The 121,896-nt window shown below is 38.3% G+C and overlaps 2 pseudogenes; one reads left to right on the top strand and one right to left on the bottom strand.

Moving 5' to 3' along the window:
* Window positions 1-8,745: 8,745 nt before the first annotated feature.
* On the top strand, window positions 8,746-115,083 carry LOC117097347 (annotated as a pseudogene).
* LOC117098119 lies at window positions 102,900-103,019 on the bottom strand (annotated as a pseudogene).
* Window positions 115,084-121,896: the final 6,813 nt, after the last annotated feature.

Raw genomic sequence — 121,896 nt, 5'->3', positions numbered from 1 at the left:
TGATGGTAGTTTGTATTTCTGTTGGATGAACAGTGATATTCCCTTTATTATTTTGTCTACTTGATTCTTCTCTTTTCTTTTTTATTTGTCTGGTTAGTGGTCAATGTATTTTGTTACTCTTTTCAAAAAACCAGCTTCTGGATGCATTGATTGTTTTGAAGGGTTTTTCATGTCTCTATCTCCTTCAGCTCTACTCTGATCTTAGTTATTTCTTGTCTTCTGCTAGCTTTTGAATTTGTTTGCTCTTGCTCCCGCAGTTCTTTTAATTGTGATGTTAGAGGGTTGATTTTAGATCTTTCCTGCTTTCTCCTGTGGGTGTTTAGTGCTATAAATTTCCCTCTAAACACTGCTTTAGCTGTGTCCCACAGATTCTGGTATGTTTTGTCTTTGTTCTCATTGGTTTCAAAGAACTTACTTATTTCTGTCTTAATTTCATTGTTTATCCAGTAGTCATTCAGGAACAAGTTGTTCAGTTTCCATGTAGCTGTGCCGTTTTTAGTGAGTTTCTTAGTCCTGAGTTCTAATTTGATTGCACTGTGGTCTGAGAGACTGTTATTATTTCCATTCTTTTGCATTTTCTGTTGAGTGTTTTACTTGCAATTATATAATCAATTTTAGAATAAGTGCAATGTGGTGTTGAGAAGAATGTACATTCTGTTGATTTGGGGTGAGGAATTCTGTAGATGTGTATTAAGTCTGCTGGGGCCAGAGCTGAGTTCAAGTCCTGAATATCTTTGTTAATTTTCTGTCTTGTTGATCTGTCCAACATTGACAGTGGAGTGTTAAAGTCTCTCACTATTATTGTGTCAGAGTCTAAGTCTTTTTGTAGGTATCTAAGAACTTGCTTTATGAATCTGGGTGTTCCTGTATTGGGTTCATATATACTTAGAATATTTAGCTCTTCTTGTTGCATTGAAACCTTTACCATTATGTAATGCCCTTCTTTTCCTTTTTCATCTTTGTTGGATTTAAGTCTGTGTTCTCATAGACTAGGATTGCAGCCCCTGCCTTTTTTTTTTTTTTCTTTCCATTGACTTGGTAAATATTCCTCCCTCCCTTTCTTTTGAGCCTATGTGTGTCTTTGCACATGAGATGTGTCTCCTGAATACAGCACATCGATGGATCTTGACTGTTTATCCAATTTGCCAGTCTGTGTCTTTTAATTGGGGCATTTAGCCCATTTACACTTAAGGTTAGTATTGTTATGTGTGAATTTGATCCTGTTGTTATGATGTTAGCTGGCTATTTTGCCCATTAGTTGATGTAGTTTCTTCATAGTGTCAATGGTCTTTACATTTTGGTAAGGTTTTGCAGTGGCTGGTACTGGTTTTTCCTTTCCATGTTTAGTGCTTCCTTAAGGAGCTCTTATAATGCACACCTGGTGGTGACAAAATCCCTCAGCATTTGCTTGTCTGCAAAGGATTTTATTTCTCCTTTGCTTATGAAGCTTAGTTCTCCTGGTTATGAAATTCTTGGCTGAAAATTCTTTTCTTTAAGAATGTTGAATATTGGCCCCCACTCTCTTCTGGCTTGTGGGGTTTCTGCCGAGAGATTCACTGTTAGTCTCATGGGCTTCCCTTTGTGGGTAACCCGACCTTTCTCTCTGGTTGCCCTTAACATTTTTTCCTTCATTTCAACCTTGGTGAATCTGATGATTATGTGTCTTGGGGTTGCTCTACTCGAGGAGTATCTTTATGGTGTTCTCTGTATTTCCTGAATTTGAATGTTGGCCTGTCATGCTAGGTTGGAGAAGTTCTGTATAATAACCTGAAGAGTATTTTCCCACTTGATTGCATTCTCCCCATCACTTTCAGGTACACCAATCAAACGTAAGTTTGGTCTTTTCACATAGTCCCATATTTCTTGGAGGTTTAGTTTGTTCATTTTCATTCTTTTTTCTTTAATCTTCTCTTCACGCTTTGTTTCATTAAGTTGATCTTCATTCTTTGATATCCTCTCCTCTGCTTGATCAATCGATTTGGCTATTTATACTTATGTATGCGTCACGAAGTTCTTGTGTTGAGATTTTCAGCTCCATCAGGTCATTTATGTTCTTCTCCAAATTGGTTATTCTTGCTAGCAGTTTCTGTAACCTTTTACCAGTGTTCTTAGCTTCCTTGCATTGGGTTAGAACATGCTCATTTAGCTAGAAGGAGTTTGTTATTACCCCGCTTTGAAGCCTACTTCTGTTAGTTCGTGAAACTCATTCTCCATCCAGTTTTGTTCCCTTGCTGGTGAGGAGCTGTGATCCTTTGGAGGAGAAGAGGCATTCTGGTTTTTGGAATTTTCCACCTTTTTGCACTGGTTTTTCCCCATCTTTGTGGATTTATCTACCCTTTGGTCTTTGATGTTGGTGACCTTTGGATGGCGTTTTTGCGTGGACGTCATTTTTATGGATGTTGATGCTTTTGCTTTCTGCTTGTTAGTTTTCCTTCTAGCATTCAGGCCCCTCTGCTGCAGGTCTACTGGAGTTTGCTGGAGGTCTACTCCAGACCCTGGTTGCCCAGGTATCACCAGCAGAGGCCGCAGAACAGGAAAGTTTGCTGCCTGCCCTTTCCTCTGGAAGCTTCATTCCCAGAGAGAAACCCACCAGACACCAGCTGAGCTTTCCTGTATGAGGTGTCTGTCGACTCCTGCTGGGAGGTGTCTCCCAGTCAGGAGGAATGGGGGTCAGGGACCCATTTGAGGGGGCAGTCTGTCCCTTAGCAGATCTCAAGTGCTGTGCTGGGAGATCTGCTGCTCTCTTCAGAGCTGGCAGCCAAGAACATTTAAGTCTGCTGAAGTTGTGCCCACAGTCGCCCCTTCCCCCAGGTGCTCTATCCCAGGGAGTTGGGAGTTTTATCTATAAGCCCCTGACTGGGCTGCTCCTGAGGTGAGGCATTTTTATACCAGCTTGTCTGTAACCAGATTGTAGTTACCTAATAATGTGAATCTCTGCTTTGTAGAAATCAGTGCTGGTGACTTTCTTTGTGTTTCTTTTATTTTCTTTTTATTGTCCTTTGGTTCATAATAAAGAGTCCAAAAGTAGGAAAAAACCGATGTAGTAGTTCAAGCAGTCATGTGGGTTTCCTCTTGCTCAGCCTTTCTGTTCTATTTAGGACTTCAATTGATTGGGTTAGGCCCACACTGAAAGAGGGCAATTGGTTTTGTGCAGTCACTGGTTCAAATGTTAATCTCATCTAGTCACACCCTCACAGACATATCCAGAATAATGTTTTGCCACATGTCTGGACACCTCATGATTCAGTCAAGATGACATATGAAATTAATCACCAAATACACCCACACTTTTTTGACTGAGTATGTTTCAAGTGAATCCAAGATATCATGTTTTTCTTTCACATGTAAATGCTTCAGTATTTATTGCTGTACAATGAGAATTTTAAAAAATGAACTTCATTTTTAGATCAGTTTTAGATTTACAGATAAATTGCAAAGATAGTACATAGAGTCCCTTAACCCTGTACCCAGTTTCCCCTATTATCAACATCTTACACTAGTGTGGTATATTTGCTACAATGTGCCAATATCAATACATGATTATTAATCAAAGTCCATAATTTATTTAGATCTCTTAGGCTTTACTTAATGCCCTTTTTATGTTCTAGGATGTCATCCAGGATACTACATTACATTTAGTAGTTATGCCTCCTTAGGCTCCTCTTGGCTGAGACAGTTTCTCAGATTTCTCTTGATACTGATGATTTTGACAATTTTGAAGAGTATGGATCAGAAAATGTGTAGGATGCCCCTATACTGGATTTTTTTTTTTTTTTTTTTTTTTGAGACAGAGTCTTGCTCTGCCACCCAGGCTGGAGTGCAGTGGTGTGATCTCGGCTCACTGCAACCTCCATCTGCTAGGTTCAAGTGATTCTCCAGCCTCCCAAATAGCTGGGATTTCAGGTGTGTGCCACCATGCCCAGCTATTTTTTATAATTTTAGTAGTGATGGGGTTTTAGTAGTGATGGGGTTTAGTAGTGATGGTGTTTTGTAATTTTAGTAGTGTTAGCCAGGCTGGTCTAGAACTCCTGGCCTCAAGTGATCTCTCTGCCTCGGCTTTTAAAGTGCTAGGATTACAGGTGTGAGCCACTGTGCCAGGCCTGGATTTTTTTCTTTTTCTTTCTTTCTTTTTTTTTTTTTATTTTTTTACTTTTTCTCATAATTGGACTGGAGTTACGTATTTTGGGTGGAAGACTACAGAAGCAAAGTGCCATTCTCATCACAATTGTACATACTGCCTACACAGTTTATCATGGTTGATATTGACCTGGTCACCTGGCTGATGTACCATTTTTCAGTTTTCTCCACTATAAAATTAGTTTTTTTAAAACTGTGCTCCACACTGTACTCTTTGGGAAAAAAGGCACTATGTGGAGCCTATGCTTATGGAGTGGGAGTTATGCTCCACTGCTTGAATGCAGAGTATCTACATAAATTATTTGGATTTATTCTTCATGGAAGATTTGTCTCTTCTCCCCCATTTATTTATTTATCTATTTATTCAATAATTTACTTTTTATCATATGGACTAACGGGTACTTATCTTATACTTTGAGTTATAGTTCAATACAACTTTATTGTGTTGCTCAAATTTGTTTATTTATTTTTGTCATTTGTCATTTGGAGGTTGGCCATTTCTTTTAGTTTTCTTTTGTGTCCCTTTGACATACACCCATCAAGGCAGTTTTTAATTTTTAAATTAACTGATATTTGTTTTGAGCACAGTTTTACTTTCTGGCACTATAAGATGCTCTAGGCTTATCTTGTGTAATTTACACCTCAGTTTCAGCATCAGACATTTCTCAAAGAAATACTGAGTCCTTTTATTGGAAAATGGTTTTAGAAACAAGATCTGGGCACTAGGTGTGCTCATTGCTACTGAGATGTTATTGCTTCTAGGTATTCTCAGCTGACAGAGCAGTGAAATTGGTGTGTAGGCAACTCCATATATGAGCGGACTTCAAAAAGTTCTTGGAATAATGGAATTACAAAAATAAAAACTGCAAACTTTATTTCCCAGTATAAACGTCATCAAGTTCAAGATACTTTTGTACGTGATGATACCAGTTGTTTAGTCTATCCCTAAAGAACTGAGAGTCCTGGGAATTTAACCAGTCAATATAGTCTTTTTTACTTTATTAACTGAAGAAAAGTGGGTGCCTTTTAATTTTTTTTTAATATTAGGAAACAAAAAGAAGTTACAAGAAGCCAAATCAGTACTGTAAAGTGGATGCCTAATTATTTCCCATTGAAACTCTCTCAAACTTGCCTTTTTTTGATGAGAGGAATGAGCAGGAGCATTATCATGGTGGAAAAGGACTCTGGTAGAGGTTTACTGGGAGTTTTTCTGCTAAAACTTTGGCTAACTTTCTGAAAACACTCTCATAATAAGCAGATGTTATTGTTCTTTGCTCCTCTAGAATGTCAACAAGCAAAATGCCTTGCATATCCTCAAACCTGTTGTCATAACCTTTGCTCTTGCTTGTTCTGCTTTTGCTTTGACTGGACTATTTCCACCTCTTAGTAACCATTGCTTTGATTGTGCTTTGTCTTCAGGATCATACTGGTAAAGCCATGTTTTTTCTCCTGTTACAATTTTTGAATTCTAATTTTTGATCCTAAAGAAATGTTTTAGGATCTTGATACTACTTGTTTAAAATATCAATTGAAATCTTTGTGTTTCCCTGTAACTAATTTGGTGCAATGGTTTTGGCACTCATCAAGCGGAAAGTTTGTTCAACTTAACATTTTTGCCAACAGAGTTGTGTAAGATGAACTGAGATGTCTATAGTTTGCCTATTGTCTATGCTGCCAAACATTGATCCTTTTCAATAAGGGTATGAAAAAGATGAGTTTATTACCTCGCAAATTGATGTGGATGGTTTGCTGCTATGGGCTTCATGTCTCATTCCTTCTTCAAGCAAGTTATTTATTTGTAAACTGCTGATTTCTTTGGGGTCATCTTCCCCATAAGCATTTCTTAAAGCATCAATGATTTCATTATTCTTGTCCCAATCTTCAACATAAATTTGATGTTAGTTCTTGCTTCAATTTTAGTAGAATTAATGTTGCTTTAATAGAGGCTCCTTTCAAGCTAATGTCTTATCCTTCTTGGTTCCTCAAACTAGATCCTGTTCAAACATATTAACAAGTTAGGATGAGTTTATTTGATGCAAAAATTTTTTGAAGTCCATGCATAGTTTTTTTGTAATACACATTTTGCATTAACTTTTTAGTCCCCTCATATATACACATATCTATAGATGTTTCTGTATGTAACTATATTAAATTAAATATAATTCCAATTTTAATCCACTACAAAATAATTATTCTAGTCTCCTTTCTTTGGTTATCTGCAAATTACCACTCCAAGTATGAGAAATCTGGCTGTCATCATTCACCATCCATTTACACAATCATTTAATTCTAGTGTATGTAGATAATTGTGTCAGAGTTGTTAACTTTTATGCTTGTTGGAAATCACTTTTTCAACTACAGTATACTATTTACATACTGTTTCTTTTGCCTTTAGCTTTACAGAAACTTTTTTTCTAATGCTACTGAAGGTAGCACCTCTTTCTCCTTGGTCCCCAACTTCAATGAGGTTGTTTCATATATTTGCAATAGAGTTCGATTGTTTTGTTACATTCTGCATTCCATCCTGTGGTTTTCCCAACCTCTTAAATGATTTTTTTTTTTAAATACAGTAAGGTTCATCCTTTGTGATATAATGTTCTATGGATTTTGCCAAATGCATAGTGTTACATATGTATAATTATAGTATCACACAGACTATTTTCACTGCCCTAAAAGAAAGCTATGCTTTGTATAGTCAGCCTCCCTTCTCTACCCACAAACCTCTGGCAACCACTGATCTTTTTACCTTTACCTTTGCCGGAATGTCATATCGTTAGCATCATACTGTATGTAGCCTTTTCAGATAGGCTTATTTCACTTAGCAACATGCATTTAAGGTTCACATATGTCTTTTGTGAGTTGCTACCTCTTTTTATCACTGAATAATACTACATTTTATGAGTCTATGGGTTTACGTATTCACCCGTGGAAAAGCCTTTTAGTTGCTTCTATTTTTGGAGATTATGAATAAAGCTATTATAAATATTGGTGTACAGGATTTTGTGTGAACATGTTTTCAAATCAATTAGGTAAATATTCAGTAGCACTGTCACTGGGTCGGATGGTAAAGTTATGTTTTTCTTTTTTAAAAAACAATCAAATTGTCTTCCAAACTGGTCATTCCCTGCAACACCGAATGAGAGTTCCTGTTGCTTCACATCCTTGCCAGCATTTGGTATTGTCAATTTTTTGTACCTTAGCCCTTCTAATAGATGGGTAGTAGTATCACATTGCTGTCCTAAAATAGGTTTCTAATGGTGAATTAAATCATATAACCACTTGTATCTAGCTAATATATCTGATTAGCATTTGCTTTTAAAATAATGATTGAATTAACAAATATCCTACTTACTTTATTTTTCAGATCTCCACATATACCTCAATATATTTAAAGAAACATAAACACTTATGATAACTACAGTAGTGAAGAATGTGATTCTTCTATAGAAATGCATCTAGATAATTTGCTTCCTGTAAAATATACTATTAATGCGACGATTGATTTTTAATTTTCTTACACGTCAATAGTTCCATTTATTTAATAGAGGCTTAAAATTATGATTTTTTTCTTTTGTATGTTAAAGTTTTCATTTTTATTTTCAAGAACCAAATTAATGTGGTAAGAAGCCAAGATATTTACATATCCCCCCAAAAGGAATATCCTGAACAAATAATATTGCCCAATAACCAGAGAACAGACAAATGTAGAAGGGAAGAGCCTGTGTACTCAATTATTTGATTGCTAAATATTTGCTGAACAATGAATGGACTCCTTCATTTAATTCAACAATTTTTTTTAGTCATTTCTACATAGCAGACAGCTATAGAGGTACTGGGGACATAGCAGTGAACAGAAACAGACAAAGATCCCGACACTTAAGGAGCTCCTGTGTTGATAAATAAAGTTGGGCAATGAATGAGTAAACACTATGACATTCTTTTATAGTCATGTCACAAATTTTTGTGGGGTTAAATTATTTGAATGAAATACTTTAAATTTTATTTCACCATATACTACTTGTGCTTTGACTGCTTTTTTTGGAGGGGCAGTTTTTGTAATGATTTTTTCTTAGAAATCCTTGTGCTTGCTCATGTGTGTGGCTGCTGTTTGCACAGTAACAACCAGACGGCTTATTACATCCATACACTGAGGGAATGGGGAACATGTTTCTGGGAAGAGTGAATGATTTTTCACTTCTGTCAGAGAGATCAAATTATCAGCAGGGCTGCTAATCTGCCTATCTGCAAAAATAGCCAGAAATATGCACAAATGTAAACACAAAAGGGGACTCTCATAATTTGCATAGTTCTCGTGTTTGTCCATCAGTCACCCTAAATGCTTGTAAGCTGTTAGGCTGGTCGTGAATGTGCTACAGCTTGGGGAATTGCCATTTTATCTTCCAAGGCGACTCTTTATTATCACCATTAATTGATTAAATATTTTCAACACTTTCTGAGTAAACCAGTCATGGCATCTATTTCTACCTTGGGCTTCTGTTCATGGTTGGAGTGTGCCAAGCATCCAGATTAATTGAAAATACACCCTCCAGGAACCATGTGTGGCATCTCTCATAACAAGCTGCAGCACCTCTCTGAAGCACGGCTGCTATGTCGTGGGGAATCCAGGGAATCTTTAGCTTAACTGGCTGTGTCTTGGAGCCTCTAGCAGGAATGGAAAGTGAGTGGTGGGAGAGGAATCCTGTGTGTGGATGATTGTCATACTTACATCACTCATTTTGAGGGAAATGGAGCAGTGGTTCAAGGAACAGATTGGGTATCCTTGGGATAACTGGGATTTGTGGGAGCAGTCGTGGTAACGTGGAGTTCTAGCCAGCTCTCTACGACTGCCTCAGCATTGAGCTTCTCCAGTCCTGTGATCAGAGGAGGGTGCTGGCTCCCCAGTAGCTTGTGCCTTACCCATTTGACATTCTCTATCAAGTCTAAGTACAAAGATAAATGATTCCTGATTACCTCTCCATTTCAAAGATAACTCTGAAGCCTGAGAAAGGCAGTGGGCAGGGAGAAGGGAGAGTTTGGCTAAATGGAAAGTGTTGAGATGATTCAAAGGGCTCATGCTGACAGAGCAAAGGTGGCTTGACCTTCTGCGGGGGCCATATAGTCAGCCTCCTACTGGTTGTTATTTTGGGTTCTGGAAAGCCTGACTGCCCTGAAATATCTCTCCCTGCTGTCTTGCCAGGTTCTGTAATTCCTACCATGACAGCCATCCTCCAGTTAAGGCATCGTGTCTCTAGGAGGCCCAGGTTGTAGGGCAGCCACCCACAGCCAACCTCACACATTTAACCCATAATCGCCCACTAGCCTGCAGCCTGGTTGCAGAGAACAGCTACCAGCTGTTGGTAACGCAACACTGCTTTGCTAAGAGAAGCTTTTTGACAGCCTCTTCACATAAGTGGGGGAAATGGGTGCCACAAAGCTCTGGATCAGGAACATAATGGCTTCCATGGGAAAGGCCAAATCTCTGCAGTGATGGTGCCTCCACTGCCTATTCCTAGGGCATGGGAAAACTAGACTTTGGATTCCAGGAGGAATGTGAAAATGCAAATGGAATCAAAGATGTGTACCTAAGTTCGTGGATGATGGATCCAATGTGGAATTAGGGAACGCATGGGTCACATAAGATAAATGTCTACCCAACTTGATCTGGTGTCCCACCAAATATCCTGTCACTGGTCAGGAAAGATGCCTGAAGGCTTCACTGGAATTACTCCTTTGGGCACAGGAGGCACCTGTTAAAAGGTAAACATGTTATGGAGAGGATAACCAGGTATTTTTCAGAATTGAGAACGTTCATGGGAATGAGTCTATTTCAGATGATAGCCTGAGGGAAAGCTTGGAAGCTTGGCATGCTGCAGCTGTGTGTGAGGAAAACATTCTTCGCACGGTGGTGAAACTACTGTTGGTACCCAACAGCCTTTTCTGGTGGTGAGCCAGCTTCCTTCTAAGTAAGTGTGGTTAGAGGGTCATGCTCTCTTCATGAAACTAAATTCTTAGGATTGTATTCAGGGTTGTCTTTCTCTTCTTCCGGCTGTGCTTCTCTTCTTTCTTGGTCTTGGTTTCTTTCTGCATTCCCTGAAGGGTGTGGAAGGCATGCCCATGTTTGCCCCTCTGCTTCTTTCACTTTCCACTAGGGACTCACCACATGACTCAGAGCCTGGCTGGATACAGCAGGTGCAGACAGCCTTCCCTTCCTCAGACCATGCTTCTGTGGTGGCCACATGCCTGTGCTTCACAGGCAGCACACTCGACTTGAAGGCAGAGTCACTGAAGCTGTTCTGCTAGTGGATCTACTGTTAAGAAAACTGTGGGTCACCAACAGAAAAACAGTAGGGTGCAAGCTCCCTCAGTGGGCAAACAGAAGCTTGCAAAAGAGAACAGAGACAGGCAAATAGGGACTTCGATGTCAGGGAATGTCAGAAAATGCCAATGAGTAAGCAAGCAGAACTAGATGTTAAAAGACATCACATCAACTTGGGTTTAAATATTGATAGCTGTGTCACCTTGAAGAAACTACTTAATGCCATTGAGCCTTAATTTTCTTTTACAAATGGTAGTGTTAATGATACTATCTGCTTCACAAGGTGTGTTAAAAACAAAGTATTTTATTTAAAGTGTCCATAATAGGCATGTTAAAATCCAGTTATCATTATGGTGATTAAGAGCATTTTCAGTAGAGTGGGGGATAGAATATAAACAGGAAATTAGGAAGGAAAGTCTGGTAGGGAAGGAAGACAGACTCATGGTGTTCACTTATGATTCAGGTGAGGTTGAAGTAATAATTTTTTTGGATGAAAGCAACTTGAGCATGGGTGTATATTCAAAGATAATAGTCAGAAGAGAAATCAGAGACCTGATATTCAAGCAAAAAAGGAAAATGCTTTTAAGTCAAGTTGCTGAAGGACTCAATAGGAGGTAGATGGGAGCTTAACAGCAAGGATCATCATTGGAAAGGATCAGAGAGATCTCTTACACTCAAAAACAGGGAAGACATACAAGTATGGATAAATGTTTCATGAGTTTGGACGTCATGGAAAAAGGGAGCACAATAGGGCAAAACAGGGGGATTGGAGAGAGAGAGAGATTTAAGAAATTGACTCGTGCAATCATGGAGGCTGGTAAGTCCAAAATCTGCAGGATAAGCAGGCAGGCTGGAGACACAGAAGAGAGTTGGTGTTGCTACTGCAGTCTTAAGGCAGGCTGCTGGCTGAATTCTCTCTTCTTCTGGAGGGAGTTTAGTCTTTTTCTATCAAGGCTTTCGACTGATTGGATGAGGCCCACTCACATTCTGGAGGGCAATGTGCTTTACTCAAAGTCTACTGATTTAAATGTTATTCTCATCTAAATAATATCTCCACAGAAACGTCCACAATAATGTTTGACCAAATATTTGGGTACCTTGGCCTAGCCAAGTTGGTACACAAAATTAATAATCACACCTGACAACAATCATACCTCTCTCTAGACCTTTATCACTGGCGCTTGGTGTCAAAGAAGAAACAAAGTAGCACTCTGTAGTGTGGGGATGACCATCCTTTCTGCCATACCATAGGCATTTCCTTTCTTTTTAAAGGAAAAATAAAAATTTTCTTTTTCCTTTAAAACCTTTACCACCTGCTCTTTGTCCATCTCTATTGACCACATTCAGCTCTTTGGCCCTTTACTTGTTTATGAAAACCCAACATCTGGCTTTACTGTCCTCATAGCTCTTCCCATGTGGAGTCTTATCAGGCCAATTCTGAGAATGACCCCTGGTTCTGGGTTCTGCCAGGTCTTGGCCAACAACATGGCCCTGGCCTGATTAAAGACAGAGGCTTGGAGGTGAAAAGCTTTATATCTTGTTATCAGTCCCTTGAGTCACTTAGTCTCAGCCTGACTTTGTAAATGTGACAGTATTACTAACAGCTTGAGCCAAGTTTGATTTATTGGTGAAACTGAATTCTATACTTCCACAATGATGTCAGTACTTCCTGGGTCTTAAACAAAACAAAACAAAACAAAAAGAGGCAGAGCAGCAACTGCAAGCTTAACTGGTTAATCCATAGGTTGTCGAGGGCCAGTTGCTCTCTATGTCATGAAAGCAGTGCCCATTCTTCTTTGGTGAACATAAAGAGAACCCCCTTCTTAAAATTTCAAGTGCAGTCAAGCCATTAAAATAAAATAAAATACAAAATATTCTAGGTGCTTCAGGAAAGCCTGTGATTTGCATTTCTGAGTGTCTGTTAATGACAAGATTCACACTAAAGCAAATTTTCTTCATCACAAGATTTGTAACAAGGTTTTTAAATAAGGAGATAAAGATTTGAGACACAATTGATTATTGTTAATGTGAAGCTGGCAAATTTGATTAATCTGCTTAATAATATGAAAATAACAATATGTTAGCAATGTGAAGAGCAGTAACTTAATATTAGCATTTCTATCCTCTATAAAGTCATTTCTGTCATTCCCACACTGAGGAGAGTACAGTTTCTTCTCTAGCTTAGGAAAAGCCAGCTGCAAAAAAGTCATTATGCAGTTAAATATAATGAAATTTCTATAGTTCCAACATTTACCTCAAAAATATTGAAAAGGCTTTGGGGGAGGGACTTGGATAGTTTATTTTAGCGAGTGACACAACCTACAACCTACTCGCCTGGTAAGTGGAACGAATGAGGAAAGACAGGATTGTGAAATTTGAGCTGCTCAGAAAATTTAGATTTTTACTCATAAAAGTAAAAAAAGTGTAACAAGTAAGCCTTCATATAAATCTATTAGTTCTTTGTGTACGTGTAGAGTGTGACTCTGACAGTCAGCCTCATGGTTGGTTTGTATTTTTTTAAATTGAAATTGAGCAGCCTGTTTGGATCAAGGGCCTATTGGAGGCTTGGGAGATTAGAGTAAATTGATTTCAACCTAGTATAGGCAACACTGTTAAAGCAATATGATCTCAATTATATAAAAAAAAAAATTTTGTAGAAAGCTTCCAGTGGTAATTTGGAAAAAGACTCTTGGACCACAGGCACAAAATAAGGATGAGCAAATCCAATTAGCATTGTCTATGCATGATCTTACTTGTGATTCAGCAATTGAATATCAACCAGGAGTCTTGGCCTACCAGTTACTCAGATCCTCAGAGAGATTTTAAGACACATAAGTAATTTCAGTCCATCAGTGTTTGGACTATGATGCTGTCATGAATCTCAGCTATTTCAAACATGTTCTTCAATACCAGGAAACTATAATGATGACAAGGTGATTTAAATCATCAATGCCCTATAATAAAAGGAAACCCATTCTTAAGAAATCTGATGGGAACAGAGTCAATGTGAGAGTGCAGAAAAGTGAAGTAGAATTTAAATCTAGACTACATGGAACAAAATATTGGATTGGATTCTGATGTGCATTTGTTTGAGGATATGTGTCCTGTCTGGATAATCTGACCTAGATTTCCTCAGTCTTTGAGTGAACCTTTGCTATGGAAGAATAATCATTCTTTCAGGCCAAAGTCATTTTTGAAAATTTTCTTTTATGGTATACACATGATTGTACTTAGAAATAAAACTATTTGCAAGGGTTGTTGAAATCGGTATTCTTTGTTTATGCTATTTAGAGATTTTTCTAGGCTTGACTTTAATACATCTCTAACATGAGATGGTATTTGAACTAGAATTTAAAGCTAGAAATTTAACATTTCAGGAAAGAAATAAAGGGAATATACCATGTAGTGCAAAACCAGAACAGTGAGGCCACATACTACACATGGTTCTCCATCACTGAGCACTAGTTTATATACTATGTAGTACAGAGTAAGCTATTCTGGAATCTGTGTCCCAGAATATAGATTTTTCTCAAGTTTCATTTGTTGAATTACTTCTACTAAGGCATAAATTAAGGGGAATTAGGATATGTTTTTCTTTATTAGAATTAGAAAGGCAAAATATTTCCCTAAAACCCTTTGTAGACATATGGTCTATGTCATGTGGCAACCATTCTTGGCTGTAGATTAGGCAAGTAAGTATTCAATTGGGTAATTTCCTCAATAGCAGAATCAGGACTCTGTTGGCAGAGAAGGAGGCAGGAAAGAATATGGGGTAGGCAACAGTAGCTGCCATACTAATTCTGAATAAAAATGCAGTTGTTGGCTGATCTTAGTAACCTTCATTAATAGATACCAACCCATATTTGATGGTGATCACTGGTTCTCCCAGGGTTATATAAAAACCAATAGCATATAATTAGACTCCAGAGATCCTAATATTTCTCCATTTATTTAGAAATACAGAATATAACTTTGAGAGAAATACTGTTATAAAAATACATTCTATGTGATGGTAAGAGAGATAAGGAGAAAAAGAGAATATCTCTGGAAAAATTATGTAAGTGTTGTTTTATATACTGAATTTTGTATTTTAAGCTTTTCCGTTGTGTGGCTTCAGGGCTACCTATCCAAGATATCACTTTCCAGTGTGTTCCTTGACACACTAAATTCTAAGAGATTTTGTGGACAGGAGAGTTGGTAAACTGAGTTAAATAGATTAAATAGGGTAAATTAGGTTTCTTTAAGACCTTTCAGAACCTTTGAAATATCATATGCTTTGAAAACCTCCAAAGGTAGAGTTGTTCCATATTTCTTCTGTTTAAATAACCATCCACTGCATTATTTATTTAATAACAACTTCAAGGAGGGGGAGAAAAAGACAGTATCTTAAGTGTTGAGACTGGATAGTGACACGTTTATCCACACAATTACATTAGTCTTTCTTTTCTCTTTCATAGTATCGTATTACTTTGATACATTACTTGAAGATATATTAATTTTACTTTGTGGTAGTGCCTTTTTATTTCTTTTCCAAGTCATGCAGTCGTCCTTCCACTATTAAAAATAGACCAAGATTAAGCCTTATTGGTTTCGGGGAAGAAAGCATAACCTCCAACATCTGGAGGCAACAAAGGGCCAAGTTCTTATCCTTTGAGCAATTAAGTAGACTTTTCTAGATTTATACCAGAGATGATATGCTTGAACTTTCAAGCACAAGAGTGAGTTGGGCCCTTAATAAAGTTACTTTGGAAATATTTCTTAAGTGCCTACTATGCCCAACCAGGTGCTGTCAATATCTAAAATAAAAGAGCCAAAACCTTGTGGAGCTTGAATTCTACTAGAGAAAGGAAGACAGTGCACATGATAAGCAAGTAAGCTGTTAGGAGATGTGGTGGATGCTGCGATGTACCACCCAAAATTCCCTTCACAAATGAAGGACTCCCCTCCTGCAGCTACTGATTGAAGTTGACCTTCAGCTGTCTGCCTTCTTTGGGGATTGCCTTGGCTAAAGAAAACTACTTCATTCAAGGTAATGTTTGCTTCCAGGCACAGCCCACATCCAGGTATATGAAAGTCCAAGTCTCTCATCTCAACTCAGAACGTCCCAGCTCCAGAAATCCTATAGTGTCTGCTGAGGCCTTCTTTAGGGCAGCATTACAGTTCAGCTTCTCCTTCTCTCTCTTCCCCACCCAGCTTTCCTGCCCTCGCTTTCACCAGGGCTGGTCACAGTCACGAGTGCTCCCTGATGAATATCCTGCTTGCTTCTCTCTGTCCCAGCATCTGCTGCTCAAGGAACATACCTGAGAGCAAGGGATAAGCATCATGATAAAAAAAAAAAAAAAAGGTGGGGATGCATTGTGTTTTTGGGGGGGTGGGGAGGGGTTGTGGCATTACCCAGGTGTTCAGAGTGGGCAGTCTGGAGAAGATGATTTGAGCAAAGTGGGAAGGCAGTGGAAGGAGTTATCCTCATAAGTTTTGGGGAGCAGAACATTCAAGGAAATTCAAGGAAGAGAGAACAGTTAGAACAATAACCATGAGGCAGGTACAAGCTTGGTATGTTGAAGGAGCATCAGGACACCCAGGGTGGCTGGAGCTCACTTGAGGTCAAAGTTAATTGGGGCGGGGTAGGGGAGAGTTGGGTCATGTGGGGCTTTGGAGGCCATGGTAAAGTTTTTGGCTTTTACTGAGGGAAATAAAGAGCGATTGCTAGTTTTAAGCAGAACCTGACTTACATTATAGGCAGATCACTCCAGCTTCTATGTGGGACACAGAATATAAGAGAAAAAAGGGAGAAGCAGAGTCCAGACAGGAGACTGCCACAGTAGTCCAGGTGGGAGGTGAGTGGCTTGGGTCAGAGGGGTGGGAGAACAGGTGGAGTGTTGTCAGATTCTGGATGTATTTGTGAAGGTCTCAGAGTCAGTAGGATTTCCTAATTACTTGTCTGTAAGGACTGGATTAGAATTTTAAATAATTTGGCTTGAAAGATCAAGTGCCATATACTGAACAAAGAAGTCACAGAGTTTATCTCTAAATAATACATTGTTAGTAAAATATACCATGATGAAAAGCTAGTTATAACTCAAAAGAGGATTAAACGTTTGACCAACTACTGGCAAGGAGGAAACGTGGAGAGGATGTAACTAATTTGTAGTATGTCTTTGAGAAATGCACAACATCCTGGCCCCTTTCTGAGCTGAACCCCTGGGGGTTGTCTGAGTAATAAATACTCAATATAGGTTTAGGGGCATCCTTTCACAGATGGGACTATTGGCAGCCTTCCCAAGGTGTAGCCTGGAAGATGGTCAATTTCAGGGAGAAGCTTTTCATCCAACACAACCCCTGAGCAGTGGCTATCAGGGAATAAGGCCAGGTTCTATATGGATGGGCCTGAGAGGAGCCTCAGTGTCCTCTGCATCCCTGGGAGGTGTGGGGGAGCATTGGAAAGAGAGGGTTGTGGCCAGGGTTGCTGTGATAGAAATCTGTATGAATGGGAAAGATCCAGAGCAGGGAATACCTATGAGTAGAGGTCACAGTGAGACCCGCAACCTCAGCAGTGGCAACCCGTGCATGACAACAGGGACCAGATGAACGGAGGCATGCTGTCCCTCAGGAGAGGAAAATACAGCCTTACACCTGTTATCCCAGCACTTTGAGAGGCCGAGGCTGGAGGATTACTTGAGGTCAGGGGTTCAAGACCAACCAGAGAAACACATAGCAAGACCTCAGCTCTGCAAGAAACTAAAAAAATAAAATTAGCTGAGGTGACCTGTACCTGTCATCCCAGCTACTTGGGAGGCTGAGACAGGAGGATCCCTTAAGCTCAGGAGTTTGAGGCTGCAGTGAGCCATGATCACGCCACTGCACTGCACTTCAGCCTGGTGACAGAGCTAGACCTTTTCTCAAAAAACAAAAATACAGATGGAGGAATAAAGAAGAGGAGTAACCCCATCTGAGTGCCAGAATGTTACACACTGACGAGTTTTACATTGGAAGAGGCTGCATTACTTTGCATTGGCCAGTTTCAGTTGTTGTTTTTTTTAGTATTGTAAATTGACAATTTATAATGGTATAAATCTATGGTGTACAAAGAGATGTTGTAATTTATGAAGACAATGTGGAATAATTAAATTAAACTAGTTAACATATTCATTGTCTCAAATATGGTGTTTAACATTTGTGGTGACATGTTTGAGATTTACTCTTAGCAATTTTCTATCATCAGTGGAAAAGAGAGCTCAAGAGCTAAGATAATTCCACTTAAGGAAAAATAAAGAAAATGACATTTTGACACACTGAATTTTTGTGACTATACAATTTATAACTGAAACACATTTATTCACTCTCCAAAAATCACAAAGTTTGAACCTAGACCTTTTGTATTTTCAGTGTCTAAAGGGATTTGTGAATCATTTTGATGATAGAAGTCACGTATAGCCTTCTGATGACACGCTATTGTTCATAATACACACTGGTTATCGTCACCTGTTTAGCATTTTTAGGGTTGATGTTATGAATGTGAAAGATGTCAAAGAATGCTGATGTTCCTGTCTACATCTTTGGATTAGTTAAATCTATAGTTACTCTTTCCCCTTAATTAAATTATTTATAGCTAGAACTTAAACTCCTTTATTTAAAAGGCAGCCCAAATTTGATTTTAAAAATTGGGGTATAATTTACATCTAATGAAGTGTACAAATTGTTATTATTATTATTGTTTATAGAAACAAGGTCTCATTACGGTGTCCAGGCTTGTCTTGAACTCCTGGACTCTAACTATCCTCCTACCTCAGCCTCCCAAAGTGCTGGGATTGCAGGCATGAGCCACTGCATCCAGCCAAGAAATATACAAATTAAAGTGAACATTTAAAATCCACAGTTGGATGAGTTTTGGCAGCGTATACACCCATGAAACCATCAGCACAACATTTTCATCACCTCCTAAGATCCCTCATGATTTTTTGCAATCTACCTCTCCCTCAGCCACCAGCCTCAGGCAACCGCTACTCTGATTTCTACCACAGTATATTAGTTTGCATCTTATAGAATTTCATATAAATAGAATCACAAGTATGTACATTTTTGGGTCCAGCTTTTTCCACCCGGCATAATTTCATGTTGTTTGTTGTTTGTGTCAGTAGTTTGTTCTTTGTTAATAAGTAGTGATCCCATTGTATGGATATACTGCATATTGTTATTCACTTGCTTATTGCTGCACATTTTTCTTTCAGTGTAGCCGGTTGAATTGTGTTTCAAAAAAGTCGTTCACGTCTTAACCCCTGGTACCTAGCCTTATTTGGAAGTAGGGTCTTTGCAGATGTAATTTATTAGGTTAACACGAGGTCCTATTGGATTAGAGTGGGCCCTGAATTCAATCACTGGTATCCTGATAAGAAGAGGATAGATACACAGAGACACACAGGCAAGGACATCTGATGATGGAGGCGGAAATTGGAGTGATGTTGCTTCAAGCCAAGGAATGCTAAGGATTGCCCAGCACCCACCAGAAGCTGAGAGAGAGGCATGGAACAGATTCTCCCCTAGAGCTTCAGAAGGAACTGACCTACCAAAACCTTGGTTCCAGGCTTCTGGCCTCCTGAACTGTGAGGGAGAGAGGAGAAAAATCCTGTTGTTTTAAGCCACACAATTGGTGGAAATTTGTTACAGCAGCCTTAGGAAACGAATACGCTAAGTTTTTGACTATTTGAATAAAGCTGTTCTAATATTCATGCAGACATTTGTGTGAGCATATGTTCTCGTTTCTTATTGATAAATATCTAGAAGTGGAATGACTGGGGCATATATTTCAATTTTTAAGAAACTGCCAAACAGTTTCCCAAAGTGTTTGTACCGTATTCCATTCCCACCGGCAAGATATGGAAGTTCCAGTTGCCCCCTCTATTCACTGAAATGTGGTATTGCCAGCTTTTTAAATTTTATCAATTCTAATATGCAGTTAGTAGCATATTTGTGTGTGTGTGGGCGGGGGGGTTTCTTTTATTTTTTTTGAGATGGAGTTTCACTCTGTTGCCCAGGCTGGAGTGCAGGGGCACCATCTCGGCTCACTGCAACCTCCGCCTCCCGGGTTCAAGCAATTCTCCTGCCTTAGCCTCCTGAGTAGCTGGGACTACAGGCACATGCCACCACGCCTGACTAATTATTATTATTTTTTTAGTAGAGACGGAGTTTCACCATATTGTCCAGGCTGGTCTCAAACTCCTGACCTTGTGATCCACCTGCCTCGGCCTCCCAAAGTGCTGGGATTACAGGTGTGAGCCACTGTGCCAGGCCTATTTTTGTGGTTTTAATTTGTATTTCCCTTACTCCTATTACCCTTTTATACATCTACTTTTCTCTCTTCCAATCTTTTGGCAAGTATGTCTTATTATTCCAGATAAAAGTCCTTTGCTGATACCTATGTTGCAAATGTATTCTTTCATCCCATAACTAGCCTTTTTATTTTTTATTCATGTATTTTCAAGAGAAAAATTTCTAAATCTTGATGAAGCCCAACTTATCAGTTTTTATTTTGTGTTTTCCACTTCTTATGGCCATTCTAAGAACAGAGGGAAGTTCACTTGTGCCCTCAGTGACTAATATTTGCTGCACTTTTCATGAATCTATGTTCCACAACCCTACTCCTGTGCTTTGGCATGCACAATCAATTTTAATTTCAATGTTATAACTCATTGTAATATTTCAAAGGTATTTTAAGTGCGATTAAAGATCCAGATTTAAGTTAAATTCAAATAACTCGACCACTGTGACAATGGAATCGATTAATTTGGCAAATCCATCACTAAGATTACATGTGCCCTGCATCCTTCTCCTGGTGGGCCAAAATGCACCTTCTACTGGTGTGCTGGAAATGCTGGCATTCATTCAGTTATCCACACCCATTCACGGCTGGTGTGTATTGACATTGTAGGCCCAGCCTTGACCTAGGGAAGGAGAGACGAAGACAAAGACAAGGAATGTGGATAAGGAGCAATGGTGAATAGTGAAGGACTTTTTGCCAAAGCCATAGCCCTGGTGAGAGCCAGCTGCAATTTTGTCTGCTCTGGTCAGGACAAAGCACTTTCTATTTAAAGAATCTTCCTTCGGCTGCAGCAGTTGCTATTTTAGAGTATTGAAAACTGGGTATAATTTTTTTAATTGAGCTATGAATTGATGTGAGCGTGGAGGGAGAGTTTAATTCCAAACTATGAAAGAGAAAATATAGTGTTAAAACCTAAAGATGTTTTCTAAAATGAATGTCCATTCGAATCAGACTGACGTACAGTTAGATTCTAATTAAAATGTCATAATTCTATAATGTGGCAGACCTACAGAAATAATCAAAATCTAAAGTGACCAGAAAGCTTAATGAAAGGCATATGATATAACTATATTCATCTATAATTGGTTATTTAAATTTACATCACAAGCAAAAAAATCCACTAATTGTTTTACAATTTTGTTTCAGTATTATGCAGCTCATTTCTTCCTCCTTTTCAAACTCTGGCACTCCTTGAAGCTGAGTTGAAGGATGGAGTGACAAATTGGGAAGAGGTGTTAAAAAGTTTGCATTTTGCAGCCATAAAAAGTAGCAAATGTGGTGGAGCTGGCAGTTAGAGAAAGTGCTGCGTTGTGGAATTCCAGAAGGATTTAGTCAATTTGATTTTGTGTTCGACTCCCAGTAATGGGAGACATTCCAAATCCACTGCTTTCTGTGGATCAAATATATTGTTTTTTGGCCACCCAGCTGGGACTTGGCTAGAGTGAGAAATTGTCTCCCAAAGAGTTTTGAGTGCTTGGAGGAGGAATGAATGCTCCTGCTGGAGTTGAGCTCTAAAGGCATTGTAGAGAATTGTCAGAGAAGAGCAAAGACACCTGCTCTGTGTTCTTTGTAAGAATGTCATGCTCCAAGTAAGAGGATGCCTTAGCAGGAAAAGGTCCTGAGCAACTGAAATGGGAATCAAATTGGGAACAAGGAATCAACTTGTGCCTCAGCAGTATTATCAATCACAGTCTAGAAATGCAGCAGCAACAACCAACGACATGTTTGCAGATACCTGATTGCTGATTTTTCATGGTACCCCTGCTCTTCGCAAATTTCTGTTCATTCATTCAACAAATATTCACTAAGAACACACTATGTAATCAGGAACCATTGCAGGCACCAGAGGTACAGCTGTGAATCAAGCAAAATGCCTCCCCTCAAGGAGCCAAGATTCTAGGTGGTGGAGACAGAAATAAACAGACAGACAATTACACATTCTATGCCAAATAGTAATCAATAGTATGAAGAAAAAAATGCAGAGTAAAAGAGATAGAGAGGAAGTTTTGGGGTGGATCTTTTGTAATGTAAACAGCAACTTTTCCTCTTTATTAAATTTACAGGGCTCACAATGCATTAGGGCAAACCAAGATGTCCAAGACAGACACATTCCTTAGAAATGATGTTGACTTAATAATATCAATAAGTATTTTGTTTTCACATATATTTCCTTGTGTGGTCATCATGATGCCTCCCATAGGGTAAGCAGGACAGGTATGCTCCTCCTGTTTTTACTGATAGGAATGTTGAGGCTCAGAAAGGTTAGTCATCAGCTCAGTAACATGTGATTGTTTAGAAGCAGACTTCACACTTAAAGAGTATCATGTTCTGTGCTTATAATACACTCATTTTTTCATTAATTCAGTGAATATTTATTTAGTGATGACTAGGTGCTGGGACTAGATACGGTGCTAGTGTCAGTGGCAAATAAAATAGACATTGTCCTAGACTCATAGAACTTAGTAGTGGGGCAAACAGATATAAAGCAAATGATTACAGGTGAGGCAAATGTTATGGGGAAGTATTTTGTATTAGGGAACACAAACAAAAGGACCAAACCTTGACTAAGAAATACAAGGAAAGAGTCACTGAACAACCCAGATATCCTAGACAAAAAGTACAACATTGTCGCATTAAAAATTCCTAAATATAGCATACTTAAAGTGAATTGACTGATCAAATTTTGTTTATGTATGTACCATTTTAAAAATTGAACTTCTGCTCTCAAATACTTGTATACGTATGCGTTTATTTCTCAAGCCAAGACTGGATAGCTGTAGATCAGAAAACCTTCAAGGTACACTCACAGGTCTTTTCTTGGTGTGTGGTGAATAAAGGATCACTACGTATTCATCCAGGTTTTAGCCATATCCAGGATAATTGTATAAGGTTCCAAAATGCAGAGGAAAGATCTATTCATAATATTTTATCATTGTATTGATTTATGCAAAAATATAAGGACCCAAAATTTGCCTATTGAGAACAAGCTAGATGGGAATATTTGTCATGGGGTAGAACAGAAAGAGGACCCTGAATCCTAAACAACCTGGGAGAGGTCTCTTCTAAATGGAAAGGATAGTTATAATTTTCCATGGAAACAAAGGGTCCTAACTAGGAAGACAACATCATAGTGACACATGAAAGAACAAAATGGTGATGAAAACCAAAGAACAAGTAGAGAAGCCAGGCCCAGGGGTTTCAAGAGTAGGTCAAACAAGCAATTCTTAATTTAATTCACGAACAGATAACAAGCATGTTTCTATGTTGTGGGGCCAAGTGTGGTAAGTTATGGTAGCCTCAAACAGTCACTCTTTTTAAACAAAAAATTACAATTTTAGACAATTTCATAATCTTGTGCATGAATCCTATATGGACCATATGTGAATTTTTACAAAGTAAACATGACACTGAGATAATAGGCAAAACTTACCAGCATCCCGGAAGGCCCCCATTTTTCTCCCCATCTCACTGCCCTGTCTTCTAACAGCGTATATCAGTGCTGCCAGTTCCTGAACTTGATAGACATGGAATCATATGTAATGTAGTTTGGGGTCTGACTTTCCCCATTTAACAATATGCCTGTAAAAGTCTTCCATGTTGTGATCTCTGAGTTGCTCATTCTCATTGCCATGTAGTATTCCATTATATAAATATGATATTTATCCACAGTGGCTTTATCCATCCTAAAGTTGATGGATGTGTAGGTGGTTGAAGATATCCATTTGAAGTCTTACTTCATAATAACAGCACAGTGACAATTTAATGATTTGTTTTTAGGCCACATCAATGTAGTTGAGAAAAATATCCTTGGGGCTAAAATCATAACTAGTCACGTCTTAAGGGCTGTATCAGTGTGTCTGACTCAAAGTGGAGGGTAACTATTGGTATGAGTATTAGTGGCATGTCAAGGTCTTCCACTTTCATGCAGAAGCTGTGACATTAATGGGCATCAGGAATACAGTCAATGGTAGAATAGCTCAGCACTGGAGCCCTATGGGAGGAAAGGGCCAAGAAAAAGCATACCTGCAGGTGTGTGACCAGAGGGGTATGAGGTGGGTATTGGGGAGTGGGGTGGGGCCTAAGAAACCCAGGAGCATCTTCAGGGTGAAGGACTCGGATAATGTGGGTTACAGGTACTTTTTTTCTCTATTATAAAATAACTCATGCTCACTGAAGGGAAAAAGAAGAAGAAAAAAACTGAAATATTTCAAAGGCAACCACCTTAATATAAATGTGTTTGTCTTTTCTTCCTATCTAAGCATTTTTGTTCCTGTTTTGATGTCTACTCTTTTCAAGGATGAGGTCGTTGTTCAGCATTTCTTCCTTGTTATAACTATAAACATAATTATATCCACATTATTTCATTTAGTGGAGACCATGTAGAGTTATTCTCCTAATTTAAAAAATTCTCTTATTCTTGGTTTTATTTTCTCCCAGTTTCTTATTTTTAATTTGTTAAAAAGAATGTGGAAAAGGAGGTCTTGGTGCATAGAACTTTTTACTCCAATTCAGATTATCTCTTTGGGAACAGGCTCTCAGAAGTTAAATTATGAGGTCTGAAAATGTCATGATTTTAAAAACTCTTGATGTAAATTTAACAAAACATTTGGCTAATTTTCTTTCCCCTTCTGCCATGATTGAGAATATACTTTTTTTTTTTTTTTTTTTTTTTTTTTTGAGGCGGAGTCTCGCTCTGTCGCCCGGACTGGAGTGCAGTGGCCAGATCTCAGCTCACTGCAAGCTCCGCCTCCTGGGTTTCCGCCATTCTCCTGCCTCAGCCTCCCGAGTAGCTGGGACTACAGGCGCCCGCCACCTCGCCCGGCTAGTTTTTGTATTTTTAGTAGAGACGGGGTTTCACCGTATTAGCCAGGATGGTCTCGATCTCCTGACCTCGTGATCCGCCCGTCTCGGCCTCCCAAAGTGCTGGGATTACAGGCTTGAGCCACCGCGCCCGGCCGAGAATATACTTTTTATAACACCTTTTTTTCCCCAGAGAATTTAAAGATGAAGAACTAAAAGGGGCTTTTGCATTATTAGGTATATTGTGGCTCTATTTTTTTATAGGTTTAATATAGGTGTAGGTGGTAATGTGATAGATAAATTACAGAAGTAGGCTCCAATTGTTTTGATTGTAATCAAATAATCCATCAATAAAAGATTTTTAAGCAAACATATTGAGTACAAAAATTGAGTACTAATATTTGCATATTTGTTTAAAGTTAAAATATTGAGTACTAATATTTGCATAATTGTTTAAAAGTACATATATGTGCTACTCTATTATGCACATTATTAAACAGACAAAGCATATATTTAAAGGGTCATATACAGATAAAATACATATTTATAAAGAATTTAATTTATTAATAGTAAAAATCCCCTTTTTGGTCTTCTGTTTTGTTTTTGATTTTTTTGAGACAGGGTCTGCTGCCCAGGCTGCAATGCAGTAGTATGATCACAGTTCGCTACAGGCTTGACCTCCCACACTGAATTGATCATCCCACTTCAGCCTCCAGAGTAGCTGGGACTACAGGCATGCACTACCATACCTGGCTAATTTTTAATTTTTTTGTAGAGTTGCAGTCTCACTATGTTGCTGATATGGTTTTGCTCTGTGCCTCCACCAAAATCTCATGTCGAATTGTAATCCCCAGTGTTGGGGGAGGGACCTGGTGGGAGGTGATTGATCATGAGGGTGAATTTCTCCCTTGCTATTCTTGTGATAGTGAGTTCTCATGAGATCTGGTTGTTTAAAAGTGTGAAACACTTCCCCCTTCATGCTGTCTCTCTCCTACTGCCATGTGAAGATGTGCTTGCTTCCCCTTTGCCCTTCTGTCATGATTGTAAGTTTTCTGAGGCTTCCCCAGCCATGTCTTATGTATGGCCTGTGGAACTGTAAGTCAAACCTCTTTTCTTTATAAATCACCCAGTCTCAGGTAGTTCTTTTTTTTTTTTTTTTTTTGAGACGGAGTCTCACTCTGTTGTCCAGGATGGAGTGTAGTGGCGCCATCTCGGCTCACTGCAAGCTCCACCTCCTGGGTTTATGCCATTCTCCTGCCTCAGCCTCCCGAGTAGCTGGGACTACGGGCGCCTGCCACCTCGCCCGGCTAGTTTTTTGTGTTTTTTAGTAGAGATGAGGTTTCACCGTGTTAGCCAGGATGGTCTCGATCTCCTGACCTCGTGATCCGCCCACCTCGGCCTCCCAAAGTGCTGGGATTACAGGCTTGAGCCACCGCGCCCAGCCTGGTAGTTCTTTATAACGATGTGAGAATGGACTAACACAGTTGCCCAAGCTGGTCTTGAACTTCTGGGCCCAAGTCATCCTCCTGGCAGAGCCTCCCAAAGTACTGGGATATAGTTGTGAACCACTGCCTCTGGCCCCAATTTCATCTAACTACAAAATTTTAACAATAGAGCATATTTCAAAAATAATTATGTGATTAATAATATTTATTACAGAAAATCTTGGTGTGAACCTTTGTGATATAATGTTTCAAAGATCTGATACTAAGTTGACTGCCATAGCTGAGAAAAAATACTTCATGAAGATACATAGTTCAATGTAAAGGAAGTATCTTTGGCTGCATTTACTAAACATAATGTTCACTTTTTTTCTTTTCTTTATTTATTTATGTATTTATTTATTTTTCCAACTTTTATTTTAGATTCAGGACGTACACGTGCCAGTTTGTTACACAGGTGTAGTGTGTAATGCTGGGGTTTGGTGTATGAATGATCCCATCACCCCGGTACTGAGTATGTACTCCAAGAGCTGTTTTTCATCCTATGCCTCCTCACTTTTTTTCCTCTGTAGTAGTCCCCAGTGTCAATTGTTGCCATCTTATATCTACAAGTACCCAATGTTTAGCCCCTGTTTTTAATTGAGGACATGTGGTGTTTTGTTTTCTGTTACCACATTAATTTGCTTAGGATAATGGCCTCCGACTGTATCCATGTTGCTGCAAAGGACATGATCTTGTTTTACATGACTCTGTCATATTCCGTGGTTGATATAGTTTGGCTCTGTGTCCTCACCCGAATCTCATCTTGTAGCTCCCATAATTCCCATGTGTTTTGGGAGGAACCCAGTGGGAATGACTGAGTCATGGAGGCGGGTCTTTCCTGTGCTGTTCTCGTGATAGTGAATGGGTCTCATGAGATCTGATGGTTTTAAAAACAGGAGTTTCTCTGCACAAGCTCTCTCTTTGCCTGCAACCATCTATGTAAGATGTGACTTTCTCCTCCTTGCCTTTCACCTTCCACCATGATTGTGAGGCTTCCACAGCCAATTGGAACTGTAAGTCTAATAAACTTGTTTCTTTTGAAAATTGTCCAGTCTCAGGTATGTCTTTATCAGCAGCATGAAAATGGACTAATACAGTAAATTGGTACTAGGAGAGTAGGGCATTGCTGAAAAGATACCCGAAAATGTGGAAGCAACTTTGGAACTGGGTAACAGGCAGAGGTTGCAACAGTTTGGAGGGCTCAGAAGACAGAAAAATGTGGGAAAGTTTGGAACTTCCTAGAGACTTGTTGAATGTCTTTGACAAAAATGTTGATAGTAACATGAACAATAAGGTCCAGGCTGAGGTGGTGTCAGATGGAGATAAGGAACTTGTTGGGAACTGAAGTAAAGGTGACTCTTGTTATGTTTTAGCAAAGAAACTGGTAGCATTTTGTCCCTGCCCTAGATATTTGTGGAACTTTGTACTTGAGAGAGATGATTTAAGGTATCCGGTGGAAGAAATTTCTAAGCAGCAAAGCATTCAAGAGGTGACTTGGGTGCTGTTAAAGGCATTCAGTTTCAAAAGGGAAGCAGAGCATTAAAGTTCAGAAAATCTGTAGCCTGACAATGCAATGAAAATCCCATTTTCTGAGGAGAAATTCAAGCTGGCTGCAGAAATATGCATAAATAATGAGGAGCTGAATATGAATCACCAACACAATGGGGAAAATGTCTCCAGGGTACGTCAGAGACCTTTCAGGCACCCCTCCCATTACAGGCCTAGGAGGAAAAAGTGGTTTCCTGGGCCAGGCCCAGGGTCCCAGTGCTGTGTGTAGCCTAGAGACTTGGTGCCCTGTGTCCAAGCCACTCCAGCTACGGCTGAAAGGGGCCAACATAGAGCTCAGGCTGTGGCTTCTGAGGGTTCAAGCTCCAAGTGTTGGCAGCTTCCATGTGGTGCTGCACCTGTGAATGAACACAAATCAAAATTTGAGGTTTGGGAACCTCTGCCTAGATTTCAGAGGATGTATGGAAATGCCTGGATGCCAAAGCAGATGTTTGCTGCAGAGGTGGAACCCTCATGGAGAACCTCTGCTAGGGCAGTGTGGAGGGAAATGTGGAGTTCAAGCCCCCACACAGAGCCTCTACTGGGGTACTGCCTGGTGGAGCTGTGAGAAGAGGGCCACCATCCTCCAGACCCCAGAACGGTAGATCCACTGACAGCTTACATTGTGCACCTGGAAAAGCCATAGACACTCAACACCAACCCGTGAAAATAGCTTGGAGGGAGCCTGTACCCTGCAAAGCCACAGGGGCAGAGGTGCCCAGGACCATGGGAATCCACCTCTTGCATCACCATGACCTGGATGTGAGACATGGAGTCAAAGGAAATCATTTTGGAGCTTTAAGATTTGACTGCCCTGTTGGATTTCAGACTGGCATGGGGCTTGTAGCCCCTTTGTTTTGGCCAATTTCTCCCATTTGGAATGGCTGTATTTACCCAATGCCTGTACCCCCATTATATCTAGGAAGTAAGTAAGTTGCTTTTGATTTTACAGGCTCATAGGTAGAAGGGACTTGCCTTGTCTCAGATGAGACTTTGGGCTTGCACTTTTGAGTTAATGGAATGAGTTAATATTTTAGGGGACTATTAGAAAGACATGATTATGTTTTCAAATGTGGGGACATGAGATTTAGGAGAGGCTGGGGCAGAATGATATGGTTTGGCTCTGTGTCTCCACCCAAATCTCATCTTGTAGCTCCCATAATTCCCATGTATTTTGGGAGGGACACAGTGGGAGATGACTGAGTCAAGGAGGTGGGTCTTTCCCATGCTGTTCTTATGATAGTGAATGGGTCTCATGAGATCTGATGGTTTTAAAAACAGGAGTTTCTCCACACAAGCTCTCTCTTTGCCTGCTGCCAACCATGTAAGATGTGACTTTCTCCTCTTTGCCTTTCCCCTTCTGCCATGATCGTGAGGCCTCCACAGCCATGTGGAACTGTAAGTCCAATAAACCTGTTTCTTTTGTAAATTGTCCAGTCTCAGGTATGTTTTTATCAGGAGAGTGTAAATGGACTAATACAATGGTGTACATATACCACATTTTCTTTATCCAATCCACCATTGCTGGGCACCTAGGTTGATTCCATGTGTTTGCTATTGTGAACAGTGCTGCAATGAACATGTGAGTGCATTTGTCTTTTTGGCAGAACAATTTGGTTTCTTTTGGATATATGCCCAGTGATGGGATGCTGAGTTGAATGATAGTTCTCTTTTAAGTTCTTTGAGAAATCTCCAAACTGCTTTCCACAGTGGCTGAATGAATTTACATTCCCACCAACAGTGTATAACCATTTCCTTTTCTCTGCAGCCTTGACAGCATCTGTTATTTTTTGACTTTTTAATAATAGCCATTCTGACTGGTATGAGATGGTATCTCACTGTGGTTTTAGTTTTCATTTTTCTGATAATTAATGATGTGAAGCATTTTTTTCCTATGTTTGTTGGAAACTTGGGTGTCTTCTTTTGAGAAGTGTCTGTTCATGTTCGTGTCTTTTAATGAGGCTATTTATTTTTTGCTTGTTCAATTGCTTAAGTTCCTTATGGATTCTGGATATTAGACCTGTGTCAGATGCAAAGTTTGTGAATATTTTCACCCATTCTGTAGGTTGTCTGTTTACTTTGTTGATAGTTTCTTTTGCTGTGCAGAAGCTCTTTAGTTTAGATTCCCCTTGTTAATTTTTGTTTTTGTTACAATTGCTTTTGAAGACAGTCATAAATTCTTTCCCAAAGCCCATGTTCAGAATGGTGTTTCATAGGTTTTCTTGTAGGATTCTTATAGTTGAGGTCTTAAATTTAAATTTTTAATTTATCTTGAGTTAATTGTTGTATCTGGTGAGAGGTAGGAGTCTACTTTCATTCTTCTGCATACGCCTAGCCAAATGCTCACTTTTCAATCCCATTTAATCCTTTTTTGTTGATGAAATTTGGCCAGTAAATCCCTGTCTTCCCAGATGTTAATCAGTGTTTCAAGGAAACTAGGTGGAAAGCACTGCATTTAGGGTTGTTTCTTTTTTTTTTCCAAATTAGTTCAAAATATCAATGATTTCTTTTTTTAGCCACAAGCCCTTTAAAATGATTTTTCTAGGTGATAAGTCACTTTTAGCAACAAAATCACTGAGTTAGAGAAACACTTCCACAAATTCACTTCCAAATATTTTTTTCTGGAGAATGAACTTCTTTCAAAAAGCAATTACTTTCTCACTCATTACAAAAACATCAATTTTACCTTGAAAGAGAATATTTAGTGTGGTATTTTTTGGTTAATGCTGGGCAGAATACTACCGACAGCCTTTGTCATCACAGGAAAGATCAACAAGTTGGGAATGCTTGTCTTTTTGTAAAGATAAATATATGTCACCTTTAAATTTATCAGTACTTTGTAAAGTATCTGCAATAAGATATTCAGTGGTATTCTGAGTGATATAAGGTTTTAAAAAAACATATACTCCTATCTAATTAGAAAATAGTGTGAAGATATTTCAAAGTTCTTGTTTTAACGAGGTCTAACCTCGTTTATGTTATTCTATAGCACATAGTGTGCCACTGGTTTTACCTTCCTTGTTGCAAAAACTTGCCTATGAAGAATACAATGCAGCACCATCTCTGCAATTTACCCTGGAATCTTTTTATGGTTTCAAAGCAGCTGTTCTAACAGCAGTTATTTTACAGTGCTCCTATAAACATTGTTATTAATAAATAAGTTAAATAGCTATTGACATTATATCTTCTTGGTACATCTTTTATTTAATGACTCATAAAAATCACTTGTGTATTTCATTATTGAAATGGAATCCAGCAAATATCATAAACTGAGAGGAATTGCAAACATTTGTTCTTTCATCCAACTGTATTTGATTTGTTTTTCTAAGACCACCAGAGCGGGCACAAAAGAACCAGCGAGTAGGCAAGTGTAGGAGCAAAACTGCAAGTTTATTTTGGTCACCTAAGGTGTGGGGAAGAGGTCTGTCAGCCTCAGGCAAAGAAGGCCGACAGAGTCCCCCGGTGGGGCTCTCGGAGGGAGTTCCTGCAGTCCTGACATCCCGACAGGAGTGGAGGACTGAGGAAGGCCACCCGTGGCGTCCCTCCGGAGCGGCTTTTCTAGGAGTGGGAGGGCAATAGGCGGGGCACGGGCGTGTCGGGGGGCGTTCCGCAGGTGCGACCAGGTAAATCTTGGTCTCTTCGGATTGACGTCACCTGGCGCATGCCCGGTTGGTCTGCACCATCCCTGGGCGCTGGCTGCATTTTCGCGCGCGCGTGGGAAGGGAAAAGTTGGTGAAGAAGAACCCGGACGTGCACCATCTTGCCTCCCTTCGTCCAAACAGTCCAACCTTTTATTGGTAATAGTGATAAGGGGCGCCGTGGTCTGTCTGGCTACTTCCTTCTGTTAAGGGGCGTCGTTAAGGTTGGGGCCCATGGTTGGCATTTGGACATACGGATGAAGAATAAAATAAGGCACAGTATTAGTATAGGAATGAGGAATGGAAGCATTTGTTGGAAAAGGGGCAAAACCCAGAAGGAAGGTCCCAGCAAGGTTGAGGAGTATGAGATAGTTAAGAAAATTTAGTAAGTTTGAGGCGAGTGGGGGAAAGCCAAACTGATTTCCACTGATTGCTTTCGGTAGGGGCCCTTTTTAGCTAGGAATGAGGAACGAGTGCGCAGAGTAGTTGTTGGCCAGGCAGCAATTAAGGAGTGGAGTTTTTGTGGAGTGGATGGCTTTCCACTTACTCCTACTACAGAGCTATTGGATGGAAGGCTAGGTCCAGAGAAGGACGGCAAAACAGAATAGGTAGCCTCGCTGTTGATTAAAAAATGGATTGTCTTACCCGCTACCAGGAGAGTTACCCGCGGCTCGGCGAGGGTGATGGGGGTCCCCGAGTCTCGGCACCTTCAGTTGTCGTCGTCGTCCAGATGTAGGAGCTGGAAGGAGCTTCCAGGATCCTGGGAAAGGGGGTCACGTGGAGACGCGGCACCTGTTCTCAGGGTGGGGCAATGAGACTTCCAGTGTCCTCCCTGCTAGCAAGCAGGGCAGGGGGTTGCTGGTGGACGAGGGTTAGGACATTCACTGGCCCAATGTCCTGATGCCTTGCACTTATAGCAAGGCTGCGTTGGGGCTCGGGGACCTTGCGGACACCTGTTGGCATAGTGTCCTGCCTTGCCGCACTTATAGCAGGCTCCTTTCGTAGCCTTGGAGTCTGCGGAGTGTGTACTCTCTGGCCTGGGGTTACGACTGGGCTGTAAAGCCGCTGCTAGGAGCTGTAACTTCTGTTTGAGGCGAGCCTGCCGTCTCCTCTCTGGAGTTATAGCCCTTAAAGGCTAATTTAACCAGGTCTTGTATTGGTGTCTGAGGACCATCCTCTACCTTTTGAAGTTTTTTACGAATGTCAGGAGCTGATTGAGAAATGAAATAAGATGCCAAAATGGTGGCCCCTGTGGGGGAGGCCGGATCTAACCGGGTATACTGGGTTAGAACCTCAGTCAGTTTAGGGTAGAGGTTAGGATAACCTGGAGGTTATGCCAAGTTAAGTCATAGGCCTGACAAAGGTATCTAAATTCCTTTATGTATATGGTAGGATTAGCTGAGAAATCACCTAAACGCTTCTCAATTTTGGAAAGATCGGCCAATGAAAAAGGGACATGTACTACCCCCTCCGCCCCAGCCGCCTCTCGCAAAGGTGCTAACACTGTAGGAGGGTGTGGGCAGAGATAGGGGACTCAAGACAGACAGTTGGGGGCCCTGAAGGAGGCACGGGACCGAGTGGATTACTAGTAGATGAGGAGGAAGGAGGAGTCTGGATGGGGGGAGGAGGAGGAGTCTGGGCAGGAAGGGAGGGGGTGGAGAGAGCGGGGAGAGAAGGAGGAGTATAGGGCAGGTCGGGACGAGAGCATAAGGCCCAAAAGCCTTGTATGTAATTAATTTCAGACCACTTGCCTAGCCACTGGCAGAAATTGCTGAGGTCGATCACGCCACAGTGGAAAGGAAAATTAACCGCTTCCTCCTAAGGTCTTGTTCGACCTGTAAGGTTTATAAATTAGCTAGGAGGCATCCTAAGGGGGTGCTCTTTGGAAATTTGGACTGGGGGGTTTCCCATTTGTTTCCTCTTTACTTACACAATGGACACAATGGAAATGGAAGTGGATCTCTGCCCGGCTTCAAAGTGTCCTTTGGAACCAGCAGAGACAGACTGGAGGCTCATGGAGCCAAAGTGGAGATTACCTTCAGGCGGACGTCTCCGTCCTGAACGGGTCTCCCGAGCCACTTGTTGGCTCAAAAGTGGGCCTCGGACCTGCGCAGGATTTTTGGCCGAGGGAGGTAAAGAGGAGACAAGGGCACTTACCCCAGAGAGGCCGGTGCTCTTTGGAAATTTGGACTGGGGGTTTCCCGTTTGTTTCCTCTTTACTTACACAATGGACACAATGGAAATGGAAGTGGATCTCTGATTTGTTTTTCTGGTAATCTCCACTTTGGCTCCATGAGCTGTTTGGCTGTGACCCTACCTAAATCTCATCTTGAATCATAGTTCTCAAGCCTCAGGCCTTGGCAGCTTCAGCCTGCAGGTACACAAAAGTTAAGAATTGAGGTTTGGGAACCTCTACCTAAAATTCTGAAGAAATACAGAAATGCCTGGAGGTTCAGGCAGAAGATTGCTGCAGGGGCAGAGCCATAATCCTCACATGTTATGGGAGGTACCCAGTGGGAGGTAATTGAATCATGGGGGCAGTTTCCCCCATGCTATTCTCATGGTAGTGAGTAACTTCTCAGGAGATCTGATGGTTTTATAAGGGGCTTCCCATTTCATTCGGTTTTCATTTTTTTCCCGCTGCCATGTGAAGAAGGATGTGTTTGTTTCTCCTTCTGCCATGATGGTAAGTTTCCTGAGACCTCTCCAGCCCTGCGGAACTGTGAGTCAATTCCATCTCTTTCCTTTGTAAATTACCCAGTCTCAGACAGTTCTTTACAGCAGCATGAGAATAGACGAATATATACTCCCTTTTGTACCGTTTCATATGGGACAAGTAAGTGAAGATGGCAGCATCAGTATATATAATCATATTTGTGAACCTTTTTTTTTTTATCATTTATGTGTAAACCTAAATAGAAATAGAAGTGCTGATATTTTGCCCCTGCAACCAAGTGGATTATTTGGGAGCTCCCTGGAGCAAACCCAGGCCACTTTGGAGACTGCTGGATTACAGCACTGGTTGTGACAACTGATGGTCTTTGTATCTTTTGTTTTCTTTTAGAGACAGGGTCTCATTCTGTTACCCAGGTTGAAGTACAGCGGCACAATCAAGATCATTGCCACCTTGAACTTCTGGGCTTAAGCAACCCTCTAGCCTCAGCCTCTGAGTAGCTGGGACTTCAGGTACACACCAGCACACCCAGCTAATTTTTTTAAAAATATTTTTTGTAGATATAGAGGGTTCTCACTATGTTGTCCAGGCTGGTCTTGAACTTCTGGGCTCAAGTGATCCTCCGAGTTGGCCTCACAAAGTGCTAGGATCACAGGTATGAGCCACTGTGTCCAGCCCTGGTCTTTATTTCTCTCCCCAGGTGCTACTGCAGTTGTCTTGTGATTCTGAACAAGATATCCTAATCGTTCTGAGAAAAGCCTAAGAATCATCAACACATAGAGTTAATACATGTTATTATTCTGGATTTTACTCTTCGAAGGTCCTGGGCTACTGGTATTTGCAATGGCTCAAGGATGAGGCTATTCAGAAAAAAATAATAAAGATGTCTTTAAAAGAGAGATGCTGCCTCTCTGAGATTCCCCCTTCATCTACATAGAGGAACATAACTGTTCTTCTCTTCCACTTCCTTCTTTTCCACTGCCGCACACATGGACTACCCTTTTGTGATTCATCACTTTCATAGTTGTCTTAATATAAATTTAAAATCTGTCTTCATCTAGGTAAATACATTTTATCCAGGATGAAATGTCTATCTATTATCTATCTATGTATCTATCTATCATCCATGTACCTATCTAGTGTGTGTGGAGGTTAGGGGATGGAAGATTGTTTATCCAGGACTTGCAGTGGGAGAATAAAAACAGAGTGAGCAGACTGATACCAGGCTTTCTTAGAAGGAGGAGCAATGGTTCCCTGACATTTCCCTCCTCACTTCTTGTAAATGTGTTATTTTTTGTACCTGCATGCTTGAGGGCAGTCATTCTTAAACTTTAGCAGCATGAGAATTACTGGAGATTTTGTAAAAACACAGATTGCTATGCTCCACCCCAAGAGTTTTTGATTCAGCAAGACTAGGGTAAAACATAAGACTTTGTTTTTCTAACTAATTCCCAGGTGATGATAATGATGCTGGTGCACCTTGAGAACCACCACTTGAGGGCTAATGGGAAAGAGATGAACAGGTTTACAAGATCCAGGCTGGAAGCCAGAATTTGTTTTAGCTGATGGGTAAGGAGTCACCTTGCCCTTCCTGGGTGAGAAATATGGAGGACTGCCTGTGCCAAACGAAAACTGCCACTGTTGGCAGGCTCTTTCAGATGCTTAAAGTAGCTCTGAGAGGAGTGTCACAGTCAAACTTCCCTTTCAGAGACCAACAGACATAACATATCAATACATCTTGGGAAACTGTTCAGAAAAATTTGTATTCCCTGTTGCCTAGGTGCAGATAATACAGTTTATGCTGAATTGTTATATTGTTCTTACTTCATATCTGATATGTATTTTATGCCCTTTTAATTGCTTCCTTTTTATATTGTAAATCTCATTAGAAGTGACTATGCTTGGATTTTAAAAACTATACTGCATAACCACCCGTATTACCTATAATCCTTATTGTTTAATACTTCTAAGTACTCAGTTTTATCATGATGGCAATTGGTTAAATATTACAGGGTCTCATATTTACTTATGGTACTCCACACTGAGAATATAAATTACAGATCTTTAGATAGAAAGGGCAGACATGTAAAAAAATCGTATTGATATTATAAAAGAGAGTTATATGATGCTGACAAGATTATCTCAATGCTACATCTATTACTGGGCTCATTCAGAACTAGAGCCAACTTTATCCTAACTTTGGCAGCTAAAATGAATTACTATCAGAGGATACTTTCTCTCAAATGTTGCCTAAAGTTAACTCACTGAAAATGAGCCATGAGCAATTTGAACTCAATCTTGAAAACCAAGTTTTTTTCTGAATGATGTTATTATTATGGAAAAGACTATGTGGGACACCATAATCTCTGCTGTAAATATTCTGTCTGCCATGACGAGAGGTGTTACGCTGGTTATGAAATCCTACAAATTGCTTGCAGCTGTTCCTCCTGGTCCCACCTTGCATTACAAAGTGGCCTCTGGAAATAAAAGGCTATTTTGACGCCCAGGAAGGGTTAAATGCTGCTGCTTTGACATCTGCAGGGATCTTATTATGCTAGATTACATTACTGGCCCCAATTCTTTATCACTCCTGGTACTCACTTTGCCATGTAACTTTTCAGTGTTCTCTAACTATGGGAGGAGTGTCCTTGTATCTTAATTTGGGGCTTTATGTGTGATTCGTTTAGGCTAAGAGAATGAGTCTGAAGTGAGAGTGTGTCAGTTCTGAGCCTACGCCTCAATAGGTCTTATATGTTTCTGTTTGTCCTTTTGTACCTCCAATTGCCATGAGAAGAACATATCCGGGTTAGCCTGCTAGATGAAAATAAGAAAACAAGAAGCACATAGACTAGAGCTTTCCTTGCCCAACCCAGCTTGAAGCAGAACCCCCATTCCATCCTCAGATAGCAAAAGGGAAGGAAGCCAAGCCTAGATAAGCTGATCCCAGCTAACCTGTAGATGTATGAGCAAGCATCCCCGCAATCAGCAGAGATACCCAGATGACCCAAGCCTAGATCAGCCAATCTCTGGCTAACCCACAGGTGAGTAAGCTATCACAATAGCTATGGGGGTGGTTTGTTATGCAGCTATAACTAATTGTTACACTTACTGATGCCAAATAGGTAGGAAAAATCTGACATAGAAGGAAATATAAATTGATGGTGTGGAGAGCTAAAAGCTCTCTGTGTAAAATATGCTTTTCTGTGTAAAAGGTACTTCAGTTGAAAACAAAATGAGATTTTTAGAAAGGATGAAAAGAAAATATTTAGAGAGGTCACATTCAGATACACAAGGATAAACTGAAGGAAGATAACAGTCATGTCATGTCATGTCATTTGTACAAATACATGCAGAACAATTGTACAGTGGATGGTGGAAGAAATGCTGTCTAAAGGATTCTGAAAAACTCTTAATCTTCCCATTTCATGATTAGTCTAACTTTTGGAAATGAGGCTATTCTAGGAGCTAGAAGCCAAATATATTGAAAAATGTACTTGTTTTGCAGTGTAGCTTAAAATAATAACTCATTGATTCAACCCAATGTCTTCTAATTTCTAGGCATTAAATATTCATAAAATGGTTATGATTGAAGGCATTTCGTTCAGATAAAATAAAACTTAATCTTAAATCCACCGCTTTGAAGATGACTTGCATGGGACTTGGATAAACACTTTAAATAGAACAAAAATTCTTGGAAATGTGGAAGCTTTTGTTTATTTATTTATTTATTCAATGTGGATAACAAAGAGAAACATGAGGCAACAGAATCAATATGCCAAAAAATGGCTAACATTTATTTGGTTTCTTATTAATTTTTATTGTATTTTGACATATATTATTTATAACAGTATTACAGAAGAAATGATTATCCTTATTTTACAGATAAAATACCTGAGGGTCAGGGAATTTAAGTAACTTGAAATACAGTTACTTCTGGTTCTAAGTCCAAGTAGTGATATGCAAATTAGCATTTCCATTTCAGTATAAATATCGGGGACAGAAACAAAGTTTGAGGAAGTTCTTCAATCTAATTTTAGAAGCTCAAATTGAAGTACTACTATTCTGACATAATGTAAAAGAATTCTATACGCCTTGAAATAACATACATTAGACATGATCAGGTCTTTGGAGAAAATTCTTAATATAGTTCTGAGAAAGCTAAAAGTTTATCATATCTTTAGAGTGCTATACAGAATGAAGCCTGAGAGTTTAAATCTGTGTTGTTTCATTTTGGAACTTAGTCACACACTGCTTTTTTCAATACATGTCATGTCACGATGTGTCATCTACCCATTTGATTATTCCAATTTTATATTCCCTCAATGCCTTGGATGGAGCCAGATGTAAAAGAGATGATAAAAATCTTCTTGGGTTTTTAAAATAGTGTGTTTTCATTTATTTCAAGAGAACTTATTTTAAAAGATGCCTGGCTCATGGCAGGTGGGAAATAAATATTTGTTAAATAAATATACCTATCCATGTTAAAAGGCAACTAGCTACTAGCAATAAGTCAATCCATGTGATAAGAATAGACTATTATTTTCCTAGGTGCCTCACATATATCATCTTGATTCATCCTTATTATAATACCACACAGTAAGCATTTTTTTCCTATTTGCAGATAAGGAAAATGAGGCTCAGAGAGATTAAGTAATTTGACCAAGTTCACATAGCACATAAGTGGCCAAGGCATGATTCGTACTCAGGTTTATAAGACTAGAAACCTAACATCATTTGTATTTGTCTTTAGTTCCTTTTGTCAACACATCAAGACATCTGAGCTTTTTCCTTATCATCATCTCCATAATAATGAAGAATATATAATGAATGGTAAAATTCAGGTGTTAATGTGTTCTTTTATTAACCTGAAGCAGACCTTGCAGATAGGCCAGAGATTTTTGAGTCTGAGCATAAGTTTATGACTGTTTCCACGATCTCCTACTCTTCAAGCCCTCAGGCTTGAAGTTTCTTGATGTTTGTTCATGAACATGCATTCTAATGAAATGCAGAGCATTCTAAAATACTTGCTTGCTAGTGGATCTTTAGAGATTTTCCAACAGCTGAGTGTTCAGGACAAACCTTCCCCCTTCACACCTCCTTAGGAGCTCACACTTTCAGATCAGCCCACCATATGGGATGGTGAAGGTAGGAAAGATAGGAGGGCAACAATGGAAGAATCCGACTTCAGAAGCTCTTACAATGGAGATCAAGCTGGTGTGCACAGTTGCTGAACTGAGATTCGATATGAAATATATTATGATCTCCAGCTATTTTAGTGACTTCCTCCTTGAGCTTTCAATCTCTTTGTCTTCCCTTTGGATTCTTGCAAAGAAGGAAAAGGACAGCTCAGAGATATCCTTTCATTTTCATTAAGACTCTATATTCCAGTTCTTAGGAAAAAAAAGCAAATAATAGGAAGTAAGTTTGATCTGAAATCACCAAATAAAAATTGACACGAGAATACTGGCTCTGTGTTTTTATACCTGTATTGCAATCACCCAACCAGTCAATAATGCTTTCTCAAATCTGCCCTGGCCAGGTGTAACACTTTTGCTTTACAATACACTTCCCTCTTGATGTCATGCTGCCTCCTCTTTGGCATTTTACTAGATCTTGTGGGGCTCTGCCACGGGCACCAGACAGGCTTTCTGTCAGGAGTTTTTCCAGGCTAAGAGCCAAATAAGTGGCCTGGAGTTTTCCAGAACCTCCTTAACTGTTCTTTTCAGCCCTGATCATTTATGGTAGAGGCAGGAGGGTACAGGACATGACGGATTATGTCATTGGGTGGTTTGCTGACTCTTCGTTAGTAGGCAACATAGAGAAATCTGTAGGAAGAATGTGAGCTATCAATACCAGGATGCAAGTTACAAGGAAGGAAGATTTTAAGAATGTGGTAATGAGAAATATCTGCCAATCCAACCTGTCCTTACCAAAGGAAGGAAAAAAAATCCTCTAGTTTGGTAATGCGAAAGTTCCAATTGCAACCAGCAATCACCTGATATTTGAGTCTCTGTGTTCATTGTGGCTTTCCCATAGTGTGAAGTTGGCTAGACTTGCATTGTAACACAGACATCCCACTGGAGCTCTCAGGCCCAAGATGGAAAGCTGAGCTGTCTATCAGCAAGCAATACTTTTTAAATCTTGGAACCTTTTCATCATGATGTCATTTGGTTTCACAGCTCAGATTGCTTCCTAGCTGATATTCTTTCCATCCAGAGTAGCAATGTGTGCCTTGTGGCGCTTTGAAAATGCCTCAAGACTTTCACTCTACTTTTACTTATAAATAGACTTCCACTCCATCTCAATCAATTTCAGATTAAATTACACTTTATTAGTCTCTGAAATATTACCATAAATTGGAATTTAAAATAAGCTGCAACGAGACCAAACTCAGTTGACACAAAAATATTAGGCAGTTAACGTATTGATTGATGATTTGTATTTTAAAATGTTAGCTGGTTAAATAATTTATTAAAATCCCTTTAATCTGACTCTTGAGTCAATTTGTTTTGGTTTCCATGTTGTATTTTTTATTTAGGGAGGTTGGGAGATCGTCATCCTTTGCATTCTGTGGGACTATTGATTTGAACTTTAATTTGTCCTGTTTATCCATAGGATACCTGAAATTGGCAGTTTAGATGGCAAAGCATAGTTCAGAAGTATACAAGAAGCCTCAGGTACACACAATGCCTAATTTGTTCATAGAGTACTTAAATTCTGTTACCTTTAACTGCGTAAAGACAGAGAGTGCCTTCAGCAAGATGAGCCATCGCTTTATTTTTAAAGCTCGCTTATGTCAACGCTTCCTATCCATGACTAGGTTGGCCACCATTATTCAGGGGTGAGATCAGAGTTCTTTTCTTTCCTAGAGCTGCTTGCCATTTTCCCAACACCTGCCTTGCAAGTGACAGCTCTGTGGGTGTCCTCATAAATTACAAATCATGTGCCTTGGTTCTGATGCCTTGGGGCAAGCACAAAGTTAGAAACTGTCCTGTAACTTTAGAACTATAGCTGCAGGATGGGACAGCTGAGTAGAGAACAGAGATGCACAGCAGCAGGGGTCCTGTTAAGACTCTATCAGGCCGCCTGCCTGATGCTGGCGGACAATTTGTACCACTGGAAACTGAGTGTAGGTTGTAAGTTGGCAGGGGGAAGAACGGATGTATGTAAGATGGAAGGTTTTTTTTTTCTTTTTAGGGTTATCTTTAGGACTATCATCATATGGTAAAAATAAGCTCCCATTCAGCATTCTCACATTGTTTAAAAACTTTTATTGAAGTTTTTAAGACTGAAGAAGACTTTCTGATATCTGAATGGAATAAGGATTTTAATTTCCTTGTTTTAACTTTCTTGTTTCATGGATTCCATAACAAAGGCTTGAAGTAAATGTAAAAACAGCAAAAGAATGTAAATGTATATAATGAGTTATTTTCTGTCCATATCATCTACCCTAGATATGTTACAGTGCGATTATAGCTAAAGCCTAATAAGGAAACCTATAAGTTAGCTATGACTGCGTAACAAATCACTCCAAAAACTTTGTGACTTAAGAATCATTTATTATTTTCCATTGGGTAAGCAGGCCTGATGGGCAGTTCTGCTAGTCTGGTCTGCAATCGGCTGAACTCACTCAAGAGTCTACGGTTGGCAGCAGCTCTACAAGGCAGCATTGCAAATCTTGGCTGAATTCTCTCACATATCTGGGGCTTCAGCTAGGATAACTGGGCAGCCTTGCTCTCTGTTCCATGTTTCATCCTCTAGAAAACTGTCCTGAGCATACTATAATATTATATTATTATATTATATATATAGGAATGGGAGGAGAATAAAAAAATGTACTTTTTTTTAAAAAGTCTGTGCTCATATCAAGTTTCTTACTGTCCCACTGGATGATGCATGTCATGTGGCAAATCCCAGAGTTAGTGTGGGAGGAGACAGACTAACAATAATTGTGGACACATGGAGACATGAAAAATTGCGGCCATATATGCAATGAACACATAGCAAGAAGGAGAAGTGTTCCATCTGAATTATTGATGCAACAGGCATGATTCGGGTTTATTCTGAAGTATTTTATTATAGTCTGTTTCTTTGAAAATCAGTCATCCAAAATTGATTAAAAATTAATTTTCAGATGAAAAGAATGCTGATAATTTAATATAGATAATGAGATTAAAATACTTTGCTCCTTATAACACTGAGAAACTTTCAAGTGAGTAAACTTTTGGACTCACCAAGAGATATGGAGGCATCTGAAAGATTTCTTTCCATCCCCTCTGCCCACCAACCTGCTAGGTGATATTCCTTCACCTTAAATAAGTTTATTTATAGTATTAGGACTAAGACACAAAGGTCATATCTTCAAAATTCTTTGGCTGTATTACAAGAGACCCTGATATTTCCAGTTTTAAATGAGTAGATAGTTAGAAGGAGAATTAGGAGACTTTCATTTCTTCCCTGCTCCTGAAATACGTGGTTTCCATGGATTGAGGCTGCAGTTGACCTGCACTGATCTATAATAGTACATTCCTAGGATAAATTAGGTGCTTTGCTAATACTATGCATAGCAAGAAAAAAAGCTAATCAAGTTTCCTGACATATGGGTTTTGCCAGGTGTCTGCTTTGGTCATGATGATATAGGATTTTCTCTTTTGCCTCCTGCTGGAGTGGAACTAAGACTCAGGGCCACACAGGCAGGTATGCACAATGTTCTGATTTAAAATCATCATCATCTTATTTTTCAAGCCAGAGCAAAATCATTCATGGCCTTGATGAGCTCTTCCTTCTCTGTTTCTGACCTTCTGTAGTACATGCAATTCTAGGAAAAGGAAATCCAGTTAGAACTAGCGTGTGTGTGTGTGCACGTGTGCATGCGCGTGCGCATGTTAGTGTGTGTTTCTTTCTTTTCTTTTCTCTCTCACTCTCTTTTTTTTAATCCAGTAATAACTTTGTCCTGGGAACCTGGAAGTTGGGTAACAGTTTGTTTAGTTGTTCTCAACATGTGAGCCAGCAGCGTCAGAATCAAGAGGGAACTTGCTATAAATGCAAATCCCGGGATCCCCACTCCATACCCACTCAATCAGAAACTCTGGAGGTGGGTTTCAGTGACTTGTTTCGATAAACCCTACAGGTGATTCTGATGCATGCTAAACTTTGAGAACCACCCACTGAAGCTTCTAGAGCTATGCTATCCAAAAATGATAGCCACTAGCTAAGTGTAGCTATTTAAATTTAAATGACTTAAATAAAATTTAAAATTCAGTTCCTTATCACACTATCCATATTTCAAGTGCTCGTTAACTACGTGTCTAGGGGTTACTTTATTGTCTGGCAGAACTATAGAGAATTTCATTCATCATTGCAGTAAGTTATATGGAATACTTTCATAGTGTTTCATTCCTCTAGCTAACTTTCTGGGACTCAACATCCTCGAAATAACTCTCTCTAGAGTGTCTCACATTATGATGGGGCAGGGCCTTGGCTTTCCTAAACTCAGGGTCTTTCATTATCTTCAGACATCTGAAGACATCTTGGACACATTGAGGGCTTCCTTTCTTCCTTGGGTATCTCCTTTTTGCCATTTGTCCCTTGAGGCTGGAGGTGGAAATCAGGCAGCCCCGTGGCTACCTCCCACTCACAGATGTTTCAATCGGCACATTAAAAATTGGGATATTTTCCATTAAAATTTAAAAATTTCCATTTCTCTTGAAATAATTGGAACATCTGGCAACCTACATTCCTCCTGGCTGTAATCTGCTATGTGTGGAAGTAGCTTTCTCCTTTAGTCAGGCAGGAACACTCAAGTTTGCCGCAGGCCTCACTTGCTTAATTTCACTCATTCATGTTCTCTGCCTGACTTCCCATGTGAATTTGAGTAGGATGCTATAGCCTTCCTATCCTCTCTTCCCTAGTTTCTCATTCTAACAGCCATTGGAATTTGCAGTATCTCTAAAGAACAGTTCTTGACAAGACTCTGATGACAGGTAGAATGATCTGTAGCTCCTTGATGCAATAGGCTTTTAATTTTTTAGTTTTTTAATTTAATTTAATTTATTTCTTGAGACTAGGTCTTGCTGTGTCTCCCAGGCTGGAGTGCAGTGGTATAGTCCCAGCTCACTGCAGCCAGCACCTTCCCGCTCAAGCAATTCTCCCACCTCAGCCTCCTGAGTAGCTGGGACTACAGGCTTGTGCTACTTTTTCTTTTTTGTAGTTATATAGAGATAGGATCTTGCTGTCTTGCCCAGGCTGGTCACAAACTCCTGGGCTCAAGAGATCCACCTCTCTCAGCCTCCCAAAGTACTAGGATTACAGTCATGAGCCGCTGTGCCTGGTGCAATAGGTTTTTAAAAGAAAACTTTTACCAGGCCCTCTAAAGTAACAGAAAGAAGTGAACCAGAAAAACAAGTGATAAATTCACAGATGACTTCTTACTTCTGAGGCAGGATCCAGGACCATAACTCCTCCTTGACTCAAAGCAAGCCTTGCTCAGTTGATGACAGAGCTTGTAAGTCTCTTCTGGAATGGCTTGCCTCAAGAATCAAGAGCACTTTACAAAAACAGCAGAATATTCTTCCTAGGCCCCCATAGAGAGCAGAGAAAACTGACAAAGAGATATATGTAATGCCAATTGAAATCTTGTATTACAAGAAAAAGAAGCTGGAGCTATTTTTCTTATGAATGACTACATTGTACTGAAATAACTGTTTTATGAATTGCAGAACTTTCTTTTTACTGAGGATCTCTCTGAAATCAGTTTTTATTCCAGATTGATTACATCAACATTCATTCATTCATGGGAATTATTAAACTTTGCTTGGATTTCATTCTCTTCTCTAAGATTAGAGACGGCATCCGTGGCAGACACAGCATCACATGAGGAAAACTTACCTGAGTGTAAACTGGTCAGTGAGGTGTGAAAAGCAGAGATTCTATCAGCATTATAGAGGCTTACTTACCCAGATTCACAAGCCAAGGTTGACTATCTTAATTGTGTCTGTCTTTGGTTAACTAGGTCTTGTAATGCTTTTTTTTATATACTCTGAATGAAAAGCTGAATGTTAAATGGAACACCAAATTGAGTAAAAGAGAAAAAAGAATTGTAAAATATAGTAACTCACAAATATTTTCCTAGAGAGATAAATTAAGAACCTTGTCTTTGTTGACCAAGTCTGGGAGAAAAGAAATGGCAAAATCGTCCCTCCAGTATAGCTTTCTCTAAAATCCAGATCTGATCATGTCACCTACCCACTCCAAACCGTGTAATGACTCCTGCAGTCACTGGGATAAAATTTACTTTATACTCTTCAGTCTCTTCCAGTTTTGTCCCAACTTGCCTTTCCAGTTTCATTCATTACTGTGTTTTTGGGCGCATCATACCCCAAGTCACACTGGCATGCATATTTCTCTCCAAACCCTCTTGTCATTATGTGTTTTAGTGTGTACTATTCTTTCTGTCTGTAACAAATATTTTTATTTTTCTCTTAAAATTCTGTTTATCCTTGTGATGTTTAATATTGAGTGTCAACTTGATTGGATTGAAGGATGCAAAGTATTGATCCTGAGTGTGTCTGTGAGGGTGTTGCCAAAGGACATTAACATTTGAGTCAGTGGGCTGGGAAAGCCAGACCCACCCTTAATCTGTGTGGGCACAATCTAATCAGCTGTCAGCATGGCTGGAATCAAAAGCAGGCAGAAAAATGTGAAAAGAGAGACTGGCCTAGCCTCCCAACCCACATCTTTCTCCCGTGCTGGATGCTTTCTGCCCTCAAACATTGAGAGAGCTAGATATAATGTGGTTGGTATCCTAACATGTGTTATATTTTACTCAGCCAGCATCCATTCCACATCATCCCACTCCCAATTTCCATTAAAAAATTACCCATCCCATTTTATAACATCATTGTAGGATAGTGAATCTAGGTGTTTGCCACCCCAGTACAAAATCCAAAGGAGTTCTAGATCCCATCTCTACCAGGTTCTACCTCTTGTCAATACAAATCAGCAAAAAGAGTAGGAATGAGACCCAAGCTTGACCAGCCAATAGGTAATTACAGTCATTAGGGTTTTGGTGTTCTTCAGTTTTGGAACTCAGACTGGATCTCCTTGCTCCTCAACCTGCAGATGGCCTATTGTGATCATGTGAGTTAATACTTAATAAACTCCCCTTTTTATATATATTTTATATATATATTCCATTATATATATTATATTATATGTAATTATATATGTATTATATGTAATATATATTATATGGAATATTTTATATAACATATATAATATTTATATATATTATATAATTTATATAATATATAATATTCCATATAATATATATTATATCCATATATGTAATATTCCATATAATATATATTACATATTTTATATATATATATATTCCTTCCATAGTTCTGTCCCTGGAGAACTCTAACTAATAAATCCCTCAGTGTCTATGGCAGACTATCTCCTTGGTGAAGCTCCTCATCTCCATATGCAAAACTGATCCTATTTACATTTGGGCTCCAGTATTGCCTTGAGTATATGTCTTTTAGCATTTATACTCTTTTGCAACTGTGGGCATGTATGTCTCCACTATTTGACTATGAACTTGTTGAGGGAAGGGTCTTTGCTTTATTCATCCTCAATGCCTATCTTTTGTACTGGAACATAGGAAGAACACATTAAACATTTGGAAAGATGACGATTATAAATATTAGTCTCCAAATACATTAAGTATGTATGTATGTGCACATACATATATACATATAAGTATACATTTATATTGTTTCTTCTACTTTCAAATATTTTATTGGGAAATAATGTTCCGTGCTTTTTTTCTTCAACTTTTAAGTTCAGGGGTACATGTACAGGATATGCAGATTTCTTACAAAGGCAAACGTGTGCGATGGTGGTTTGCTGCACGGATCATGCCATCACCTAGGTATTAAGCCCAGCATCCGTTATCTGTTCTTCCTGATGCTCTCCCTCCACTTGCCACGACAGGCTCCAATGCATGTTGTTCCCTGCAATGTGCCCATGTATTCTCATTGTTCAGCTCGAACTTTTAAGGGACAACATGCAGTCTTTGGTTTTTCTGTTCCTGAATTAGTTTGATGAGAATAATGGCTTCCAGCTCCATCCATGTCACTGCAAAGGACTTGTTTCCTTTTTATTGCTGCATAGTATTCCATGGTGTGTATGTACCACATTTTCTTTACCCAGTCTATCATTTGGGTTGATTCCATGTCTTTGCTATTGTGAATAGTGCTGCAATAAACATATGTGTGCATGTATCTTTACAATAGGATGATTTATATTCCTTTGGTTATATACTCAGTAATGGGATTGCTGGGTCAAATGGTATTTCTGCCTCTAGGTATTTGAGAAATCACCACACTGTCTTCCACAATGGTTGAATTCATTTACATTCCCAATAGCAGTGTAAAAGCATTCCTTTTTCTTTGCAACCTTGCTGTCATCTATTGGTTTGACGTTTAATAATGGCCATTCTGACAGGTAAGAGATGGTATCTTATTGTGGTTTTGATTTGTATTTCTCTAATGACCAGTAATGTGGAGCTTATTTTTCATATTTTTATTGTCTACATGTATGTCTTTTTTTGAGAAGGGTCTGTTCATATCCTTTGCCTACTTTTTAATGGTTTTTTTTTCCTTGTAAATTTAAGTTCCTTGTAGACTCTGGATATCAGATCTTCATCAGATGGATAGATTGCAAACATTTTCTCCCATTCTGTAGGTGTTCCATGCTGTTTAGTGATGTGACCTGAAAGTAAATACCATGTCTGTATAATTTTCTTTGTGCACTAATTGAAAAGTATGTCATATAGTGTGGATACTTATATTAGTTGGCTATTGTTCCTTAACAGAACACTCCAGAACTTAGGGGCTTAAAGCAATGATTATTTAATATTTCTTCTAAATCTACAGTTTGTCTGAAGAGTTCTGCTGATCGTGGCTGGCCTTGCTTATGATTCTGCTGATTGGCTGGGTGGAGCCGACTGCCCTGTGGATTTATCTAGGATGACTTTGCACTACTTCAGGCAGTTTCATGTGAGTCTAACTTTGTTTTTGTCATGCAGGTGGCCAAAGAGGAAATGTGCAAGTGATTTCCAAACCTCGGCTTGCATAGTGTTTGTACTTTCTCATGACTAAAGCAAATACTGGCCAAGCTACTACTAAGTAGTTATTAATGGCACTACTAAGGGATGTGGATACAAAGGTGTATAAGAGTAATGCAATCCATCACAATGCTTAATAAATATATAAAGATAATTATATTTTAATGTTGAAATATGGTAAATAGAAGATACTTTTCCCCTAAGGCCTATTATAATCTCAATCCAGTTTAGCAATTCCTTCTAACTTCTGTTTCCTCTCATCTGTAAGGAATAATAATGCCCACTACACAGAATTTCTGTGAGAATTGCCTGAAATAATTAATATGCAGTCCTTGGCATGAACTGTCCTCAACATTCATTTGTGCCCTTTTTTCTACCCTCCTCTTCTCTCTAGTCTCCTGTGTAAACACCCTCAGTTTTTCACTGTCTGACCATGTTACATGAGCCTACTAAGAAATATTTCAGTGGTAGATCTGAGATGAATTAACTGACTTAGACATACAGAAGTAGAGTCACCTTGAAATGTCTTGAAAAGAAATTCTCATATTGTATAATATCAGTGAAAAGCACAGTTCATCATTATTATATATTGCAGTCTTTGCCAGGAGTTGTGGGCACAATCTGATCCCACGTATTTTGTTTTATGTGAAGATGTTGCTTAGTAACCTTGTGTTAAGGGAAAATGGACAAGAAAGCTATCTCAGGCATTTCCAACTCAGGTCAGCACCATTATATGCCTGGTATAAAATTGGGAAATTTTACTCAAGGTCAATGGATTCAACATTTTTCCTTCATCCTAGCCTTTTTTTCCGCAACACAGCAAGTCTAAATCATCATTAAATTTAGGTTGGATAGTTACTGTTCTTTAGTATCTTATACTTAACACATAATAAATACTCAAAATGAGTGAATATTGTTTGCTTAAAGTTTAATACCTATTATAGAAAGTCTAAGTTAATAAAAGATTTACACTAAAAGTCAAAGATGTAATGACATCTATACATTTGTTTATGAAAGGATATTAATAATCCATTCAGCATTTGATTTTATTAATAAATGATACTATTATTGAGAGTTTCATGAATTTATTTCAATTACATATTTATTGAGTGCCTTTTAAATGTCAAATATTGTGCTGGGCACTGGGTATGCCAAAGCACAAAGTGCCTTATTGTACACGTCGGTGAAAAGCACTGATAATGGGTCCTGTGGCAGCAGTGAACCAGAAAACCCTAAATTCATGATGACTATCTTGGGTGTCATGATTGTCTTATGTACTCTGTTCGTGGATTCAGTCTCTGCCACAGGCCTGGAGTCAGCCAGCAATTATTTTGAAATAGGAGAATGGTTAATAGCTAATGGGTGCATGGTTTTACTCCAAAACCCTAATGACTGTAATTACCTATTGGCTGGTCAAGCTTGGGTCTCATTCCTACTCTTTTTTTTTTTTTTTTTTTTTTTTTTTTTGAGACGGAGTCTCGCTCTGCCGCCCAGGCTGGAGTGCTGTGGCCGGATCTCAGCTCACTGCAAGCTCCGCCTCCCGGGGTCACGCCATTCTCCTGCCTCAGCCTCCCGAGTAGCTGGGACTACAGGTGCCCGCCACGTCGCCCGGCTAGTTTTTTTGTATTTTTTAGTAGAGACGGGGTTTCACCGTGTTAGCCAGGATGGTCTCGATCTCCTGACCTCGTGATCCGCCCGTCTCGGCCTCCCAAAGTGCTGGGATTACAGGCTTGAGCCACCGCGCCCGGCCACATTCCTACTCTTATGCTGATTTGTGTTGATAAGAGATGGAACCCGGTAGAGATGGGATCTAGGACTCTTTTGGATTTTGTTCTGGGATGGCAAATACCTAGATTCACTATCCCACAATGATGATATAAAATGGGATGGGTAATTTTTTAAATGGAAATTGAGCATGGGAATGGATGCTGGCTGAGTAAAATATAACACATGTTAGGATACCAACCACATTATACTTAGCTCGCTCAATGATTTCACATTTGTGCCTGTTAGAATATTATTGTTTCAATGTTACAGATAAAAAAATCTACTCTCCCTTTGAGACCTTCTCAAATGTCACTTTTTTTCCTTGTTAATCCTACAGCTTTTCTGAAATAAAATAAGGAATCAATCTCAAAAGAAATTTTGGAAAGAGTTAAGATGATTTAGGTGGATTTTGCTTCTTTCTCTGAAAAGCAAAAGAACTTACTCAGTAAAAGTTGCTTTTGTCTCACTACTGTTCAGTCTCTTTGAGACTAACTTCAGGCAATTATCAAAAATGTAAGCAACTTTCTGTTAGGTCAGCCATTTCATCACCTATGAGGATTAGTGCTGTAATACATGTTTGTGCTTAAATTCCCCTTAAAAGGTTTTGAAAAAGAATGAGCTTTAAGATATTTATAGTTTAATTAATAAATTAATAAATGTTAAGTATTTACAGTGAAATTATTAACTCATGTATTGAAAATATAAACACTTATTAATGAGACTGTTATCATCATGATTGAAAGTATTTTATTTATAATACTCTCACACCTTTTTGGGGAAAAACATATACAATTTTTTAAAAAACTGAGTATTTCCTTGAAGAGAGAAATGTTAATACTCCTCTCTGTGTTTTTTATGATATTTTGTTCTAATTTTATGTTTTCAATAGCTTTGTTAATTTCCCTGGGGATACTGAAGTTTTACTTAATCCTATTCTTTTTCAGTAAGGGAGAGAATTCCTGTTTCAAGTCTCTACAAAATAAAATCTCTTCTCTTGTAAGAGTAGAAAAGGACAGATACTTGGATGTTTAGTTGGCAAGGCAGGGACTGAGTCCAAATGCTACTGATACAAATATTCAACCAAATTCTTCCATTTTCAACTCTGCCACTCACTGTGGTTATTTTCTCAGTCATTGAAGCCCAGAAACTTTCATGGCCTTACAGTCCACCTGCCTCCCACTCTCAGTGCCTCAGTTAGCTTTCTCAACTATGATACGACGGTGGGGACTTTTACACCTATTTTCGATCTAAGTATTGTTGTCATCTCTTAACTATTCATATGTATGAATTAAGGTTTTAAATACCTTTTATTGTTATTCTAGTGGAGTCTAGGGACAGAGCAGAGGTTATATATGCACTATAATACATATACATATACACACACACACACACACAGAGAGAGAGAGAGAGAGGAGAGAGAAAGGGCCTTGCCCTGGTCAGGGACTCCTTATATTGTCTGAATTATACATTAGAGAGATACTGGACCTCTTTGATCCCTATGACCTAGTGAACACAAATACTGCGGTGACTTATATGATATTGGAGAACAGTTTTCATTTTTCTCTTATCATTCTCAAAAATTAAATATTTGAATTGATTACCTTTTCCTTGATTTAAATTATTTCTGCATGTTTTCCACAGAAATGTTAATCTGTTTTGTGGATAATTTTTCTATGTGGCTTAGGGCTAAGTGGTCTCCTATATTTTTTACCAGGTGGGAAAGTCAACATAATTTACTAAAATTAAAAGGAGACTATTGCTTCTTCTTTCACTCTGCTTGAAAGATCAGCAAATAATAAACCATGGTTTTAGCTATAATTGAGTAAGGACAGGAATACACACACACACACACACACATAATTTTTCTACCCAAATTTGGGAACGCTTGCACTTTACACAGAAAAGTTTGCTCTGTATAAATAAAAACCATATAATTTCTAGAAGGAGGAGCTATTTCTGGTTCCTTCTATGTAGCAGTGAGGTATAGGAATAGGAGTGTAATGGAAAATTCACCCAGAAAGAAAGCAGAGGCCTAGAACCAGTCACCATAGCCTTTCAATGAGCCAGCTGCTTAGGAAACATCAGCTTGGGATATGTCCAAATACATCAATTTGGTCTCTACTTCTGGGCTTAAATTTACCAAGCATTACTGAATGTCACTGAAGTTCCCAGCGACTAAAGAGCCATCAACCTCTCTGTGCAGTCTGCGAGCCTTTCTGTAAGGAAACCATTATTCTGCTACTCAATTAACTGCTAAGGAGACAGAAAATATGTGCCCAAGAGAGAAAGCCTTCCTTTGTGACCTAATCAAAATCCAATGGCTTCTGAAAAGGGCTTGAAAGGATCATTAATTAGGAAGGATGCCTAAATTTGGCATTCCAGGAAATGGTGTACAAATCTAACAATAAAGGCACAAAGAATAAAGCCCCCCAGACCACAAGGTTGCCCAGACTCTTCCTGACTTACCCAGCAAGACTTCTGAGTTCTGTTTGGAACTCTTAATTATTGGTTAACCATTTATATTTGATGGTAGATATCTGAGGATCTATTTATATGTTTATCTCCCTGGTGTTTATTCAATCCCCCAAAAGAACAATGCATGAAACCAAGAATGGGAAATAGAGGTATAATTTATGTATTAAATTGTTATAAGCAAGAAAATTAGAGAGACAGAGGAAGCATGGGATGCATGCCATCTCAGCATCCATTTGGAGATGACTTTTTGACTTTAACCCCTGGGCTATAGTAGATGGATGTCAATATTATTTGCACAAATGATCAATACGTAACTTGTTTCCTGTGCCACCATCATTCTAGTTAGCCATAGATGATATGGATTTCTTCATCTTAAGTAAAAAGATGAAAAGAACACACAAATTTAGTGTTAAGACATTGAAGCTGATAGAATCAAATTGTAAATGCCTAAGCGGATTCTCCTTGGATGTCTGTTTTGCCTTCATATTCATAAAGTAGCTGGAAAGGACAGATGTTAATCTGATCTGTAATGTGGTGGGGCACAGAGTAAAGTTTAATGACAATTTTTATTTTTATGCTTTTTTTCTTCTGTAGACCATTTACTGAAGACAAACAATCCCTAACTATCCTTACATGACATATGAAAACAATGAATGAGATAGAACTTCTTTTCTGGATTTAATGATCTCTGGTTTTGATCAACTTAAATGATAATTTACATATTTTACTGGTAGCCATCCAGAGTTACTCTCATTTTATTTTTCTGCCATCCCTTAGGACATTGTCCTTGTTTGCATGGTGGAAAACTAAGTTACTGTCACTTTGGGTTGTAGATAGTGAGAGAAGGGATCCCCATTGTTCCAAGAAGCCAAACTTAAGTGGCATACCACTTTCACTCACTGGCAAGGCATTAGTTCCATTGCCAGACTTAACTACAAAGGGGACCGGGAACTTGAGACCTAGACCAGTGGTCAACAAACTTTTTCTGTTAAGGGCCCAATGGTAAGTATTTTAGACTTTGTAGTGAGACTCTACTATTGTAGTATAAAACAAGTCACACACCACAGTCGACGAATAGTTATGACTGCTTTAATTAAACTTCGTGTACAAAACAGATGGACATCCTGCCAACCTCAGACCTAGACTGTCACATATGCAGCCAAACCTATTACTATAGAAGGGGGAAGAAACTTTTGCTCAAAGCCAGCAGCCTTTGAGAGAGCACCAAAAGATTTTAAAAATAAACTTCACATCCCTTGTAAGTTGTATTCCTCGTTATTTTATTCTCTTTGTAGCAATTGTGAATAGGATTTCACTCATGATTTGACTCTCTGTCTGTCATTGGTGTATAGAAATGCTTGTGATTTTTGTGCATTGATTTCATATCCTGAGACTTTGCTGAAGTTACTTATCAGCTTAAGGAGATTTGGGGCTGAGAAGATGGGGTTTTCTAAATATACGATCATGTCATCTGCAAACAGAGACAATATGACTTCTTCTTTTCCTATTTGAATATTTATTTCTCTTGGCTGATTGTTCTGGCCAGAACTTCCAATACTATATTGAATAGGAGTGGTGAGAGAGGAAGGACATCCTTGTCTTGTGCCAGTTTTCAAAGTAATGCTTTCAACTTTTGCCCATTCAGTATGATATTGGCTGTGGGTTTGTCATAAATAGCTCTTGTTATTTTCAGATATGTTCCATCGATACCTACTTTATTGAGAGTTTTTAGCATGAAGGGATGTGGAATTTTGTTGAAGGCCTTTTCTGCCTCTATTAAGATAATCATGTGGTTTTCGTCATTGGTTCTGTTTATGTGATGGATTACATTTATTGATTTGCCTATGTTAAACCAGCCTTGCCTCCCAGGTATGAAGCTGACTTGACTGTGGTAAATGAGCTTTTTGATGTGCTGCTGGATTCGGTCTGCCAGTATTTTATTGAGGATTTTCGCATCGATGTTCATTAGGGATATTGGCCTGAAATTTTCTTTTATTGTGTCCCTGCCAGGTTTTGGTATCAGGATGATGCTGGCCTCATAAAATGAGTTAGGGAGGATTCCCTCTTTTCCTATTGTTTGGAATAGTTTCAGAAGGAATGGTACCAGCTCCTCTTTGTATGTCTGGTAGAATTCAGCAGTACAAACCACTGCTCAAGGAAATAAAAGAGGACACAAACAAATGGAAAAACATCCCATGTTCATGGATAGGAAGAATCAATATTGTGAAAATGGCCATATTGCCCAAAGTAATTTATAGATTCACTGCTATGCCCATCAAGCTACCACTGACTTTCTTCACAGAATTGGAAAAAACAAAAACAAAAAAAAAAAACTACTTTAAACTTCGTATGAAAAAAAAAGAGCCCACATAGCCAAGATAATCCTACACAAAAAGAACAAAGCCGGAGGCATCACGCTACCTGACTTCAAACTATATTACAAGGCTACAGTGACCAAAACAGCATGATACTTGTACCAAAACAGATATATAGACCAATGGAACAGAACAGTGTCCTCAGAAATAACACCACACATCTACAAGCACCTGATCTTTGACAAACCTGACAAAAACAAGCAATGGGGAAAGGATTCCCTATCTAATAAATGGTGTTGGGAAAACTGGCTAGCCACATGCAGAAAACTGACACTGGACCCCTTCCTTGCACCTTATACAAAAATTAATTCAAGATAGATGAAAGACTCAAACATAGGACCTAAAACCAAAAAATCCTAGAAGAAAACCTAGGCAATACCATTCAGGACATAGGCATGGGCAAAGACTTCATGTGTAAAACACAAAAAGCAATGGCAACAAAAGCCAAAATTGATAAATGGGATTTAATTAAACTAAAGAGCTTCTGCACAGCAAAAGAAACTCTCATCAGAGTGAACAGGCAACCTACAGAATGGGAGCAAATTTTTGCAATCTATCCATCTGGCAAAGGGCTAATTTCCAGAATCTACAAAGAACTTAAACAAATTTAAAGAAAAAAACAACAACCCCATCAAAAAGTGTGCAAAGGATATGAACAGACACTTCTCAAAAGAAGACATTTATGTAGCCAACAAATGTATGAAAAAATACTCATCATCACTGGTCATTAGAGAAATGCAAATCAAAACCACAATGAGATACCATCTCATGGCAGTTAGAATGGCAATCATTAAAAAGTCAGGAAGCAACAGATGCTGGAGAGTATGTGGAGAAATAGGAACACTTTTATACTGTTGATGGGAGTGTAAGTTAGCTCAACAATTGTGGAAGACAGTGTTGTGATTCTTCAAGGATCTAGAACTAGAAATACCATTTGACCCAGCAATCCTATTACTGGGTATATGCCCAAAGGATTATAAATCATTCTACTATAAAGACACATGCACACATATGTTTATTGTGGCACTATTCACAATAGCAAAGACTTGGAACCAACCCAAATGTCCATCAATGATAGATTGGGTAAAGAAAATGTGACACATGGATGAAGCTGGAAACCATCATTCTGAGCAAACTATTGCAAGGATAGAAAACCAAACACCGCATGTTCTCACTCATAGGTGGGACTTGAACAATGAGAACACAGGGAGGGGAACTTCACACACCAGGCCTATAGGGAGGTAGGGGGATAGGGATGGGATAGCATTAGGAGAAATACCTAATATAGGTGATGGGTGGATGGGTGCAGCAAACCACCATGGCACGTGTATACCTATGTAACAAAACTGTAGGTTCTGCACATGTACCCCTGAACTTAAAGTATAATAAAAAAATTTTTTAATAAATAAACAAAACTTCATGCTTAGGTAACTAGAATTTTTGCCAATTTTACGTAGAAACCACACAAGGCTAATATTTGGTTTATAAATCATCTTCTACCTTAGAGAAAGAAAATAGAAACAAACAACTAGCACAAGAATCATGATATTTAATAAGACACACAGAGCTTTATTTACTGTTTCTTCAGGCTGCACTAAACTGGACATTGGAGAATACTTTTATTCTCATGAGGTTTTTGTTTTGATTTTAATATTTTTTGTCTAGTTTAATTGACAATTCTAATACCTTTTATTAGGCTAACCCTCCAATAAAGCTTTTACAATATTGTCTATCAATGGATAAATTTAAAGTTTGTATTATATAATCAGCCTTTTAGAATAGATATTTTATGCAGAAAATGTGGTTGTGATAAAGTTAGCTCAAAATCTTTTGACACTCCTTCCATCCAGGAGTAGGGTACCTTTTCTCCCAACTAAACAACAGAATATAGCAGAAGCAGTGCTGTGCTAGTCTCCAGGATCAGTTCACTTCTTAACTCTTGAGAAACTTTCTCTGGAAGCCCTGACCCACTGTGTAGAAAGCCTGATGACACTGAAATCACCATGTGCAGGAGGCTAGTGTAGATGCCTCCATGGACAATCCCAGCTGAGCCCAGCTTTCCAGCCATCCCAAGACACAGACTTGAGTGAAGCTGCCTTGGACTCTCCAAGTCAGCCAATCAGCCAGCTGAGCACTACCCAGTGATTTTAGTCCAAGCCATATAGAACAGAAAAATGGGCCTGCTAAGCCCTACTCAAATTTCTGACTCACAAAAATTATGTGATATAATAAAATGGTTGTTGCTTCATATTGCTAACTTTTGTAGTACAGACATGTGTCACTTAATGATGGGGATACATCCTGAGAAATGTGTTGTTAGGATGTGCAAACATCATAGGATGTATTTACACAAACCTGGATGGTATAGCCTGCTATACACCTAACCTATATGATGTAGCCTATTGCTGCTAGGCTACAAACCTGTATCGCATGCTATTGTACTGGATACCGTAGGCAATAGTAACACAATGGTAATATTTGTGTAGCTAAACATATATAAACATAGAAAAGGTACAGTAAAAATATGATAGTATAGTCTAAAGGAACCACCATTGTATATGCAGTCTGTTGTTGACCAAAAGGTCAATATGCAGCTCATGACTATAATTTGTTATGTAGCAATAGACTCCCAGAAAAGGAGAATAAAAGAGAAAAAACTCTCAATATGTTGTTGTTGCTATGTATTTTTTCTTAATTTGATGCTAATGCTAGTTTTTGTTAATAACTTAATTTTTTTATGTTAGGTTACAATGACCCTTGAAATGTATTTTCATAATAACAATGTGATCTAAAATTTACTCTAAGGAAAAAACCCCTGCTTACTCAGAAATAAAAATGTTTTAGAACAAATAAAAAGAATCTGAAACTCAGCTAAAAGGACCTTAGTAGAAGGTTTATATAACTGAAAATGAAAATCTATAAGCAAGCTTAAAATATCAGAGTGAAAATAGAAAGGATCTTGCAAGCCATGTGCAAGGTGGGAGGTGGCATGTTTTGTGTAAGGGCCAAAGTGCTTTGCAGTCAGATAGGCCCAAGGTAATAATCCATCCAGTGGCTGGGTGACCCAGGGCAAGTTACTTATCCTCCCTGAGCTTCGGTTTCCTGAGCTATAAAATGGGGATAAAACTGTCTTCCTCATAGGGTTACTATGAGGATTAAGGGAGATAATGTACACAAAGCACTCAGAAAAACACCTGCCATGTGGTAGGTGCTTAATGAATAGCTGTTTCCTTCTCTTTTTCAGCAAGAAAAAGAAGGAAATTGAAAACACTGGCAATTTGTATATAGAGGGTAGCTCTGCACAGAAACTCTTCTGCTTCTGCTTCTGGACATTATGGAGAGCTCCAATTTCTTGATGTGTCACTATTCTGAAAATGGGCAAACAAAAGAGGATAAAAAAACTGAGGCAAATTGATTTTTTGTGTTTATGTGGAAAAAGCAGGACTTTCAATCAAAGCGTAAGCAATTTTTTGAAAAATCATTTCATTCTGGAGAATGCTGTGTTCTTCCAAACTTATGCAACATTTGTTTTCAATTTAAAAGAGACAAATGTCAAGTATAACTCTGGACTTGACAAAATGGCAGGACATTAATATATGCTAAAAAAAAATAGTGGAAACTGTCTCCCAAGCATTAATTTCTATGGAGTACAGTATTCAGAATTAAAAAAAAAAAAGCAGGGCTTTTCAAAAACACTAATTTTCTCAGCCAGATTGCTGAATACTCTCTTCAGATCATTGTTCTTATGATTATCTAATTCTTTAAAGTTCTGTTTAACATTATATGTGGTAGTAACTTGGAATTATAGGCATGGAAAGTCAACTTTTAAGCTTGAATTTGCAGTTTTACTTATATAAGGGTAATAACAAAGCAGTAACAAGAATGTAAACTACTCATCTCTCAGCAGCTGGGCTTAAACCAAAAGTTACCTCTTTAGTTTTCCTGGGAAATTAAATAATTGCACAATTATTTTCAGTAAATGTGATTTATTAAATCCATCTACTTTTAAATGTATTTATTTTATTTTCATGTTTCTCGTCTATATGGTTCCAAAAAGGATTTAAAGGATATATAAAATAGAAAATTACACAAAATTATTATTAATAAGAAAGAAAAGAACAAGGAAGTATAGGAATATACAATTGTAAAGTACAGCCAGGATTGTGGCTAGCACAACACTATATAGGAGCAGATTTTGTATACTCGCTACTATTTGACACAGCGTTGATGCAAAACTTATGAGCAGTCAATGGGAAAATTTAAGTCAGTGCCCAGGTGCTCAAGGGAAGCATAACCATTCCTAATACTAAAATCAGGAAGCAATTTCTTCCTACGATCCTTACAATGAGGATAGTATGTAGCATGTGCTTGCTTAATAATATCCTTACAGATTTTCATAAAAATAATCTTGCAAATCTGAAAAAGAAATCACAGTTTTATTATTTGTCCTGGCTCATGGCCAGAAAATACCAGCAACATACACACCACACACACACAAATTTTATATTTTCATTTTTTAAACTTATGAGTTATATAATGTATTACATGATAAATATATATTTACTTATATATAACACACCTTATATATGAATATATAATGTGAGTAGCTTCCCCAGACCCCACAATATCACTAAGCAAGGCAGGCAGTAGGTGAGGGAAAAGTTAGCTTAGGTGACTGGGTCAGAAGCTAACAACCAACTCAATAGTACTACTCTCAGGTTCCAATCTCAAGGAGAAATACGGGCTTGTCCTCTGCTCTTCCATAGACACCTCTCAGGTCTCTATGATGTCTTTCACCTAATACAACCCCCTTTGTGCAAGCTTAGTTTGAATTCATCTACGCGAGGTTTTCTCTAACCCCCTCTGTTTTCTCTTCCCCTTTCTAGGTAGAATTTGTCCAGCTGTTCCCACTGCCACTGCAGTACTTTGTCCATAGAGCCAGCTCAACACAGAAAGGATTTTAGAATTATGCAACATATTTCTATTCCCCTCCTCACTTATAATTGTAAATTCCTTGAGGGCAGACTGTGCCTTTCCTATTTCTTACTCCATTTCCCCCTTACCAACACAATCTACTGGCAAGACTCTAGGATATTATTTAACCCATAATAGGCATACAATACAGGCTTTGAATTGTTTTCCTTTTCAGGATTGTCCTTGGCATGTAGTTCAATGTGATCAGTTGCATCGGTAGAAATACTGAGAAACACAGAGGAGGGATTTGTTGTTGTGCAAATTGTATTTACAGTGTAAGCTGTAATTCCGGGGAGAGCCATTCCTTGGGTAAGGTAGAATTCTATTTTAACGTCCTAAAGTGCCTTATATTTACAGGACAGTGTGGATCGTGCACTGTTTTTTTTGTGTGAAAGGAAGCCCCTGACCTCTTATTTCATGTCCTCCAACCCTGGTTGATTTCAGTGAGCATCATGGAATTTGTATTTTGAGCATTTTTTTAAATCTTATGACTTGCTTAGCACACTGTGCAAAACCATTAACAAAAATCAAAAGCCCATGAAAGCTTTGCTAATCTACTCTTCTCTTAACTGGCAGGTGTATGAAGGCTGCTTGTATGCAGCAAAGCTTTAGAGGCAGTGGATGTTTCCTTTCAATGGAGGGAAAATGTTGAGCTTTAGTCTTGTTTGTTGAAAGGAGATAAAAAGAAGCCTAAAAACGCTTATGGAAAGGGAAGGGACCAACAGAATAGCTGACAAGTCACAAAAGGAAGATGTCAGTGAGGAGCACCCTGAATATTTGCTAAGCAGTTTCTAAGCAACTTTTAATGGAAGGTCAGACATAAGCAAGATAAAGGGAGGAGGAAACAATGTTATTTCACACAATAAAGTGAATATGAATGCTGCCAGCTAAAGCGGAAAATAGACTGGTCAGTCTTGACAGTTACTGATGTGTGGGGGGTTTTGTGTGTGTGTGTGAATAGGAATAAAAATCTTTCATAAAGGTGTCTGTCAAATTTGAGCAAGTGTAACAATCCTGACAAAATGAATATATTATAATTAAAGAGGTTTTCATATGACACACTGGGATTTGCCCAAAAGTATCAACACCTCCTCTTCCCCCATTCCAATCCATAGACATTTCATTCATTTATTTATTACATAAATATTAAATGTGCTCCTCTGGGTCAGACGCCATGCTAGATCAATAGAGAGGCAACAGCCCCAGGCCCTGGCTCTGAGGCACTGAGTCCAGTCTGTTCCAGTTAGTCATGTACAGAAGGTCCCTGGAGAACAGGCACCTTGGCATCTCTGGGGGTATCTAGGCAAGCTTCCTAAGGAAGGCAGATTAGGGCAAATCTTGAACGGCTTTCTCAGGTCTTCTTTTGTTTTCTTCACTCAGATATCTTTTGAATATTTTTCCTGTCACTGAAAGAATAAAAAATTACCTTTTTCCCCCCTTCAACTTGTCTATGTAGAAGAGAATGTTATGTGAGTAGTAGTAAATATTTCACCACTGAGGTTTGCATGAGGTCATCAATAATGTCCCAACTGCCAAATTTAATGGTCTTTTGGAGATCATATTTTTTGACATAGATTATATAATTATCTGACATGGTATACCACCACCTCAAAACCCTTCCTCTTGGCTGCAATGGCACTAGATTTTCCTAGTTGTGCTCCTACCTCTCCATCTTATCTGTTTCTGTTTCTCTTCCTAGTTCTTTCCTCTTCTTCTGTTCCCAGACTATACTCTTTCTCACAGTAACTTAATATTTTTTCATATCTTGAACTCACATTTTTATGCTTATACCTCTCAGAACTTTAGCTCGATCTTCTCACAAGGCTTCATCTCTATATTTACAATGTCCAGGATATTTTCATTTTCTTTTTTTTTTTTTTTTTAACTTTAAGTTCTGGGACACATGTGCAGAACGTGCAGGTTTTTAGATCGGTATTGCTGCACCTATCAACCCATCACCTAGGTTTTAAGCCCCGCATGCATTAGCTATTTGTCCTGATGCTCTCCTTCCCCTTCCCCATGACCCGACAGACCCTGGTGAGTGTTGTCCCCCCCCCCACCCGTGTCCATGTGTTCTCATTGTTCAACTCCCACTTATCAGTGAGAACATGTGGTGTCTGGTTTTCTGTTCTGTGTTAATTTGCTGAGAATGATGGCTTCCAGCTTCATCCATGTCCCTGCAAAGAACATGATCTCACTCCTTTTTATGACTGCATAGTATTCCATGATGTATACTACCACATTTTCTTTATCCAGTCTATCATTGATGAGCATTTTGTTGGTTCCATCTCTTTGCTATTGTGAATAGTGCTGTGATAAACATATAGGTAAATGTATCGTTATATTGGAATGATTTATATTCCTTTGATTATATACCCAATAATGGGATTGTTGGGTCAAATGGTATTTGTGGTTCTAGATACTTGGGGAGTCACCACATTGTCTTCCACAATGGTTGAACTAATTTATAAATAGCATAAAGAGTATTTACACTGTTTATACTAACAGTGTAAAAGCATTCCCATTTCTCCACAGCCTTGCCAGATCTGTTGTTTCTTGACTTTTTAACAATTGCCATTCTGACTGGCATGAGATGGTACCTCATTGTTTTGATTTGCATTTATCTAATAATCGGTGATGTTGAGGTTTTTTTTAAATGTTTGTTGACCACATAAATGTCTTCTTTTGAGATGTCTGTTCATATACTTTGCCCACTTTTTGACAGGGCTGGTTTTTTTTCTTGTAAATTTGTTTAAGTTCCTTGTACATTCTGAATATTAGACCTTTGTCAAATGGGTAGATTGCAAAAATTTTCTCCCATTCTATGAGTTACCTGTTCACTCTGATGATAGTTTCTTTTGCTGTGCAAAAGACTTTTAGTTTAATTAGATTCCATTTGTTAATTTTAGCTTTTGTTGCAATTGCTTGTGGCATTTTTGTCATGAAGTCTTTGCCCATGCTTATATCCTGAATGGTATTGCCTAGGTTTTCTTCTAGGGTTTTTATGGTTTAGGGTTTTACATTTAAGTCTTTAATCCATCTTGAGTTAGTTTTTGTATAAGGTGTAAGGAATGGGTCCATTTTCAGTTTTCTGCATATGCTAGCCAGTTTTCCTAGCACCATTTATTAAATAGAGAATCCTTTCCCCATTGCTTGTTTTTGCTGGGTTTGTCAAAGATCGGATAATTTTAGATGTGTGGTCTTATTTCTGAGGTCTCTATTCTGTTCCATTGGTCTATATGTCTATTTTGGTACTAGTACCATGCTGTTTTGGTAACTGTAGCCTTGTAACGTAGTTTGACGTCAGGTAGCATGATGCCTCCAGCTTTGTTATTTTTGCTTAAGATTGTCTTGGCTATGCAGGCTCTTTTTTGGTTCCACATGAATTTTACGGTAGTTTTTTTTTCTAATTCTGTGAAGAATGTCAGTGGTAGTTTGATGGGAATAGCATTGAATCTATGTTACTTTGGGCAGTATGGCCATTTTTATTTTATTGATTCTTCCTATCCATGAGGATGGAATGTTTTTCCATTTGTTTGTGTCCTCTCTTATTTTCTTGAAAGTGGTTTGTAGTTGTCCTTGAAGAGTTCCATCACGTCCCTTGTTAGCTGTACTTCTAGGTATGCTATTCTCTTTGTAGCGATTGTGAATGGGAGTTCATTCATGATTTGGCTCCCTGATTGTCTATTGTTGTGGTATAGGAATGCTTGTGATATTTGCACACTGATTTTGTATCCTAAGACTTTGCTGAAGTTGCTTATCAGCTTACAGAATTTTGGGACTGAGACGATGGGGTTTTCTAAATATAGAATCATGTTGTCTGCAAACAGAGACAATTTCTCTTCCTATTTGAATACATTTATTTCTCTTGCCTGATTGCCCTGGCCAGAACTTCCAATACTATGTTGAAAAGGAGTGGTGAGAGAGGGCATCCTTGTGTTGTGCTGGTTTTCAAATGCAATGCCTCCAGCTTTTGCCCACTCAGTATGATATTGGCTGTAGGTTTGTCAAAAATAGCTCTTATTATTTTGAGATATGTTCCATCAATACCTGGTTTATTGAGAGTTTTTAACATGAAGTGATGTTGCATTTTGTCAAAGGCCTTTTCTGCAACTATTGACATGATCATGTGGTTTTTGTCATTGGTTCTTTTTCTGTGATTGATTACATTTATTGATTTGCATATGTCAAACCAGCCTTGCATCCCAGGGATAAAGCCAAATTGATCATGGTGGATAAGTTTTTTGATGTGCTAATGGATTCAGTTTGCCAGTATTTAATTGAGGATTTTTGCATGGATATTCATCAGGGATATTAGCCTGAAGTTTTCCTTTTTTTGCCGTGTCTCTGCCAGGTTTCGGTATCAGGGTGACACTGACATCATAAAATGAGTTAGGGAGGAGTTCCTCCTTTTCAATTGTTTGGAATAGTTTCTGAAGAAATGGTACCAGCTCCTCTTTGTACACCTGGTAGAATTCAGCTGTGAATCCATCTCGTCCTGAGTTTTTTTTTTGTTGGTATGCTATTTATTAGTGCCTCAATTTCAGAACTTGTTATTTGTCTATTCAGGATTTGACTTCTTCCTGGTTTAGTCTTGGGAGGGTGTATGTGTTCAGGAATTTATCCATTTCTTCTTGGTTTTCTAGTTTATTTGCATAGAGGTATTTATAGCATTCTCTTATGGTACAGTATTTCTGTGGGATCAGTGGTGATATCCCCTTTATCATTTTTTATTGAGTCTATTGGATTCTTTACTCTTCTCTTTTTTATTAGTCTAGCTAGTGGACTATCTATTTTATTAATTTTTTAAGAAAAACTGGCTCCTTTATGCATTGATTTTTTTGAAGGTTTTTTTTTTTCTGTCTTCAACTCCTTCAGTTCCACTCTGATCTTGGTTATTTCTTGTCTTCTGCTAGCTTTTGGGTTTGTTTGCTCCTTCTTCTTTAGTTCTTTTAATTGTGATGTCACAGTGTCTATTTGAGATCATCCCAGCTTTCCAATGTGGGTATTTCATGTTATAAATTTCCCTCTTAACATTGCTTTAGCTGTGTCCCAGAGATTCTGGTACATTGTCCCTTTGTTCTCATTGGTTTCAAATAACTTCTTGGTTTCTGCCTTAGTTTCATGATTTACCCAGGAGTCATTCAGGAGCAGGTTGTTCAATTTTCATGTAGTTGTGTGGTTTTCAGTGACTTTCTTAAGCCTGAGTTCAAATCTGATTGCACTGTGGTCTGAGAGACTGTTATGATTTGAGTTCTTTTGCATTTGCCAAGGAGTGTTTTACTTCCACTTATGTGGTCGATTTTAGAGTAAGTGTCATATGGTACGGAGAAGAATGCATATTCTGTTGTGAGGTGGAGAGTTCTGTAGATATCTATTAGGTTCACTTGATCCAGGGCTGAGTTCAAGTCCTGAATATTCTTGTTAATTTTCTGTCTTGTTGATCTGTCTAATGTTGACAGTGGGGTTTTAAAGTCTCCCACTGTTATTGTGTGGGAGACGAAGTCTCTTCGTAGGTCTCTAAGAACTTGTTTTATGAATCTGGGTGTTCCTGTGTTGGGTGCATATATATTTAGGATAGTTAGCTCTTCTTTTTGAATGGATCCCTTTACAATTATGTAACGCCTTTCTTTGTCTTTTTTTGATCTTCATTAGTTTAAAGTCTGTTTTTTCAGAGACTAGGATTGCAACACTTGCTTTTTTCTGCTTTCCATTTACTTGGTTCTCAAGCAAATCTCATCCCTTTATTTGAGCCTCTGTGTGTCTTTGCAAATGAGATGGGCCTCCTGAATACAGCACACCAACGAGTCTTGACTCTTTATCCATTTGCCAGTCTGTGTCTTTTAATTGGGGCAGTTATCCCATATACATTTAAGATTAATATTGTTATGTTAATATTATTATTGAATGTGATCCCATCATCATGATGCTAGCTGGTTATTTTGCACACTAGTTGATGCTGTTTCTTCATAGTGTCATGGTCTTTATATTTTCATGTGTTTTTGCAGTGGCTGGTACTGGTTTTTCCTTTCCATGCTTAGTGCTTCCTTCAGGAGCTTTTGTAAGGCAAGCTTGATGGTGATGAATTGCCTCAGCATTTGCTTGTCTGAAAAGGATTTTATTTCTCCTTCATCTATGAAGTTTAGTTTGACCAGATATAAAATGTTGAGTTGAAAATTATTTTCCTTTAGACTGTTGAATATTGGCTCCCACTCTCTTCTGGCTTGTAGGGTTTCTGCTGAGAGATCCACTGTTAGTCTGATGGGCTTCCCTTTGTAGGGGACCTGACCTTTGTCTCTGGCTTCCCTTAACATTTTCTCCTTCATTTTGACCTTGGAGAATCTGATGATTATGTGTCTTAGGGTTGATCTTCCCATGGAGTATTGTAGTGGGGTTCTCTGTATTTCCTGAATTTGAACGTTGGCCTATCTTGCTAGACTGGGGAAGTTCTCCTGGATAATATCCTGAAGTGTGTTTTCCAACTTGGTTCCATTCTCCCCGTCTCTTTCAGGTACTCCAATCAGTTGTAAGTTTGGTCTTTTTACCTAGTCCCATGTTTCTCGGAGGTTTTGTTCATTCCTTTTCATTCTTTTTTCCCTAATCTTGTCTGCCTGCCTTATTTCAGCAAGATAGTCTTCTATCTCTGATATTCTTTCTTATGCTTGATTGATTCTGCTATTGATACTTGTGTACGCTTCACGAAGTTCTCGTGCTGTGTGTTTTTCAGCTCCATCAGGTTATGCTTCTCTCTAAACTGATTATTATAGCTAGCAGCTCTTCTAACCTTTTACCAAGGTTCTTAGCTTCTTTGTATTGGGTTAGAAACTGCTCCTTTACCTAGCAAAGTTTGTTATTACCCACTTTCTGAAGCCTACTTCTGTCAATTCGTCCATCTCATCCTCCGTGCAGTTCTGTGCCCTTCCTGGAAAGGTGTTGCAATCATTTGGAGGAGAAGAGGTACTCTGGTGTTTTGGGTCTTCAGGGATTTTTTGTTGTTGTTGATTCTTTCTCACCTTCATGAGTTTGTCTAGTTTTGGTCTTTAAGGCTGCTGACCCTTGGATGAGGCTTTTGTGGGAACTTTTTCTTGTTGATGCTGTTGTTGTTGCTTTCTGTTTGTTTTTGTTTCAATAGTCAGGACCCTCTTCTGTTGATCTGCTGCGTTTGCTGGGCGTTCACTTCAGGCCCTATTCATCTGGTTCACTCCCACACCTGGAGCTGTCACTTGATGAGGCTGGAGAATAGCAAAGATGGGTGCCTCCTCCTTCCTCTGGGATCTCTGACCTTGAGAGGCACAAACCTGATGCCAGTAGGAACGCTCCTGTATAAGATGTCTGGCATAGGTCTCACTCAGGTGGCACAGGAAGCAGGACCTATTTAACAAAGCACATTGGCTGTCTCTTGGTGGAGGGGGTGTGCTGCACTGAGGGGAAACTCACTCACCTGGGCTCCCTTGATTCCTCAGGGCTAGCAGGAGAAAAGACTAAGTCTGTTGGTCTGCAGAGACTACAACCACCTCTACCCCTAGGGGTCAAGCCCAGGGAGATCAGAGTTCTGTCCCTGAGCCCCTGGCTGGCATTGGAGTTTCTACAGGGAGGCCCTGCAGCTTCAGTGTTGGCTGCTGCCCCTCCCCCAAGGAGCTCAGATGGCTTAGACAGCAGGCAGACACAGGAGTAGTGATGACTGCCCCTCCCCCAGGGAACTCGGCAGGCTTAGCCAATTCTAGCCCAGTGGCTGTTGAGAATCTGCACCGATCTGTGGTTGGGACCCAAGGCCCCGGTGGCGTGGACTCACAAGTGGGATCTTCCAATCCTTGGGTTGCACAGTTCCATGGAAAAAGCGTGGTTTCCCAAGCCGAGTAGCACACTCACTCACTGCCTCCCTTGGCTGGGGGTGGAGACTCCCCTGCCCTGTGTGGTAGTCAGGTGGGCCGCCTCACCACACTGGTCTTCCTTCCTTTCCATGGGTCATTCCAGGCGCCTAGTCAGTCCTAATGACAGAACCTGGATACCTCGGTTGCCATTGCAAGATTCACACACTGTTTTGGATCTTTTCAACGGGAGCCTCTGATCGCCGCTGTGTCTAGTCAGCCATCTTGGCCCTGCCCCCAACTTTGATATTTTATCATCACTTATATTCAGCCTTTCTGAAGCAGCAGCCGCCGCCAAAGATACATACAGCATGCATAATCCCCAAATGTACACATAATCACCAGTTGGCTTGAGTAACCCCATTGTCTATTGAGGAAAAAGAGATGGGTAGAGCTGGGCACTGCCTTGATTAAGGGACATGAAAGCAGATTGTGCACATCAATCAAAATGTGGGTGTGGTATGGATTGTGTTGTTTTCCCAAAGCACACTCCGAGGAGTATCTTAACATCATTACTCATTTTTGTTTCCTCAGCTAGCAATGGAAAGAACAAAGAAATGTGACTTTGTTGATACTGGGTTCCTTAGAAGAAGCTCAAATATATGTAGACCCAAGTAATATTTTTATTTCTTCTTTGAGGCACAACCTTAATGAATTCTTAGATTTATTCTGGAAAAGCTTTGAGATTAAAAAAAAAAAAAAAGGATTTGTTTACACTTTAGTCTAGAAGGATTATCTTCTAAAGGACAGATTTAGCACATTAATTAAAGATGAGGACAAATTTACCAGCCTAATCTACAGCTAGAAAACTAAAATTTGAGGTTTCAGAAGGGTAATATCCAGATATATTCACATACTACAAAGGATACTCTATGAGGCAAAGAAAGATAAATATCAATGTGCAGTATTTCTCTAGAGGAAATGCAAAGAAGGATAGATATCATAATTATGTCCATAACTGTATATCTTAATTCACGGTATAAAAACAAGAAGAAAATTCAAAGATTCTTTAGGGCATGCCAAGGTGATGAAAGAATGAGTGACTGAATGAATAAATGTTACTGAAAAATTTTCATAAGCTTTTTAATGAGGAACCCTAGAAAAACCCTATCAGAGACTCTTTGACATCATCAAGCAATAATTTGCTCTTTCTATGGGAAGAAAGCCCCAATTCAAAGAATTTCTTTCTTAAAATATAGACTCTACACTTCCACAAGAGAGAAAATATGTCATAGTTGTAAATTTCATGACAAAAACTGCCCTTTGTTTATAAATTATGCTGTCTTACATTCCATCCATTTCATAGAATTAAAAAATTTTTTCTATGTCTTATAATACTAAGTTAGGCTGATACCTAGAACCCATAATGTCTGCCCTGAAGGGACAGTAACAAAAGAAATTAAACTACCTCTCTCCTTTGGGACAATTGCCAGGCATCCTTCAAAAAGTTTGACTATGGGATGCAAAGAATTCCTTTGGATTTCCTCATTCCCAGAAGAGCCATGATAGTGGGAACCCCAGAGCTGACCAGAAAATTGAATTCCATCTTCAGCAGAGAGCTGGAAGCAATGAGTGAATATTTTCGTGGTGGCTGTAATTGTATATTATAGAAAACAAAGGGCTTATGAAATCCCTTTACTGGCATTTGCCTTTTTTAATTTTTAATTTTTTGTGTTACATAGTATATATACACACAGTATATACATATATACACACAGTATATACATATAGACACATATGTATATACATATGTACACACATAGTGTGTATATATACACATAGTATATATATATGGGGTAATTAGCTATTTTGATACAGGCATACAGTGTATAATAATCACATAGGATAAATGGGATATCCATCACCTCATTCATCATTTCTGCATGTTATAAACATTCCAGTTGTACTACTTCTGTTATTCTAAAATGTACAACAAATAATTGCTGACTGTAGTCATCCTATTGTGCTATCAAATACAAGTTCTTATTCATTCAATCTAACTGTGTTTTTGTATCCATTAACCATCCCTGATCCCCTTCACTGCCCCCACTACCCTCCCCAGCCTCCAGTAACTATCATTCTACTCTGTATCTCCATGAATTCAATTGTTTTAATTAATTTTTAACTCCCACAAGTTAGTGAGAATGTTCAAAATTTGTCTTTCTGTGCCTGGCTTATTTCAATTAATGTAATGTCCTCCAGTTCCGTTCATGGTGTTGCAAATGACAGGATTTCATTGTTTTCTATGGCTGAATAGTACTCCATTGTGTATATGTACCACATTTTCCTTATCCATTCATCTGTTGATCGACACTTAGGTTAATTCCAAATCTTGGCTATTGTGAATAGTGTTGCAATAAATATAGGACTGCAGTTATCTCTTTGATATATTGATTTCCTTTTGTGGGGGTATATACCTGGCCACTTCCCCCTTTTGATGTCCTGTAATTTCCATCTCACCACAATGAATAGAACCAAATTAAGGCCTAGCGTAATTTTAAGGTTTAGGAAGTCTTTAAGAAATAACACATGATCAGTATTTAATGAAATAGGACCTATCTTCTTGATATGCATGTCAAAACACTTAATTTGATAAATGAAATAAGAATTTTTGTTTTGGGTGGAATAGTTTCCAGGTAATAGCAACAAAGTTCATGAAAAGCAGGTGAGTTCACAACAGAGAACCCTAGATCAGTTATTCTAAAAGTGTGGTACCTCCTGACCAGCAGTACCTGCATCCCCTGGGAACTTCTTAGAAATGGAAACTCTCTGGTCTCACCCCAGTTCTCATGAGTCAGAAGATTGTGTGTGTGTGTGTGTGTGCGTGCATGCACATGTTCATGCACACATGGGGCAAAGCACTCTATGTTTTAATTAGTCCTTCAAGTGATTCCGAAGCCCATTAAAATTTAAGAACCAGTGCCCTTCACCTGTAATCCCAGAACTCTGGGAAGCCAAGGTGGGCAGATCACTTGAGCCCAGGAGTTTGAGATCAGCCTGGGCAACATGGCCAGACCCTGTCTCTACAAAAAACACAAAAATTATCCAGGCATGATGGCACACATCTGTAGTCCCACCTACTCAAGAGACTGAGGTGGGAGGGTCACCTGAGTCCCAGAGGTTGAGGCTGTGGTGGGCTGTGATCATGCCACCGCACTGAAGCCTGGGGGACAGAATGAGACCTGGTCTCAAAAAAAAAAAAAAAAAAAAGAACCAGTGTCTTACATATAATTTAAATACCTTGAGGTAAGGAGTTCACTAGACAAAATGTTGGATGTTAACTCAATGGAATATCACGTTGTCTTTAACAATGCAAATTTATAGATGGATGATATAATATAACTTTAAAAATGAAACTGAATTATATGCAAATTATAATATGAGGTAATTAAAATTATATGTAACACAAAAATTTGAATGCCATATTTGTAAAATGAAATTTAGAGGATTGCCTTGGTTGGATGTATGTAAATGTGATCATTTTTATATTGCTGTTGTTTAGTTTATAAGAAGTTTATATTTTATAGTTAAGGTAAATACACACTGAAAGAGAAAAAAATGCCTAACAATAGAAATAACATATTTTGTTTATAAAGTACAATATATAACATAATTATTTGTTAAAAATGCATAACATGCAAATTAATTAAAGATGAAAAATATTATGTCAAATTGAAAAAGCCAGTTGATTCTGGGGCATCTCTCTTGTTTTTAAGTAAAAAGCACATCTGAGAGAAGCAGAGGCTTCCTTGCCAATACATCTACTTTCTTTACACTGTTCACAAGACACCTCACACTCTCTAAGTGGGAGACCAGCTTTCCCCAGGGTGCCACAACCGAAACATTCTGGTTAAAATAGTACATAACATTCAAAGGTTGGAATCTTCCTGCCCCATCTTTTTTCTTTTTCTTAACCTGTGACTTGCCAAAAGAGAAAAATCCATATATTCTGATTTCATGGAAATAAATGTTAGAAACAACTGTATAATATTTGCCTCACTATAATCTATAGACATGAATGATACAAGATTTTAGAAGTGCATAATGCCTGAGGATTGGATTATCTGAGAGGTTTCACTTAAACAAGGGCCTTTCACCTCAAAATCATCATTTAGAATCTAGACATGGACAGTGATAAAATACCGTAAACTTCTGACCCCTGAGATTTGTTCCAGTTCTAAATGCTTGGTAGTTCTATGATTCTACTGCTGTTTCATGGCTGAAAATATTGCACAGCTTCAGTGTATTCTGAGGAACAGAATATATATATAGGTATAGCATAAAGGAAGATATTACAATTGTCCAAGAGTAAGGTCATATTTTTCTGCCTGGGGAAATGACAAGTCTGAATAGATGTGACTAAATGTTGAAAGAGATGTCAAAAGAGCTCATAATCTATCCACATCGACACCTTGGATCCTCATGGTAAATGTTCAAAGAAATAAACTTTTGAAAGCAGAAATAGATGAAAAAGGCCTGCCCTTTAAATTATAACCTTATCAGATTCAACAGATTAATGTTCTAGTAAATCATAGAGTATTTGTTGTGGGGGACATATCTATTTTCTTTTACAGTTTACAGAAATCTAGTGGTTTCCAATAAGGAGGTGCATGTACCCAGGGGGCTCTTAAGACAGTCCATTGAGTTCTGGAAAGCGCATACTATATTTATGCTAACGTTTCACCTAAAAATAAGGAAGAAATATTCTTTACTATTATTTAACATACAACACACTCTCACATTAAGTATGCAACGTATCCCGAGCGAAAGGCAAAAGTTCCGTCAATGCAAGGATTGGTGTTAACGCAATACAGCTTCTTTTGTTAAATTATTTACTTGCAAGGCCAGGCGCAGTAGCTCACGCCTGTAATCTCAGCAATTTGAGAGGCCGAGGAGGGCGGCTCACGAGGTCAGGAGTTTGAGACCAAACTGGTCAACATGGTGAAACCCCGTCTCTACTAAAAATACAAAATTAGCCGGGCGTGGTGACACATAGCTGTAATCCCGGATACTTAGGAGGCTGAGGCCGGAGAATCGCTTGAACCCAGGAGGTGGAGGCTGCAGTGAGCCAAGATCGCGCCATTGCACTCCAGCCTGGGCAACAAGGGCAAGATTCCATCTCAAAAAACAAACAAACAAACAAAAAAACCCGGCAACAACAAAAAACAATTCACATGAAGTTATTTTGCTATAGTTCAGTTAAGTGGATTTACAGTGTAGAGTATTGAATTGTTACTAAATAAAATGAACAAATACTTAAAAAGATCCCCACCCCCTAATTGAAATGTGAATTGAAGATTCTACTAATAATGTAAGTACAAGGGAAAAGTGATAGGGCTGACAACTCTTCACATCTGACAAATGCTGACAATTGTGAACACCAGCATATCAAATAAAATGCATTGAATATAGAACAAGACCTTTGAACTGTTGTACAAAGTATTAAACCCACAGTTTTCACTTGTTCTTAGCCAAAAGGCCGAGAAGCGATAAACCCACAGTTTTCAAAAATAAACAAATTCAATGAGATTTTTCTTACTATTAAGTAACTAAAATTATTTAAAATATTGTGCATTTCACTTTTTCATCCTTTAAAGCCAGGTTTTTTGGAAGGCATAATTTATATAGAGTAAAATTCATCCTATTTCAATGCACAGTTTGGTGAATTTAAACATGTGTATCTAGTCAAGTAATAATCACCTAATGTTATATAGTTTTATCACCCCCCAAATTTACTGTTGCCTTTTTGCAGTCACTCCCTCTCCCCACAACCTGAGCTCCTGGAAACAATGGATCTCATCATAAAAATGGAATCGTACAATATGTAGCTTTTAGTGTTTAACTTCTTTTACTGAACATAATGCTTCATTTTTTAAAAAATGGTCTTGAGATAACTGTAGATTCACAGGTAAGAAGTGGTAGAGTCCCATGTATCCTTTGGCAGTTTCCACCAACGGTAACATCTTGCAAAACTGTTGTACAATATTTCATCAACCATGATGTTTACATTGATACAGTCAAGATAGAGAACATTTTCATCACCACAAGGATCCCTCTTATTGCCTCTTTATAGTCACAATCACTTCCCTCTAATCCCCAACCCCTCCTTAATACTTGACAACCAATAATCTTTTCTCCATTTCTATAATAAAGTCACCTCAAGGGGATCATTAAAGTCTGGAAACAATGGATGCTGGCGAGGATGTGGAGAAATAGGAATGCTTTTACACTGTTGGTGGGAGTGTAAATTAGTTCAACCATTGTAGAAGACAGTGTGGCGATTCCTCAAGGATATAGAACTAGAAATACCATTTGACCCAGCAATCCCATTACTGGGTGTATACCCAAAAGATTACAAATCATTCTACTATAGAGACACAAGCACACATATGTTTACTGCGGCACTATTCACAATAGCAAAGACTTGGAACCAACCCAAATGTCCATCAATGATAGACTGGATAAAGAAAATGTGGCATATATGCACCATGGAATACTATGCAGCCATAAAAAATAATGAGTTCATGTCCTTTGCGGGGACATAAATGAAGATGGAAACCATCTGTTAGCAAAGTAACACAGGAAGAGAAAAGCAAACACTACATGTTCTCTTTCATAAGTGGGAACTAAACAATGAGAAGATATGGACATAGGGAAGGAAACATCACACACTGGGGCCTGTCAGGGGGGTGGGGGGAAAGGGGAGGGAGAGCATTAGGGTAAACAATGAATGCCTGTGGAGCTTGAAACCTAGATGAAAGGTTGATAGATGCAGCAAACCACCATGGCACAGGTATACCTATGTAACAAACCTGCATGTTCAGAACATGTATCCCAGAACTTGAAGTAAAATAAATAAACAAACAAATAAATAAAATGTAAATGTAATCATATAGCATGTATTCTTTGGTGATTGGCTTTTTTCACTGTGCATAATTCTCTGGAGATTCATCCAGGCTATTCTGTGTCTCAATAGTTTATTCTTCTCTACTGCTTAGCAGCATTCCATAGTATGAGTGCACTACAGTTTAACCATTCACTCACTGAAAGACATCAGAGTTGCTTCCAGTTTGGGGCTAGTATAAACAAAACTGCTATAAATATTTGTGTACAGGTTTTTCTGTGAACATAAATCTACATTTCCTGGAATAAATGCCCAACAGTGCAATTACTGGACCATATTGTATTTGCATATTTAGTTTAAAAAATCCATCAAATTATTTACCTAAGTAGTTGTACCAGTTCATTTTTAACAGCAATGAATGTGTGATCCAATTTATTTGCATTTTTCCAGCATTTGTTGTAGTCACTACTTAAAAAAAAATTTTAGTCATTCTCATAGGTATATAGTGAGATCTCATTTTGGTTTTCATTTTTATTTCCCTAACCACTAATGATAAGTAACATCTTCTCATGTGCTTATTTCTGCTTTATACTCCTTCATGAAATGCCTCTTCATGTCTTTTGCGTATTTTCTAATTGGAGCAGGTTGTTTGACCATTACATTTTCAGAATTAAAAAATTACCTTCTAGATAGTAGACCTTTGTCAGATACATGGTTTGTAAATATTTTCTCCCACTCTGTAGATTGCTGAGTTTTTAATCCTCTTATGAGGGCCTTTCACAGAGAAAACGTTTTATTTTGACAAAGTCTAGTTTATCTATTTTTCCTTTTGTGAATTATGCTTTTGGTGTCAGATCTAAGAACTCTTTGCCTAGCTCTATACCCTGAATATTTTCTTTTAGAAGTTTTATAGCTTTACACTCTTGTTTAAGTCTGTGATCATTTCAAGCCACTCTTTGTAAAAGGTGTGAGACTTGAGTCAAGGATAATCTTTTTGGCCTGTGGTCTCCAGAGCTCTGGCACCATTTGTGGAAAAGTCTAGTCTTCCTCTGTTGAATTGGTTGTGCATTCTTGTCACAGCTTATTTGGAAATATTTATATGAATGTACTTCTAGATTTTCTGTTCTGTTCCATTCATTTATTTGTCTATCCCTACACTAGTACTACACAGTCTTGATTACTGTAGCTATGTATTAAGTCTTGAAATTGGGTAGACTGATTCTCTCTTTATTTTTCAAAAAATGTTTTAGCTATTCTAGTTCCTTTGCCTTTTCATATTAACTGTAGAATAATCTTGTCTATATCTACAAAAAAAATCTGGCTAGTATTTTGAAAAGAATTGTACTGAACTTTCATATCAATTTGTGGAAAATTGACCTCTCTACTATGTCAAGTCTTCTAATCCATGAACACAGTATGCCTCTCCATTTATGTAGATCTTTGATTTCTTGCATTACTGTTGTGCAGTTTTCAACATACAAGTCTTATACATGTTTTGTTAGATTTACACGTAAGTATTTCATTTTTTAAACAATTGCAATTGGCATCGTGTTTTTAATTTTGGTGTCCACATGTTTCTTGCCAGTATATAGAAATACAACTGATTTTGGTATGTCTGTCTTGTAAACTTACTGAACTCACTTATTAGTTCAAGGAAGTTTTTGGATATTCCTTAGGATTTTGTTCATAGATAATCATTTCATCTGCAAATACGGACAGTTTTATTTCTTCCTTTCCAATCTTACACGTCTTTCCCCACCCCCCTTCATGTGTTACAGTATTGGCTAGAACTTTCAGCACTGTGTTGAATATGAGTGGTAAGAGTGAACATCCTTACCTTGTCCCCAGTCTTAGGGGAAAGCATTCAGTCTTTCATCAGTAAGCCTAATGTTAGCTGCAGATCGTCCCCCCTTGTTCTATAAATTCTCTGTATCAAGCTGAAGAAGTTCCCTTTTGCTCATTTTCTTCTGAGAATTTTTATCATAAATGGGTGTTAAACTTTGTTAATGCTTTTTTCAGTATTGATTGACATGATTATGTGATTTTTTCTTTAGCTTTTTAATATGTTGCATTATATTGCTTTTTTAAAGATATTGAACAAATCTTACATTCCTGGAATAAATCCCACTTTGTAATGATGTATACTTTTTAATTCCATTTGTTTATTTTTAAAAATAATTTTTGCAGGTATGATCACAAGAGATATTAATCTGTAGTTTTATTTTGTTGTACTGCCTTTGTTTTTGGTGTCAGGATAATACTAGCTTTATAAAATGAATTGTGTTCTTCTCTATTTCATAGAAAAGATTCTGTAGAATTTGCATCACTTCTTCTTTAAATGCTTAGTAGAATTCTTCAGTGAAACTATCTGGCCCTAGAGATTCCTTTTTTGAGAGTTTTAAAATTATGAATTAAATTCCCTTAATAATTTTAAGGTTATTTGAATTATCTATTTAATATTGGATGTGAGTTGTCGTGGTTTGTATTTTTTGAGAAAGGGTTCCATTTTGTCTACATTGTCAAACTTATTTCTGTGGAGTTATTTTTAGTTTTCCTTTATTATCCTTTTGATGTCTGTAGAGTCTGTAGTGACCTCCCTGCTGCATGTTTGATAAGGTAATTTACATCTTCTCTCATTTATTCTTTATCAGTCGTCTTTTTAGAGATTTTTCAGTTTTATCAATCTTTTCAAAGTATCAGCTCTTTGTATTGTTGATTTTCTCTATAGTTTTTCTGTTCTCAGTTGATGTCTGCTCTTATTTAAATTACCTACTTCATACTGTTTGCTTTGGGTTTAGTTTGCTCTTTTAGGTTCTTGAGGTAGGAGATTAGATTATTGATCTGAAAGTTTTCTTTTTCCCAATGTATATATTTAGTTCTATAAATGTGTCTCTCCATATTGTGTTAGATACTTTTCTCCATTTAGATAAATCGAGTTTTCATTTTTACTCCATTCAGTGTATTTTTAAAATTTCCCTCTAGACTTTCTCTTTGACCCATGGACTATTTAGAAGTATGTTGTTTAGTTTCAAAGTGTTTTGAGAGTAAAGATACCTGTTATCTTTCTGTTATTGATCCTAATTTGGTTCCATTATAATCAGAGAACACAGTTCATATGATTCCAATTATTTTAAATTTGTTAAAGTTTGTTTTATGGCCCAGGATACAGTGTCTCTTGATACATGTTCTATAGGTACTTAAAACTAACATGTATTCTGTTGTTGGATGGTGTATTCTCTTAGATCCTCTTGGTTGATGGTTAATTCAGTGTTGACAGTTCTTTTCTTTTAGCACTTGAAAAATAGTATGCTACTTCCTTTTGGCCTCCATGGTTTCTGATGCGAAACTGCTATAATTTGCTTCATTTTTCCTAGAGGTAAGGTGTTTTTTTAGGTCTACTTCCATTTAAAAATTTTTAATTTGTATTTCTTTGTCTAAGTTTAATTGTGATATGCCCTGGTATGTATTTTTTTTTATTTTTCCTATTTGAGGCTTACTCTGCTTCTTGAATCTGTTGGTTTACGTCTCTTGGCAAATTTTGGAACTTTTCAACCATTATTTCTTCAGATACTTTTTCAGCCTCATCCTCTTTCTTCTCTTGTTCTGGGATTCTGATGACTTAAACATTAGATCTTTTGCTTTAGTCCTAAATGTCTTTTGGGCTCTATTCACCTTTTTATTCCAGTCTATTGTATTGCTCGGATTAGGAAATTTCCATTGTTTTAAATTTTGGATCACTGATTATCTCCTATATTCCCTCCCTTTTTTGTTGTTGAGTTCATCCACTGAGATTTTTTATTTTAATTATGTATTTTTCGGTTCTAAAGTTTCCACTGGATTATTCTTTATGTCTCCTATTTATTTGCTGAAGCTTTCTATTTTTTGTTTCAAGCATGTTTATAATTGCTTGTGGAAGCATTTTTATCATGGCTTCTTTAATATCTTTGCCAGATAACTCTAATGTGTGTCATCTTGATGTTGGCATCTATTGATTGACTTTTATCATTCTGTTGATAAATATTTCTGGTTCTTGGTATGATGAGTGATTTTTAAAAGTGAAACCTGGATATTTTTGTATTATGTTATGAGACCATGGATCTTCTACTTTAATTGGGATTCTCTGACACTGTTCTGCCAGATGAATGGGGCTCATGACCTTGCTAATTCCAGGTATCTTACTCAGCCTCTAAGGAAGTCTCCTCATTACTGCTGGGTGGGAGTGGGAATTCTGGCTCTCCCAATGGCCTTGACTGATTCCATGTGGACAGTAGCTTAATCACTGGGTGATGGTGAAGTCCCGACTCTCCACCAGGTCATCTCTGATGACATTCCTGCAGGGAGAGGGAGGAATACCTCATTACTGCTGGGTGGGGCTGGAGCTATTAACACCATAGGCTAGGGTGTTATTACAGGATGGTGGAGGGTGACACCTTTAGTCTTAGGGTGGCCTCCTCTGACACCACCCTAGCAGTGTGTTGGGCATCTCTTTATAGTCTGGTGAGGACGGAAGTCTAGGCTCTTTATTCAGCCTTTTCTAGCATGGATGGAGATAGAGCCAAGGTTTTAATATGATATTTGGCTAGAATAGAATATTTATTGTCTATAAGCTTTCTGTCTTGCTAGGCTTCTCCTTTCCTGGTCCTTTGGCTAAGAAGAGCAGACTTTTGTTAGTGCAAGAGGCTTTTGATAGTCATCCTTGTTGCTGTATATATCAGTAGGATTTTTCCTGTATACTTCTGAGTTGTATTCTATTCTATGGGTTTACCACAATTTGTTCATCCATTCAGTAGTTGTTGGCCATTGTGTTGTTTGCAGCTTTGGGTAATTATGAATAAAGATGTTACAAATAGTCACATATAAGTCTTCCTAAGTACATTGTTTCTATTTTTCTTGGGTAAGACCTAGGAGTGGGATTTATGGGTTGTATGATAAGTGTGTGTTTAACTTTTTAAGAACTTACCAATTTTCCAAAATAGTTGTACAATTTTGCATTCCCACCAGCAATTTGTAAGAGTTTCAGTTGTTCTACATCAGCATTTTGATAAGTATGTAGTAATGTCTAACTGTGTTTTAACTGCATTTTCCTGTTTGCTGATGATGTTGGATATCTTTTCATGTGTTATATGTTATCTATATCTCTTCTCTAATGAAATTTTTTTTTCTCACTTTTTGAATTGGGTTATCTTATTACTTTGCTTAGAATGTTCTTTATATATTATAACTGCAAATTATCTGATACACATTTAGCAAATATTTTCTATTCTTTTATTTTTATTATTTATGTTATATTATATAAGGTATATAATATATAAATAAAATAACATAATAGGAATAGCCAAGAGAGTTATTGTTTCTTCTTGACTCATACCTCAGCCCATTCTCCCTTTTTCTCTTTTTAGTCCTCTAGTAGTTACAGTTGATTCCAATACCCTTTCCCACTACCTATCACTGTAAGTTTTCAATTTTCCTTTGTGGGTAATGGATTAAGTATCTCAAATGTAAGGAAGGTATATACATAGGTTCGGGTAGCATCAATCTTATTACATTCAGCTTATCAGATAAAATATAAACACTTTCACAATATTCACAATTCATAATATTTTAAGAATTTATCATTAAAAGACTCTAAACATTTGAAGGCAAGAAAAAGGTGTAAATGGAGAACTGGAGATCTTTGTCTATGTTTTCATTTATACCAAAACTAAGTCCTTCCTATTTCCTGAAACCTGACCCTCTTCCTTTTATCCCAGTGAGTGGTATCATAATGAAATAGTCACTGCAGCCAAAAATCTGAGAATTATCCTAGACTCTCTTTTTCTCACAAATAATTCATTATTACGTCTGTCAATCATGTCTTATTATTTCTGCATCTTTTCTCTCTCTCCCAGCCCTTCTACCACCATACTATTAAAGGGGCCCTTTATCTAGTACCTGACCACTTGGTTCTCAAACTCTGGTATGATCAGAATCACCTCAAGGGTTTGTCAAAACAGATTTTTGGGTCCTATCTGCAGATAGGTCTGATTCTGTAGGTCTGAGTAAGACCAGTTAATTTACATCTTTATCAAATTCTTAGGTGATGCCAAGGTTGCTGGTTCAAGGGCCACACTTTGAGATTCACTGTCATTGACTATAACAAAAAGTTTCTACCTGCCCTCCAGAATCACTGTCCCACTACTTAACAAATAAAATCCAAGCTCCTTATTAATATCTAACCCATCCTTTATTTACAAAGAATGAGAGTGGGCAGGCACTATGCTTAGTAACACTGAGGATCCAGGGATGAATAAGTCACTCTCATTGTCTCAAAGTGCATAGATCAAAGCATAGCTGTGAAATTGTAGGTGGCACAAGGCTGGCTTCATGATCATATGACCTGTGCAGTCCCCACAAAACCCTGTGTTTAGAATGGCCTCATGCTTGGTTTCATGTTCTGCTATTGCCATCTTGAATTTCTTAACTTTTGAACAAGAGTTCCTGCATTTTAATTTTGCACTGGGCCTCATCACTCTGTATCAGTCCTTGGTGGCAGGAAGGCCAGTTGGGTTACTCCATTCTAATGCTGATAACAAAGGCTTACCTGAGACTGGGTAATTTAAAGGAAAGAGGTGTAATTGATTTGCAGTTCCACATAGCTGAGGGCAGGCCTTAGGAAACTTACAATTATGGTGGAAGGGGGAGCAAACACATCCTTTTTCACATGGCAGCAGAAAGGAGAAGAATGAGAGCTAAGAGGGGAAAAGCCCCTTATAAAACTATCAGATCTCATGAGAACTCATTCAGTATCATGAGAACACCATGACGGCAATCGCCCCCATGATTCAATTACCTTCCACCAGGTCCCTCCCGTGACACATGAACTATAATGAGATTTGGGTGGGGACACAGCCAGAGAATATCACCAACCCTAGGCAAATTTACTTTCTCAGCTTTTACTACTGGTCAAGGCTTTTGTTTTAGTTTCTCATCCAATCTTTCTCTGAGAGTTGAGCCTCATTAAACTTCACTGACCTGGGTTTATGAAAGCAATATTCTTCACTAGGCAATCACAGAGGTAAAAATTCTGATGGGTGGCTCTGGTCATGAATGCAGAAATTGTCTTCAGCCCCTCAAAATATACTAGAGGATGCCAACCGATAGTGGGTTTTCTGGAGAGTTTCTCAGCTTTGTTGAAAATCAAGAATCCTTATAATATTTATATTTTCCTTTTGAGAGCTGGACAGCATGTCTGCCACCACACACATGTGGGGATCATAAAATTACCACATATTTAGAGCTGGGAGGACTTTAAATGTTAGTAGTTTATCATATCCAGTCCCTGTCTATGACTAGATTCTAAAAGGGATAGATGAGGCTAAAGGCCTTCCATAAAATAATCCCATCCCCAGATGACACATCTTTCTCATCCTGAATCATCTATAATTTGCTTTGAACCCATGAAGTCATAAAACCTGAGAATGTCAGTGAAGCTGATGATGTGCTTCCTGCAAAATTTACCTTTAGGCCTGAGAGCTCCACCATCAATACCTGTTGAAACCCAGAAACAAGGGGATTGCCAGAGTCAGATCCTCATGTTTCCCAGGCTCTTACTCTTCAGAGGTCTTGTTTTGTTTTATTTATTTATTTTTATTATTATACTTTAAGTTGTAGGGTACATGTGCACAATGTGCAGGTTTGTTACATATGTATACATGTGCCATGTTGCTGTGTTGCACCCGTTAACTCGTCATTTATATTAGGTATATATCCAAATGCTATCCCTCCCCACTAACCCCACCCCATGACAGGCCCTGTTGTGTGATGTTCCCCTCCCTGTGCCCAAGTGTTCTCCTTATTCAATTCCCATCTATGAGTGAGAACATGCGGTGTTTGTTTTTCTGTTCTTGTAATAGTTTGCTGAGAATCATGGTTTCCAGCTGCATTCATGTCCATACAAAGGACATGAACTCATCCTTTTTTATGGCTGCATAGTATTCCATTTTGTATATGTGCCACATTTTCTTTTTTTTTCTTTTATATTATTTTATTTTATTATTATTATACTTTAAGTTCTAGGGTACATGTGCATAACGTGCAGGTTTGTTACATATGTATACTTGTGCCATGTTGGTGTGCTGCACCCATCAACTCGTCAGCACCCATCAACTCGTCAGCACCCATCAATTCGTCATTTATATCAGGTATAACTCCCAGTGCAATCCCTCCCCACTCCCCGCTCCCCATGATAGGCCCCAGTGTGTGATGTTCCACTTCCCGAGTCCAAGTGATCTCATTGTTCAGTTCCCACCTATGAGTGAGAACATGCGGTGTTTGGTTTTCTGTTCTTGCGATAGTTTGCTGAGAATGATGGTTGCCAGCTGCATCCATGTCCCTACAAAGGACACGAACTCATCCTTTTTTTATGGCTGCATAGTATTCCATGGTATATATGTGCCACATTTTCTTAATCCAGTCTGTCACTGATGAACATTTGGGTTGATTCCAAGTCTTTGCTATTGTGAATAGTGCCACAATAAACATACATGTGCATGTATCTTTATAGCAGCATGATTTATAATCCTTTGAGTATATACCTAGTAATGGGATGGCTGGGTCAAATGGTATTTCTAGTTCTAGATCCTTGAGGAATCGCCACACTGTCTTCCACAGTGGTTGAACTAGTTTACAGTCCCACCAACAGTGTAAAAGAAGTTGTTGTGCCACATCCTCTCCGGCACCTGTTGTTTCCTGACATTTTAAAGAACGCCATTCTAACTGGTGTGAGATGGTATCTCATCATGGTTTTGATTTGCATTTCTGAATAAAATACCTAGGAATCCAACTCACAAGGGATGTGAAGGGCCTCTTCAAGGAAAACTACAAACCACTGCTCAACAAAACAAAAGAGGACACAAACAAATGGAAGAACATTCTATGCTCATGGATAGGAAGAATCAATATTGTGAAAATGGCCATACTGCCCAAGGCAATTTATAAATTCAATGCCATCCCCATCAAGCTACCAATGACTTTCTTCACAGAATTGGAAAAAAACTACTTTAAAGTTCATATGGAACCAAAAAAGAGCTCGCATTGCCAAGACAATCCTAAACCAAAGGAACAAAGCTGGAGACATCACACTACCTAACTTCAAACTATACTAGAAGGCTATGGTAACCAGAATAGCATGGTACTGGTACCAAAACACAGACATAGACCAATGGAACAGAATTGAGCCCCCGGAAATAATACCACACATCTACAACCATCTGATCTTTAAAAAAGCTGACAAAAACAAGAAATGGTGAAAGGATTCCCTATTTAGTAAATGATGCTGGGAAAACTGGCTAGCCATATGTAGAAAGCTGAAACTGGATCCCTTCCTTACACCTTATACAAAAATTAATTCAAGATGGATTAAAGACTTAAATGTTAGAACTAAAACCATAAAAACCCTAAAAGAAAACCTAGGTAATACCATTCAGGCCATAGGCCTGGGCAAGGACTTCATGACTAAAACACCAAAAGCAATGGCAACAGAAGCCAAAATTGACAAATGGAATCTAATTAAACTAAAGAGCTTCTATACAGCAAAATAAACTCTCATCAGAGTGAACAGGCAACCTACAGAATGGGAGAAAATTTTTACAATCTACCCATCTCACAAAGGGCTAATATCCAGAATCTACAAAGAACTTAAGCAAATTTACAAAAAAAAAAAAAATCAAACAATCCCATCAAAAAGTGGGCAAAGGATATGAACAGACACTTCTCAAAAGAAGACATTTATGCATCCGACACATGAAAAAAATAAAGGTCTTGTTTTATAAAAGAAATGTTACTTATCGTGTGTATGTGATTATGTGTGTGTGTGAATGTGGACATTTATGCATTTGGTGGTGGTGTTTGGGATGTGTATGTTTAAGTGACTATTAAAGCCTAGTTGTGTGATTTAACATTTGAAAACTCCACATTCTTCCTATGGCTGGAGGGAGTAAAAAGAGCCTATTATCATTTTCAGGCCAGATGTTTTACTTAACTGAGCCAGTCTGATCCCTGCACCTGTCTGAGACCAGCAGTTGCAGGATTAGTGTTAAGAGGCCGAATTAAAAAATCTGGACAACTGTTAGCAGACAAGCGAATGGTGTGAAAATGAACAGACTTTCAGCATAAAGGATTTACTGTTTATGACATAAGGCAATGCACATCACTGGAAGGAAAACTTGAGCATGCCCTGTTACCTCTCTGTCCGTGCATGCTTATATACATTACCAAGTGACAATTACGGGGACTTTGAGTGAGTGGAGAAACAGAAGTAGGGGATTGGGGTTAGGGTTGGAGAAACAGAGACATATTATCCCATCCATCTGTGAGACAGCCGTAGAGTTACACAAAATTATATATTATTTCTGGTGGATTATAACAATTATAAAAGGAAGAAAACAGGCCCCACTGCCATAAAGATTTTTTTTAACCATGCATCTTCAATGAAACAATGACTTGTTACCCAAAAGTAATTCCTTCCTAAAGGGTAATTTACTTTTCTCATAGTATAGCAGATTAGCATACTAGTTTTTATAAAAGCAAAACAACAAAAAAAAACTTCTCAAATTGTTTATTAGGGCTAAACTAAATGTAACTGGGAAATTCTGCGTGGTTCCAACAAGTAAGAAGACTTTTTCTCCCACTTTAAGGCAATACACCCCTGTGCCCCCTGCAACATACACACTCATACTGGAGTACTTTACTCATCTGGCTAAAATATAAAGTTTAATGCTATTCTTTAGAATAACTGAATTCCAGTGTGTTCTCCATTATTCAGCTTTTTGTTGCATATGATTTATTACACATACATACAGTTTAAAATAATATCAAAATGACTGATGCCTTGGTTAAGAAAAAGAGGAAAAAAATTGTTAATGTGGACTCACACGCTTAATACTTTCAGGAGAATACACTAGATTTAGTCTAGCCCTGGCGCCACCTCAGCATGTGCATGGGACCCTGGACAAGGCACCTCCTTGAGGCTTGGCTCTTCAGTTCCAGGATTCTTATAGGGATTAAGGAAGCTAATGTATATGAAAAGTACGTCCTAATTTGTGAACTGGTTTACACGTGTTAGCTCTTACTTTCAACTGAATTTATGGAAGGAAATCTGAAGCTAATTGGTGTTAGATTATCTTAAGAATGGTGATGAAATCAAATTTACTTATAGTAAAAGCAACTGGATTTATACTTCAAGCACATACATGATACAGGAATTCTTTCAAATAGGCAAAAAGATATTATTCCTTTATGAACTTTAGACATGCTAAGGTCCTTGTAATCATTCATTCAACCAGCAATATAATTGGGCACCTATTTTGTGGCAGTCCCAGGGATACAGTGATAAGCCACAATGCTTGTCCTCATGGGACTGCCTAAGGAAGACAGACATCAAATAGGCAATTACATAAACAAATATTTGATTATAAGTGCACTGTGCTCTGGAAGGGGAAGTGTATAAGTGCCAAGAGAGAATGTAAAAGGTATACCTGAGCCAACAGAGGCGTCAGCTAAGGGTTCCCTGAGGAAGTGATGTTTAAATATTACAGTCTTCCATGTAACAGAAGTCAGAGTGCTTATCTTTAATTTTGAACTGTGGTTTATATTGTTTTTTCAGATACTTGTACACTAGAAAACGTAGGGTTTACTTTTTTTAAGCTATAATGTTATATGCTCTGATTTTTCAAGGCTTCTTTGGCTTGCAAGTGATATCTCAAAATTGACCTAAGCAAAAAGGGAAATATATTGGCTTACATAACTGAATAGTACTAGGATTCTATGTTTTGGTATGATTGGCTATTGGGGCAAACCATATCATCAGGATTAGGACTCTCTCCATCTCTTAGTCTCTACTTTCCCACAGTAGATTTATTCAGCCTTTGAATGATCTTCTCTTCCTCAGTAGTTTCAAAGGAAACTCCAAAATCGAATCCTTTTTGCTGAACCTGGGTCATATGCCCACTTCTGGAGGTGAAGGCGGGGCTTGGGGGGGCAACCTCATACCAATTAGACTAACAGAGAAGGAAAGGCAGGTGTTCAAGGATAACCATCAAGAAAAAGGAGAAATGAATGGGCAGCAAACAGAAACACTTGTTCACTGTATGCTGGAACCAATCTCCTTTGTCTAGTGTTATGATTCTCAATCTTTAGAGTACTTCTGTATTAGTTTTATATTGCTGTGTAAAAAGTTACCACAAATGTATCATTGTAAAACAGGTATGGCATGACATTGTTCTCAGTTCAGGGTATCAAAAGGCTAAAATAAATGTGTTGGGTGGGTTCAGTTCTCGCTGGGAGGCTCAAGGTCTTCCAGTGACCTGGGAAGAACTTGCTTCCAAGGTCATTGGCCAAATTCAGTTACAGTTGACCCTTAAACAACATGGGCGTTGTGGCACTGACTCCCTGCATAGTAAAAAAGTTCATGTATATCTTTTGACTCCCCCAAAACTTACTACTAATAGACTACTCTTGACTGAAAACCTTACTGATAATATACGTGAATAACATGTAATTTGTATATTATATGTATTATATACAGTTTTCTTAAAAGAAGGTAAGCTAAAGAAAAGAAAATGATACTAAGAAAATAATAAGGAAGAGAAAATGTATTTGCTATTAATTGAGAATGGACTATCATTAAGGTCTTCACCCTCATGATCATCATGTTGAGTAGGCTGAAGAGGAGGAGGAAGAGGAAGGGTTGGTCTTGCTGGCTCAAGCGTGGCAGAGGTGGAAGAGGTGGGAGAAGTGGAAGGAAAGGTAGGAGAGGCAGGCATACTTGGTGTAACTTTACGGGAATACATTGTAATTTCTGTCTGACTTTTTTGCCTTATTTCTCTAAAAGAGTTTCTATGTAGTACCAATCCTTCTACGGTTTACTTTAGTTTCAGTGCCAACATCATAGAAGGGTCCGTGTCATAAAAGAAGTCAAAAGCAGTCTTGAATAATCAGGATGCTTCTGATGGATTGTCTAACGTCAATTTGCTTTCTGGCACCACTGTTTCTATGTCTTCTTCCTCACTGGCACTGATTCAGAAGTACTCATCTCCATCAAGTTGACTTCTGTGATTTCCTTTAATATGTTGTCTATTATCTCTTGAATTTCTCTAAGATTCATATCTTGAAACCCTTTGCCTCCCACCTTCTTTTGGCATACCCACATACTCTTCATGATTTGCTTGATTGGCTCTGTAAATCCTGTGAAGTTATGCGCAGCATCTGGACATGATTTTCTTCAGCGGGAATTTATTGTTTCGGGCTATGTGGCTTTCACAGTTTTTTTTCTATAACAATGATGGCATTTGTAATGGTGCAATCCTTCCAAACTTTAATGATGTTCTCTTTATCGGGGTTCTCTTCCCTAGCATAGACAATCCTTTCTATACAGAACCACGTGTATGAGCCTTACAGGTCCTAATAACCCCCTGATCTGGAGGCTGAATTAGAGATGCTATGTCTAGGGGTAGGTAGACCACTTTGATGCCTTTGGTGTTGAACTCATGGGTTCTGAGTGGCTAGCAGCATTGTCTAATATATATATATATATAGTAGCATTAATCTACCATTTCCTACCACAACTCCTGGTGCTTGCCTCTCTTTTTAATAATAAATGTACTTTGTAGCATTTTTTTTTCCGGAATGGGGCACTTTAATCTGCATTATATATTCCTTCTCAATGATTTTCTTAATTGCATCTGAACAGTCATCTACTGCCTCTTGGTAGACAGAAGTTGCTTCTCCCGTTATCTTAACATTTTTGAGTCAAACATCTTTCTAAAATTATCAAAACATCCTTTGCTAGGAAAGGATGTTTTGATAATAAATCCTCCAGCTTTAGATCTTTCACCTTCATTGTGCTTTAAGTTGTCATATAATGACTTGGCTTTTCCTTGAATCATATTCACGTCTATAGGTATGCCTTTATTTTATTATTCCAATCTTGCACCCACATAAAAGCTGCATTTTCAATACAAGATTAAAAGGCATTTTGTAAAAACTACATTTTTGCACCTGCTGGCAAAGCTTCAACAATGCCTTCACAAATGTCCTTCTCTCTCTGTTTTCTTTTTTTTTTTTTTTGCACTAGTTTTTCAGTAGTTCTTATGCTGGATTCATTTATCTTGAAATGGCAGGGAACTGCAGATGCAGACCTCAGTCTATGGTACATATCAAGCAATTCAGCTTTGTCTTGTAATGTTATGACTTTTCTCTGCCTCTGGGTACACTTCTAGCATCACTAATTGAACTTCATATGGGGTTCGTGGTGTTTTTCAAGGTTTACAGTACTGCATTAAACACAATGAAAACTACGTAAGAACAATGAGAGATCACTTTTTACTATTATATGCAATTTACTGGAGAGATGAACTACTGACAAGATGATTAGTGTCACATGGCATTTTAAGTGGATACTTGCAACACTTGAGCGCACCACAATAGCAACAGGAGGTGGCTACAAAATTATTACAGAAGTACAGCATTTACTACAGTTAATTGTATGTGGTAATGCTTTAATATGGCATCTTTATTTTTTTACATTTCTCTCAACTGCAAATGGCATCATATATTATCTGTAAGTATTTTTGTGTGTAAGTTTTGATAAATTTAAACTTTTTATAATAAGTTTGTGTATACTTTATGGTAGTAAATGATAAAATAGGCTGGTATCTGTATATATTTTATACAGCCATACATACCTAACTTTTTCTTATTTTTTTTTGATATTTTAGGCTATGCAGTTCATCTGGGAGTTTTTTCAAATTGTAGCAAATCTCCAAAACATGTTCTAATATAGTTATTGAAAAATAATCGGGCATAAATGGACCTGCTCAGTTCAAGCTGTGTTATCCGAGGGTGAACTATATTTGTGGTTGTAAGACTGAGGTTCTTGTGTGCTTGCTGGCTGTCAGCTGGGGCTGCTCTTGTCTCCTAGAGGCTGCTTGCATTCCTTTCCATACCATGTGGCTCCCTCTAATAACAGAGGCTTTCTTATGCCTCAAAATCTCTGAGTTCTTCTTTCTCTGACCTCTAGACCCAGATTTAAAAGACACATACATCACCTCTTGAATGCTTTGTTGCCTAGAGATTTCTTCCACCAGATACCTTAAATCATCCCTCTCAAGTTCAAAGTTCCACAAATCTCTAAGGCAGGGGCAAAATGCCACCAGTCTCTTTGCTAAAACATACCAAGAGTCACCTTTGCCCCAGTTCCCAATAAATTCCTCATCTCCATCTGAGACCACCTCAGCCTAGACCTTATTGTCCATATCTCTATCAGGCTTTCAGTCGAAGCCATTCAACAAGTCTCTAGGAAGTTCCAAACTTTCCCACATTTCCCTGTCTTCTTCTGAGTCCTCCAAACTGTTCCAACCTCTGCCTGTTATCCAGTTTCAAAGTTGCTTCCATGTTTTCGGATACCTTTTCAGCAGCAACCCTCTCTACTGGTACCAATGTACCGTATTTGTTCTTTTTCACACTGCTGATAAAGACATACCCGAGCCTGGCAATTTACAAAAGAAACAGGTTTATTGGATTTACAGTTCCACATGGCTGGGGAGCGCTCACAATCATGGTGGAAGGTGAAAGGCATGTCTCACATGGAGGCTGACAAGAGAAGACAGTTTGTGCATGTAAACTCCCATTGTTAAAGCCATCAGATCTCATGAGACCCACTCACTACCACCAGAACAGCATGGGAAAGACCTGCCCTCATGCTGCAATCACCTCCCAACAGCATCCTCCCATGACATGTGGGAATTGTGGGAGTTACAATTAAAGATGAGATTTGGGTGGGGGCCAAACCATATCACCTCTCCTGGAGAAGATAATCCCCTGGGTGGCCCCAAGTCAGATTACCAAATAGGTAATGATTGGTGCACTGGAAAAATTGAGGAAATTCCACCTTTCCTTTGATAGTATTTATTACTAGGATGTTTAAAATATCAAAGTAGTCACCAGGGGAAAAATCAGACTATTGTGGACTTTCTTACACTTATTTCTTTGCTTAGAATTACTGTAAAATTTTGATTATGCAGTGTATGTGGAACACTATCTTTTTAGTGCTTTGAGGTCTCTAAGTGTATTAATCTGACCTTGGCTAGCCAATGCCAGCCATGTTCTTTCCCTTGATAATTTTTAAAGACTTAACAAAAATTGTAGTTAGTAGGATGGTGGTGAGTCCTGATTTAAAAGACCACATTGAACGGAAGCCAGAATTTACTTCACAATAAGGTAATATTGCATGTCATCTTAAGTATGGGGAAGCAGAAACAGCCTTTAGAAGTGGTCAAGAGAGAACAGAACAGACAGACAGATGGACTGGAGAGAACCACACAGTGCTAGGAAGAGGGGAATGCAGACAGGAGGTGACTGGAAACATTCACACCTCCCTAAATCCAGACTGCAATGCCGCAATTCAGTTCCATGAGATGCCCTTGTATCCTTCTAAAAGACTGCCTTTTTATGAGTTTCTTTCAGTGGATTTCTGTTTAGTAAAACCAAACAATTCCAAATGATGACACCAAATAACTCCTTCCCCTATAACCAAAAAATGGCCACTCATTCCTACCCTGAAGATTTCTTAGGCAGAGAACGTTCCTTCCTAGAAGGCTGTTCTAGGCAGAAAGGAAAACACTAAGTGTATAAACATGTCGTTAGCCTCAATTAACTTACTGTTCAGTAGGATACAAAGGTCTGCACAAGCCAATTTAGTCTAGATGGTTTGTACAGATATCTAAGAGGAGCCCAGAGAAGGAGTCGCTTCTGACCGGTATGATTGTAGAAGACTTCAAGTAGGAGGTTCCTTCTGGACAGCCTTGAAGAATGGGTCCTCTCAGGGAAGAGTCTTTCCCGCACTTCAGTGTGTGACCAGCAACCCATCCTCTCCAGAAGGAATGTTCAGGCACTCAACCTCCCGCTGTGGCAGCCCTGAAGGGAGATCATGTTACTCCACCTTCCCAGGGCTTTATCTGCCTTTGACTTTGAAGCAAAAGGGAGAAAGAGAGGACCAGGCCCTGGCAGGAAGGCCATGAGCATAGCGATTCATTTCTCAACCCCCACACCAACTGCATTATCTGACAAGCACAATTTTACTTGTGAGGAAAAGAGGGTACAATAAATAAAACTGGGGTCAGAGAAAATTCAGGAGTGGGATGGAAAACAGACTACATGGCTAGAGCAACAGGGAACCTACTTAGAAGAGATAATAGTGGGAAGGTTGGATGAGATCAGAGAATAAACTTCCTTGAATGCCAGACTGGCTTCTGGAAGGTGGTGGAAAGCCTCTGAGGTATTCTGAGTCAGGGATATCATAAAGTATTTGTCTGATCTCCCTGATTGCTGCCTCTGCCTACAAAATACTTTTGTTTGTGTCTTTCTTGGACTGGTTAACACACACACTGCTCTGTTTAGTGATTATCTGTGTAATAATCCTGGCCTATTCTGATTTGTTCCAGAGGATGAATGCACATCTCTCAGTGTAGACTAAGTACCTGGCTCAGTGCCCGGCACATTGGTGGCTCCATGCCAACAGCAGGGAGGATTCCTAGGTGAGTGGGCATGTGGATCACAGAAAAATTTGTACACATGAGTTACTAGTAAGTCACGTGTAGAAATGTGAGATTCTATAGCCCCATCAGATTAAGAATGACAATTACATGACATGATGAAGGCAACAGGGCTTTAATTCTGAATGTCAATTTAATTTTTTGAAATAACTGTTCTCCATAGCTTCCTCACAAAAATGGATACCTTTTCACTTCTAGAATACGGTAACATGTAAATACATAAGCTGCTTCAGTGCAAATAATAGGACAACTGACAAAACTATTTCTTAATACTGTGTTGCACAGTTAGGCACAAAAAATGTGCAGGTATAATGAAACCAATGACTTTTGTTCTAACCTTCTACATTATTCACTTTCTCTACTTTGCTTTTAAAAAATGTTATAGTATTTTTCTGCAATTACAATAATATTACATGTAGATCATTTGAAAACCCTCAAACCAATAAATCTGAATCTCACTACCCAGAGAAAACTATTTTAACATTATAGTTTATTTCTTATTTAAACGATTTTCCATTCATTTACTTGTTTATTGAATATTTTTGGACTGTCTGTCTCTATCATGTGGCACATTCACAGAAACATCATGGAATGAAAAGATAAAAGTCCCTGCTTCTGTGAGTATTACAGTCCAATAGGGAAAAAACAATGGAAAAGATAAATTTATAAAATATATACTATGTTGAATCCTAAAATTCATATGGAACCAAAAAAAAGCCCACATAGCCAAAGCAAGACGAAGTGAAAACAACAAATCTGAAGGCATCATATTGCCCAACTTCAAGCAATACTACAAAGCTATAGTTACCAAAGCAGCATGGTACTGCTATAAAAATAGGCATGTAGACAAAGGGAACATAATAGAGAACACAGAAATAAAACCAAATACTTACAGCCAACTGATCTTCAACAAAGCAAACAAAAACATAAAGTGGGGAAAAGATGCTCTACTCAACAAATGATGCCGGGATAATTGGCAAGCCACATGTAGAAGAATGAAACTGTATCCTAATTCTCATCATATAAAAAAATCAACTCAAGATGGATCAGAGACTTGAATCTAAGACTTGAAACTATAAAAATTCTAGAAGATAACAATAGGAAAAAATTTTCTAGATCTTGGCTTAGGCGAAGACTTCATGACCAAGAACCCAGAAGCAAATGCAACAAAAAACAAAAATAGCTAGATGGGACCTAATTAAACTAAAAAGCTTCTGCACAGCAAAAGAAATAATCAACAGAGTAAACAGACAACCCACAGGGTGGGAGAAAATCTTCACAAACTATGCATCTGACAAAGGACTAAATCCAGAATCTACAAGAAACTCAAACAAATCAGCAAGAAAAAGGCCAATAATCTCATTAAAAAGTGAGCAAAGGACTTCAATAGACAATTATCAAAAGAAGATACACAAATGGTCAACGAACATGAAAAATGCTCAACATCACTAATTGTCAGGGAAACGCAAATTAAAACCACAATTACTCCTGCAAGAATAGCCAATATTAATTTTTTTTTTTTTAAATATGTTGACATGGATGTGGTGAAACAGGAGCACTTTTACACTGCTGGTGGGAATGTAAACTAGTACAACCACTATGGAAAACAGGATGGAGATTCCTTAAAGAACTAAAAGTAGAATTACCATTTGATCTGGCCATCCCACTACTGACTATCTACCCAGAGGAAAATAAGTCATTATGAGGAATATACACTTGCACATGCATGTTGATAGCAGCACAATTTGCAATTGCAAAAATATGGAACCAGCCTAAATTCCCATCAACCAAAAAGTAGATAAAGAAAGTGTGGTATATACATACCATGGAATACTATTCAGCCATAAAAAGCAATAAAATAATGGCTTTCACAGCAACCTGGATGGAGTTGGAGACCATTATTCTAAGTGAAAGAACTCAGAAATGGAAAATCAAATACTGTATGTTCCCATTTACAAATGGAAGGTAAGCTGTGAGGACAAAAAGGTGTAAGAATGATATAATGGACTTGGAGGGAAGGGTGGGAGAGGTGAGGATAAAAGACTACACATTGTGTACAGTGTACACTCCTTGGGTAATGACTGCACCAAAATCTTGGAAATCACCACTAAAGAACTTATCCATGTAATCAGAAACCACCTGTTCCCCCCAAACAATTGAAATATATATATATAAAACAAATATATATATTGAAGACTATATACATATATATAAATATAAATATATATATATGACAAAAATTTTACATAGAGTCACCAGGGAAGAAGTGACCAGAAAGGGTCACTGAGAAAATTATACACACACACACACACACACGCAGGACTTCACAGCAAAATTCAATTGATACTATAGGTATAGTTTCCTACAGCTGTGGAGTAGCTTAAACAACTCTGAGAAATTTACTGTCTCACAGTTCTAGAGGTTCTGGAGGTTAGAAGTCCAAAATCAAGGTGTCTGTAAAGCTGGTTTCTTCTGAGGGCTGTTCTAGGTCTCTCCCCTAGCTCCTGGTAGTTTGCTTGCAGTCTTTGTGTTCCTTGGTGCGTAGAAGCATTGTCTTGATCTCTGACTTCATAGGTTTCTTCCTGTGTGGGTGTCTGTCTCCAGGTTCGCCACCCCACTTTTTATTGATATAGGGTCTCACTCTGTTGACCAGAGTGCAGTGGCGCAATCACGCCTCACTGCAGTTTGTCCTCTCGCGCTCAAGTGATCCTCCCACTTCAGCCTCCTGAGTAGCTGGAACTACAGGAGCACCCTACCATACCTGGCTAATTTTTTATGTTTTTGTAGAGATTAGGTTTTGCCATGTTGCCTAGACTGGTCTCAAACTCCTGGGCTCAAGCAATCTACCCATCTCAGTTTCCCAAAGTGCTGATATTATAGGCATGAGCCACCATGCTCACCCAGATTTCCCCTTTCTATAAGTAAACCAGTCATATTGAATTAGTGGCCCACCCTACCCCAGTATCACATCATCTTAACCAGTGACCTCTACAACAACCTTACTTCCAAATAAGCTCACGTTTGGAGGTTCTGAGGGTTAGGATGTCAATGTGAATTTTAGGGGACACAATTCAACCTATAATGCAAATTGTATATGCAAATTATATATGCAAATTTGTATCTGGTTTTTTACATTTATTTTATATTCTGAAAATTTGCCAATACCAGTAAGATTTCTTGAAAAGATGGCTATAATACAGGCATAACTTCATGTACTTCAGATACATCATATTGACTCAATCTTTCATACCTTAGTGTTTGACATGAAATTGTTTCCAGTTTTTCACTCTCATATTTTCCTGTAATTCTTTATTCCATATTCTTCCCAGTGAGTGGCACAGTGTCAGATGTGGTTATCTGTAAGTTGTAGACTTACAGTGTGAAATTATAATTTCTTTCTTTTTGATTATCGGTCCTTTAAACAAATACTTTTAAATGAAATACATAACATTTTGTAATAAGAAAAATATACACCAAACTGATTTTAAAGCAAGCTTCATTGTTATCACTATTTCCTTTAGTACCCATTTATATTTATTTCTTTTTGAAAAATAGATTTCCCATGCTTTATCCTTTTATAATCTGACTGTGGAGCTTATTACTTTAAGTTATTACAATTATTAGGGTTGTTTAGAGACATGAGTTTATCCTCATACCAATCTTAGAACTTGAGAAAACATAAATTGCATTGTTGGTCACGTTTAGATTTTTTTCTTTTGATGATTTCCCCTTGTTTTTTTGTGTGTGTTTGCTTGCAAATGTGGGTTGAGGATTTAAAGAAAACAAAATGCACACTAACTTTAAAGATTTGATTCATTTTTAAATAAATGAATTCTGTGTTTAGAAAAGAAATGTAATCCCTTTCAATCACATCTCTCTTTTGAGTCAATTCCACCCTTATCGCTGGTGTCAGGAGAAAACCTTGGAAGACAAAACACAGAATTACCTAGTTAGCCTTGTCACATAACTCAGCTCTGCTTTACCTACAGAACCTCAAGGTAAAGCCTTTGTTTTTGTTACCATGGCCCAATTCAAGCTAAGAAGAAAACTGACTTTTAGAAGCAGCAGAGAAAGGATTAAGTTGCCAGGTTAGGTAACATATTCCTAAAGTCCCTGTGCTTTCAGTACAGAACAAAGGAACTGCACCAAGTCTTGGAATCATTCTATTCCTCAATGACTGGTGTTCTCTGTACAGCATTTATTTTTTACTTAAAATGTATCACTTTTCTATGGCAAATAATCAAGACCCCAGCTCACCCCCAAAAGCCAGACCTCTGCAAGACATATAAAGAAAATTCTGCTGTACTTCTAAATAAAAAAGTCTTACCATTTATTGTCTTTGTTCTTGGATTTATTTTATCAGTACAATTTGAAATTCATGAAATTTTAATTGAGTATGATTTTCTGTCATTATTATATATTATTCTGTGAATAAGAAATAAGCTGGCATCTTTCAGTTACTTAGAGCAGAGGCCAGTAAACTCTTTTTGGAAATAACCTGGAGGGCCTTACCTGTCCCTGGTGCAACTACTGGACTCTGCTGTTATAATGTGAAAACAGCCATAGATCACATTTAGACAAGTGGGTGTGCATGGGTCCCTTTATTTACAAAAATTTAAAATTTTATTTACAAAAATATGCATCAAATCAGGAATGATAAAAATGTGACATTCAAAGGTACTCTACCCCAGACCCAATCTGCTTTTTCAGACTTACGGTTTCCCAGAATAAATTTTTATTTTTCAAACATACAAACTTGCTTGTTGTCTACTGAACCAACTTTCAACTTCTACACCACTGTCTCTCCTAGAATGTCACTTTTCTCTTAGCCTGTGTGAATTCTCCTTGCTTTGAGAACACTTCCTGGCCTCATGGTGCCCACACGTAAGGAGGCACTCACTCTAGCATCCTACAGTTGCAGGGTTGGTACTTGCAGACCCTAAGAGTGAGCTCCTCTTTAAACTCTGCACTCTAAGCACCTCCCTTGCACCTTAGTGCTGGCTTTGGGCTTTGATTATCTTCTCACTGCTCTGCGGATTTCCTCCTTTAGAGGTAAGCAGGAGGCTTTCCTTACATGGGAGCAAGGGTGATTTCCTATTTGTTTCTAATACCTTTCCAGTGTTTTATAGCATTTGGTGGGCAGCTTTGGCTGCAGGAGTAGAGTGAGCCAGTGTGTATAGACTTTGGCTTACAAAGCTTGTGAATTCCTTTTTTGTGTCAGATACTATCATGTTGTTAGTCTGATTCAATTTTTAAGTTACCCACATACATTTGCTTCACTCTTATGCCACCTAACCCATTTTTGTCAGAGTTCTCTGTAGTTTATTCCTATTGATCACACATTTCAACATTGGGAAAATAAAATATTAACAGCTAATGGTAATTGATATGATCCAGCAATCCCACACCTAGGTAGATACCCAAAAGAAAAGAAATCAGTACATTAAAGAGATATCTGCACTCCCATGTTTGTTGCAGCACTATTCACAATAGCCAAGATTTGGAAGCAATTTAAGTGTCTATCAACAGATGAATGGATAAAGAAAATGTGATACCTATACACAATGCAGTACTATTCTGTCATAAAGAAGAATTAGATCCCGTCATTTGCAACAACATATATGGAACTGAAGGTCATTATGTTAAGTGAAATAAGACAGGCGCAAAAAGACAAACTTCACATGTTCTCACTTATTTGTGGGAAATAACCATTAAAATAATTGAACTCATGGAGATAGAGAGTAGAAGGATGGTAACCACAGGTTAGGAAGGGTAGTGGGGGATTGGTGGCAAGGAAGTGATGGATGGCTAATGGATACAAAAAAATAGGAAGAATGAATAAGACCTAGTATTTGCTAGCACAACAGGATGACTATAGTAAACAATGATTTAATTGTACATTTTAAAATAAATAAAATAAATTGGATGGTTTTTAACATAAAAGATAAATACTTGAGATGATGGATATACCATTTATCCTAATGCTAATATTATGCATTCCATTCCTATATTGAAATATCTCATGTAACCCATAAAGATATATACCAACTATGTACCCACAAAAATTAAAACTAAAAAAAAATTTTTAAAAAGAGTTAATGGCTTTTGTGAGTTGAATATAGTGCTAAGCATTTTACTTAAATTATCTCATTGTATAAATAGTTAAATACTTATAGCAACCCTCTGAATTAGATAATAGTTATGCCACCTTACAAATAAGAAAGTGAGCTCTAGAAAACTTAGGTAACTTTCTCATGTTCACAAAGCAATAACATGAAATTGGGGTTTAAACTAGGTAATATGGTCTCAGTTTCTGAGTTGTTAAACAAGAGATTTTATTGGGAAATCAGGAAGATTGTTTGGCTCATTAATTTTCTTTTTAGGAATCTTTTCTTCAAATAAAAGCTTGGGCAAAACCCCAATATGTAAATTGAATAAAAATAGAGGGCTTTATTTTGAAATGTGTGTGTGGTGGGGGATGGAAGTTACAGTTTAGAGTTAGATCTAATTAAATCTTCTTTACCAAGTCCCTCTTGTTATGGGTTGAATTATGCACCTTTCCCCTGAAAAGATATCTTGAAGTCCTGATCCCAGTACCTCAGAATGTGACCATATTTGAAAGGAGGTTCACTATGGGTGTAATTGAAGTGAGGTCCTACTGAAGCAGGGTGAGCCCCTAACCCAATTTGACTAGTGTCCTTATAAAGAAGACGATGTAAAGAGAGAAAGACACATAGGGAGAACACCGTATGATGATGAAAGCAGAGACTGGAGTAGGCAGCTGCAAGCCAAGGAATGCCAAAGATTGATAGCAAATCACTGTCAACATGAGGAGGCAAGGAAGGATTCCCCTACAGGTTTCAACAGGAGCATGGTCTTGCCAATTCCTTGATTTTGGACTTTTAGCCTTCTGAACTGTGAAAAAAAAAACACACACAAAAAACAATGGCAGTTGTTTGAAGCCGCCCAGTTTGTGGTAGTTTGATAAGGCAGTCCTAAGTAACTAATACATCCTCTCATGGGGCCTCTGAGGGGCAACATGAAACTCAATAAGTATGCATAGCTACTGTGAGGATACGATGAATGAGAAAGTTCTACATAAAAGTCTGATTTTAAAGGAAGACAAGTCATAAGGAGGAAGTGTTGAAATGTCTGCTCAACAGTAACAAACTACATAGTACTCTAACACGAATGGGTTAGATGGCAGTAGGAATCAAGTAAATTTACGTGGCTAACTTATATACCAGAGTTGCCATAGCAGATAATGGAAAAGGGATAAAAGGTTCAGAGAAGTGGGCAGGTAAGGTGGACACACCATGTAAGTTCAGGGGGAAAAAAAGTGGTTACTTTCTGTGGGACAGCACAGAGAACATGGCTTATCAGAGCAGGAGGGCTGCACAGGTGGAAAAGGAACAGGCATCACTGAGAGCTTGATGGTGCTCTACTTGGAGGACAGGGCTGATGGCAGGAGACACTGGGCTCACTAATAATAATGGAGAGATGGGATCCCAAAATAGTAGTGACAGGGAGGCAGCACTTAACTGTCAGGAGCAAGGCAGGCATAATGAGCAGTAGTCAGAATAGTAGTGGATTTGTCTGCTTGAGCTGCTGTCACAAAATATCACAGGCTGGGGGGCTTAAACAACAGAAATGTATTTCCTCACAGTTCTGGAGGCTAGAAGTCCATGACCAAGGAGCCAACAAATTCAGTGTCTGGTGAGGGCTTTCTTCCCGCTTACAGATAGCCACCTTCTCACTGTTTCTTCACATGGCCTTTCCTCTATGTGCACATGGGGTAGGAGGTGGACAGATCTCTGGTATCCATTCCTTTTTATGAGGACACTAGCTATTAGATTAGAGCCCCTTCCTTTATGAAATAACTCAACTTTAATTACTACCCAAAAATCCTATCTTTGAATACAGTCACATTGTGGATTAAGCCTTCTACCTATGAATATGGGGAGCACAAATCATGTCATTTAGTATATACAATAGAGCACAGCCAGGTAGCTTACAGCATATAACACATAGCTAGAGGGACCTAAATTGAAAAGAGCTACAGAGATAGTTGATAGAACATGGTGTCACTGAAGGAAAGATAGATGGGGAGCCAAACAGTGATATTGTTCAATCTACACAACCAAAAGAAAACAAGGATCAGTTCCTGAGAAGATGGTACTGCATATTCAGTTGATTTTTCAACCAACCTTCAGAGGGCGAAGGGGAAGTCTTCTTTTGGCTCTCACAGTTTTGGCACAGTAAGCAGGATACCAAAACTGCTTTTCTGGAAATCATAGTCAAGAGAACCCTAGGACCTGACAAGGCAGCACAAAGGGCAACTATCACACTGATAACAACACAAGACAAAAAGGTACAAAGGCTCAGTCCATCACAGCCACAGCCAACACCACCATGGACCACATGGGAGCCAGAGGGTTGTCCTGCCATTGCCCATGCCACACCTACTTCCCAGAGACCTGAAGACTTGCCCACCCACCTGGCCCACTGCTGCCACAATCAGTACCCAAGCAAGCCACCTAGAGGTTCAAGAATTGGCCTATCTGGACATGATAACGCTGGTGCTGGTGTACACCACCCTGGGGTCAAAGGATAAGCATGCTTGGCCTATTGCTGCCACCACTGGGGCCTGAGGACTGGCTCACTTGACATCCCTCTCCCCAGAAAAACTTTACCACAGTCTGCACTCACAACTGCACCCCAACCCACTGAGGCAATCACAGACAACACTGACACTGTTTACAGCCAAAGAAATTATCCAAGAACTATACTACTACTACACACACCCAGAATCAAAGCCAAAGTGCCTTACCTAACCAACACTATAAATACATCTCCAGAAGAAAGTCCTCCCCTATGAAAGCAAATCCAAAATTCTACAAAAAGCAACTATTATACCCAATGCACATATATCAATATAAGGGCACAGAAACATGAAAAAACAAGGAAACATGACACCTCCAAAGAAACACAATAATTCTCTAGCAAAAGATTACAATGGAAAAAAGTTTTGAAATGCCAGAAAAATAATTCAAAATAATGATATTAAGGAAGCTCAATGAGATAAAAGAGAACACAGATAACTAAAATAAAGAATCAGAAAAACATATCAGGGTATAAATGAGAAATTTACCAAAGAGGTAGATATAAAAAAAAATCAAATAGAAATTCTGTAACTGAATAATTCATTGAATGAAATAAAAAATACATAAAAGAGCTACAACAGTAGACTAGGTCAAGCGAAGAAAGACTCTCAGAACTTGAAGACAGATCTCTGGAAATAACCCAGTTAGACAAAAATAAAGAAAAAGAACAACAAAAAAAATTAACAAAGCTTACATGACATATGTAATACCACAAAATGGCGAAATGTTTAAATATTTTATGTTACAGAAGGCAAAGAGAAAACCATAAAATAATAGCCAAAAACTTCCCAGGTCAGGGAAGAGAGTTAGACATACAGATACAGGGAACTCAGAGATCCAAACACATACAACCCAAAAATGTCTTCTCCATGACACATTATGGTTAAACTATCAAAAGTCAAAACAAAGAGAGATTTTGTAAAAACAGCAAGAGAAAAGCGTCTAGTCAATTATAAGGGAATCCCCTTCTGACTAATAGCAGATCTCTTAACAGAAATCTTATAGGCCAGAAGAGAATAGAACAATATATTCAAACTGCCAAAAGAAAAAAAGACTCTGTTAATCTAGGATACTATAACCAAAATTATCCTTCATAAATGAAGGAGAAATAAAGTATTTCCAAAATAATCAAAAACTGAGGGAATTTATCACCACTAGATGTGCCCTATAAGAAATGCAGAAGGGAGTCGTACACCTGGAAGCAGAATTTCAATATCATCATAAAAATATGAAAGTATAAGACCCAGTGGTAGAGCAAACACACAAATAAGTAAAGAAAAAAATCCAAATGTTACCACTACAGAAAACCACGAAACCACAATGATAAACAATAAGAGAGAAAGAAACAAAGGGTATATGAAACAATGATACCATCATAAAAACACATGAAAGTATGAAACCTACTGGTAGAGTAAACAATCAAATAAGAAAGAGAAAGAACTCAAATATTACCACTACAGAAAACCATCAAACTGAAATGAGAAAAATAAGAGAGAAAGAAAGAACAAAGGGAACACACACACACCCAGAAAACAAGTAACAAAAGAATAGGAATAAGTCCTTACATTTCAATAACCTTGAATGTAAGTAGATTGAGCTTTCCACTTGAAAGGTATAGACTGGTTGAATGGATTTTTAAAAAAGCACAACCCAACTATATGCTGCCTACAAGAAACTTTACCTCACCAGTAAAGACCCACATAGATGGCAAGAAAAGAGATGGGAAAAAGTTCCATGTAAACAGAAACAAAAAGCAAACAGGAAAGCTGTACTTATAAAGATAAAACAGAGAATATAATAATAATATCTACAGATATAGAATAAAGAATTGGGTATACACACATATATATATATATATGTATGTAGGGTGAGATGATAGATAGACAGACAGACAGATAGAATTTGGTGTCTTTGTGTGTTTATACAATCAACATCAGGGCACCCAGATGTATAAAACAAATATTATCAGATTTAAAGGGAGAGATAGACTCCAATACAACAGATGGACCTATAACATTTACAGAACATTTCATCTAACAACTGCAGAATACACATTCTTTTTACCAGCAAATGGTACATTCTTCAGGGTAGACCATTTGTTAGGCCATGAAACAAGTCTCAATAAGTTTTTAAAAATCATTATATCAAGTATCTTCTCAAACCACAATGGAATGAAACTAGAAATCAATATTAAAAAGAACTTTGGAAACTATACAAATACATGAAAACTATACAATATGCTCCAGAATGACCATTAGGTAAATTAAATAATTAGGAAGCAAGTAAAAAGTTCTTAAAACAAATGAAATACAGCACCTGGTATTCCCAGGCGATCTTTCATCCAAGTTCTAACCAGGCCCAACCCTGCTTAGCTTCCAAGGTCAGAAGAGATCAGGTGTACTCAGGGTGGTATGGTCAATAAGAGCTATTTATGACAAATCCACAGCCAATATCATACTGAATGGGCAAAAGCTGGAAGCATTACTTTGAAAACTGGCACAAGAAAAGGATACCCTCTCTCATCACTTCTGTTCAACATAGTGTTGGAAATTCTGGCTAGGGCAATCAGGCAAGAGAGAGAAATAAAGGGTATTCGAATAGGAAAAGAATACATCAAATTGTCTCTGTTTGCAGATAACATGATTGCATATTTAGAAAACCTCATCATCTCAGCCCCAAATCTCCTTAAGCTGATAAGCAACCTCAGCAAAGTCTCAGGATACAAAATCAATGTGCAAAAATCACAAGCATTCCTATACACTAAGCATAGACAAACAGAAAGCCAAATCATGAGTAAACTCCCATTCACAACTGCTACAAAGAGAATAAAATACCTAGGCATACAACTTACAAGAGATGTGAAGAACCTCTTCAGGGCAAACTACAAACCACTGCTCAAGGAAATAATAGAGGACACAAACAAATGGAAAAACATTCCATGCTCATGGATAGGAAGAATCAATATCATGAAAATGGCCATACTGCCCAAAGTAATTTATGGATACAATGCAATCCTCATCAAGCTACCATTGACTTTCTTCACAGAATTGGAAAAAACTACTTTAATCTTCATATGGAACCAGAAAAGAGCCCATATAGCCAAGACAATTCTAAGCAAAAAGAACAAAGCTGGAGGCATCACGCCACCTGACTTCAAACTATACTACAAGGCTACAGTAACCAAAACAGCATAGTAGTGGTATCAAAACAGAGATATAGACCAATGGCACAGAACAGAGGCCTCAGAAATAACACCGCACATCTACAACCATCTGATTTTTGACAAACCTGACACAAACAAGAAATGGGGAAAGGATTCCCTATTTAATAAGTTGTGTTGGGAAAACTGACTAGCCACACGCAGAAAACTGAAACTGGACCCCTTCCTTATACCTTATACAAAAATTAACTCAAGATGAATTAAAGACTTAAATGTAAGACCTAAAACCACAAAACACTAGAACAAAACTTAGGCAATACCATTCAGGACATAGGCATGGGCAGAGACTTCATGACTAAAATATAAAAAGCAATTGCAACAAAAGCCAAAATTGACAAATAGGATCTAATTAAACTAAAGAGCTTCTGCACAGCAAAAGAAACTCTCATCAGAGTGAAGAGGCAACCTGCAGAATGGGAGAAAATTTTTGCAAGCTATCCATCTGACAAAAGACTAATATCCAGAATCTACAAGGAATGTAAACAAATTTACCAGAAAAAAACAACCAACCCCATCAAAAAGTGGGCAAAGGATATGAACAGACACTTCTCAAAAGAAGACATTTACACAGACAACAAACATATGAAAAATGCTCAGCATCACTGTCATTAGAGAAATGCAAGTCAAAACCACAATGAGATAACCATCACACACCAGTTAGAATGGCGATCATTAAAAAGTCAGGAAACAACAGATGCTGGAGAGGATGTGGAGAAACAGAAATGCTTTTACACTGTTGGTGGGAGTATAAATTAGTTCAACCATTGTGGATGACAGTGTGGTGATTCCTCAAGGATCTAGAACTAGAAATACCATTTGACCTAGCAATCTCATTACTGGGTATATACCTAAAGGATTATAAATCATTCTGCTGTAAAGATATTTGCACACATAAGTTTATTGCAGCACTATTCACAATAGCAAAGACTTGGAACTAACCCAAATGTCCACCAATGATAGACTGGATAAAGAAAATGTGGCACGTATACACCATGGAATATTATACAGCCATAAAAAGGATGAGTTCATGTCCTTTGCAGGGACATGGATGAAGCTGGAAACCATCATTCTCACCAAACTACCATAAGAACAGAAAACCAAACACCACATGTTCTCACTCATAAGTGGGAAATGAACCATGAGAACACATGGACACAGGGAGGGGAACATCACACACCAGGGCCTGTTGTGGGGTCGGGGGTTAGGGGAAGGATAGCATTAGGGGAAATACCTAATGTAGGTGACGAGTTGATAGGTGCAGCAAACCACTATGGCATGTGTATGCCTATGTAACAAACCGGCACGTTCTGCACATGTACCCCAAACCTTAAGGCATAATAAAAAAAAAATGAAAATGAAAACACTACATACCAAAAACTATAAGATTCAGCAAAAGCTGTGATAAGAGGAAAGTTTATAGCAATGAAACCCACATTATTAGTTCCTATACACAAATAATGAACTATTTGAAAAAGAAATCAAGGAGGCAATCTCGTTTACAATAGCTACAAAAAGTAGAAAGGTTTCAAATAAATAATCTAACATTGCATTTAAAAGGAACTAGAAAAGCAAAAACAAACCAAGTTGAAATTAGTAAAGAAAAATAAAAAATGCAGGTCTGAGTAGAACTAAACAAAATGGAAACTAATAGAAAAATACAATGGATAAACGAGATGAAAATTTGGTGTGTTGAAAAGTTAAATAAAATCAATAAATCACTTGCTAGACTAACCAAGTAAAAGGGGAGAAGACTCAAGTAAACAAAATTGGAAATGAAAAAGGAGACATTACAACTGACGTCACGGAAATACAAAAGATCATCAGAGAACGTTATAAACAATTATAGAATAACAAACTGGAAAACCTAGAGGAAATAAATAAATTCCTTGGCACATAAGATGTACCAAGATTGAATTAGGAAGAAATAGGAAGTCTGAACAGATCAATAGTGAGTAATGAGGTTGAGTCAGCAATAAAAATCGTCCAACAAAGCAAAGTCCAGGACCAGATGGCTTCACTGCCAAATTCGACTAAACTTTCAAAAAAGAATAAACACAAATTCTCCTTAAAGTATCCCCGGATAATCACAGAGGAGGAAATTCTCTCTAACTCATTCCACCAGGCCAGCATTACCTTGATACCAAAACCAGATAAGGACACAATAAAAAAAGAAAACTACAGGTCAATATGTCTAATTAACATAGATGCAAAATTTCTCAACAGAATACTAACAAACAAAATCCAATGGCACATCAAAAAGATAATACGCCATGATTATTCCAGACATGCAAGGAAAATCAACATACATAAATCAATAAATGTAACATACCATATCAATAGAATAAAAGAAAAAACCCATATGGTCATCCAACACACACAGAAAAAGCATTTGATAAAAAATGACATTATGATAAAAACTCTCATCAAACGAAGCATAGAAGCAATGTACCTCAACATAAGAAAAATTATAGATGAAAAACCAACAGCTGACACCCTACTCAATGGGGAAAAGTTGAAAGCCTTTTCTCTAAGAACTGGAACAAGACAAGGATGCCCACTTTCATCACTCCTTTTCAACAAAGAACTACAACTTCTAGCCAGCGCAATTGGGCAAAAGAAAAAAAATAAAATCGGCCGGGCGCGGTGGCTCAAGCCTGTAATCCCAGCACTTTGGGAGGCCGAGACGGGCGCATCACGAGGTCAGGAGATCGAGACCATCCTGGCTAACCCGGTGAAACCCCGTCTCTACTAAAAAAATACAAAAAACTAGCCGGGCGAGGTGGTGGGCGCCTGTAGTCCCAGCTACTCGGGAGGCTGAGGCAGGAGAATGGCGTAAACCCGGGTGGCGGAGCTTGCAGTGAGCTGAGATCCAGCCACTGCACTCCAACCTGGGTGACAGAGCAAGACTCCGTCTCAAAAAAAAAAAAAAAAAGAAAAAAGAAAATGTATCCTAATTGGAAAACAGAAAGTCAAATTGTCCATCTTTGCTGATAATATGATCATATACGTAGAAAACCCACAGATTCCACCAAAAAAATTCTTAAACCTGATAAATTGATTCAGTAAAATTTCAGGATACAATATCAACATACCAAAATAGAAGTGTTCCTATACACTAAAAATGAACTATTTGAAAAAGAAATCAAGGAGGCAATCTTGTTTACAATAGCTACAAAAAAAAAAAAAAAACTAACAATAAATTTAACTAAGGAGGTGAAATTTCCCTGTAAACTATAAAACACTGATGAAAGAAATTGAAGAATGCCAAAACAAATGGATATCCCATGCTTATGATCAGAAGAATTTATATTGTTTAAATGAACATAGTATACACAAAGCAATCTACAGATTCAATGCAATCCCTATGAAAATACCAGTGTCATTTTTCACAGATATGGAAAAAGGAATCCCAAAATTCATATGGAACAAAAAAAGCCAGAGCAATTCTGAAAAAAGAATAAAAGATAGAGGCATTACACTACTTGACTTCAAAATATATTACAAGGCTATAGTAACCAAAACAGCATGTTATTGGTATAAAAACAGACATATAGACCAATGACATAGAATAGAGAACCAAGAAATAAATCTACATATTTAAAGCTACCTAATTGACAAAGGTATCAAGAATATGCATTAGTGAAAGGATAGCTTCTTCAATAAATAGTACTGGGAAAACTGGATATCCATATGTGGAAGAATGAAACTGGACCCCTATCTCTAACCACATACAAAATCAACTCAAGATGGATTAAAAACTTAAATATAAGACCCTAAACTATAAAACTACTAGAAGAAAACATAGGAAAAATACCTTAGAACATTGGTCTGAGCAAAGATTGTATGGTTAAAACCTTAAAAGCACAGATAACAAAAACAAAACTAGACAAATGGAACAATATTAAACTAAAAATCTTCTGTATAGCAAAAGATACAATCAACAGAGTGAAGAGATAACCTGTTAAATAGGAGAAAATATTTGCAAAACTATGCATGTGATATGAGACTAATATCCACAGTATACAAGGAACTCAACTCAGAAGTAAGAAAAAAATAATAATCCCATTGAAAAGTAGACAAAGAACATGAATAGGCATTTTTCAAAAGAAGACATAAAAACGGTCAACAAGTATTTGAAAAAGAACTAAATCATGACATTTGCAGCAACATAGATGGTACTGGAAGTCATTATGTTAAGCATAACAAACCAGGTACAACATCACTAATTAACACACCTATCATGCAAAAAATGCAAATCAAAACCACAAAGAGATGTCATTTCACTCAATTAGAATGACTATTATTAAAAAGACAAAAAAAAAAACAGATTCTGGGAAAAGTGTGGAGAAAAGGGAACTCTTATATACTGTTGATTGGAATGTACATTAGTTCAAGTCCTATGGATAACAGAACAAAGATTTCTCTAAAAACTAAAAATAGAACTACATATGATACAGTATTCCTACTACTGGGTATTTATCCAAGGGAAATACAGTCAGTATATCAAACAGATACCCACACTTGCATGTTTATTACAGCATATTCACAATAGCAAGGATATGGAACAACCTGTAAATGAAAAAGAAAGTGTGGTATGTATACAAAATGGAATACTATTCAGCCATAAAAAAGAATACAATCACATCATTTGTAGTAACATGGAGTGTACAAGAGGTCATTATGTTAACTGCAATAAGTGTAAGAAGTGTAATAAGCCAGACACAGAAAAGCATGTTCACACTCATATGTGAAAGCTAAAAATGTTGATATCGTAAAAGTAGGGAGTAGAATGATAGACCTCAGAGGCTGGGAAGGATGTGTGGGTGGACCAGGGGTGGAGTGAATGAAGAGAAGTTGGTTAATGGGTGCAATCATACAATTAGAAGGAATAAGTTATAATGTTCAGTAGCAGAGTAGGGTGACTGTAGTCAACAACAATGTATTGTATATTTCAAAATAGCTAGAAGAGAAGATTTTCAATGTTCCCAACACATAGAAATGATACACACTCAAAGTGATGAATACTCTAAATACCCTGACCCCTTACCTAATCATTACACATCTATACATGGAACAAAATAGCACGTGTACTCCACGAATATGTACAAAAATTAGGTATCAATTTTTTAAAGTACAACAAAAAGAAATCAAGGCTCAGAAAACTAAGGGCAGCTACACATAAAAAGTAACAATTCATTGCTGTGAACCTTAGTCATTTTTCAGATCCAGAGCCCATTAATTAAAAGAGAGGTAAGGCCAATGTCAAGAAGTGTATTTCCTAGATTAGCTTCTAACATTTTCACAGTTTGAAGTCTTACAATTAAATCTTTAATTTATCTTGAGTTAATTTTTGTATATGGTGAAAGGTAGGGGTCCAATTTTATTCTTCTGCATATGGCTAGCCAGTTATCCCAGCACCATTTATTAAATAAGGACTTCTTTCCCTATTGCTTGTTTTTGTTGGCCTTGGCAAAGAATTTTTAGCTAAGTCCCCAAAAGCAATTGCAACACCAAAAAAAAAAAAAAAAAAATGTGTTATGGACCTATGTGACATAATTAATTAAACTGAAGAGCTTCTGCACAGCAAAAGAAACTATGAAGAGAATAAACAGACAATTTACAGAATGGGAGAAAATATTACAAACAATTCATTCAATAAAGTTCTAATATCCAGAATCTATAAGGAACTTAAATCAGCAAGCAAAAACCAAATAACCTCATTATAATATAAGCAAATGACATGAACAGACACTTCTAAAAAGAAAACATATAATCAGCCAACAAACATATGAAAACGTGCTCAACATCACTAATCATCAGAGAAATGCAAATCAAAACCACAATGAGATACCATCTCACATCAGTGAGAATGGCTATCATTAACAAGTCAAAAATAACAGATGTTAATGAGGCTGTGGAGAAAAGGGAATGCTTATAACGCTGTCGGTGGGAATGTAAATTAGTTCAGCTACCATGGAAGTCAGTTTAGAGATTTCTCAAATAACTTGAAACAGAGCTACCATTTAATCCAGCAATCCCACCACTGGGATATATTCTCAAAGGAAAATAAATTGTTGTAGCAAAAAGACATGCACTTGTGTGTTAATCACAGAACTATTCACAATAGTAAAGACATGAAATCAACCTACAGGCTCATCAGTAGTGGACTGGATAAGAAATGTGATACATATACACTATGGAATACTATGCAGTCATATAAAAGAATGAAATGTCCTTTGCAGCAACATGGATGCAGCTGGAGGCCATTATCCTAAGTGAATTAACGCAGGAACAGAAAATTAAATACTATATGTTCTCACTTATAAGTGGGAGCTAAACTTTGAATACACATGGACATAAATATGGGAGCAGCAGACTACTAGCACTGTGAACTACTAGTGAAGGGAAGGGAGTGTAGGTTGAAAAACTACCATTTAGGTACTATGCTCACTACTTGGGTGATTGGGTCTGTACTCCAAACCGTAGCATCACACAATATATTCATGTAACAAACCTGCACATGTATTCCCTGAATCTAAAATGAGAGTTGTATTATGGAAAAAAATAGACATTATAATCACTGAAAAAATAAAAAATAAAAGAGAGGCAAACAGATCCTGGAGGATGACTATGACAAATTCACAGTTAGCAGCTCCAATTGCACTTGTGTGAGATGTAGTGTCTTTGCTAGAGAAAATTAATGTGACCTCAGAATATGAAATGCAGTCATGGATGTGCTTTAAAAGTATTCTTTTCTATCCATATAAAAAATGAGGATCAGAAACAGTTCACATTCACTAGGCATGCAAAAGAGTAGATGCTTACAAGCTTGCCCAAGAACTTTATTAATTCTCCTTCCCTCTATCATAATGTAGTCCAAAGACACCTGGACCATTGACTATATCAATGATATCATGGCTAATTGGACCAAATACACAAGAAGTGGCAAGTTCTTTGGACTCCTTAGTAAGACATATGCACTCCTGAGTATGGGAGATATCCCCAAAAATGTCAGGAATGTAAAACATCATCAGTGAAATTTATAGAGGTCCAGTGGCCTAGTAAAAGTTGAACATCCTTTTCAAAAGAAAGGAAATATTTCCTCTCCCATCTCCCTCCACAAAGAGGGATGCACAATACCATATTTTTCACCTTTGGCTTTTGAAAACAATATTCCTTACCTAGGAATACTGCTCTGGTCCATACACTGAATTGTCATGAAAAGTTTCCAGCTTCACTTTGAGTAGGGTCTACTGCAGGAAAGGTTTCTGACGAAAGTCAATCCTGTTGTATAAGCAGTCCTGACACTTGGTACATGCACAGCCTGTGGCAATGGCAGACTCTGTGGTGAGAAATGACACTGCTTGAAGTGTCTTTTCCAATAGAAGTCTCAATAGAAGAATGGCCATGTAGATGTTATTAACATGCTATTTAAAAGCCCTGACAAAAGAATTGTCGTGTAGATATCTAGGTTCCAGGGCAGGACTATGCCATCCAGGGCAGAGGATTATATGCCATTCACAAAACAGCTCCCTAGTAGAGATAAGCAGCATGACTTTCCACCATGAGCTGTGTTATGTCAGTCTCACTAAGTCATAGGGTTAAATGGGCCCCATAGTAGTCCATCATAAAATGGGAGTGGTATATCTGGAACTGGGTAAAAACAAGACTGGGAAGCACAAGAAAGCAGCATGAGCAGATGATCCAGAGACCTGTGCCATCTACCAGTACCTGTTGTTCAGTTCACATCTATGGCCTTGTGGGTTATGTATGGGGGTACCCATTATGGCTGCCTGATGGTGGGGGGCAAATGGGTTGATTAAGAGAAGGGTTGCCATGATATATGAGCTAAGCCAAAAATGTCTCACTCAAGGGTAGCTCTGATAGGAAGTAGAGAGAATAAGCCCTCTCAATGGGCAAGGCTTTCCCTTTTGTGTGGTTAGAATATGTACAGGCAGTGGTACATAGCACGGCTAGTTGGTCAAGGGTCTAAAAGGGAACTAGGACAAAGTCTGTGGTAGTATTGGTGTAGACATTTGTGAGGGGCATAATGTGTAAAGATCTTTGTATTGCATGTTAATGTCCACCAGAGAGCATCTGCCTAGAAGTTGACACTAAACAATTAAGTAAACACAATGACTTTTTCTGTTGACATCAGTCAGCCTCTGCCATCAGGCATCCCAGTGCTTGGGTAATGAGCTCATGATTAGAATAGTCACGGTGGCAGGGACAGAAGCCATGCATGGTCTCAACAGCACAGTCTCCACTTATCAAGGCTAATCTAACTACCGCTGCAACCTAATATTCAACCACAAATACCAACACTGAGCTCCTGAATGTGGCACCATCCGTCAAGAACACCACCCATTCACTTTGTGACAAGTTGATTACTTTGGACTTTTCCTTGCTAGAAGAGGCAGTAATTCATTTTCACTGGAACAGATATCCATTCCAGGTAGATATTCCTTTTATACCCTAAAGACCTTAGCCAATGTAGAGACTGAATGTTTGTGCCTCCTCAATATTTGTATGTTGAAATCCTAACCCAAAATATTATGGTTTTAGGAGGTAGGGCTTTGGGGAGGTAATTAGGTCATTAGAGTGGAGCTCTCATGAATGAATTTAGTGCTCTCGTAAGAAGAGACATAAGATCTTACCTTCTATCTCTGCTCTCCACCTTATGAGGATGAAAAGAAGACAGGCCCTCTGTAAACCAGGAAGTGGCCCCTCACTAGACCCAGGATCAGCTGGCACCTTGATCTTGGACTTCCCAGTCCCTACATTATAAGAAATGAATGTTGGTTGTTCAAGCCACCCAGTCTACGATAATTTGTTATAGCAGCCAAAACTAAGCCAGCACCACTATCTGAGGGCTTACGGAGTGTTTGATCCATCAACACTGGAGCCCCTTTAATATTGTATCAGAGTAAAGGATATGAGGCTGTGGACACATGACAATAGGATTCACTGGTCTTGTGACATATCACACCACCCAGTTTGAAAGAATGATGGGACAGCCTATTGATATCACAGCTGAGGCACCAGCTCAAGGATGATACCTTGTGAGGCTAGACCACCATTCTTCACATGACATAGTTTACATGCTGTGATTCCATGCAGCACACAAGCAACAGCAGTAATAAAATGCTGTGACTTCAATAAGTAGAATACAGGGGTCTAGAAACCAAGAGATGGAAGCAGAATGACCCTGCTTACCATCATTCCCAGCAATTATCTTTGGGAATTTGTGCTTCCTGTCCCCACAACTCTAGGCTCTGTGAATTTAAGATCCTGGTTTACAAAGAGGGAAAGCATCCAACAGAGGACTCGGCAAAAATCCCATTGAACTTTAAGCTGTGGCTGCTATCCAGGCATTTCGGGTTCCTCATGCCAAGGACCAGCAGACAAGAAGAGGAGTCACCATTCTGGCAGGCATAATTTAGCCTGATAATTTAGCAGGAGGAGATAGGACTGCTGCACAGTGGTGGCAGGGAAGAATGTATTTGGCACCCCCAGCGATCCACATGGATGTCCTTGGGTACTCTTTTGCCTAATTTTGACAATAAATGGACAAATGTAGCAACCTCAGCCTGAGTATGGGGACAGGGACTCAGACACCTGAAGTTTGAAAGTCTGGTTCATCTTTCCAGGAAAACCAACAAGTTCAAGATGTACTACTAACGATAAGGAGAATCTAGAATGGATATGAGAAGAAGGAAGTGATGTGTATCATTTGTGGCCCTGGGAACAGCTGCAGCAGAATGGGCTACAGCTGGCCCACTAATCTTCTTGTAAGTTTCCTCCAGGAAAAGAGCCCTCCAGAATCTTAAAGGAGCTGCTGTCAGGACTTATGGGAAGAAATGGAACTACATGGTTCAAGTTTTCACTCAGGAGTGATGAACCTATCCCTGAGCTTTCAAGAGTGCTGCCAGCTGGTGGCCCTCAGCCCTGTCCCATCAGCACTTCCCGGAAACTGCCAGCCATTTGGTTCAGATTACATCAACTTCCTGGGCCCTGCATCTAGTAACTGGTTGATCCAAGACGGGAAAGTAATACAAAAACCTGACTCTTCTACCCCAATTTGAGTTATCTCTGAAGGGTTACCCAAGGTCCAGAGTTCTCTGCAGGACTGAACAAGACCTGTGTTGTGGTTATATTCCAGCCAACTTTTCCCTTTGTCCAGTCCTGCTTCCCTCTCTTCCCTCACTGACATTAATTCTAAAAGCATACTCTAATAAAATGCTAATTTCTATCTCATAGTCTGCTTCTCAAGGAATCTGACCTATAACTATGTTACTTTTTCATATTATTTCAAATACACATGATGACTGCATTAGAAAATAGAAAATATTTATTGGGTGCCTAATACATTTCAGTTCTGTTCTAGGTTCATACAGTCTCAGCTCTCATGGAGCTTACATCTTAGAGGCAGGAGTTAAATAACAAGGAAATCAACTAATAATGGATAAAAGAACTGTCAGATAGTAATTAGTCTTATGCAGAGAATTAAAATGGTGTGATGTTGTGAGGTGACAGAAAGTGACTGAATGGCTATTTTTTTTTTTTTTTGACAGTCTCATTCTGTCGCCCAGGCTGGAGTGCAGTGGCGCGATCTCGGCTCTCTCAACCTCCACCTCCCAGGTTCAAGTGATTCTCCTTCCTCAACCTCCTGAGTCGCTGGGACTACAGGCACGCGCCACCACGCCCAGGTAATTTTTGTATTTTTAGTAGAGACAGGGTTTCACCATGTTGGTCAGGTTGGTCTCAAACTCCTGACCTCGTGATCTGCCCACCTCAGCCTCCTTAAAGGCCTCTCTAAGGAGGTGCCATCAAAGCTGAGACCTGAATGTTAAGGAATCAGTGATGTGAAGATAAGGGCAAGAACTTTCCAGGCAGAGAGAATGGCTCATATAAAGACTTAAGATTGAAATAGGTTTAGTGTGTTCAAGGAGAGAAGGATGGTGATGTGGCTAGACCTGGATGGGAGTAGCAAAGAGTACAGCATAAGATAATCAGAGGTACCTGAAAGCAAGATAGGTCACCAGCAGCTCTACTGGAGCCGTCTGTGAAGATGTGGTCAGAGTTCTCACTCTTGTCACCTCTACTCAAACTTGCATGGTTGCGATCCAGAAACATGGCCTCAATATGTGCTGCCAGTGTTTCCGTCAGTATGCAAAGGATATAGATTTCATTAAGTTGGACTAAGTGATCTTCCTTGAATGGATTATCCAAGGGATCCACCTCATGAAAGAAACTATGCTAGCTCTTTGTACATAAAATAAAATGAAATAAAAATCAGAGGTAGACATGGCATAGGGAACATAAGAGGTTTGAGAGGGAGAGTCTATTTGGAGAGCAGAAAATTTTAAAATTCTGGTCAAATGTGATAGGATTAATAGGTAGAATTGAAGGCTCATTTGCAATAGAGGTCATGGATTTAAAACAAGCAAAAAGAGTGGTATGTTTTTTTCTAGCATTGTTCAGCCATTGAATCAAGCAAGAAATAGGCAGATAGGATTACTTGTGTTGAGCCTTTTGGCACATTAGGCTGATGGAAGGAGAGCCTGTGAAGGAATTAAGGGTTTTGTCATGAGAGAGAGAGAACCTAAGCTGGGTAAGAGGGGCATAAAGTAGTAATGCCTATTGAAAGAATGGTAGATTTAGTGGGTTGGAGATCCAGATGAGAGCAAAGGATTGCTTGAGTAGGAGTTCTAAAGCAGGTGAGATCGAAAGACAAGCTGTAGGGTACACATAAAGGGGTATTTGAAATGGACCTTTTTGAAATTGTGCTGTCATTGGTGGTGGTAAAGTCAAAGGTGTGGCTCTGGAGTAGATGGTTGGGATGGAGCGAAGGAAAAATATCTTTGCAAGTCAGAAGGCTGAGAGAAATCAGCACATTGCAGGGATTAGCCACATGGATGTAGAAGTTACTGATAATGGAAGTCACTGAGTCAGATATTGCAATCACATTAAAATGGGAGAGTAATTTAGTGTGATAACAAAAGGAGTAGTCAAAGTTTGATGGCATACATTTCAAATAATATATCTTAAAATATTTTCCCACCTAGAATTTTTCATTTGTCTATTTTTTTTTTTCTTTTTTGAGACGGGGTCTCGCTCTGTCACCGAGGCTGGAGTGCAGTGGCCGGATCTCAGCTCACTGCAAGCTCCGCCTCCCGGGTTTACGCCATTCTCCTGCCTCAGCCTCCCAAGTAGCTGGGACTACAGGCGCCCGCCACCTTGCCCGGCTACTTTTTTCTTTTTTTTTAGTAGAGACGGGGTTTCACCGTGTTAGCCAGGATGGTCTCGATCTCCTGACCTCGTGATCCACCTGTCTCGGCCTCCCAAAGTGCTGGGATTACAGGCTTGAGCCACCGCGCCCGGCCTGTTTGTCTATTTTTAATAGAATTTATTTTTAAAATTTTTAGATTTACAGAAGAATTGAGAAAATAATAGAGTTCCCATATACCAGGACCAAGTTTCCCCAATCATTAACATCTTACATTAGTATGGCACATTTGTTACAATTAATGAATCCATGTTGGTATGTTATTGTCAACTAAACTTCATACTCTATACAGATTTACTTAATATTTACCTAATGCCCTCTTTCTATTCCAGGAAGATTCCATCCAAGATACGACATTATGTTTAGTAGCCATGTCCATAGCTTATTCTTGGCTGTGATATTTTCTCAGACTTCTTGTTTTTGATGACCTTTACAGTTTTGAGGAATACTCTCCAGATGTCATATAGGATACATCTCTATTGAAATTTTTCTAATATTTTTTCCTAATAAAACTAGGGTATGGGGGGAAGATCACAGACATAAAGTAGTATTATCATTACATCATATCAAGGGCATATACTATCAACATGAATAATCCCTGTTGATGTTAGTTGATTACTTGGCTAAGGTGTAGTGTTTGCAGTATTTCTCCACTCTAAAATTGCTCCTCTTCCATATAGTACTCTCACTTCCTTCCAAAGAGGGGAAAGGGAGTAATTTTACTTTGGAGAAATATTGAGCCCCACACTTGAAGAGTGTTGAGCCCTCACTTAAAGAGTAAAGCCTTATGCATCCCCTCCTTGGGCGTAGAATATCTGCATAAATTACTTGGAATTCTCCACTCCGTGAAAGAAACCATGCTAGTTCTTTGCATATAAAATTAAAAAAATTTTTAAAAGATAATCAGAGGTAGACATGGCATAGAAAATGTAGAAGGTTTGAGAGGGAGAGTTTATTTGTAGAGTTCGGTCCTTTTTTCCTGATTTATTAATTTATTCAATCATTTATTTCTATCAGTAAGGGCTCACAAACAGCTTACTATAGATAACAGCTAGTTACATATAGAAATATTTATAGATATGGAAGTAAGTTCCTTTGCCTTAAGTCTTAGAGATTCTACTCATTTCAAAGTTACTTAGATTATGCCTTTCAACCCACTCCTTTCAGTGAGGTTCCACACACTTGTAATACAGATAGATTCTCTTGTCATTGTCTGCATTTTTTCCCCAGGATCCCCTGACATCCTAAATGTTTTTTTGAAAATTTGCATACATTAAAGTTTACTCCTTTTTTAGTGAAGTTTATGGGTTTCAACAAATGTATGATGTCATGTGTCCATAATTACAGTATTACACAGAATAGTTTCACTATCCTAAACATTCCTTGTTTTTCACCTATTCAACCCTTCCCCTATCCTCTAACCCCAGCAACTATTGATCTTGTTACTGGCTTTACAATTTCTCCTTTTCTAGAATGTAATATAATTGGAATTACACAGCATATAGCATTTTTAAGACTGGATTCTTGTACTTAGTAATATACATATAAGGTTCCTTCTTATAAGAAGAGGAAAATGCCACTTGAAGATAGAGACATACAGGGGTAAGAAGGCTACATTAGTTTTAGAAAAAGAAGACTTCAGAACAAGGAAAATAATCAGAGATCAGTTATCAGAGCCAATTCCCCAAGAAGTCATAACAATCCTTATCATGTACTCATCTACCAATAGAATTTTAAAATATGAGGGAAAAATGACAAAATTGCAAAGATAAATAGACAAATCCACTATTATAGTTGGAGACTCCTCATTAAGTAATTGATGAGGCAGAAATGGGTAAAGATAGAGTTGACCTGAATAGTGCTATAAACCAAGTTGATCAAATTGACATTTATAGACTACATCATCCAGCAACAGCAGAATACACATTCTTCTCAACCCCCCATGGAATATCCACCAAGATGGCCCATAAATTACACCTTAATAAAGAAGAGTACATAGTTTATGTTATCAGATTACAATGTAATTTAACTAGTAATTAACAGAAAGATAGATGAACATTTTCAAAATGTTTAGAAATAGCACAACACACTTCTAATAACCATAGGTGGAAGAAGTCTGAGAAATTAAAAATATTTTAAACTAAATGAAAATGTAAATACAACTTATTGAGATTTGTGGAAGCAACACAAAAGTGAAATTTTTCTTGGCTCTTTCTCACAAGATCCTGGTGAGATTCCTGAGACTACAGCACCCTGGACTTTTTCACTCTCATGCCAGTTCACACTCAGCCTCCAGCAATTCATCAAAGTTACCATTTAAGTGTTCCTACCAATTGTGGCTCCATCAACTTGTGCTCCGGATAAGCTGACTGTGGCTGTGATTTTCTTTATTTACCCTTATTTCTAGATTTTGGGGTAGCAATTTGTTCTCTGATCTCAATTTTCTCAGGACTCCAGGGAAAGTAACTGAATTTTTATTTGTTCAGCTTTTTTCTTGTTATAAGCAGGGGAATGATGACTCATAGGCTCCTTTTATGTCAGAACTGACTGATACTAGTTTTTTTTGATAAGTAATTTACTCATATGGTTCAAAATTCAAAAACTCCAGTAACAAATGGGTCTCTTCTATTTCATTCTTAGTTGCCATTTTTCCTGCCTGAAGTCTACCAGTCTTATCTCTTTCTGCTTATCTCTTCAGGAATGCTCTAAGCACATACACAAGTATCTGGGTTTTTTTCCCACACAACTGATAGCATATTCTATGCCCTACTTTGTATTTTCCTTTTAAAAATTAGTACACTTCAGAGGCAATTCCATGTCAGTTCCATGACAAACGTCCTTTTAAAAGCTATGTAATATTTCATCATGTTTCCCTATTGAAGGATCTTTAGATTGTGTCCAATGTTGACCATTCCAAAAAAAAAAAAAAACACTGCAAAAGTGACTAACTCCATATATCTTTATGTGGTGCATGAGAATATCTTATATACATATTCTGAAAAGTGGAATTGATGAGTAAATGTTATGTTCACCTTTAATTCTGATAGATATTGCTAAATTATTTTCCATATAAATTTCACCAGTTTATATTACCATCAGAAATATATGAGAACCACCCCTGCACATCCTTGCCACCACTTGGGGAAAAATGGCATCTTATGGTTGAAATTTGCATTTCTTTTATCAATGAGATTGGCCATCCTTTAATATATTAAGCAATCATTTTTTACTCCTATCTTTTGCTCAGTTTCTTATTCGTTTTTATCTTTTCTATTCACATTAAGTAACTCTTAAAATATTAAGAATATTGAACAGGGCTGGCAAGATGGCCAAATAGGAATAACTCCAGTCTGTAGCTCCCAGTGAGATCAATGTAGAAGGCGGGTGATTTCTGCATTTCCAACTGAGGTACCCAGCTCATCTCACTGGGACTGGTTAGAGAGTGGGTGCAGCCCATGGAGGGCAAGCTGAAGCAGGGTGGGGTGTCACCTTACCCAGGAAGTGCAAGGGGTCAGGGAACTCCATCCCCTAGCCAAGGGAAGTCTTGAGTGACTGTGCCATGAGAAATGGTGCACTCTGGCCCAGATACTACGCTTTTCCCATGGTCTTAGCAACCTACAGACCAGGAGAGTCTCTTGGGTGCCTATGCCACCAGGACTCTGGGTTTCAAGCACAAAACTAGGCAGTCATTTAGGCAGACACTGAGCTAGCTGCAGGAGTTGTTTTTTTTTTTCTTCTTCATACCACAGTGGTGCCTGGAACGTCAGTGAGACAGAAACCTTCACTACCCTGGAAAGCGGACTGAAGCCAGGGAGCCAAGTGATCTAGCACAGCGGATCCCACCCCCATGAAGCCCACTGGCTTGAAATTCTCACCGCCAGCACAGCAGTCTGAATTCAACCTGGGATGCTTGAGCTTGGAGGTGGGAGAAGCATCTACCATTACTGAGGCTTGAGTAGGCAGTTTTCCCCTTTTGTAAACAAAGATCCCAGGAAGTTTGAACTGGGTAGAGCCCATTGCAGCTCCACAAAGCCACTGTAGCCAGACTGCCTATCTAAATTCCTCCTCTCTGGGCAGGGCATCTCTGAAAGGAAGGCAACAGCCACAGTCAGGAACTTACAGATCAAACTCCCATCTCCCTGGGACAGAACACATAGGGGAAGGGGTGGCCATGGTGCAGCTTCAGCAGACTTAAATGTTCCTGCCTGCCAGCTCTGAAGAGAGCAGCAAATCCAGCACAACACTCAAGCTCTGCTAAGGGACAGACTGCCTCCTCAAGTGGATCCTGACCCTTGTGCCTCCTGACTCGGAGACACCTCCCAGCAGGGGATGACAGACACCTCATGCAGGAGAGCTCTGGCTGGCATCTAGCAGGTGCCCCTCTGGGATGAAGCTTCCAGAGGAAGGAACGGGCAGCAATCTTTGCTGTTCTGCAGCTTCTGCTAGTGACACCCAGGCAAACAGGGTCTAGAGAGGACCTCCAGCAAACTCCAGCAGACCTGCATCAGAAAGGCCTGATTGTTAGAAGGAAAACTAACAAAACAGAAAGGAATAGCATCAACATCAACAGAAAGGATGTACACAAAAACCCCATCCAAATGTCAACAACATCAGAGAACAAAGGTAGATAAATCCATGAAGATGAGGAAGAAGCATGAGAAGAGAATGAGTTTGACAAATTGACAGAAGTAGGCTTCAGAAAGTGGGTAATAACAAACTCTTCTGAGGTAAAGGAGCATGTTCTAACCCAATGCAAGGAAGCTAAGAACCTTGATAAAAGGTTAGAGGAACTGCTAACTAGAATAACCAGTTTAGAGAAGAACATAAATGAGCTGATGGAGCTGCAAAACACAGCATAAGAACTTCATGAAGCATACACAAGTATCAATAGCCAAATAGATCAAGTGGAAGAAAGGATATCAGAGATTGAAGATAAATTTTATGAAATAAAGCAAGAAGACAAGATGAGAGAAAAAACAATGAAAAGGAATGAACAAAGCCTCTAAGAAATATGGGACTATGTGGAAAGACCAAACCTACATTGATTTGTGTCTCTGAAAGTGATGGGAAGAATGGAATCAAGTTGGAAAACACTCTTCAGAATATTATCCAGGAGAATTTCCCCAACCTAGTAAGACAGGCCAACATTCAAATTCAGGAAATACAGAGAACACCACAAGAATACTCCTTGAGAAGAGCAACCCCAAGACACATAATCATCAAATTCACCAAGGTTGAAATGAAGGAAAAAATGTTAAGGGAAGCCAGAGAGAAAGGTCAGGTTATCCACAAGGGAAGCCTGTCAGACTAACAAAAGATCTCTTGGCAGAAACCCTACAGGCCAGAAGAGAGTGGGGACCAATATTCAACATTCTTAAAGAAAAGAATTTTCAACCCAGAATTTCATATCCAGCGAAACTAAGCTTCATAAGCAAAGAGAGAAATAAAATCCTTTACACACAGGCAAATGCTGAGAGATTTTGTCACGACCAGGCCTGCTTTACAAGAGGTCCTGATGGAAGCACTAAACATGGAAAGGAAACACCATTCCCAGCCACTGCAAAACCATACCAAAATGTAAAGACCATCGACACTATGAAGAAACTGGCAAATAATGAGCTAACAGGCAAAATAATGAGCTAGCATCATAATGACAGGATCAAATACACACATGACAATATTAACCTTAAATGTAAATGGGCTAAATGCCCCAATTAAAAGACACAGACTGGCAAATTGGATAAAGAGTCAAGACCCATTGGTGTGCTGTATTCAAGAGACCCAGCTTATGT

Source organism: Trachypithecus francoisi, unplaced genomic scaffold, assembly GCF_009764315.1.
Source record: "Trachypithecus francoisi isolate TF-2019V2 unplaced genomic scaffold, Tfra_2.0 Lachesis_group15, whole genome shotgun sequence".
Taxonomy (NCBI): domain Eukaryota; kingdom Metazoa; phylum Chordata; class Mammalia; order Primates; family Cercopithecidae; genus Trachypithecus; species Trachypithecus francoisi.
The sequence above is the reverse complement of the archived record's forward strand: the minus strand, read 5'-3'. Positions and strand labels throughout refer to the sequence as shown.